This window comes from Nycticebus coucang, chromosome 3 (assembly GCF_027406575.1).
Source record: "Nycticebus coucang isolate mNycCou1 chromosome 3, mNycCou1.pri, whole genome shotgun sequence".
Classification (NCBI taxonomy): domain Eukaryota; kingdom Metazoa; phylum Chordata; class Mammalia; order Primates; family Lorisidae; genus Nycticebus; species Nycticebus coucang.
In genome coordinates, this window is record NC_069782.1 from 68,590,659 (window position 1) to 68,734,837 (window position 144,179).

A 144,179-nucleotide genomic window follows, 5' to 3' on the forward strand; every position below is an offset into this window, starting at 1 on the left:
ATTGGGTGGGAGCTGGTAACCCAGCGACCAAGTAGCCTAAGGGCAGGGTCTGAGCCGCCTTGCAGCCCTAACCCTCGGGGGCAGAGGGAGACCAGTTTTGGCACACAGGGTAAGTGGATAGCCACTTCAGCAGTGATTCCAGCGACAAGCACTTCCCTGGGAAAGCTTCTGCTCAGCAAGTGAACAAGTTCAAAGTGCCTTTTAAGTGGGCTGAAGAGAGATTTAGGGTGTCTACCTGCTGGGGTTTGAGAAACTAGCAGCCTCCAGTCGTATCAGAACTGTGATTAACTTCTCATAACCCAGAAGACCATGTGTTGCCCAGACAATATTCAATAACATATACATACTGCTTTGTTTTTGGTTGTCTTTTTTTTTTTTTTTTTTTGGTTTGGTTGTTTTTTTTTGTTTATTTTCATGTTGTAGATTGTTGTTTTGTTTTTTAAGTTCAACTTTTTCCATACAGATCCTTTTTCTTTCTCAATTTTTCTAGCTTAATCATAATTTCCCATTGCTGCCTATTTCAATAATTGGAACTTCATTTCTGTTAGTGTTTCTACCGCTATTATTTGATTTTCCACCCAATTTTATCCCGTAAAGTTTTCTGTTTGCTTGTTTTGGTTTGATTTATAGCATTTTTGTCTTTCCTCTCTACTTGGTGGAGGTGGGGTACTGTGTCTGATCAGGTTAGCAAAGAGCTGCTGACCTCAAGGGAACCACCCAACTGGGCACCCCCAGAAGGTGTTTTTTTTTTTTAAGGTTGTATCAAAGTACCATACTGTACACCTATATTGCTCTGTCTCCCTCTTTCTGTGCCGCTCTTCTGTTTGTCAATATTCCTTTTACCCACCCCCTCTCCTTTCTCTATTTTTCTTTTTTTTTCTTATCACTCGGTCCTCCTTTCTTTCATCCCTTTTTTGCTCTTCAACCTTCTCACCCTTCTGGTCCTGTAACCCTTAGTCCACAGGCACGAGAACTTAAAGAGCAAGAGGAAGTGAAAGGAAAATTAGGACAAGTAAACAAATAAAAGAAATCGCTCATGAGGAAGAATCAGCAGAAAACTCCAGGCAACATGAAGAACCAGTCCAGAACAACCCCGCCAAGGGACCATGAGGTAGCTACTGCAGAGGATTCCAACCATACAGAAATGTTAGGAATGACAGAAAGGGAATTTAGAATACACATGTTGAAAACAATGAAAGAAATGATGGAAACAATGAAGGAAACTGCTAATAAAGTGGAAAATAAACAAAAGAAAATCCAAAAACAGAATCAAATAAGAGATGAACGATATGAAGAATGTAAAAAGGATATAGCAGAGCTGAAGGAAATGAAACAGTCAATTAGGGAACTTAAAGATGCAATGGAAAGTATCACCAACAGGTTAGACCCTGCAGAAGAAAGAATTTCAGAGGTAGAAGACAAAGTTTTTGAGATAACTCAGATAGTAAAAGAGACAGAAAAGAAGAGAGAGAAAGCAGAACGTTCACTGTCAGAATTATGGGACTTTATGAAGCGTTCCAACATATGAGTTATAGGAATTCCAGAAGGGGAAGAAGAATGCCCCAGAGGAATGGAAGCCATACTAGAGAATATTATAAATGAAAATTTCCCAAATATCACCAAAGATTCTGACACACTGCTTTCAGAGGGCTATCGGACCCCAGGTCGCCTCAACTCTAACCGAGCTTCTCCAAGACACATTGTGATGAACCTATCCAAAGTCAAGACAAAAGAAAAGATTCTGCAAGGTGCCAGGAGTAAGCGCCAGTTGACCTACCGTGGCAAATCCATCAGAGTGACCACAGACTTCTCTAATGAAACTTTCCAAGCAAGAAGACAATGGTCACCTACCTTTAATCTAGTTAAACAGAACAATTTCCAGCCCAGAATTCTGTACCCTGCTATGCTAAGCTTAAAAATTGACAGAGAAATCAAATGATTTACGGATATACAAACATTGAGGAAATTCGCCACAACAAGACCAGCTCTACAGGAAATACTTCAACCTGTTCTGCACACTGACCACCACAATGGATCAGCAGCAAAGTAAGAACTCAGAAATCAAAGGACAGAACCTAACCTCCACACTGATGCAAAAGATAAAACTAAGCAATGGACTCTCACCAAATAAGACGAATAGAATACTACCACACTTATCAATTATCTCAATAAATGTTAATGGCTTGAATTCCCCACTGAAGAGACATAGACTGGCTGAGTGGATTAAAAAACACAAGCCATCCATTTGCTGTCTGCAAGAAACACACCTGGCTTCAAAAGACAAATTCAAGCTCTGAGTCAAGGGTTGGAAGACAATTTTTCAGGCAAATGGAATTCAGAAGAAAAGAGGAGTTGCAATATTATTTTCAGATACATGTGGATTTAAAGCAACCAAAGTCAAAAAAGACAAAGATGGTCACTTTATATTGGTCAAGGGAAAAATACAACAAGAAGACATTTCAATTCAAAATATTTATGCACCCAATTTAAATGCTCCCAGATTCTTGAAACAGACCTTACTCAGTCTGAGCAATATGACATCTGATAATACTATAATTACAGGGGACCTTAACACTCCTCTTACAGAGCTGGACAGATCCTCTAAACAGAAATTAAACAAGGATATAAGAGATTTAAATGAGACCCTAGAACAACTGTCCTTGATAGACGCATATAGAACACTCCATCCCAAAGATAAAGAGTATACATTCTTCTCATCACCCCATGGAACATTCTCCACAATGGATCATATCCTGGGACACAAAACAAATATCAACAGAATCAAAAGAATTGAAATTTTACCTTGTATCTTCTCAGACCATAAGGCACTAAAGGTGGAACTCAACTCCAACAAAAATGCTCGACCCCACCCAAAGGCATGGAAATTAAACAATCTTCTGTTGAATAACAGATGGGTGCAGGAAGAAATAAAACAGGAAATCATTAACTTCCTTGAGCATAACAACAATGAAGACACAAGCTACCAAAACCTATGGGATACTGCAAAAGCAGTTTTGAGAGGAAAATTCATCACTTTAGATGCCTACATTCGAAAAACAGAAAGAGAGCACATCAACAATCTCACAAGAAATCTTATGGAATTGGAAAAAGAAGAACAATCTAAGCCTAAACTCAGTAGAAGAAAAGAAATATCCAAAATCAAATCAGAGATCAATGAAATTGAAAACAAAAGGATCATTCAGAAAATTAATGAAACAAGGAGTTGGGTTTTTGAAAAAATAAACAAAATAGATAAACCATTGGCCAGACTAACGAGGAATAGAAAAGTAAAATCTCTAGTAACCTCAATCAGAAATGATAAAGGGGAAATAACAACTGATCCCACAGAGATACAAGAGATCATCTCTGAATACTACCAGAAACTCTATGCCCAGAAATTTGACAAGGTGAAAGAAATGGATCAATATTTGAAATCACACCCTCTCCCTAGACTCAGCCAGGAAGAAATAGAGCTCCTGAACAGACCAATTTCAAGCACTGAGATCAAAGAAACAATAAAAAAGCTTCCAACCAAAAAATGCCCTGGTCCAGATGGCTTCACACCAGAATTCTATCAAACCTTCAAAGAAGAGCTTATTCCTGTACTGCATAAATTATTCCAAAAAATTGAGGAAGAAGGAATCTTCCCCAACACATTCTATGAAGCAAACATCACCCTGATACCAAAACCAGGAAAAGACCCAAACAAAAAGGAGAATTTCAGACCAATCTCACTGAAGAATATAGATGCAAAAATTCTCAACAAAATCCTAGCCAATAGATTACAGCTTATCATCAAAAAAGTCATTCATCATGATCAAGTAGGCCTCATCCCAGGGATGCAAGGCTGGTTTAATATACGCAAGTCCATAAATGTTATCCACCATATTAACCGAGGCAAAAACAAAGATCACATGATCCTCTCAATAGATGCAGAAAAAGCATTTGATAAAATCCAGCATCCTTTTCTAATTAGAACCCTGAAGAGTATAGGCATAGGTGGCACATTTCTTAAACTGATTGAAGCTATCTATGACAAACCCACAGCCAATATTTTACTGAATGGAGTAAAACTGAAAGCTTTTCCTCTTAGAACTGGAACCAGACAAGGTTGTCCTCTGTCACCTTTACTATTAAACGTAGTGCTGGAAGTTCTAGCCAATACAATTAGGCAAGACAAGGAAATAAAGGGAATCCAAATGGGAGCAGAGGAGGTCAAACTCTCCCTCTTTGCTGACGACATGATCTTATACTTAGAGAACCCCAAAGACTCAACCACAAGACTCCTAGAAGTCATCAAAAAATATAGTAATATTTCAGGATATAAAATCAATGTCCACAAGTCAGTAGCCTTTGTGTACACCAATAACAGTCAAGATGAGAAGCTAATTAAGGACACAATTCCCTTCACCATAGTCTCAAAGAAAATGAAATACCTAGGAATATACCTAACGAAGGAGGTGAAGGACCTCTATAAAGAAAACTATGAAATCCTCAGAAAGGAAATAGCAGAGGATATTAACAAATGGAAGAACATTCCATGCTCATGGATGGGAAGAATCAACATTGTTAAAATGTCTATACTTCCCAAAGCAATCTACCTATTCAATGCCATTCCTATCAAAATACCAACATCGTACTTTCAAGATTTGGAAAAAATGATTCTGCGTTTTGTATGGAACCGGAAAAAACCCCGTATAGCTAAGGCAGTTCTCTGTAACAAAAATAAAGCTGGGGGCATCAGCATACCAGATTTTAGTCTGTACTACAAAGCCATAGTGCTCAAGACAGCATGGTACTGGCACAAAAACAGAGACATAGACACTTGGAATCGAATTGAAAACCAAGAAATGAAACTAACATTTTACAACCACCTAATCTTTGATAAACCAAACAAGAACATACCTTGTGGGAAAGACTCCCTATTCAATAAATGGTGTTGGGAGAACTGGATGTCTACATGTAAAAGACTGAAACTGGACCCACACCTTTCCCCACTCACAAAAATTGATTCAAGATGGATAAAGGACTTAAATTTAAGGCATGAAACAATAAAAATCCTCCAAGAAAGCATAGGAAAAACACTGGAAGATATTGGCCTGGGGAAAGACTTCATGAAGAAGACTGCCATGGCAATTGCAACAACAACAAAAATAAACAAATGGGACTTCATTAAACTGAAAAGCTTCTGTACAGCTAAGGAGACAATAAACAAAGCAAAGAGACAACCTACACAATGGGAAAGGATATTTGCATATTTTCAATCAGACAAAAGCTTGATAACTAGGATCTATAGAGAACTCAAATTAATCCACATGAAAAAAGCCAACAATCCCATATATCAATGGGCAAGAGACATGAATAGAACTTTCTCTGAAGATGACAGACGAATGGCTAATAAACACATGAAAATATGCTCATCATCTCTATATATTAGAGAAATGCAAATCAAAACAACCCTGAGATATCATCTAACCCCAGTGAGAATGCCCCACATCACAAAATCTCAAAACTGCAGATGCTGGCGTGGATGTGGAAAGAAGGGAACACTTTTACACTGCTGGTGGGACTGCAAACTAGTACAACCTTTCTGGAAGGAAGTATGGAGAAACCTCAAAGCACTTAAGCTGGACCTCCCATTTGATCCTGCAATCCCATTACTGGGCATCTACCCAGAAGGAAAAAAATCCTTTCATCATAAGGACACTTGTACTAGACTGTTTATTGCAGCTCAATTTACCATTGCCAAAATGTGGAAACAGCCTAAATGCCCACCAACCCAGGAATGGATTAACAAGCTGTGGTATATGTATACCATGGAATACTATTCAGCCATTAAAGAAAATGGAGACTTTACATCCTTCGTATTAACCTGGGTGGACGTGGAAGACATTATTCTTAGTAAAGCATCACAAGAATGGAGAAGCATGAGTCCTATGTACTCAGTTTTGATATGAGGACAATTAATGACAATTATGGTTATGGGGGGGAACAGAAAGAGGGATGGAGGGAGGGGGGTGGGGCCTTGGTGTGTGTCACACTTTATGGGGGCAAGACATGATTGCAAGAGAGACTTTACCTAACAATTGCAATCAGTGTAACCTGGCTTATTGTACCCTCAATGAATCCCCAACAATAAAAAAAAAGAAGGAAAAAAAAAATAAATGTGATCCACCTACATAAACAAAAGCAAAAACAAAAGCCACACGAGCATCTCCATACATGGAGAAAAATCACTTGTTAAAATCCAGCACCATTTCTAGATTTTAAAAAACCTCAAGGAGTAGGCTTAGGAGGAACATACCTTAAAATCCAAAAGCTATATATGACAAACCGACAGCCAACATCATACTGAACAGGGAAAAGTTGAAAGCATTCCACTAAGAACAGAAACAAGACAAAGGTGCCCACTGTCAATGCTTCTAGTCAACATAGTACTGGAAGTCTTTGGGCAAGAGAAAGAAATAAAGGTTATTCAGATCAGGAAAGAGGTGGACAAACTATCCCTGTTCACTGATGATATGATCTTGTATATAGAAAACCCTAAAGATTCCGGCCACCAAAAGATTCCTAGAATTGAAAAACAAATTCAGCAAAGTCTCAGGTTACAAACTTAATGTACACAAATTAGTTGAATTTCTGTCTACTAATAGCAGTCAAGCTGAGAGTCAAATCAAGAACTCAATACCACTTACAGTAGCTATAATGAAAATATGATACCTAGGAATACACTTAGCCAAGAAGTAGAAACAAGGAGAACTACAAAATACTGGTGAAAGAAATTACAGATGATACAAACAAATGGGAAAACATCTCATGCTCATGAATTGGTAGAATCAACATCATTGAAATGTTTATTGAAGCAAAATTCACCTTTGCAAAGATGTGGAATCAATCTAAGTGCATGAGGAGGTTAAAAAAATGTGATCTGTGTGATATAGAGTAAGACTCAGCCATAAAAAGGAATACAGTGATGTCTTTTGCAGCAAATAGGATATAACAGAGACCATTATCCTCAGCAAAGTATTTTGGGAATAGAAAAAGCAAACATGACATGTACTCTCTAACACTTAGGATCTAAATGATGGGTACACATGGACACAAAGAGATATAAAGGTCATTGGAATCCAAGAAGAGGAGAGGATGGAAAGGAGTGAGGGGTAAAAGCTTACCTGTCGGGTATAGTGAACACGATTCTGGTGATGGGCACACTTAATGCCCGACTTAAGCATTATACAAAATGCTTGTATAATGTATCCATGTAACAAAAGCTTTTGTACCCCCTTAATATTTTGAAATTTTAAAAAATAAATGCAAAATAACAATACAATAATATAAATAATCCAACATTTTCAAGATACAGTATAACAACTATTTACATAGTGTTTTGTTAGGTATTATAAATTATCCAGAGATTATTTAAAGTATACAAAAGTACACTGGACACTTTTTCTTCCATTCTTGAGATACTTTACTAAGAAGAATATGTTCCAGCTCCATCCATGTAAACATCAAAGAGGTAAAGTCTCCATCTTTCTTTAAGTCTGCATAATATCACATGGTGTACATATACCACAATTTATTAATCCAATGTACTCAGTCCTACTATGAAACTAATTTATAGCTTTCATATGAAATCTATAACCCAATTATAACCTAAGAATGTGGGGATGGGGAAGGGGGGGAGGGGAGGGGGGAGGATGGGCAGAAAGAGGGTGTATTGGTGGGACCACACCTATGGTGCATCTTACAAGGGTACATGTGAAACTTACTAAATGTAGAATATAAATGTCTTAACATAATAAGTAAGAAAATGCCAGGAAGGCTATGTTAACCAATATGATGAAAATATGTCAAATGGTATATAAAACCGGTGTATGGTACCCCGTGATTGCATTAATGTACACAGCTATGATTTAATAATAAATAAAAATAAATAAATAAAGTATACAAAAGAATGTGTTTCAGTTATACACCAATACTACACCATTTTATATAAGAGACTTTACCATCAGCAGATTTTGGTATCTGCAGGAGGTCCTGGGACCAATCCCCCATGGATACCAAGGGATAACTTATGACTTATGGAGAAGAGAAATTGGAGATTAATTCAGAAATAAAGCACTGATGAGTGAACATTGCAACATTTGAACACATAAGCTTGGTAAACCCTATAGCGGGTCTTCTCTTTTGGCGAAAAAAGGTTTCATCTTGTAAATTACCCCTTCAAGCCGAAAAAAGTGAATGACTGTTCTTATTTTCTAGAACTGCTTTAATCACATTTGATTTGGCCTATAAAAAGCAATCCCTCATGAATTGTAAAAGACGGCCTTTACTCTCCGACCTGAAACAATAAGGACCATCCACTGGATTTTCTTTGAATCCATAAAGATACCTGCAAAGTCCTGCCTGGGCAGCCAAACAATCCACCTATCACTGTACTTCTCTTTTGCATCTTCAATAAAAATAACAGAATTTGTGGCAAAGTCATTGGAATTTGGAATGGCTTTGTTTGGAGCTGGGTGTGGTCCCTGTACACAGCTCTAAGTTAAGGTGCTATAGACTCACATGGTCTTACAAAGTGTGCTTATGCCTTTGATAGACAAGAAACTCCATCACAAATATTGAGGAAACACTCATGGGGAGTCTAATGACCAATGGAGAGAGACCCAGATAGAAAAGAGTATCATAAGCAAAGAGACCCAGAAGGAATATGCATATCTGATATCCAAGATGCTCTCAAGGATACAAAACGAGCAGAAAAGAATTTCCTCTCTATTTCTGGGTCCCTCCATCATGGTGACCAAATTGTTCAGAGACTAGAGTAACACTGGAACAATTTCTTTAATGAGCATTCTTGAGAATTCGGCTCCTGAGGACTTGAGAATTGTAAACATGCCCTTCCCCTCCTTACTTACAGCTCAACTGTTCCAGGAAGGAGGAAGTCCTCCTAGACCCCTGCTGAGGATTTTGCCTGACACCACCTCCCTGCCCTTCTGCAAAGCTGAGATGAACCTTCATTACCTGGGGAAGAAAGGACACAGGGAACTAGAACCTCACAATGCCCTTGGAGCACCTGATGCGGATAACAGGTATGGAGGGAGGCAGAGTTCTCAAAGGAAGAACTTTGGTGGGACCAGTGGGGATAAGAGTCCATTCACAATGGACTGTGATGATAAGAGCCCATTCACAATGGACTGTGATGAGAAGAGTCCATTCACAATGGACTGTGATGATAAGAGCCCATTCACAATGGACTGTGATGATAAGAGCCCATTCACTTGAAGCATTCCAGTCAATTCCTGTGTGTCTCTCAACTTCTCTTCCTCTTAGCTTCAGCTCAGCTTGCTTCCTCTCTCTCTCTTCTAGAACCCAATTCTGAGGATCTCTCATCTTCCTAAGAGAAGTCAACCTCCTCTTTTCTCTCCAGTATTTCTTAGAATTTCTAACCCAGCCATCTGAGCTGTCCTTCTGGAGCCACTACAAGGACCTCCATTCTTCTCTATCAAAAATGCTCCTGTTTTCTTTTCTATAATAGTTGTTCATTCACTCATTCATACATTCATTCTCTAAAACAATTTCCTGAGATTCCACCTAATTAGAGTTTACAAATCCACTGTCTACATCAGGTGTCCTCAAACTTTGTAAACAGGGAATCAATTCACTGTCCCTCAAACCGTTGGAGGGCCGGACTATAGTTTAAAAAAAAAAAAAACTATGAACAAATTCCTATGCACACTGCACATATGTTATTTTGAAGTAAAAAAACAAAAACGGGAACAAATACAATCACACCATGTCATGTGGCCCGTGGGCTGCAGTTTGAGGACCCCTGGTCTACATCTTGTGACATTGCTTTACTTAAAGTTTCTGTGTCTCTGTTTCCACATTTGTAAAGTGAAAACAATAGTAATATCCACTTCAAAGTGTTATTATGAGGATTAAATGAAATCTACCTTGTGACCCAGCAATCGCACTGCTGGGTATTTTATATATATATATATATATATATATATATATATATATATATATATATATATATATATATATATATATATATATATATATAAAGAGAAAGGAGATCCATGCATTAAGGATACATCTGCACATCCATGTTTTTTGCAACAGTATTCCCAATAGCCAAGATATATGATTAACCTAAGTGTCCATTAACAGACAAATGGATAAACAAAATGTGATGTATCTGAATGATGGAATACCATTTAGAATGGAATCCTGTCATTTGCTGCCACGTGGATGAGTCTGGAAGTCATTACACTAAGTGAAATAAGCCAGGCTCAAAAAGACACACATTGCATGTTCTCAAACATACGTGTATGTGAAAGTTTAAAAAGTAGATCTCATGCAGGTAGGGTGTAGAATTATGGTTGTCAGGGGTTGAGAAGTATAACGAGAGGGGGAAGGGTGAAGAGAGGTTGGTTAATAGATATAAAAATGTAGTCAGATAGAAGGAGTATGTTCTACTGTTTGAAGGCACAGCAGGTTGACTACAGTTAACAACAATTTATTGTATATTTCAAAATAGCTAGAAGAGAAAATTCAAGATAATCAACACAAAGAAATAATAAATTTTTGAGGTGGTGGATATTCTAATCACCCTAATGTGATCATTACATATTGTATGCTTATGTGAAAATATCACATGTGCCCCATAAATGTGTGCAATTATATTATCAGTTTTAAAAAATAATTACAGTAGCCAACAATCCCTTATATCAATGGGCAAGAGACATGAATAGAACTTTCTCTAAAGACGACAGACGAATGGCTAACAAACACATGAAAAAATGTTCATCATCTCTATATATTAGAGAAATGCAAATCAAAACAACCCTGAGATATCATCTAACCCCAGTGAGAATGCCCCACATCACAAAATCTCAAAACTGCAGATGCTGGCGTGGATGTGGAGAGAAGGGAACACTTTTACACTGCTGGTGGGACTGCAAACTAGTACAACCTTTCTGGAAGGAAGTATGGAGAAACCTCAAATCACTCAAGCTAGACCTCCCATTTGATCCTGCAATCCCATTACTGGGCATCTACCCAGAAGGAAAAAAATCCTTTTATCATAAGGACACTTGTACTAGACTGTTTATTGCAGCTCAATTTACCATTGCCAAAATGTGGAAACAGCCTAAATGCCCACCAACCCAGGAATGGATTAACAAGCTGTGGTATATGTATACCATGGAATACTATTCAGCCATTAAAAAAAAATGGAGACTTTACATCCTTCATATTAACCTGGATGGAAGTGAAAGACATTATTCTTAGTAAAGCATCACAAAAATGGAGAAGCATGAATCCTATGTACTCAATCTTGATATGAGGACAATTAATGACAATTAAGGTTATGGGGGGGGGAAGCAGAAAGAGGGATGGAGGGAGGAGGGTGGGGCCTTAGTGTGTGTCACACTTTATGGGGGCAAGACATGATTGCAAGAGGGACTTTACCTAACAATTGCAATCAGTGTAACTGGCTTATTGTACCCTCAATGAATCCCCAACAATAAAAAAAAAAAAAAGAAAAGAAAAAAAAATAAAAAAATAATTACAGTAAATATTTTTTAATAAAACGTGAGGATTCCCAAAACTACAGATGTTGGTGGGGATGTGGAGAAAAGGGAACACTTCTGCACAGCTGGTAGGAATGCAAACTAATACGTCCCTTCTAGAAAGAAGTTTGGAGAACACTTGGGGAACTAAAAGTAGACCTGTCATTCGATCCTGTGATTCCTCTACTAGGTATTTATCCAGATGACCAAAAATCACTCTACAACAAAGACATTTGCACAAGAATGTTTATTGCTGTCCAATTGCCAAGTCATCAAAGCAGCCCAAGTGCCCATCAACCCATGGATTAACAAAATGTGGTATATGTACACCATGGAATATTATGCAGCCATTAAAAAGACAGAGCCTTCACCTCTTTTATGTTCACCTGGATGGAGCTGGAACATATTCTTCTTAGTAAAATATCTCAAGAATGGGAAAAAATACCCAATGTATTTTTTTTTGTTGTTTTCTAAGATATTATGAAATCAATATATAACCACCCACACTTTCATACAAAAGATAAAACACAATTATAGCCCAGAAAGAAGGAGAGGAGGGTGCAGGAAGGGGAGGTGGGGAACAGGTGGATGGAGGGTAAACAGCAGGACCACACCTACTATGTATATTGCAAGCGTACATGTCAAATATATTAATAGTAGAGTATAAATGTCTAAACATAAAATCGAATAAGTGAGGTGAATGATATGTTGAACAGTTTGATGTGAACATTCTAGGTTGTATGTAGAGTCAGCCCATTGTACCCCATAATCGCAGTAATGTACACAGTTATGATTTAATTTTTAAAAAGTGAGGATTAAATTAAAAGAGATTATGCATTAGAAGTTTTTCAATAGTCTCTAACATCTGATTATCACCTGTCCACTTTAATTATTATCACTGCATGACTATAAACGTTTTCATTCATTAAATCAATGTGATGATGATGATGATGATAAAATGAACTAGGGCACACAAAGCCACATGAGTGCTTGACACATGGAAGTCCTTAATAGATTTGGTTATTATCACTCTTATTTGTTGAGTTTTTACAAGTTTCCAATTCCTGTTTCGGGAATTTTATATTTTTGTTAAAATTTGAAATGATTGAGATCGATTTTCTAAGAGATCCAACTGTCCACATGAAAGCTTCTTTTTTTTCCAAATCCCTTCATTTGTTTCTTTCTTTCTTTTCTTTTCTTTTTAATACCTTCGTTTCTTTTTTTATTAAGTCTTTTGTACATAGATCATAAATACATTTATGCTGATTTCAGTGTGTTGATTATTTGTACAAATTGGAGTGCTTACATCATACTAATCAACATAGCTTTCACCTCATTTACCCAATTATAGCATTAGGACATTTGTGTTTCTTTTATTCTCTCCTGTACCTATGCTTTCTGTTACTTTTCATTTTAAAGTACTTTCGAGTTACAGAAAAGTTACAAAGAGAGTACAGAGAGTTGCCTTACTGACAAAAATGTTAGGAACCAGATAGAAGCAATTGTTGCAAAATACCCTGAATGTACAACATGCCACTGAACACCACCTTAGAATGGTTACTGCTTTTGACATATTTGTTTTGTATTAGCTCCCTAATATTATTCTCAGTTAAAATCCGTTTTCAGCTACCAATCCATTACCTGCAGCCAATGTACTCAATACTCTTTGTCTGTTGATGGACACTTAGATTATCTTGGCTATTGGGAATAGTGTTGCAATAAACATGGATGTGCAGATGTATCTTTAATGTACTTAAAAGATTTCCTTTCTTTTGGATATATACATATATATGTAGTATACCCATCATCTGTAAACAATGATACACTGCCTTTTCTTCTTTACCATCCTTAGCACGTGACTCTTACCTCACAGCCACAGAATGGCTTCAGCCCTTTCCGCCATTGCAACTGCATTTCAGGAAGGTAGAATGGAGAAGCACAACATAGAAACTATCCCATCAGGCCTTACCATTTTATTGCGTTCTTGCTGGTTCAAACTGATATATGTACATCTCTTTGCCTGAGGGATTTCTCTACCATTTTCACAGAGAACTGGTGCCCCAGGAATCACTCCTTAGCCAAAGACTGACAGAATTTGGTGTGTAAATGTCTTGCTTAATATCACGGGAATGGAAAAGCAATTATCCAATGTACTCAACACTAATATGAAGCCACTAGACGATCTGATTGACGCTTGCCCACATAGGAGAAAAACTGATTTCAATTCAAGTTGGGGGTAGGGGTAATAAAGGAGGAAGGGGGGGAGTTGGGGGTGCTCTCAATGAACAGGTACGGGGTGGGGGTGTTTGGCACACCTTTTGTGTGTGGAACATAACCACAAGAGGGACTCAATCTAACAAAATCAAACATTTTGACCTAGTTGTTTGTACCCTCACATTAACCTGAAATAAATTTGCTTAAAAAAAAAAAAGAATCTCTTGCAGAAGTTGGGTGACTCCTGAGGCATACATTGCCCTGAGTTCCCAGCGGAAGCCCCCGTTGACTGTGTGGGCACTGGCTTGATAAACGTACATTCTATGCCTGCTTTTCCTTCCCTCTCCCACATCTCTACTTCCCAGGACCACTAAATCTTTGTCTTCATAGGCTAAGCTACATTTCCTGAGCCACACGGTGGGGAGAGGGGGTGGGTGGGAGAGGGAATTAGTGGCCTTGCAAACGATAACATCTACCTGAAACCTGGGAATGTAACTCTTACTGGGAAAAGGAATCTAGTCAGTCTTAATTACGTGAAGAATCTTGAGATGAGATCATTGTGAATTACCTGGGTGAGGCCTAAACCCAGTGACAAGTGTCCTCATAAGATACAGACACGGAAAGAACAAGGAAGAAAAGCAGATCAAGTGAAGGTGGAGGCAGGGATGGCCGTGATGCCGCCCCGCATCCAAGAACGCCTACAGCCGTCAGAAGCTCCAGAGGCAAGGAAGGATCCTCCCCCAGAGGCTTTGGGAGGAATATGGTTCTGCCTGTACCTTAACTTTCGACTTCTGGCCTCTAGAACTATTAGAAAATAAATTGCTATTGTTCTGTGGCACCAAGTTTGTGATAATTTTTTACAGCAACCATAGGAAATGAATACAGGCCAAATGGAAGGTTCTCGAAATCTTTAGAGCAGGCGTCCTCAAACTGCGGCAGCGGGCCACATGAAGTGGTGTGAATTGTATTTGTTCCCGTTTTGTTTTTTACTGCAAAATAAGATATGTGCAGTGTGCATAGGAATTTGTTCATAGTTTTTTTTTTTTAAACTATAGCCCACCCCTCCAACGGGCCAATCCCTTTGAGGGACAGTGAATTGGCCCCCTGTTTAAAAAGTTTGAGGATGCTTGCTTTAGAGGGTTAAGGGAAGCAGCAGCTGTTCTGCAGCACAAATACGTGTTGTTGGCGGTCTGCTGATTTGCATCACTGGTGTGAAGTAGCAGCTGATCATGCACCTGCTCTTGCCTCAGCCTGCCAAGTAGCTGGGACTACAGGCGCCTGTCACAATGCCCGGCTGTTTTTTTGATGCAGTTTGGCTGGGGCCAGGTTCAAACCCACCACCCTCAGTATATGGGACTGGCATCCTACCCACTGAGCCACCGGCGCCACCCACTGGATACTATTTTCCCCCATTCTTGAGATACTTTACTAAGATGAATGTGTTTCAACTCTATCCAAGTAAACACAAAAGATGTAAAGTCTCTTATCTTTTCTTAAGGCTGAGTAGTACTCCATGGTATACATATACCACAGTTTGTTAATCCATCCATGGATTGATGGGAACTTAGGTTCCTTCCACATATTAGCAGTTATGAATTGAGCTGCATAAACATTCTGGTGCAAATGTCCTTGTGGTAAAATGGGTAGCTGCCTACAAATGAAATTGCAGGATCAAATGGAAGTTCAACTAGTCTTACCTATTTTATATCAATCTTCCCTTTTCAAAATGAACCCAGAAGGAAGGTTGCATATTTTACAACAGATTATCTCTGTGGCCAAATATAGATTAATTTGTCTTATTTTATTTGCTACAAAAGACTTAAGAAACTGAAAAGATTACTTCAATCCACAATTCCCCCCCCCAAATGAGCTATATTTCCCTTACTCCCAGTGACTCTTTAAAACTCATACTTATATCATAAAAGCTCAGGATGAGAAACTCTACTTATGTATGGAAACTTACACTTCTGAGGGGAAAAATTAAGTGCTTGATTTAAATGATCTGTTATGCGCCACCCATCTGTAACAAGCTTCTTTCTGAAAACGGGTGTACTATATTGCAACCCTTATAGTTTGAAAGCCAGATCTTCTATTCTAAAAAATCTCTATCCTGCTTTAATGATGATTTAATAAAGGAACATATGTATGATTCAACATTTATGTAAAATACGATATTTCATCTTTAAGCAGAGTATTTTCATGCTTTTTAATTTTTTTAGTTTTTTCACTCTACAGAATGACATTTGAGATTTCACAAGTTTAAAAAAAATGTTTTATTTCTGATGTAAAATACAATGCATTACCTTTAGTTAATATCCACACACCAGAGTAATATTTATCATATTCTCTGGTGGTGAAATCTTTTTTAAAATTAAAAGTGAGTACTTATGGGCTGGGCACACTGCCTCACACTTGTAACCCTAGCATTCTGGAAGGCCAAGGCAGAAGCATCGCTGGAGGCCAGGAGTTCCAGACCAGCCTGAGGAAGAGTGAGACCCTATCTCTACCAATAACAGAAAAAAAATAGTGTTCTAAAATATAATGGGACTACATGCCTATAGTTCCAGCTACTCAGAAGCCTGAGAGCAGGAGGGTCACTGGAGTCCAGGAATTTGAGGTTGCTGTGAGCTATGTTGATGCCCCTACATTCTAACCTGGGAAATAGAGCAAGAGCCTGTCTCAAATAAAAATTTTTTTAAAAAACTAGAAGAGTGGGGGAATGCTTCAGATCACACCTGCACTTGGATTTCCCTCTCCTTTGGGAACTCACATGAAACTTCATTTAATTTACAACATATTAATGTTGTATTTCTTGGACAAAGAGGTCATGGAATCTAGCTAGAATCTGCTTACTTATCTTGTTTTTTCTCCAAGTCCATAATGTCCCACCTGACTAAAGAGGCTGCAGAAATATAATACAAAGTGGCCAGGATCCACCCTTGTGTAGTAAAGAGACATTACACACCCTGAGACCACCACGGTACAGGGCCATCCAGTCTCAAGAATCAAGAGTTGAGGCTACAAGACCTAGCTACCGTTCCCATGGGAATCTGCTTCCTCCTTTTCCAACCTTGAAGTACATGTGATAAAGCATTAACTGCGTGGGACTGGCCCTGGAGTGACTCCTGGGGGATGACCTGAGGCCTTGGAGTAACCAGCCTAAGAGGAATGTCTATAGACCAGGGGCCATGCCAGATCATCTGTGCTAACAACATGGGCCATGGTGAATTGTTCTCTGAGGGGACTGAAGGCTGATTAGTGAAGGCCAGCAAGTGCTCCAGGCCTGGGATGGAGCTCCAGTTAAAACCCAGGTGAGCCTCCCTGGTTGGCAATACTTCACGTGTGTTGTGAATGCTTAGAAACTCACAATTAGTGTCTCCCGGACGCTGCCCCATGCACTTTTTGCTTTTGCTGATTTTAATCTGTACCTTTCCATGCAGTCAACTGTACGTGTGAGTTTGACGGCTTTTCTAAGGTTTGTGAGTGTTCCTAGTAAATCACTGAACCTGAAAATGGTCTTGGGGGACCCCTAACACAGAGACTACAGATATTGTTTTATTATGAAAAAATTCTATCTTCACCCTCTGCAGTTCCATCACTCCTGAGAAAATAAAGAGCACAACCTGACCTCTCTTCTTGTTAAACATGAAGCTTCCCTTCCCCCAAACCTAAGAGAAACTTTTCCCACTCTCCCTTGGTCACTGCCCTCCCTCAAGTTCTCACCATATGCTCAGAGATGAACAGAGGCCTTGGATACCTTTCATTCCTGCTCCTTTATTTCAGTTTCCTCCCCCTAAAAAAGCTAAGCAAAACACGTTATGTTCAGCCCACAGTCACTTGGGCATCAGATTCTCCCCAGGACTCCTCTCCCAGCCCCCTTCCCTCCTTTCTGGGTGGCAGGGCTGGGAGCCCTCTCACATGGCACTCTCGTTGCCTCCCCGACCCCTGGACGCCCCCTTCTCTTGGGCCATGAGTGACTTGTAGGGCTTCCCCAGGCTGGGGAGGGTGAGCTCAGCCTCCTGCAGCTCCAGCTCCCGCTGCGACAAATGCTCAATGACAGCTGCCCCGATCGAGTCCCCCAGCACATTGGTCATTGTGCGAAGCCGGTCACTGGTGGAGGGGAGAGAGAAGCAACAGTTAATGGAGGCCTGAAAAGTTCTATAAGGGAAAGGGCACGGCAGAGGTGGGGGAAGCTCCCTCACCAAAGAATCGGGGCTCATATTCCAGTACAATCCATGAGCCCATGACCTGAAGCAGCTTTCTCTACCTCTCTTTCCTCAGTTTCTCCTCCTAACGAACTCAGGTTGGACCAGCTCTGAGATGTTCACATTTGATCTTAGCAGTGTGACTGTTTTAAAAAAAGACTGAACATCTGATACAGTCTATTTAAGAGTCATGAGCTGAAATCATATAAAACTAGGAAGGTAACCACTGTGAGTAAACCAGGTCAGGCCTAAATCAGTAGAGGCATTGATAAAGGCAGGCTGGAGACAGTCACATGGGACTCAGGCCCAGCTAACGGCTCCTCCCACATGGGGATAAAAAGTCCAGACTTTTTAAAAATATAAACCTCCTAATTTTAAATGCTGAGAAAAAAAAATTTGAAACAGGGTCTCCCTCTGTCTCCCACAGAATTTCTTTTTAAGCATATGCAGCCAGGGATGGTAGCATATGCCTATAGTCCTATCTACTCAGGAAACTGAGGCAGGAAGATCTTAGGAGTTCAAGACAAGCCTAGGCAAAATAGCAAGACTCCTCTCTAGAAAATAAAAAAAAAAAAATTAATCATTTGCAAGGCAGATCTTCTCTTTCACGAGACAGATGAAAGAGAAGTTTTTCTGGCTGATGGGTAAAGCCCCTGTTGCATATCTCCTCCCCACCCTACATCCCAGGGTCCAGCCTGAAGAACACTCACAGGAACCAATCCACAGCTATGATGAGGGTGATGTCTTCAGTGGGCAACCCAACCGATGTGAGAACAATGACCATGGTGACCAGGCCTGCCTGGGGGATGCCAGCTGCCCCGACACTGGCCGCTGTGGCTGTGATGCTGCACATGGAGAGAGAACATGGGAGGGAGGGAAAGGGGAGATGAGGAAGAGAGAGGGAAACAACACACAGAAGGGAAGGGATCAGCTCCCCAAGACATCTTAAATTATATAGCTGAGCCAGACACATTAAAGAAAAATACTGCGTGAGCTCTCTTATACGTAGAATCTAAAAAATAAAAATAAAAAACAAAAGTCAAATATACAAAAATAGAGAAAAGAATGGTGGTGACCAGAGGCAATGTGGGATTAGGAGATATATTCAAAGGATGTGAAATTGTAATTATGTAGAACGAATAAGTCTAGAGATCTAAAATCCCGCATGAAGACCACAGTTGTTAATATTGAGATGTACACTAGCAATTTTCTAAGAAAGCACGTTTTAGGTGGTGCTCTTACTGGAAAATAAAAGGTAGACAACTATGTGATGTTTCCTCTGTGTTAAACCACTTACCTGCTGTCATCTTTTCACTAGGTACATCAAAACATCATGGTGTACACCTTCAATGTATACAATAATAAAAAAAAATTTTTTTAAAGCAAAGACTATGCTATATGCAAGAAATGAATTATTTAATTAATTAAATTATCCCCCAAATAAAAAGCAAATCCCCAAGTGACTTACACTGAGGGTCCTTGGCTGGTGTGGTGGTTCCCCTCACCCTTTGCTAGCGTCTGGTTGGAAGTCAGTTCAATGATACGTTTAGTAGATACAAGACTAGGTAAGAAACCAGCTGCCTCTGAAGCCTGGAGAGATGCAGAGGCGCATGGCCGTGAACCAGGAAAGTGAGCTCCCTGTATGCACATGTGCTAGAAGGAAGCCATCAATACAGCAGGTCCAAGAGCTGAAAATGGAACTCTGAATGGTGGGCCAAAAGAAACCATCTACTGGCCAGTGGCAGTGGCTCATGCTTGTAATCCTCACACTCTGGAAGGCCAAGGCAGGAGGATCACTTGAGCTCAGAAGTTCAAGACCAGCCTGGGCAAGAATGAGACCCTGTCTCTATCACAAATAGAAAAAATTAGCCAGGGTGGTGGCATGCATCTGAAGTCCTAGCTACTCAAGAGGCTGAGGCAGAAGGATCACTTGAGCCCAAGAATTGAAGGCTGCAGTGAGCTGGGCTGATGCCAGGAGGGAGAGAGGGAGGGAGGGAATGAAGGAAGGAGGAAGGGAGGGAATAGAGAGAAAAGAAGAGAAGAGAAGAAAAGAGAGAAAAGGAGAAAAGAAAAAAATAGACTAGAAAAGCAAAATCATCTATGGTGCTGAGCAAATGAAAAGAATATATATTAATATATATGAGGTAGGAGAAACTACAGAGCACATGGTGGAAAATGAACACAGTGGTCCACCATCAGTTAGAGCAGTGGTTCTCAACCTGTGGGTCGTGACCCCTTTGGGGGTCAAACGACCCTTTCACAGGGGTCACCTAAGACCATCCTGCATATCAGATATTTACATTACAATTCATAACAGTAGCAAAATGACAGTTATGAAGTAGCAACGAAAATAATTTTATGGGTTGGGGGTCACTACAACATGAGGAATTGTATTAAAGGGTCATGGCATTAGGAAGGTTGAGAACCACTGAGTTAGAGGGTCACACGCCTATTAGGATGGCCACTATCAAAAAGTCAACAGATAATAAGTATTGCCAAGGGTGTGGAGAAAAGGGAACTCTTGTAGACTGTTGGTGAGAAGGTAAATTTGTACAGCCATTACAAAAAAAGTATGGCATTTCCTCAAAAAATTAAAAGTAAAACTACTATATGACAAAGTAATCCCACTTCTGGGTATTTGACTAAAGGAAATAAAATCAATATCTCAAAGAGGTAACTATGGTCCTACGCATTATTAACCTTGGCCAAGATAGGGAAGCAACCTAAGTGTCCCTTGACAGATGCATGTATAGAGGAACTGCGGCACATATACACAAAGAAATACTATTAATCCCTTTAAAAGAAGGAAATCCAGCCATCTGTTAACAACATGGATAAACCTGAAGGACATTATGTTTAATGGAATAAGCCAGACACAGAAAGACACGTACTGTATGATCTCACTTACATATGGAATCTAAAAAAAGTTAACTTATAAGCAGAGAATAGAATGATGGTTGCCCAGTGCTGACGTGATAGGTGAAATGGGAAAACATAGTCAAAGATCACAAAGTTTCATTTTTAAGATGAATAAGTTCTGGGGATGTAATGTATAACATGGTGACTGTCGTTAATAATACTATATTGTATACTTTGGAATTTGCAAAGAGAGTAGATCTTAAGTATTCTCACCACAAAAAAAAGGGAACTATGTGAAGTGATGGGTATGTTAATTAGCTTGACTGTGATAATCATTTCCCAATGTATACATATATTAAGTCATCATGGTGCACACCTTAAATATATACAAGTTTTATTTGTCAGTTATATCTCATTAAAGCTGTAGGGGAAAAGACTGGATCAGGGACAGGCTAGATTTTATCTCCTGCATCAACACTGATTGCCTGGGGTGGTGTGCCATGAAGGATTCTAAAGCCAGTGAGCTAAGAAAGGTGTTAGTGCCTCTTTCTGGTGGCCTCTGAAGCCCCTTCCCAGATTCTATTACTGTGAACATGGAGCCACTGAACAGACTTAGCCCAGGTGATGGCCCTATGAGAACAGCGATTGAGCAACGCTTAGACTGCTGGACACGGAATGGCCTTTGGAGTCGAATAGACTCCATTCATGAGTTGTATGACCTGGGGCATAAACTCAAGAGCCTCCATTTTCTCATCTTTAGAATGGGAGACATAGGCCCACTTTGTGGGGTTGTTTGAGCCACAAAAACAATACAGTACTAACAAGTGATAAATGCTAATCGGAATCAGTTATTGCTACTAATAAAATTTTCAATCATTTTTTAAAAGGTCACCCAATTTCTCCTCAGTTTATCCTATTTGAATTTGGCTTCCTTAAAAAAAAATTGAGCCTCAAGGAGGGGTGCTATTACCTCTATCCTATCTTCTCCTAACTCTAGTCCCAGTATGAACAGTCATCTGTGAGTGCCCTCAGAAGGCATGCAGCATGCTCTGAATGAGATGAGTTAATTCCACCAGAATCTAAAAAGCCAACTCAAACTTCTTTGAGCTAAATTTAGATTAGGTCCAAACTAGGAAGTCCCAGGCATCCAATCACTACATGCTACTAACTTGGTGGATCTCAAGCTGGCTACCCACCAATCTCTTTCCACAGATGGCCAGGAAGAAGATGGAACTGATGCTCAGTCCCCTGATCTACTTAAAACTTCTCCCATCTTTACCCCTTTTGATAACTTCCTTACTCCCAGTGATGTCAAAGTTTCCCATGAGAAGTCATCATTGCAATGACTGACACCCCCAAAAGAAAAAAAGGGGTTCCTTTTAAATTATCTTTATGTCATTCTTTCCTGGATCCTTGGATTCCCCCAGGAAATGAGGGCCATCTCATCCAGAGTGTGCACAATGGCACTTTGGACAAGAATGGTCACAGAACATTCAATAAATTCATTCTCTGAATACATATCTATTACACATCTACTATGTGCTAGACACCTAGCAGAAATTCCCAAAGAAGAAAGTCCTTGCCCACACAGAGCTTGCCTTCTAGTGGGGGAAGCAGGCCATAAGCAAGATAAATGAGTAAAATAAACACTAAGGCAGCTAGTGCTATAGGGGGAAACAGCACAACCTTAGAAAGTCCAGATGTATAATTCTAAACAAGGCTTCCCTGAAAAGGTCACATTGCAGCAAAGACCTGAAGGAGATGATAACATTTGCTGTTAGTTTTATAATAACTAAATTAGCACTTCTGGATGATGGGACCCAGTAATCTAAATTTATAAGAAGAATCTCAGGTTATTACGATGCACCAGCCACACTTTGGAAAACTCTGGACAAAGGGATCTCCCACAATAGCATGTGAGAGAACCCACTGGAACATCTTTCCAGCTCCCGAGAGCTTCAGGCGGGGAAGTCTCACCTTTCACCTCATCTGGCATTGAGGCCTTCCTACATCCCCCTTCCAACATCCCAGTCAGAGGTCCTCAAACTTTTTAAACAGGGGGCCAGTTCACTGTCCCTCAGACTGTTGGAATATAGTTTAAAAAAAAAAAACTATGAACAAATTCCTATGCACACTGCACATATCTTATTTTGAAGTAAAAAAAAAACGGGAACAAATACAATCACACCGCTTCATGTGGCCCGCGGGCCGGAGTTTGAGGACCCCTGTAGGGGCTCCCTTGAACTCCAGCTGTGGTTCCCTCCTCCCCCTACTGGCCAAGCTGATGATCAGCCTCTTAGGTCTCACCTGGTAGAGGTCCCACCCAAACCACCTCACCTGATCGTTGTGATCTGGCCCAAGTTGAGCTCGTAGTTGTTGACTTGAGCAATGAAGATGGCAGCCAGGGCCTCGTAGAGGGCAGTCCCATCCATGTTGACTGTAGCACCCACAGGCAGCACGAACCTGGTGATGCGGCGGTCCACACCCAAGCCCTCCTCCAAGCAGCGGAAAGTGATGGGCAGTGTTGCAGAGCTTGGGTAGAGAGAGAGCCCCAGAGGCTGAGAGCAGGGCGTGGCTGGGTGGGGTGTGGCTGACAACAGGGCGTAGCTGGGTGGGGTGTGGCTGAGAACAGCCCGTGGCTCATAAAATTGGCATCTGGTTCTCTCTTCCATTTAAAATGGGTCCAAGAACAGGGCGTGGCTCGCAAGTGGACTTTGCTAGAGAGGGGCATGGCCAGAGGCTGGGCTGAGAGTGGGGCGTGGCCATGCGTGGCGCCCAGAACAAGGCGTGGCCGGGCGGGGCCAAGGCAGCAAAGTTCCGCTTGGCAACAACGAGATGACCAGGTGAGGGTTAAGCCAGAGGCAGACAGTGGTATAACGTTTCGGAGGTTAATTGTGCATGGGAAAGGGAGAACTCCTCAGGACACAGGGAGAATAGAACAATAGGGGTTCCCCGGGCTGAAGATTTCTTATCTCACTTCAAGACTTGTTTAATTCCACTAGTTCACGCCAACTGTTCACTCCCAGAAAGGAGAGGACTAACAGTCTGCTGACCTCCCACAGCTTAGGGCTAAAAGTGGGATGTTATGGAGGACCCTAATTCCTGGCATGGAGAGTGGCCTCAGCTATGCTAATCCTCTCTCTCTCTTTCATCCTGCCACTTCCCAAGTGTGGAAGAGTGACTTCATTGGTTGGCAAGTTTAGTAGAAGTGGGACAGGGTGGCACCTGTGGCTCAAAGGGGTAGGGCGCCGGTCCCATATGCCGGAGGTGGCGGGTTCAAGCCTAGCTCCGGCCAAAAACCACACACACACACACACAAAAAAAATTAGAAGTGGGCATCTCGTTGGGGAGAAGCCTGCCTGGAAGACTTGTGCTCTGTCTGGTGAGCTTTATGTAATTTGGTGAAAAGCCCAAGCTCACAGAGCTGGCCTTTGGGTGTCCAGCTTGGTGGTAACCAGGTGAGTTTAATTCTGGTATACAACAACATTGGTCTGGCAAATTTGGACCAAAAGGCATGTTCACTAATCAGCATTATGGGCAATTTAAAAATAATATTTTTCCTCCATCTGTTTGGCTCTTGTGTTACTTTTCAAATTGTTTTGAATTTGCATGATGCAGGAAGAGGGGCTTTTTATTAACTTTCTGAAACTACCAAAGAAAAAAAGGGAGAATAAAGCCAAAAGAGCTCCCAGATGCCATCTCAAGGGGAGGGTAAGATCTTCTGAACTAGGAAATAACTGAGTTCACAGGACATTCTGGAACCTTCCTCTTAACCTCAAAATTGGCATCTCATTCTCTGCTCCATATAAAATGGAAAAACAGGAAAGTAGAAAAGAGGACCAGAAAAGCCAGCCTAGGCCAAAGACCAGCCCACCTAGAGAGACTCTCAAGGGCCCCTGACATTACTGTACAACTCAGAAGAAGTGTCTATGGTAGGAGCCCGTGAAAAACAAGGAGTGAGCCCAGGGAAGGTACAGTGGCAGGAAGCAAGGCCATACCTGGAAGATGTGCCCATGGCGGTGATTAGGGCCTGCAGCATGCCCCCAATGAAGGGAAAGGGGTTCCGGTGAGTGACGAGGAAGTAGATGAGAGGAAGGATGCCACCAGCATGGAGGAACAAGCCCACGATGACAGTCAGGGTGTACATGCCCAGCTGACCTCCCAGGACAGCCATGTCTTCCATCTCCAGAATCTTCCCAGCAATCAGGAACAGGATGCCCACAGGTGCATACCTGGCCAAGCCATATGCCTGTCAGGTCTCCCTCTCAACCTCCCCTGCAAGTATGAAGCCAGCATCTCCATGGCTTTGCCCGTATAGGGCCCTAGAGGCAGGCAGTGCCCCCCATACAGCACCCTGCTCCACCCCACTCTTTGCCATATGTTAACAAACAGCACTGGGCCCCACAAACACAGCCTGCCTCCTCCTCCAGCTCACTCACAGCTCACCCCCAACAGCAGGAAAGTTCCTACAGTTCCACCTTACCACAGTGGTTTGTAATCTTTTTTATGTCACAGCACACTTGAACTTGTAATTAAATTTCCACTGCCTACTTCAAGTATGTTGATCAAAAAATAAAGAGTAAAAAAAAAAAAAGAATATATTTATTGTGCCTTAAACTTCCTTTGAAAATAATGATCTTCAAAAATTTTCACGACACACTGGATGAAAATCACTGCCTTATGAGGTCTCTTCTTCATCCTCTCCCCCATTCAAACCCTCCCTCCCTTTCCTAAATAATCACCGTCTTCAGGATCCCTTTCCTAGACACTGCCAAGATAGTCCCTATCTCTGGCCTTCTAAACTTCCCTCATTTCTTGCTCCCAATTCTTTGTTCCACACTTGAAACCTTTACTCCCCTATTCTCTTTCCTATTAGTGCATGTGCATACTCATTCCCATTTTATATGGAGGAGAGTTAATACGTGTCCTATCAAAATCACATATGTATGCATTCATTCAATGAGTACCTTACCTTCTGCTTACATTCTGGTGCTTACATTCTGCTATGGCTGAATGTTTGTGTCTACCTCAAAATTCACACACATGTTGAGATTCTAAACCTCAATGTCATGGTGTTAGGAGGTAGGCTCCTTGGGAAGTGATTAGGTCACATGGATGGAGTCCTCATGAATGGGGTTAGTGTCCTTATAAATGAGATCCCAGAGAGCTCCCTTGATCCTGCCACCATGTGAGGACACAGCAAGAAGACACCCTCCATGAACCAGAAGACGGCCCTCACCAAACAAGGAATCTGTAGGTGCTCTGATCTTGGATTTCCCACCCTCCAGAACTGCGAAAAATAAAGGTTTGTTGTTTAAGCCACTTGGTCTATGGCAGTTTTGTTATAACAGCTCATATAGACTAAGACACATTCTAATGGGGAAAACAAAAAATACATACAGAAACACTCTAGCTATAAACTTCAAATGGTGAGAATGGCAAAAGAGAGTCACTGGATGGGGCTGCTTCAGACTGGAAGGTCAGGGACGGCTTCTCTGAAGCAGTGACATTTAATCTGAGGCCTGAATAATGACATGCTATGTTATCTGGGGGAAATCTTTACATGTGCAGCGCAAAGACCCTGTGGTGTGCATGTGCGAAGAACTGCTGAAGGACCACAGTGATTACTGTGGCTCCAGCAGGTAGTGAAAGAAACGTGAGAAAACAAAAGCAAGAGTGTGGGAGGCTCACCTCCTTTCTCCCCAAACTAGCCTAACACTCAATCCCATGAGTTTCTGCATGGTCACCCACCAACCCCCAGGCTTCAACTATTACTCCCTCCTCTTTAGAAACTAAGTCTCTACTATTGGTCATGTTCATGGTGAGTGTATTGGTGGAGGTGGGGTCCTCTTGAGAAGTTGATGCAATAGCTTGGGTCAGAATGAGGATGCCAGAAACCTCTTCAGTGACATCTGAAGATGGGGGAGCTCAGGGTTAGCCCTGGTGAGTGGTTGCTGAGTCTTCTCCAAGTCAGTATTTCTAGACTTCCCTCTATACTTACTCTGGGTAACCCCTCTTAACAGACCTCCATCCTTCTGCTTCACTCCTTGCAAACTTCCTCAACCCGGGATCAGCTGTACATGACTTCTTGCCCTCTACACTCAGCCAGCTGGCACATCACATCTAGACATTTAACCCAATGACATCTCTATAAATTCATGGTTCCCAGCTCAGCAGAGCCTTCAATACTCATTGTTAATCCTCTGCTTATCCTTGTTAGGTACCCCTATTTTTAGTCTTCTCACATGATTTTCCAAGCTCTCAACTTGGCCTCAAGTCCCTTATATAATTTTCAACTTATTTAGGATGATATACAAAGTCTTCCACCATTTGTGATCAGGTAGCCTTGTTAACATCTCCCACCACAACTTCTAGTTTACCTTAAGCTCTTACCTTCCTGAACTCTCCACCACTGTCTAAATGACTCAGGTACTTTCAAGCTTTGCATGTTCTCTTCCCTCTACTTGAAGTACCTCTCCCTGTCACGGTCCAATTGGATTCCTACTCACCTGTCAAGGTCCAGAGGAGAAGTGACCTTTCCCATAACTACCTCCTCACCTTCTCAGGCACCATTCACTGCATATCCCTCCATTCACCACTCGCTTTTCCAATTCCCCAACACTTTCTAAGTGTCCCTTTACTATAGTGTCAATCACCCTGTCTGTCTTCTCCAACACTTTGTGAGCTCCTTGAGGAATGAATGCAATAATATATCTCTGTATTCCAGAGCTCAAGACAAAGTCAGCCTGGGAAAATGCCTGCTAAATGAGTGAAGGAATCTTTAAGGAATTAAGAAATGTATAGAATGAATGAATAGATGAATGCATCAATTAAGGAATAATTAGCAAGTGGATAAATGATTACCGAATGAGACAGTGAGTGGTTGAGGGAATGAATGACATGAGTGAGTGGTTGAGGGAATGAATAAATGAATGGATGAATGAATGAATGAATGAATATTTAAGTCAATGAGAGAATAACAAATGCATAAATGAGTGAGTGGGTAAAGAATGAATCTCAATGAATAAACAGCTTAAGTAAATAAATAAATGAGTCAGTCAATGTTTTAACTAATACATGGATGAGTTTATGAATAAATTGAGTAAATTAATGTATAAATGAATGAATTAAATAATGCATAAAAGAATAGATGAATAAGAAAATGAGTGAATTAATGCACAGAAGAATGAGAACAAATAAACAAGTGAATGAAGAGATAAATGAGGGAGTGAATAGAGTAAATAAATCATTGCAGAAAGGTATGAATGAATGAATAAGTTAGTGAGTTGGTCAATGAATTAACCAATGTATAGAAAAGTGAATAAATGTCTGTCATTTGTGACAACATGGATGATCCTGGAGGACATTATGCTTAGTGAAATAAACCAGGCATAGAAACACAAATATTGCATAATCTCAGTTGTATGTGGAATCTTAAAAAAGTTGAACTCAGAGAAGCAGAGAGTAGAATGGTGATTACCAGGGGTTGGGAAGCAGGGATGGGGGCAAGGAGGTTGGAAAGATTTTAATCAAAGTCAGTTAATTAGAAGGAATACGTTTCGGTTAAATAGAAGGATTAAGTTCAAGTGACCTATTGTACAACATAGTGACTATAGTTAAAAGCCATGTATTATACACATGACAATCACTCAAAGTGGATTTTTAAGTGTTCTCCCACAAAAAATAAGTACGTGTGGCAAGGCATGTGTTAATTAGCTCAAATTAGCCATTCCCCAATGTATATATATTTCAAAACATCATATTTTATGATACATATATATACACATATTTATAAAACTTTGTCAGGCAGTGCCTGTGGTTCAGTGGGCAGGGCACCAGTCCCATATTCTGAAGGTGGCGGGTTAAAACCCAGCCCCGGCCCAACTGCTGGGGTGGTTTCTAGTCACAGCTACTTGGGAGGCTGAGGCAAGAGACTCGCCTAAGCCCAAGAGCTGGAGGTTGCTGTGAGCTGTGATGCCATGGCACTCTACTAAGGGCAACAAAGTGAGACTTTTTGTCTCTTAAAAAAAACAAAAAAAAAAAACTTTGTCAACTAAAAAATAATTTTTTTAAGAGAATGAATAAATGGATAATGAGCAAGTAAATGAGCCAATGCATAGAAGAATGAGTAGAGATGAATAAATGAGTGAATGAATGATTTGATCAATGCATAGAAGAACAAGGGAAGGAACATGAACAAGGAAGTAAACACGTGAATAAATCATTGCAGAAAGGTATGAAGGAATGAGCAAGTTAGTGAGTTGGTGAGAGAATTAACCAATGCATACAAGTATGAACAAATGAATAAGAAAATGGGTGAGCCAATGCAAGGAAGAATAAATATAGATGATTAAATGCACAGAAGAATGAATGGATGAACAGATGAAGAAAGGTGTGAATGAGTGAAATCATTGAAGAAAGACAATGAATGAATGAGTTAGTAATTAACCAATACATAAATTATGTATGAATTAACCAAAAGTGTCCAAGTCCGTCAGCAGCTTCTCTGCAGCCTGACTTCCCAGCCCTGGCTTTACATTCATGTTGGCACAGCCCAGCACTCACCAGATGATGATGCCCACCAGCCTCATAATAGCCTCATTGAGGCTGTCGAAGAAATCCCTCAGGACCCGGCCCTTGTGTTTCATGCCACCGATGACCAGCCCAAAGGCCACAGAGAAAACCACAAGGCCAAGGGCATTAATGCCATTGGCTGAGCCAGGTACAGGCACAGTCTCCTCAAAGCTTAGCACCTCTTGCAAGGTGCCCAACGCCCGAGTGACATTTTCCAGGAAGCTGGTTCCGTTCTCCATAGAGAATGGAGGAGGCATGGAGGTTCCCAGCTCAGACCCATTCTCAGTCCTCACGATGGTCCTGGTTACCACCCTTGTGCTGTACTGCGTCTTGAACTGAAACAGAGAGAGATTGATCCCAAACTTGGTTCAGAGGGCACATCTGGAGAAATTCCTTAAAAAACATCAATTCCTGGTTCCCATGCCTGGAAAGTTTTATTCAGCAAATCTGAATGAACAAATGGATGAGTAAATGGATAATTTGACCAATGCAAAGAAGAATGAGTCAATGAATGAAGTCATTATGGAAAACAGCTTGAGGTTTGTCAAAAAATTAAAAATAGAACTACCAGAGGACCCAGGAATCCCACTACTGGGTATATATCCAAAGAAAATAAATCAGGCTCAGAGCCCATAGCTCAGTGGTTAGGGCACTGGCCACATACACCAGGGCTGGTGGGTTCAAACCTGGCCTGGGCCTGCTAAACAACAATGACAACTACAACAAAAAGAACAATATAGCCAGTCATTGTGGCGGGTGCCTATAGTCCCAGCTACTTGGAAGGCTGAGGCAAGAGTATTGTTTAAGCCCAAGAGTTTGAGGTTGCTGTGAGCTGTGATGCCACAGCACTCTACCAAGGGTGACATAGTGAGACTCTGTCTCAAAAAAAGAAAGAAAGAAAAGAAAAGAAAATCAGTATGTCCAGAAGATATTTGCACTCTCATGTTCATTATAGCACTATTCACAACAGCCAAGAGAGGGGAGCAACCTAAGTGTCCATCAATAGCCGTACAGATAAAATGTTGACTGAGCACAGGTTCATGCCTATAATCTTGACACTTTAAGAGGCCAAGGCAGGACTATCACTTGAGGCTAGGAGTTTGAGAGCAGCTGAGCAAGAGCAAGACTCCATATACACACACACAAAAAAAAAGAAAGAAAAAAGAAAAAGACAAAGAAGAATTAGCCAGGTATGGTGGCAGGTGCCTATACTCCCAGCCACTGGGAGACTGAGGCAGAAGGATCACTTGAGCCCAGAAGTCTGAGGCTACAGTGAGCTATGATGATGCCACTGCACTCTAGCCCAGGCAACAGAGTGAGACTCTATTGTGAAAATAAATAAATAAATGAATAAGATAACATAACATAATGGAATACTGTTCAGCTTTTTAAAAGAAGAAAACCATGTAATTTGTGACAACACGAATAAGGGCAGAGGACCTTGTGCTAAGTAAAATAAGTCAAGCACAGAAAGATAAATACCACATGTCTCACTTATATGTGGATGTTAAAAAGTCAAAACTCATAGAAACAAAGAGTAAAACAGAGGTTACCAAGGGCTGGGGATGAAGGGGGAAATGTTGGTCAAAGGACACAAAATTTCATCCAGCCAAGAGGGATAAATTCAAGAAATCTATTGTACAATGTTCAATGCTATAGTTAATAACAATGTATTGTGTACTTGAAAATCACCAAGAGGACAGATTGGGCTCTTGCCACAAAAAAAAAAAAAAATCAGTATGTAATGTAATAGATTAACAAGCTCCATTGAGCCATTCCACAATGCAGACATATTTCAAAACATCATGTCATACCCCATACATATATATAACTTTTATCAATTAAAAAATAACTTTTTATAAATAAAAATAATGGTTTAAAAAGAATAATTGAAGGAGTGAACAAGAAATGCATCAAAAAATGAGTCTGAAGTCTGCATTTTCACAAGCTCCCTAGGCAACATCCAGCCAGATTTGAGGGCATCCCTCCTCCATCATCTGTGGTCAGAAGATCTGGAATCTACCCCAGCCTTGAGGCCTTGTCTAGTCCCATATCCAGGCAGCTCATGGTCTAAGTCCTTCTCTCCAGCCCTTCCTTGATCATCACACCAGTGGGAAATACATTCTAGACTCCTGCACAAGCCCCCGCCCATTGCTTTGTCAGGCTCCTCCCACCACTTCCCATCAGGCCATCCCCTCAACACAAGCCCCTCCCCCTCCACGCTTGCTTCAACCAACTGTGTACTTCCCCCTGACCTGTTTGAAGCAGGCCTCCACAAGATTGGGTGGAAACATATTTCTGCAAAAAAACATCAGAGAAAGGAAAGTTGTTAGACTTTAGAAGGGAATAGTCTAGGACAATAATAGTAATAAAAACAATACTAAGAGCAGCCAACATATCATGTACTGAGCACATGCATACCTTACTATATCATCTGATTTAAAATTACATAACCCTAGAAATGAGTGCTATTACCATACCTATTTTATACAGAAAGATACCAAAGCACACAGAGTTTAGGTAAGTTACCCAGAACCATACAGCTGCTAAGAAATGCAAATGGACCTCAAAACCAGATCCATGTGAACACCCTACCAGAAGTCCTATATTACCCCGAGGACTTCAATTCAAACACATGTCCCAGTAATACCTCAAAAAACCACAAAGCCGCAGGGTGCAATGGCTCACACCTGTAATCCTACCACTCTGGGAGGTTGAGGTGGGAGGATTGCTTGAGCTGGAGAGTTTGAGAACAGCCTGAACAAGAATGATATCCCATCTCTACTAAAAATAGAAAATTTAGCTGAGCATGGTGGCAGGCGCTTGTAGTCCCAAGTACTCAGTAGGCTGAGACAGGAGGATAGCCTGAGCCCAGGAGTTTGAGGTTGCTGTGAGCTAAGTTGATGCCAGAGCACTCTAGTCTGGCGCAAAAGAGTGAGAAAACAGGGCTAGCCTTGTTTCTGGCCAGCAAAATCTTCCACTCTAAGAGAATCATCCACCCTCCATTGGAGCTTAGGAACACCAGGTAAATACCAGCTGTTTTGACCCCATCCCAAGATGCTCCAGCAACAGCTATACCCTCTCCAGTCTAAGGGTCAAAAGACCTTATCTTAGGAGTAGAAGCTGTTGGAGGATATGTGCAAGGCTCCATGGCAGAAGTTTGGTACCATTGGATGTTGCCTTTTTCAGGCTGGGTCAGCCTGTTCTTTTAGTCTGTTCTTGAGCATGGGTTGTTGCATGTCGAGCTGGAAATCCCACTGCAATGAGAAAGAATTCACCTGATCAGGTCCATGAAGGCATCAGCTGTGGGGATGGTCTCGATCCGGCCCTCTCGGTGCAGCCCCTCCTTGGAGCCCTTCCCAGGGTGGATGATGGTGACCATAAGGATGCCGATGAAGACTGCGATGATGGTGGTCACCATGTAGTACACAGCTGCACGCATCCCCATCCGCCCCGTGGCCTTGTTGTCCAGAGATGCCATACCTGGAGGACAGAGGGTACAGCCCCATCACGCCCCACCACCCACTCTCCCATCCATCCATTCCACCCTCCCCAGCTCGACAACCATTACACCACGCATTCCCTTCTCCTACCCACACATCATCTATTCATCCACACCACCATCTTTCTACAGCACCCCCATCCTCTACCCCAAGCAGCACTCTGCTGACAATATTATTACCTTCCCCCTACGACAAGCCACCCTTTTCAACCTCCACCCCATCCTCCTTTGACCCCTATTTTGTACTTTAACTCCATTCATCACCTGCTATCCACCCCCTCCAGTGCACTTCAGTGTACACTCATTACAGTACATATCGCCAGTGCTCCACCCAGACACCCCTCACCAGGCCAGTATATTTATCCTTCAGCTGTCTCGAGGATGGGCTGCTAACAATGAGCCTGCCTCCTTCTCCTGCCTCACCTAGCAAGGCCCTGGGGGAGTCACAATGCTGTTGATTGACTAGTAAGGGATTTAAAATGCCAGCTGCTTTGACCCAGGATAGGACAGAGGTTGGGAGACAATTCTGTGGTGCCATTCACGCTCCAGACTCTGTGGGCTCAGGCCGAGATGCCAGCCTTTTTCTGAACCTGCATCCTTGCTTCACTGATTTCCCTATTGTATTCTGCTACCCTCACTTTCTCGTGAGTTTCTCTTGAGAGATATCCCTTAATAAACCATCTGCGCAAATATCCCCATCTTAGGCTCTGCTTTTAGGAAACCAAACTGAAGAAACCATTCTTTCATCCCTTTTTCTTCAATCCCATCCCCATAACCAGGGATTGACAAACCACACCCAGGTGCTAAATCCTGACCACTGCCTATTGCTTGTAAATAAAGTTTTATTGGAACACAACCAGCCCCAGCTGTTCACATATTGTCTGTGGCTGCTTTTGTGCTACAACAGCAGAAATGAATACAATTGACCCTTGAAAAATACAGGTTTGAACTGCTTAGATCCAGTTATACATGGATTTTCTTCCACCTCTGCCACCCGAGATAGCGAGACCAATCCCTGGGGAGAGTGTTGTGTCGTCACAGCTCACAGCAACCTCAAACTCTTGAGCTCAAGTGATTTTCTTGTCTCAGCCTCCCATGTAGCGGGGACTACAGGTGCCTGCCACAACGCCCGGCTATTTTTTTCAGAGACGGGGTCTCACTCTCCCTCAGGTTGGTCTCAAACTCCTGAGCTCAAGCAATCCATCTGCCTCAGCCTCCCAGAGTGCTGGGATTACAGGTGTGAGCCACCACGCCTGGCTTATCTAGCTTGTTTTATTGTAAAAACACAATGTATAATACATATAGCATACAAAATATGAGTTAACCAACCGTTTATGTTATCAGTGAGGCTTCCAGTAAACAATAGGCTATTAGTAGTAAAGTTTTTGGAGAGTCAACAGTTATATATGGATTTTCAATTGCATGAAGGGAGTTTCAACATAAACACTAAAGCCCATTTTGTTGTTCAAGAGTCAACAGAGTTGCAATAGATACCATATGGCCCCCAAAGCTGAAAACATTCACCATCTAGCCCTCTAGAGCCGTGGTTCTCCACCTTCCTAATGCCGCAGCCCTTTAATACAGTTCCTGTGGATTGTGACCCCCAGATTGAGAACTGCTGCTCTAGAGAAACAGTTTTCAGACCCCTGAATAAACCAATCATATTCCCATCCCACCTCCACTCCCCATCCTCACACCTCCATTTCGCTCACAGTCCACACCTTCATCCATAACCACCCTGTGGCCCATCCACACCAGCTACCTTTCCTGGCTGCCCCTCCAAGCCCGTCTTTCACCTCTGGATGATACCTATCCTTCTTGCAGGCTGACATTTTACCTCCAAGGAAAAGAACAAGAAGCTTACTGAGATAAGTGGTGTAAATCACATGGGGTCTGGAAACTGAGTCTGATTGCGACCTGGGCATTGGCCAAAGACTCTAGTTAAGATGTAGGCTGCATGTTTGAGGTGCTGAGTTAGAGAAGGGGTACTGCCTTAGCTCTGTGTTCAAACTGGGGCTCTGGATGACTCTTGGAAGCCAACACTAGCCTGGGCTCTCTCACCTGTGACCAGGCTGGAGACAATGAGAGGCAGCACCAGCATCTGCAGCATCCTCATGAGAAGCTCTCCAGGAAAAGAGAAGTACTTGATCTGGCGGTAGGTGAGCTGATATGGGCGCAGGGCAAAGGCCAGGCTGACCCCTACGGCCAAAAGGAGGGGTCCATGGAAGAAAGTCTGGGTCACTGAGCCCCAGGCAGGGGCCATCCATCCCCAGAAGAGTGTGTGAGGGACAGAGTGAAAGAAAGAAAAGAACATTCTACAAATGTGTGTATTTTGTGCATGCATTGGTACACATGTACACTATAAAAATATATGAATTTATGGGATACCATATTGATATGTGCATAGATGTATAAATGTCTGCACCCCTTAGTGTGTACATATGCACGCACATGGGACAGTGTGTGTTCACTTGAGAGCACGTAGTGTGCCTGTATATGTCAGCCATACATGTGACTGTTCCCAGCTGTGTCTATAGGCGTGATTTGTATGTACGTCACTATTTTCAAACATGGGGGTATAAGTGTAGTTAAGGTCATAGGTGCATGGATGTGTGCTCGGAAGAATATATGTGCAGGTGTGCGTGTGTGCAAGTATGTACGTGAGTTTACATGTTTGCGCCTGTCTATTCTGTGCGTTCATGAAAATATGTTCATGCTTATGCGTGTGTGAACATATGTAAAGTGTGTTTGTACACATCAATATACACGTAACATTGTATGCAATAACAGATGTGTTTGCACGTGTGTGTAGCCATCTGCCTGAATGTGTCCCTGGGGCGCTGGAGAGGGGTTTAGGGAGACACTTGTGTGCAGGTGGGAATGGCAAGTGAAGCGCATACGTGGGGGAGCGGGCCGGGAATTTCGCAGAATCCCCGCCCTCGGGGCAGAGCTCACCGATGACCACAGCGCTGACGGTTAGGAGGATGAAGGCATTCCGGCGCAGGACTCGCAGCACGTGCTCGCGGGTCATGGTTTGCAGTCGCAGGCGCGTGCGCAGCGCTCTCTGCTGGAGACTCTCCTGCAGCCGCTGCAGGCAGCCCACCCGGCCCAGGCGCTGGCCACTCTCCCGTAGGAACAGGCTGTTGCCATGGCTGCTCATCGTCTATCTGCGGGGGACAGAGAAGCCTGGGTCTGGTGAAGGACAGGAAAGAAGGCTGGCGCGCTCAGAGGGGGAAGGGTGGGGAAAAAACGGTGGGCACTGGAGGAAACTCAGAAGGCAGGGAAGGGGACAGTCTGGTGGGATGTGCCTGTGCTAGGACACCTGAGACGCTGTCCAGAGTTCAAGGTCACGTCCTGGCAGGAAAGGGTCAAAGTCTCCTGAATTACTCCTGGAGAGGGCTGGGAAGAGCAGGGCAGAAAACCGCAAACTAATTGGAGCCTTTGACGTTTTTCTTATTTCACTGAGATCATCACAGGAGGTTGAGGGTTGCTCCAACTCTAACCAAACTAACAAGCCTTTGCTAAGTGCCAACTCTATGCAAAACCCTAGACCAAGCACCTTGGAGCAAGTCCCCAAAATTAATGCAGTGTGATGTCAGTCCTGGAACTTTTCCATAAGGACAAAATCAGCAGGTGCTTGGCAAACAGCAGGTGCGCAATAAATGCACTTGCTCTGCTTAAATGGCAAGATGAGTTACAGGGATGGTGGGAGTCATTTGGGAAAGAAAGGGTGACAATTCTTGACCCCAGAGTGATGTTCACAAGTCCCTCTGGGGTAGCAGGCAAAACTTCAGGCTTTTGTTTCTCTGCTTTACATTTGACCACATCTGTGTATTATCATTTACTTTTCTAAAAAAAAAAAAGGTATCTCAAATGAAAACTTCAGAGCACTATTTGAAATGTTAGTTATATTTTTCATCAACATTAAATAAAAAACATAGAAATAAAAACCTTTCCATCCATTTACCAACGAAGCACCTTACATGTATAGAGAAGCTTAGAAACTATGACTTCACGGACTTGAGGAACTTTTCCTGACATGGATCTTATCCTCCATTAAAAAAGAATGTAGATAGTGAAATATTTTGTAACTGCATTAGTATAAAGATAAATAGAGAATATCCCAAAAGAAGCCCCTCAAAATTTTACAAAATATTTCCAAAATGTTCTCTTTGTGCTGGCCACTTCTTTGTAAAATTTTGTAATGAATATTTTGGACATAAAGATACTGTTAGCTACAATTTCCCATTTTCCCTATGTATGGTGACTTTAGGAACAACTTTCTGGACTCTATATTATTCTGGAACTAGATAGAGGTGATGGTTGCACATTGTCAAAGTACTAAATGCCACTGAATTGTATGCTTTTGAATGGTTGATTTTGTGTTATGTGAATTTCACCTCAATTTTTAAAATGGATATATTAATATTACACATTAAAACATTTTCTTTCACCTAACAGTTCATTTTTCCCCCCTGAATTTAAAAGAGATGGAAACATCATGGAAGTAGTAGAATGGTGAGTATGAGAGGCTGGCAGGTGGGTTGGGGGGGAGGACGGAGAGAGGTTGATTAAGGGATACAAAATTACAGTAGAGACCTGGTGAATCCGAGCACTTTGGGAGAATCCCAGCACTTTGAGAGGCCAAGCACGCTTGAGCCCAGGACTTGGAGATTACAGTACCAAGCACGCTTGAGCCCAGGACTTGGAGATTACAGTAAGTTATGATTGCACCACAGCACACCAGCCTGGGTGACATAGAGAGACCCAGTCTCAAAAAGATAAAAGTAAGTAAAAAATAAAATTATAGCTAGATAGGAGAAGTTCAGATGTTCTGCTGCATTGTAGGGTGAACATGGTTAAGTATAATTTACTATACCTGTGTAGCCAGGTGAGAGGATTTGAACTGTCACAACACAAAGAATGGTAAATATTTGAGGAAATGGATATGTTAATTGCCCTGATTTGATCATTACATGCTGTATACATGTACCAAAATATCAGTCTATAACTTATAAATATGTACAATTTTTACATGCTAACCCAAAAATAAAAAGAATGAAAACACTTCTATGAGTCTCTAATAGTATTGTGGGCTCTGGGGCACTGGGACTCCTTTCCTAAAACCAGCCTGACCTACACAGATCTTGTACCCAAAAAGGTAGCAGTGACCCTAATCCAGGCATCCTGAGAATCTGTTTGTCTTTCTAAATCCGCTCTCAGACTCTCTCCCCTCCCTTCAACCTGGCAAGTGGAAAGGGCAGTAGGAGAATGAAGGGTGGGAAGAGATGGATGAAGCATTTATTCTCCCAGGTCCCTCTGCCAGTCCACAGCTCCCTTGAGACAATCCTCTGGTATAACCACAGCTCTGCCTGGGTCCCATCCCTGTTCCCTCCGTGCTCGTAAGCTCGTATCTTTGCAAACAATCCTTATCTTAAATTCTTTTCAGTTCTCCCTGTTAAATGTGCTATTTCTCCACCAACACACCAAACTTATCTGACTCTTAGAAAAAAACTCTCTATGAACCAAAGGAAGACATTAAATATTATTTCCTGTCCTGCACTCTGTAACTATTTGGTTTGCCTGGGATGTTCACACCTATAATGAGAATTTGTTCACTTCCCACAGCTATCTTCCAGAACAGTGGTTCCCAACCTGTGGGTCTGGATTAAAGGGCCACAGCATTAGGAAGGTTGAGAACCACTGTTCTAGGAGATCACAGCTCCCTGGTACCTTTCATCACTCCATCCCCCACCCCCAGGCTCACCCCCAGCACCTGAGTCTATCCAGGCCTGGAGTCTCTTGGAGGTCTCAGTTGCACCAGTATGTAGGTGCCTGGACATCTTGTTTGTTTGTTTGTTGCTGCTACTGGCCAAGCAGCTACTTTTGTGGGATCACCATCTTCCTCGCCCTCTCTGCTCCCCCCATATCCAAGGGATGGGGCATTTGCCTTGACTTTTCAGGCTATGCTTTCCCCAAGTCTAAGCCCTGGCTCCCAATGTGAATTCATCCCCAGTTGGGATCCTGTTCCAAATAGACCAGTCTCTTAAAACCATGATGCTGTTCTCACCTTGCTGTGACAAATTCCCAGACAGGAAACATAAGCCTTCCCTCACTTCACCAAACAGTTGGAGGAAGTTGCCTGTGGGACCCAAGAGTGATCATTCAGCTGAGATCTAGACTAAGGGAGTTTTTCCTTACAAGACACACCATGGCCTTCAGGCCAGATCTGGCCTCGCTTCGTGCTTGTTTTTGTAAATAAAGTTTTATTGACACACAGCCATGCTGATTCATGATGTATTGTCTATGATGTACCTGCTTTGGAACTACAAAGGCTGAGTCGAATGGTTGAAACAGAGATTAATGAGCCCCAAAGCTGCAAATATCTACCCTCTGGCTCTTTACTGAGAAAATTTGCCAACCCCCAGCCTACAGAAGCACCTATGGCACTTAGAACAGCATCTGGTGACCTGGAAATAGATGTCTACTGTGGTTGTTAAGAAGCAGAAACCCAACACACACATAATCAAGAACAGAAAAACTGCTATAGTGGGAGAATGTCTTCCTATCAACCTTTCTCAGTACTGTCTTGCATTATTTGTAAATATGTGCCATTGTGATCCATCCATTAAAAATAACATTAGTTTTTTTAAAAATAGACTTCAAATGAGACCTGCGTTTGGGCCTTTCTGGATTGCTCACGGATACGGGGGAATTCTTTCCTTACCCTGGGCTCTTTCTGTTCTAGTCTTTCTTGGTACCAGGCCCTGCCTCTCAGGCTTCTTGCCCTGGAAATGGTTCTAGCATCCCAGTCCCTGCAGGGTGAAGAATTCAAAGACAAGTCTCCCACCTGGTGTCCCCAACCACCAGACCTTAGATGTGATGAGATTTGCCAGCTGCCCCTCAGAGCAACTGGGAAAAAAGAAAGATACAGTGAGCAAATTGAGAATTCCCTCTTTACCACGTCTTTATCTCAGTGCTATTCTAGCCAGAGGAGTGAGTGAGGAGAGGGAAAGACAGGCTGGAGATCACGTACATCACACACACATAGGGGAACACACAACCTCTCACGCCTCTTGTGTGCGACTGACACATCCACAACCCTGCACAGACACACAGTCACACAAACTGTTCAGACACACAACCGCACACCCCCCTTCAGAAATGCAACTCCACGCATGCAGTCTTGCGACTCCGACACACACCAGACATTCGCGTACACCTTCAGACACACAACCGCACATACACATTTACAGCCCCCTGTTTATTTTCCCGTCTTAAATGAAACTCCACGCCTGTGACAGTCATATAATTCCTACACACATACACGTACACACAACTTAGAGCACCAAATGCACAACTTCAGACTTTCAAATTCATCCCCACGTTGAAACATTCATCTTCACACAACTCTTCAGGAAGGCAACGCCAGGCATAAATTCAGACACACACACACACACTCCATACTCAGACTCCCTGCAGACTTAGCCACACCTGGACTTGGTAGGGAAGGGAGTCGAGTCCCGTAAATGAACAAGGCATCAGGCGCAGCTGTTCCAACAGGTCCGTGAGCCGAGGCCACGAGATGGGCAGGGGACTTGGGGCTGAGGCGATAGGAAACTCACCAGGGTGACCGGGAGAAACGTGGCGGCGACGGTAAGGGGCAAGGAGCTGAAAAAAAGGGCAGCCGAGAGGTGGGGGTACCTGGGTGCAGGGGGCGCCCCAACCGTCTGACCCCAGGATGAGCCAAGCGCGCCTCAGATCGCCTCCTTTCCCGAATCTTAGGGCCCCAGCTCCAGGCGAGTCGCAGCGCAGAGTCCCAACTCACCAGCTTTGAGTGCGGCGGGGGCGGCCTGCCCGCGCCTCGGCCTGCGCGCTGAGTCCGAATGTAGGAGCCGGAGCCCGGCGAAGCGCCCGGCCGGGGCCGCGGGGACCCGCCAGGGACTGTGAAGCGCTAGCGCGGGGACCAGACCGCGGAGGCACCGGCGCGGAGCCGGGATGCGCTGTGTGGCCTGCGGGATCCTGGCCGGCCCAGCGCTCACGTGTGTGGGGGGGCGCCGGGCGGCCGGGGGGAGGGGCGGGATCCCCTCCGGGATGCCCCCCGCCTCCCCGGCGCCCAGCCCGGGTTAGGCTGCGGCGCCTGGGAAGGGGGACCGCGCGTTCGGGGAGGGCGGTGAGCGGGGGTGAGTGGCCTGTGCGCGCCCAGCCTCCGCCCCCTGTCGGAACCGCGCCTCCAAGCACCCGCCCCGCGCCCCCTCCCGAGCCTTCGGAGGACGGAGCGTCCCCCCTGGAGCGCCGGGACCAGGCCGTGGCACCTCCGGGCCTGCACCTTACATCCTTGGCGAGTTCTGGGGACGGCGCGGGCGCGAGCATCCTGGTGACAACAGCCATGGCGAGGGCTCCGCTCCTGCACCTCCTTTCAGGCGCAGCTTCCAGCCTTGGCCACCTGGCTGCTGTGTGCCTCTGGGCCATCCCCTGTCCCTCTCTGAGACTGGCCTCTTCCTCTAAACAAGGGAGATGACCTGGCCGACCCTATAGAAAATTAAAGCTGGGAAAAGTAAAGTGGATGAGCGTGAAAAAAACGCTCCGTGCAGCGTGGAGCATTGGGCAAACGGGAAATGAATAATTGCTGTTCGTACACGTATTGTAATTAATATTATTCTTTGCTGTCTTCAGACTACACCAGGCAATGTCAGTTTTTCCTCTCAAATGGCACTGAGTAGGTTGCTTCCAACATCTTCCACCTCTCCTGAGAACTAACGCCATTTAAAAACCTGATGGAAAAGCCTGGCGTGTGAGTTAACAACTCAGCACACAATGCAGCTGTTACTGTTATTGTTGTTGTTTTTGAATAATTATTGGTGGCAGTCTCCTAAACCAGGAAGGCTCTTTTACTTATATTTAACCCACACACCCTTATGAAGTAATCGCTTCCTCTATTTGCAGATGAGGGGACAGAGAGGTTCAGTAACTTGCCCAAGCTCACTCAGCCAGGAGGCAGCTGCCCCGATTCTGACCCTTTATACACATAGCCCTCGCTCTGCTCCTTGACAACAACTCCTAGATAGGTGATTCTCAAACTTAGCTGTGTCTTAAGGCTCACTAGGAGAGTTTTTAAAAATCCTGATACCTGAGCCACACCCTAGACCAAGGACATCAATGTACCTAGGAGTAGGACCCAGGCATCAGTGCATTTTAATGCCCCCCAAGTAATTCCAATGTATGGCGACAGTTGTACCCTTGCTCTAGATGTCAGGGTCCCCTGGGCGACACTGGTAAAACCTCCTTGCAACCTCCTCACTCCCACTTCAGTCACTGGCTATGCTTGGATGGCTCTGCATCCTTCCCTGAGCCTGTAGCTGCCCCCGAGCTCCTAACATTTCCAGTCATCCATAGCACAAATATTTACTGTGCAGCAGGCTGGGCTATGGGCTGGAGATTCAGCAGGGAAGATGACAGCCTTCTTGCTCTATTACACAAAATAATAAGTAAATAACACAATAGTTCTCAAACCGGGGGGGAGGGGATTTAGAAACACTTTACACTCTTTTCTTTTTCTTTTCCTCTCTTTTTCTTTCTTGAGACAGGGTCTGGTTCTGTCTCTTAAGCTGGTCGAGTTTAGGCAATGGCCTCATCATAGCTCACAGCAACCTCACACTCCTGGGTTCATGTTATCCTCCTGCCTCAGCCTCGCAAGTAGCTGGGACTACATATGTGCACCACCATGCCTGCCTAGTTTCTTTCTTTCTTTTTTTTTTTTTTTTTGTAGAGATAAGCTCTCATTATTACCCAGACTGGTCTCAGACTCCTAGCCTCAAGCAATCCTCCTGCCTTGGCCTCTGGGATTAACAGGCATGAGCCACTATGCCCAGGATTCTTTACACTCTTAAAAATAAGGGAAGATCAAAAAAAAAAAATTACAACTCAGATCTAACCATGAGAAAAACAGCAGGAAAATTTCAATAGAGCAGCACCCCTGCAATCTACCCAACCAGTCTTCTTCAGAACTGTCAAATCATCAAAACAAGGAAAATCTCAGAAACTATCAGAGCCAAGAAGAGCCAAAAAGTGATGTGATGACTAAATATAATGTGGGATCCTGGAGCAGGAACAGGAAAAGGATTTGAAGAAAAAACTGAGAAACTGAATAGAGTAAGGGCTTTCATTAATAAGAATGTACCTATATCAATAATATTTAATGTGTCGATATAATAATGTGTCACTATTATACCGTGATAATTGTACATATGTACCATATGAGGAAAGAGTAATAATAGGTAAAACTAAGTCAAGGGGGGTATATGGGATCCCTCTGGATTACTGTTTTTTCGATATTCCTGTAAATGTAAAACTGTTCTCAGAAACTGTGCCTTAATTTAAAAAATTGTGACGGACCCTAAAGAGTTTTTGATTATGTGAATCGAGAAATTGAAAGTGAAAAAGATTTTTTTTTTTTTTTGGCCGAGGCTGGGTTTGAACCCACCACCTCTGGCATATGGGACCGGCATCCTACTCCTTGAGCCACAGGCGCCACCCAAAAGTGAAAAAGATTTAAAATGTTCATTCATTTTGGCCAGATGTGCTAGGATTATAGCACTCTGGGAGGCCGAGGCAGGTGGATTGCTTGAGCTCAGGAGTTCGAGACCAGCCTGAGCAAGAGTGAGATCCCTTTGCTACTGAAAATGAAAAAATTAGCTGGGTGTGGTGGCACATGCCTTTAGTCCCAGCTACTGGGTGAGGCCAGAGGATCACTTGAACCTAGGAGTTTGAGGTTGCTGTGAGCTATGATGCCACAGTACTCAACCCAAGGTGACAGTGTGAGATTTTGTCTCAGAAAATAAATTATTTATTTATTCATTTTAACATAACAAGAAGAAACTCATTATCCATTAGCATTTAAGAATCTATTTTTATTTTTCAAATTAGGAAAAAAATTAATAAGAAGACGAGCATTGCTTTATGCTTTTTCAAATTGCTTTAATGTCTAGCTTAATAAAAAAGAAAAGAGTATGGTGCCCTGTGATTGCATTAATGTACACAGCTATGATTTAATAATAATAAATAAATAAATAAATAAATAAGAAAACAATTTTTATACAGTAGATCTACATTACTAATGGATTCTGTAACTCACCACTCGCTCAAAAGTGTTTGTAACCCCCAAATTGGCTTTCACTCCAAATGTAGCTTTCACAGTCATTCTGGAACATTTACAGAGCAATGAAAAACTTAAACTGCCCCATACATGCTCCTGAGAAGGTGGCCCTCTGCCTTCTTTTTCTCAGCTCGTGCTGTGAGCAAATAACATTTTTGTGGTCTATAAAGTACCAAGTTTTTCTAACTTTTGTGCTTTTTGTTGATGTTGTTGTTGTCCCCCAGGAATCATGCGGAACTGCTGTCTGGTGACTATAAGCCCCTGAAGACTACGTTGTGCTTTACAGAAAAAATATATATGTTAGGTAAGTTTCACTCAGGCCTGCATTATATGGTATTGTTGGCCCAAGCTCATGTTAATGAATAAACAATACTAAATAAGGCATCTTTAAACAGAAAAACACACATAAAACAAGGTTATATTTTCCTCAACAGACGAAAATGTTGCCAGGCTCACACCTGTAATCCTAGCACTCTGGGAGGCTAAGGCAGGTGGATTGCTTGGGCCTCAGGAGTTTGAGACCAGACTGAACAAGAGCAAGACCCTGTCTCTACTAAAATAGGAGGGCATTGTATAGTCCCAGCTACTCAGGAGGCTGAGGTAAGATGACCTCTTTGAGCCCAAGAGTTTGAAGTTGCTGAAAGTTATGATGCCATAGCATTCTCTCCAGGGTAACAGACTGAGACTCTGTCTCAAACAAAAAAAAAAATAAAGAAAGAAAGAATATATATATATATAAAGAATACATAGTTAATATATATTGTGTGTCTATATAAAAGAATATATATATATAGTCTATACGTGTGTGTATATATATATATATATACACACACATATATATAGCCCTGTTGTTCTCAACCTTCTTAATGCCACGACTCTTTAATACAGTTGCTGTGAGTCACGACCCACAGGTTGAGAACCACTGATATAGACAAAAATGTTACCAGGAGCTCACAGAAATCTGACTCTGTACTTCCTCCTAAAACCAATGATTCCGCACTTGCTCCTTCAGTGTTTGCAGCAACTATATAGAGCCTAACTACCGTGCATGATGAGAATTATCTGTATGTGCTTCCTCACTAAATCCGCCATGGTGTGTTATTTTGGTTGAAATACCCGAAGAAAAGTCAGCCTCTCACAGATAGGTAGTTGGAAAGGGAAAAGTACTTTAATCAGCTTTTCCCATAACTGTGGCTATTCTTGGAGACTACAATGAAATGCTACACATTTTGATTTCTTAAAGGAATCTGAAATTTTCTGGAGGTGGGACACAACTACAATAGGGACTCTACCTAACAAATGCAAACATTGTGACCTAAATGTTTGTGTCCTCACATTAATCTGAAATTTTAAAAAAAAAATTTTAAAGGAATCTGATACTCTGCCACTGAACTTTTTGTACACTAGCAACACTAAAATCCATTAAGCTCATTTTTTACACATGCATGCATTAGTCATTTGAAAAATACTGGTTCACTAAATTACACAGATCGTCCAAATATTAACACATTTCATTATTCAATAGCAAAAGGCCACATTTGTTAATATCACCACTAATCTCATCAAAAGTCTTTAGGTGTTGGAAAGTCATTCAAATTATAACAGTGAATATAAGTTTTTCAAAATTCTAATTTTTACTCAAAAGTTCAAATTTTATCATTGACAATAATAATAATGAGTTTTCCTTATTTTCCTTAAAGTGACACATGCATTTCTTTCAGTTTTGCAAAACTGTCTGCTAAATATCCATGTCAGAATAACCAAAGTTTGTCGGTATAAAAATAGTATTCCATGAAAATAGTGGCTAGTTAAGCTTGCAATTCAAACAATCACACTACTGGGTTTTTTTCCTGGAGACAGATACCATAGTACTTCAATGTGTAGCAAAATGTTTTATGTGTACTTCCCATTTCGTCACACAGAATCCTAAAAAGATATGAACTCAAGAGTTGAGATAAAAAAAATAATAATTTTTATTACTTTATCAGGTACATGCTAAAGTGAAACTATTTTTCTTTTTAGCTATGTGTGGCAATGAAGAATATAATGACTGCTGGTACAGCTTGATTCATGCTTACAAGCTAGACATTGTTACTCACCATTGTTCTGCACCCTCAGTGCATAGATTAGCACAGTGAAAAAGGCACATAATATCACAGTATTATTAAGATAGTTTTGACCTTGCAGACTCCCTAAAGGGTCTCAGGGACACTACGTCCTGGGGATTTACAGACCACATTTTCCAAACTGTTGTCAGATGGTAATAATCAGGAAGAGAATATGTGAAGAATGAGGAGAAAGTCAGTCTTTATTGTGCCATGAGTGAAGACCTGAGTGTGAAGGTGATACTTGAGTAAAGACCCAAAGCAGATGAGGGAGTGGCAATGAGGACAACTAGAACAATTCGGGCAGAGGAACAGCAAATGCAGAGGCTCTGAGCACAACATGCCTGTGGAGTGTCAAGAACACCTGGAGGGGAGTGTGGTCTCCATATGTTCCACAGGCAGCTCAAACTCAAATTTTCCCCAACTAGAAACCCTCTGGGAAGCAATTCAGGGAGCCTGTCTGGCCCCAGGCAGAGTCTGCCCTTTAGATTTTGTGTTTGCTTTTGTTTTTTAATTATAGTAAGGACACTTAAGATCTACCTTCTCCTTGATGAATGTTTAAGTGTGTAACAAAGTATTAGCTATAAGCACAATGTTGTATAGCAGATCCCTAGAACTTACTCATCTTGCATAACTAAAACTCCGTGAGTTAAATAAAACTCTCCATCCTCCCTCCCCAGCCCAGCCCTGGGCCACCACCATTCTACTCTATATCTGCAGGTTTGACAATTTTATATGCCTCATATCAGAGGAACCAGGTGGTGTTTGCCCTTCTATGACGGGCTTCATTCACTTAGCATAATGTTCTGCAGGTCCATCCTTACAGTAGCAAAAAAGCAGAATTTCCTTTTTTTTTTTTAAGACTAAATGGTATTTCTTTATATGTAAAAAACAAAAAAAAAGACAGCGCAAGCAGGCAAGTGGGTGGCTGGAGCACAGCAGGTGGAGAGCTGAGGCCCCACCAGCACCACGGGCTCCACCCTGCTGCAGCCCCTGAGCAACACTGTGCAGCTGCCCATGGACCAGTCCCTTGTACAGGAAGCATTCAAAATTCTCTCTTCTGGCCGGGATCGTGATCGGCGCCGGCCTGGACCTCCAAGAGCTGCGTGAGACCACTATTGGCTCCGGCTCAGACCTCCATGAGAGCTGCACCACGACCACCACCGGACCTCCCTAAGAGCTGCGCCTCCACCACGATTGGCCCCAGCCTGGACCTCGGTAAGAGCAGCTCAGTGACCCCGAACCCACGACCACATGCCCTGACCAGGAACTGCAGGAGCCGCACAACCCCGCATCCTCCCTCCCGTACTCTCCCTGCCTCCACACCACCTGCTCGACTAACCCAGGACTAGCATGCCCTCTGGAGTCCTCCCTACCTCTGTGAGGAGCCCTTCTCCTGGCCAGAGACTGCTGGAGCCTTGGGCTCTCTGTGCCAACATCACTGGGTGCCAGGCACTCCCAGAACCGTGTGCACCACCACCCTCCACCCCCCACCCCCGCCCTATTGCTGGATCCAGGTGTGTCACACTCCAGAGCTGCTTCCACAACCAGAACTTCCTGGCTGGAGTAGCCCCAGAGGAATGACACAGGGTCACTCCCTACAAAGATCTAGCAACAATAGAGTGATCCCGCTGGGGTCTAATCTTGGAGAGACACCTCCCCAAAGCTGAGGACGGCCAGAGGCAACGGTGAAAAACAATCATGAGGGTAAATCAACAGAAAAACTCTGGCAATATGAATAATCAGAGTAGATCAACTTCCCCAAAGATCAATGGGGCAGACACAGCACAAGATCCCATGCATAAACAAATAGCTGAGATGTCAGAAATAGAATTCAGAATTTGGATAGCAAATAAGATCAAATTAGAATTCTAAGCAGTAACCCAAAAGATATCTCAAGAATTCAACGAATTCAAAGACCAAATGACCAAAGATTTTGACACATTGAGACAAGAAGTTGCATCCCTCAAAGATCTGAAAAACACAGTAGAATCCCTCAGTAACAGAATGGAGCAAGCAGAAGAAAGGATTTCCGACATTGAAGACAAAGCTTTCCAACGCTCCCAAACTCTCAAAGAGAAAGAGAAATGGAGGGCAAAAACAGATCACTCTCTCAGAGAGCTCTGGGATAATTCAAAGAAAACCAATATTCGTCTTATAGGGATCCCCGAAAGTGACGAAGTGGCTTCACAAGGCACAGAGTCTCTTCTCCATGAGATTATGAAAGAGAACTTCCCAGACGTGCCAAGAGATTCTGAATTTCAGATAGCTGACAGTTTCAGAACTCCAGCATGACTCAACCCAAATAAGACATCCCCCAGACACATCATAATCAATATCATTAAAGTTAATATGAATGAGAAAATTCTGAAAGCAGCCAAACAAAAGAAAACCATTACCTACAAGGGGAAGAATATTAGAATAACTGCAGATCTCTCTGCTGAAACCTTTCAAGCTAGAAGAGGATGGTAATCGACTTTTAATCTCCTAAAACAAAATAAATTTCAACCCAGGATCCTGTATCCGCTAAACTGAGTTTCATTTATGATGGAGAAATTAAATACTTTAACAACATTCACATGTTGAAAAAATTTGCCATAACTAAACCAGCTCTCCAGTATATTCTCAGACCTATCCTTCAAAAAGACCAGGGTAACTTTACCTAACAATTTCAATCAGTGTATCCTGGCTTATTGTACCCTCAAAGAATCCCCAACAATAAAAAAAAAAAAAAGGAAAAAAAAAGAAAAATTATTTTACAACAACAAAAAAAAATAAACCACTACTGATGCTAAAAAAAAAAAAAAAAAAGACCAGGGTAACCCTCCCCTACAAAAGTAAACCCACCCAGAAAATTTTGATCAAATTCCAACTTCCACAGTTGCAAAAGGATTAAAAATGTCCACCAGACTCTCGAAGGGCTTATCAATATTCTCAGTTAATGTGAATGGTTTAAATTGTCCTCTAAAGAGGCACAGGTTGGTTGACTGGATACAAAAACTCAAGCCGGATATCTGCTGCATACAAGAATCTCATCTTACATTAAAAGACAAATTTAGACTCAAGGTGAAGGGATGGTCATCTATACTCCAGGCAAATGGAAAGCAGAAAAAAGCAGGAGTTGCAATCCTATTCACAGAAGCAATAGGCTTTAAACCAACCAAAATAAGGAAGGATAAGGATGGATACTTCATATTTGTTAAAGGTAATACTCAAGGGGCAGGTGGCGCCACAGACGCTAGAACACTCGCTCACTCCTCGGACACCATCAAATGATGCTCTTTGGAAAAGTTTCCTGGCAGTTATGTGGCTTAAAGAAACTCCCATGGTCATATGACTCCAGATACTTCTGGGGCTGGTTGAATGCAGTGTTTAATAAAGTAGATTATGAACGCATCAGGGACGTGGGCCCTGACAGGGCAGCATCCAAGTGGCTGCTGTGGTGTGGAGCCATGGTGCGCTACCACGGTCAGGAGAGGTGGCAGAAGGACTACAACCACCTCCCTACAGGGCCTCTGGACAAATATAAGATTCAAGCCATCGATGCTACCAACTCTTGTATCATGAGAATTGGATTTGATCACATGGAGGGTCTAGAACATGTTGAAAAAATAAGACTGTGCAAATGTCATTATGTCGAGGATGAGTGTTTGCAGAAACTTAGTCAATTTGAAAAATTACAGAAAAGCATATTGGAAATGGAAATAATTTCCTGTGGGGAATGTCACAGACAAAGGCGTCATTGCTCTGTGTCGTTTAAGGTACCTCAAATATTTGTTGTTAAGTGATCTTCCCAGAGTAAGAGAAAAGGAAAAGCTCATCCAAGCCTTGAAGACGGCACTGCCATCTCTGGAGCTAAAAATCATCCTTGAAATAAAATAATAACTGTCTTATTTAAGTAGAAAAGATCACTTGAAATTGTTGATCCTAAACAGCAAGAAATATTATATAATCTGGATGTGATATCATGACATTTTAAAAGTAGAGAGTCCATCATACGTCAAAAATATTCAGTTGTGACTCACAAAAGTCACTAAGTTGGAAGTGAGAATTTATGTACATTAATTCATTTTAAGAAAAAATACAAACTAGGTAACATTTTAATTTGAATATATTCCTCCTTTGATAAAGAAATTTATACAGATCTCTTGTAGATATTAATTTATAGTTCTTTAAAGTGATTTAACTACATCATAGATATCCTTTATAGTATTATAACAGTAACTTATATTACACTTTACTTTTAAGTTACTGAACCATGCTACTATAAATATACAATTATGAAAAATTGGAAGGTAAATTATGGATTCACTGATGGAGTCACTTATAAAAAGTAGCCTGGCTGTGGAGGCCTGCCTTATGGATTGCAGGATTTGCATGCATCTCTCACAATCCTGCATTCCTGCATTCTTAATACTATACACCCTTTCTCAAAATGAATAGTTGCTGGTTAATTTTTCTATTTTGTAAGCTTACGCTAGTGTTTTATTAATACTTGGGTGAATTCAAATAATTTTGCTAATTGCAATAGAATAAAGGAAATAATTATAAAGACTAGCGGGCTATGCTTAGGTTTTTTTAAATTAAAAAATTCCTTAAAACAAAATGAAAAAAAAAGGTAATACTCAATATGATGAGATTTCAATTATTAATATTTATGCACCCAACCAGAATGCACCTCAATTTATAAGAGAAACTCTAACAGACATGAGCAACTTGATGTCCTCCAGTTCCATAGTAGTTGGAGATTTTAATACCCCTTTAGCAGTGCTGGATAGATCCTCCAAAAAGAAGCTAAGCAAAGAAATTGTAGATTTAAACTGAACCATTCAACATCTGGACTTAGCAGACATCTACAGAACATTTCATCCCAACAAAACTAAATACACATGCTTCTCATCAGCCCATGGAACATACTCCAAAATCGACCACATCCTAGGCCACAAATCTAACCTCAGCAAATTTAAAAAAATAGAAATCATTACTTGCATCTTCTCAGACCATCATGGAATAAAAGTTGAACTCAATAACAACAGGAATCTGCATACCCATACAAAAACATGGAAGCTAAACAACCTTATGCTGAAGGATAGATGGGTCATAGATGAGATTAAGAAGGAAATTACCAAATTTTTGGAACAAAACAACAATCAAGACACAAATTATCACAACTTCTGGGATACTGCAAACGCAGTCCTAAGAGGGAAATTTATAGCACTGCAAGCCTTCCTCAAGAAAACAGAAAGAGAGGAAGTTAATAACTTAATGGACATCTCAAGCAACTGGAGAAGGAAGAACATTCCAGCCCCAAACCCAGCAGAAGAAAATCAGACCAGAATTAAATGAAATTGAAAACCAAAGAATTACACAACAGATCAATAAATCCAAAAGTTGTTTTTTTAAAAAATCAATAAAATAGATAAACCTTTGGCCAACCTAACCAGGAAAAACAGAGTAAAATCCCTAATTTCATCAATCAGAAATGGTAATGATGAAATAACAACAGACCCCTCAGAAATTCAAAAAATCCTTAACGAACACTACAAGAAACTCTACTCTCAGAAATATGAAAGTCTGAAAGATATCGACCAATACCTGGAAGTATGCCACCTACCAAGACTTAGCCAGAACAAAGTGGAAATGTTGAACAGGCCTATATCAAGTTCTGAAATAGCATCAACTATACAACATATCCCTATAAAGAAAAACCCAGGACCAGATGGCTTTACATCAGAATTCTACCAAACCTTTAAAGAAGAACTAGTACCTATATTACTAAACCTCTTCCAAAACATAGAAAAAGAAGGAATATTACCTAACACATTCTACAAAGCAACATCACCTTGATCCACAAACCAGGGAAAGACCCAACAAGAAAAGAAAATTATAGACCAATATCACTAATGAATATTGATGCAAAAATACTCAATAAGATCCTAACAAACAGAATTCAACAACAGATCAAAAAAATTATACACCACAACCAAGTGGGATTTATCCCAGGGTCTCAAGGCTGGTTCAATATATGGAAATCTATAAATCTAATTCAGCACATAAACAAACTAAAAAATAAAGACCATATGATTCTCTCAATTGATGCAAAAAAAGCTTTTGATAATATCCAGCATCCCTTCATGATGAGAGCACTTAAGGAATTTGGTATAGAAGAGACATTTCTTAAACTAATAGAGGCCATCTACAGCAAACCCACAGCCAATACATACTGAATAGAATTAAATTGAAATCATTTCCACTTAGATCAGGAACCAGGCAAGGTTCATTATCTCCATTGCTCTTTAACATTGTAATGGACATTTTAGCCATTGCAATTCGGGAAGAAAAGGCAATCAAGGGTTTCCACATAGGATCAGAAGAGATCAAACTTTCACTCTTCGCAGATGATATGATCATATATCTGGAAAACACTAGGGATTCTACTACAAAACTGTTAGAAGTGATCAAGGAATACAGCGATGTCTCAGGCTACAAAATCAACACCCATAAATCTGTAGCCTTTATATATCCCAACAATAACCAAGCCGAAAAAACAATCAAGGACTCTATTCCTTTCACAGTAGTGCCAAAGAAGATGAAATATTTGGGAGTATACCTAACAAAGGACGTGAAAGATCTCTACAAAGAGGATTATGAAACTTTAAGAAAAGAAATAGCTGAAGATGTTAACAAATGGAAAAACATACCATGCTCATGGCTGGGAAGAATCAACATTGTTAAAATGTCTATACTACCCAAAGCAATATATAATTTTAATGCAATTCCTATTAAAGCTCCATTGTCATATTTTAAAGATGTTGAAAAAATACTTCGTTTTATATGGAATCAGAAAAAACGAATAGCCAAAACATTACTCAGCAATAAACACACAGCAGGAGGAATCATATCTACCAGACCTGAGACTGTACTATAAATCGATAGTGATCAAAACAGCATGGTACTAGCACAAAAACTGAGAAGTAGATGTCTGGAACAGAATAGAGAACCAAGAGATGAATCCAGCTACTTACCATTAGTTGAACTTTGACAAGCCAATTAAAAACATTCAGTGGGGAAAAGATTCTCTATTTAACAAATGGTGCTGGGTGAACTGGCTGGCGATCTATAGAAGACTGAAACTGGATGCACAACTTTCACCATTAACTAAGATAGACTCTCACTGGATTAAAGATTTAAACTTAGGACATGAAACTATAAAAATACTTGAAGAAAGTGCAGGGAAAACTCTTGAAGGAATCAGCCTGGGTGAATATTTTATGAGTAAGACTCCCCAGGCAATTGAAGCAGTATCAAAAATACATTACTGGGACCTGATCAAACTAAAAAGCTTCTGCACAGCCAAGAACATAGTGAGTAAGGCAAGCAGACAGCCCTCAGAATGGGAGAAAATATTTGCAGGTTATACCTCTGATAAAGGTTTAATAACCAGAATCCACAGAGAACTCAAACGTATTAGCAAGAAAAGAACAAGTGATCCCATCTCAGGGTGGGCACGGGTTGAAGTTGAAGAGAAACTTCTCTAAAGAAGACAGACACACGATCTACAGACACATGAAAAAAGCTCATCATCCTTAATCATCAGAGAAATGCAAATCAAAACTACTTTGAGATATCACCTAACCCCAGTAAGAGTAGCCCACATAACAAAATCCCAAAACCAGAGATGTTGGCATGGATGTGGAGGAAAGGGCACACTTCTACACTACTGGTGGGAATGCACACAAACATGTTCCTTCTGGAAGGATGTTTGGAGAATATCTAGGGACCTAAAAATAGACCTGCCATTCGATCCTATAATTCCTTTACTAGGTTTATACCCAGAAGACCAAAAATCACATTATAACAAAGACATCTGTACCAGAATGTTTATTGCAGCCCAATTGCATGACAATTACTAAATCATGGAAGAAGCCCAAGTGCCCATATACCCACGAATGGACTAGCAAATTGTGGTACATGTATACCATGGAATATTATGCAGCCTTAAAGAAAGATGGAGATTTTACCTCTTTCATGTTTACATGGATGGAGCTGGAACATATTCTTCTTAGCAAAGTATCTCAGGAATGGAAGAAAATTATCCAATGTACTCAGCCCTACTATGAAGCTGATTTATAGCTTTCACATGAAGGCTATAACCCAACTATAGAACAAGAATATGGGGAAAGGGCCAAAGAAGGGGAATGAAGGGGAGAGGTTAGGGTGAAGGGAGGGTGATGGGTGGGGCAACACGTACGGTGCATCTTAGAATGGGTACAGGTGAAACTTACTAAATGCAGAATACAAATGTCTACATACAATAACTAAGAAAATTCCATGAAGGCTACGTTGAACAGTGTGATGAGAATATTTCAGATTGTATATGAAACCAGCACATTGTACCCCTTGATTGCACTAATGTACACAGCTATGATTTAACAATAAAAAAAAAAAAATCCTAAAGACTCAACCAAAAAATAACTGTTAGAACTAATAAATGAATACAATAAAGTTGCTGGATACAAAACTTAGTTGCATTTCTATACAGTAACAATGAACTATCCATAAAGGAAATTAAGGAAGAATCTCATTTACTAGCATTAAAAAGAATAAAATACTTGGGAATTAACATGACAGACTTATACACTGAAAAATACAAATCATCAATGAAAGAAATTAAAGAAGGCATAAATAAATGGAAGATCATCCCATGTTCACAAATTTGAATATTAATACTGTTGAAATATCCATACTACCCAAAGTGAATCTACAGATTCACTATAATCCCCATCAAAATTTCAATGGCATTTTTTTTACAAAAATAGAGAAAAATCCTATTATTTATTTATAACTACAAAAGACCTTAAATAGCTAAAGCAATCCTGTGAAAAAAGAAAAAAGCTGGAGGTGTCCTGCTTCCTGATTTCAAAATGTATTACAAAGGTATAATACTTAAAACAGTATGGTAGAGCCAGGCACAGTGGCTCCACCTATAATCCTAGAACTCTGAGAGGCTGAGGCAGGGGGATCACTTGAGCTCAGGAGTTCAAGACTAGCTTGAGCAACAGTGAGACCCCCATCTCTACAAAAAAAAAAAAGAAAGAAAGAAAGAAAAATTAGCCAAGTGTGGTAGTGAGTGTCTATAGTTTCAGCTACTTGGTAGGCAGAGCAGGAGGATCACTTGAGCCAGGAGTTGGAGGCTACAGGGAGCTATGATAACACCACTACACTCTAGTTCAGACATCAACATGGCACTGGCATAAAAACAGACACACAGACAAATGAAATAAAATGTATATCCAGAAATAAACCCAAACATATACAGTCAACCCATCTTTGACAAGGGTGCCAAGAATACATACAATGGAAAATGCAGAGTCTCATCAGCAAATGGTACTAGGAAAACTGGATATCCACATGCAAAAGAGACAAACTTTTTTGGACCTGGGTGACCCAAACTATTCTCATGACACCAATCCCTTTCAAGTATTAAACATCCTTCCCATGCCAGAGGCTTCCCAGGTAGTCTACAGACACATTTTAATGGTACAGACACCTGGTTTGGGATACCTGGGTTTGAACTCTATTCCTCCCTCTGTACGCTTAGGGCAGGTTGTTTAACTTCTTCAAGCCTGTTTTATCTATAAAATGGGACTAACAGGAACACTCCCATGTGGTTGTAGCGGGGTTAAATGAAGCACATGTGAAAGGCTCAATGAAAGTCAGTTGCTGTGATTCCCCAGGGCTGGAGGAGGGTGAGGCACTAGCTGTGAGTGCAGAATGCACAGGGGAAGCACTTATTCATGACTCCACGTAGATAAACCTCAATAACGTTATTCTCAGAACACAATTTTAAAATAGGCAAAGGACCTCAATAGACACTTCTCAAAAGAAGACATACAAATGGCAAACAAGTTCATGAAAAAATGCTCAGTATCACTAATCATCAAGGAAAGATAACTTAAAAACAATGAAATATCGCCTCACCCTTTCAGAAGAGCTATTATCAAAAAGACAGAAGATAAATGCAGCTGGGGATGTAGAGAAGAGGAAACTCTTGAGCACTGTTGGTGGGAATATAAATTGGTAAAGTGAATAATGGGAAGCTTGTATGGAGGTTCGTGGAAAAGCAATTAGAACTACCATATGATCCAGTTATCCCACTACTGGGTATATATCTGAAGGAAGTGAAATTAGTACCCCAAAGAGATGTCTGCACCTCCAAGTGCATTATACAACAGCCAAAACATGGAAGCAACTCAAATGTCCATCAGGAGATGAATGCATAAAGAAAATGTGATATGTACATATATACAGTGGAATATTATGCAGCCATGAGAACACGTGACAATGTGGATGAACCTAGAGAACATTGTGGGAAGTGAAATAAGCCAGGCACAGAAAGACACAACTTCACTTATGTGTAGAATCTAAAAAGGCAGGACTCACAGAAGTAGAGAGAAGAACAGTGGTGGCCAGAGGCTGAGGTGGGGAGTCAGGGTATTGGGGAGATGTTGGTCAAAGAATACAAAATTTCAGTTACATAGGAAGAATAAGTTCAAGATACCTGTTGTACAACGTGGTGACTATGGTTAATGATAACATTATATTCTTGACAAATGCTAAGAAAGTAGATTTTAAGTGTTCTCACTACAAAAATGATAACTCTGCAAGGCAATGCCTAAGTTAATTAGCTGGGTTCCACAGTGTATATGTACTTCAAAATAGCACATTACACATGGTAATCCATACAATTTTAGTAAAACTTTAAAATAAAAAAATGTTTAAAACACACCTAAAATAAATCATTATGCTGAATGAAAGAAGCCAGACACACACAGTATATGATTCCATTTGTATGAAATATCCAAAATAGGTAAATCCACAGAGACAGAAAGCAGATTGCGGCTGCCAGGGGCTGAGGGAGGAGGGAGTGGGGAGTGACTGCTAATGGGGACGGGGTTTCCTTTAGGGTGAGGAAAACAGTTCCCATCTAGAGAGAGGTGATGGTTGTGCAACACCTAGAGTTGTACTCGAAAACGGTTAATTTTATGTGATATGGATTTTACCTCAACAAAAACAGAAGGGAGTACAAAAAAAACCTCAGAATCTAAGAGAAATAATATTTCAATGCAACATTTTTTAAACAAAATCAATGTCTAAAAATCCACAATGAACAAATATCAACATATTCAAGACAGGATCAAAATTCCTAATGTTTTTCCCTCTTGCTTCAGGCTTCCATATGGTTCAGTTCTACACTCTTACTGATTCTGTGTTGAACATATTGATGTTTTGTTTGCTGTGGATTTTTTTGCATTAATTTTGTGAGTTTTTTTAAATGATTGACACTGGACTATTATTTACATTAATTGACAAGGTATTTTATTTTTGAGTTTTTTGTTTGTTTGTTTGTTTGTTGGGGGGGGTGATACTCTCACATTTTGAACCCTGGGAAAGTTCCTCACCCTCACCCTGGCCCTATAAGTCTCTGGTTCTCTCAACAGTAAAGGCCCCTGGCTTCTTTGTACAGATGTAGAGGAGGCTCAAAGAGGTTAAGTAGCAGCCCAGTGTTAATAAATAGTGGAGCCAGGGTTGAAGCCTTCATCTGTCTGGCTCAAACCTACAGCCTCTTCGGGTACACTCTGACCAGAGGCTCCATCCCTGGTCCCCACGTTAGGAGGGCAGGATAGCTCAGACAGAGCAACCCCAGGCCATCCCAGATGACTGCCCCGGCTGCAAGATGGAGCCTGAAACAGAGGATTGAGGCTAATTCCTCTGTGGGAAACTCTACCTATTAATTAATTAGGGCAGAGCTGGCCTGCGGCATCCCCGCAGCCCCCAGAGTCATTAAGAGAGAGAGGGGTCTCATTATCAGCTGTCAGCTTCCCCTCCATTTCCAGGGCCCCACAGGGAGCAGAGGAGAGGGGAGGAGGGCCAGGCCTCCCTCTCATGATCCTCTCCCTCCTTTACTACCAGAGTGGCCTGGTATGCAATTACAGTGGCCAAAACCACAAGTGGAATTTCAAGGGAGAAAAAAGGGGAAAAGTCAGAGATGAGGAGTGAAGTACCCTCCCTCTCAAGTTCAGTCTGTATTTATATTTATACAAAATATCCAGAACAGGTAAAGCCAGAAAGACAGAAATCAGATCAGTGTTTGCCAGGTGCTGGAGGGAGGAGGGAGATGGGGAGTGACTGCTAATAGATACAGGGTTTTCCCTTCCAGGACATGAACATGTTCTTGAACTAGATAATATGATGGTTGTGAATGTACTAAATGCCACTCAATCATAGACTTCCAAATGGCCAATTTTATGTGATCTGAATTTTACAATTTTAAAAAATTAGTCTCCGTCCAGTTTATGACTATTTACTTAACATTTTATTAATGTCTGCTTTGGGCCTGGCTTTGTACTGAGAAGGGCAGCCTAACCCTGCCCTCAGAGCTATGTTGTAGTGATAAATGATATTGGACACCTTCCACGTGGCCTTCAGAGACACTCTCCATCTGTCCTCTCTTTCCAGGTACACTGACTCTCAGGGATCATAACAACAGGTATCCTTGCTCTCTGGCTTCTGTTTGGGTTCAAGCAATGGAGAACCCACTGCAGAAAGCCAGAGTGATGGTGGAGAGCAAGGCCAGTGTATTTATTTCTTCAGGTCCCTTCTCACGTGCTCCCTGCAGATTGGCCCTAGACTGCAGACCACAGGTTTTGGCAGGCAGCCTTTTCCAGGCTCCAATTCTGACAGCTCCCTCCCATCTCTGCTTCTGTCCAGAGGTGGTCACAACTCCCAGGTACGGCATCACCCATTTTGGAATCCTGCTTGGTTTCCTTACCCTCTACCACACCTTTACCAAACTGTCCTCAAATTACCCAGTTTGAGTATGTCCTGAGTTCCTGCTGAGACTTTCCTCTAGACAGGTGTTTAGAAGAGGAAGCAGAAAAATAAAGAGGCAATTCAAAGCAGAGTCACAGTGGAATACGATTCAGCCATAAGAAAAGAAGGAGGTCCTGTTCATTAGGACCATTTGCAATAGCACAGATGAACCTGGAGACGTGATGTTATGTGAAATAGCCAGGTACAGAAAGACAGATACTGTACAGTCTCACTCATATGGGGGAAAAAATTGGCCTCATAGCAGAGGAGTATAGAATTGGCGATTACCAGAAGCTAGAGTGGTTAGCATGGAGGTTTGGGGAGATGTTTTCCAAAGGATACCAAATTTCACTTAGGAGAAATAAGTTCAAGAGAGCTATTGTACAACATGGTGACTATAGTTATTAGTAGGTTGTCCTTCAATAATACTAAGAGAGTGGATACAAAGGGTTCTCACTACAAAAATCTTAACTATGTGAGGCAATGATATGTTAAGTAGCTAAATTTAGTTGTTGCACGATGGATTATGCTGTACACAGTAAATAAACATACAATATTCTCTGCAATATTTTTCTTTATTAAATCATGATTATGTACATTAATGCAGGGGTACAATGTGCTGAATTGATAAACAATGTGGAATGCTCACATTGAACTGATTAACGTAACTGCTTGTTTGTTGTGGTAAGATATTTATACTCTATTCTTAATAGTTTTGAAATGGATCGTTGTATTTTGCACATTAGGTGAGGTCCCACCAAATACCCTCCCTCCTCCAGGCCTCCCTCTCCGCTCTCCCTCCTCTTCCCTCTTTCTCTCTGCCAATTTTTTAAAATTTTTTAACAAGAAAAATTTTTTAATTCCAAATCCCCAATGTTGATGCAAATAATTGCATTATGTTGCTTATGTATAAACATAAATAAAACCTGACTTTTTTTAAGAAAGTAGAGTACAGTAATAGAAGTGTCCTCAGTGATGGCTCCTGGAGCTGGGGTGCCCCAGAAATGAACACTAAATAGCAGCATCATTGATGAGAAGGAGAGAGAGAAGGAAAAGAAGACAGAGATTATTTAAATTATTTTACTATCAAGGTAATAAATGTTCATTGTAGAAAATTTGAAAAATGCAGAAAGTGTAGAAAAAACATTGCAGAAAAAAATCACTCAAATTCTATTCATAATCATCATCAAAATGTTGGTGGATTGGTCAGGCACACCTGTATCCCTAACACTTTGAAAGGCTGAGATGAGAAAATTGCTTGAGGCCAGGAGCTTCAGACCCGCCAGAATAGGAGCAAGATCCTATTTCTTCAAAAAAAAAAATAGAAAAATTAGCTACATATAGTGGTAAACCCTGTAGTCCTAGCTACTTGGGAGGCTGAGGCAAAAGGATTTTGATCCAGGAGTGGAGGTTGCACTGAACTACCGTGACCCCACTGCACTCTAGTCCAGGAGACAGAGTTAAGACACTGTGTCAGAAAAAAAAAAAAAAAAATGTTGGTGGATTGCTTTCCAGGTGGGGGTGTCTTTCCTAGTTCAAAGTTAGAATTATATCTGCATGCTAGAACAAGGATGAACCCTGAAAACATTATACTAAGTAAAAGAAAAGCCAGACACAAAAGGACAAATATTGTGTGATTCTGTAACCATAAGATCAGCTCAAACGGATAGCCATTGCTGAATTTGCTACAGAAACCTGATGTATGAATTAGCCATTTCTGTGTAACAAACTATCCTAAGAATAAGAAGCTTAAAAATAGCACATAATTGTATCAGTTCTGTGTGCCAGGAGTCTGGGCAAGGCTTAGCTGGGTCCTGTGGCTCAGTTGGGGTCTCTTAGCCGGCTATAGACAAGATGTCAGGTGGAGCGGGGCTGCTGCCTTTCATCTCAAGCCTAGGCTGGGGGAGGGATCTGCCTCCAAGCTCACTCAGGTGGTTGCTGGCCAGATACAGTTCCTTGTGGGATATCAGACTGGAGAATTTCTGGGGCTGGCTGGTTGGCCAAAGGGGCCCTTAGTTTTATGCACAAGGGCTGCTTCATTGAGCTGCTCACAGTATGGCAGGAGGCTTCCTTCAGAGTGAATAGTGGAAGAGACAACAAACTAGAGCAAAACATCTCTCTACACCTAGCCTCAGAAGTGCTGCCCCATCACTTTTGCCATGTTCTCTTTTGGTTAAAAGTGAGTCATTAGGTCCAGCTCATACTCAAAGGGTGGGAGGGATTACTCAGAGTAAGAATTGAGACTATTCAAGGCTATTTTCAAAACTGACTCACCCCCACCAAAAATTTTTTTTAAAAACCTGTATTTTAGAGGTAGATGGCAGATGACCAACTAGTGAAAGACACAGAGTAGAAGTGAAAAGAAAAGAAAGAGAATGCAACTTTCAGGGGGGTTGACAATTTCAAATGCTATCTACAGGTCAAATTGAACAGAATGGACAAGAAACCGTGGGATTTGCTAATTATAGAATGACATTGATGATGGTTGCCTGAGCCATTTCAGGGGATCGATTGGGGTGGGGTACAGTCATACAGAGTGGTCCTTGTCACTCAGTGACTAGCTGTCACCACCTCTGACTGGGAAGAACCAAGAAGCACCTCCTCTCCCAGCCTGGGGCTTCCCACCATCTCCTGACACCTCCACCAGAAAAGCGACCTCATTTCTCAAAGACAAAACAGATTCTAGGTCACATCCCTCTGGAACCGGAGACCAATTGATGTGATTATCTCCAAGAGAAAGAGGGGCACCTACTAAAAGTGGAACCTGGTGCTCCAGAAGGGAAGACATTGGGGAACCTAAAAAGGGGTCTCTGATAATTACCTGCCAGGATTTCAGAGTGAAGGGCATCTCCATGTAATACCAAAAAAAAAGAAAGAAAGAAAGAAAAGCTGGAAGTTTAAAAGGTTATTCTTCTTAATTCATCCTGTGATTTCATTCTGTTTTACCCAAGGACAGAACTCTGCACCCTACTTTGCATTACTCAGAATATAGAACAGGTGGCCCCAGCAAAGATGGCTGCAGAAAGGAATTTCTGCAAAGCATTGTTATTCTAAAAATCTGAGCACGACCTTCACAAAGAAATACAATTCCCCATTGGCCTTAGTTGGGAATATTTGGGAGGAGAAAGTTATGTATAACTCTAATTGCATACACATACACACAGAAAGAGAGAAATATATACAGGGATATGGTTAAACAAGAGCAAGCTCAGAATAGGTATCTCAAGATAGTAAAATCATTAAGTGATTCTTATTTTCTTAACCACATTTTTCTTCTGTATTTTGCCCATTGCATACATTACTTTCACAGCATAAAAACAGGCTTATTTGTTCATTTATTTGGGCTTGAAGAGTAACGAAAAATTTCCCCACCTCTCAGGCTTAAGTATATGTACCTATAGCAATTTCAGATGTCATTGTTTCTGTTCAGTTCAGTCACACACAGTTGACTCTCCTGGACTGAGAGATCATCAGAGCCCTTTGATCCCAGCCCTCCTGACACCTGACACCCCAGGCTGTGACAAGCAGATTTAAAAGCACACAGAAGATGCTTCACTGATTGCATACATGTCAGACTAGAGGAAGGGTCCAAAAAGGGCCCTTCAAAGGGCCATCAAAGTCAGGAGCTAAAGGTGAGTTTTAGAATTTGACATGGAGGGCCAAAACTGGGTTTGGGAGATGGAAATAAAGAGACATTGGCCACATTAAGCAATGATCTTCACTAATTTTAATGCTTGGACAATGGTACACTAGCAATGTGTAGGCATGAAAGTGTTGAACCACTAAAACCTCAGAATGAGCCAAACTGCGCCCAGTGCAGAATGTTGTCCCACATGAGCTGTCTCATTGCTTTTTTGTGAAACCCTCTCTGCACTTCCTGGTTTTGAAATAGCTCGTTCATGTGTTCACTTAGTTCATAAAAATGAAAAGTAAATACTCTCATCCTGATTACTATGTGTCAGCTACTCATATTAACAAATTTCATCCATGCTACAATCTTCTTTTTAGACAAGAGTCTCAGCCACTGGTCATCTGGTTCCAGAATGTTGACCATGGATAGAGTGTCATGGCATCATGGCTCACAGCAACCTCAAACTCCTGGGCTCAAGTGATCTTGCCTCAGTTTTTCTATTTTTAGTAGAGATAGGGTCTCACTGCTGCTCAGGTTGTTCTCAAACTCCTGAACTTAAGCAATCCACCCACCTTGGCCTTCCAGAGTACTAAGACTACAGGCGTGAGCCACCTCACCTGGCTTATGCCACAATTTTATTATCCTAATTGACAGATGAAGAAATGCATCACAGAGAAATTAAGCGAATTTCCCAAAGTCACACTGATAGTAACTGTCAGAATCATAAAATCATAACTTGAACCCCAGGTCATCAGGTTCCAGGATACTGACCATGACACTATTTTGATTTTCCTAAAGATTTGTTGAGTCAGATACCACCCTGGTCCCAGAAGCTAACAACCGTGCTAAACCCACATCCTCCCAAATCTTTGAAACAAGGCTGTCCCCATCTCTTCCTGGTAACCTTAAGAACATAAAGGTGAGTCTCCTGTATGGCTGAACTCGGAGCCTTTGGGTGTCCATCTTGTTCCTCCCCATGACTGAATGAGCCCTCCGTTACAAAGCCAGAGTCATTCATTCCTTTTTTATTTTTGCATCTCTCATTTACTCAACAAGAAAACATTCATTCCTCCACTCATATACTCACTTAATAAATATTTATTGAGTGCCTGCTATGAGACTCTCTCTGCTGGGTGCTAGGGGTGAGGATACGGTGGTATATAAGAGAGCAAAGTCAATGCCCTCACGAAGCTCACAGTCTGTTGGGGAAGACAAAGGAGACAAGGGAAACCCAAATGTCCATCACTGGCTGGATGGATAAAAAAATTATGGTATATATAATAAACCATAATAATGGAATAGTACTCAGCCATTAAAAGGAATGAAGCAATGATCCATGCTATGATGTAGAAGAAGCTCGAAAACTATCCTGAGTGAAATAAGCCAGACATGAGAGGTCACATATCATATGAGGCCATTTATGTGAAATGTCAAAAATATGCAAATTCAAACAGACGGAAGGACCCATGAGTGGTTACCAGGAGCTGAGGGCACAGGGGAATGGGAGTGATTGCTAATGGTTGAGGTTTTATTTGGGAGTGATGACAATGTTTTAGGACTAGAAACAAGTTGTGGTTGTACAAATGCCTCTGAGTTGTCACCTTAGAATCATTCATTTTATTTATGAGAATTTCACCTCAAAAATAGAAACATAAAATGGTCATAGCACGTGATTGCTGCCATCTATTTCTTCATGCCATGTGTGTTGAGGACCCACTGTGTGTGTGTGAACTGTACCAGGCACAGAGAACACAGGACCAGCACAGTTCCCAATCTCAAGTTTCTTAGATTCTTCTAGTGCAGGCAAGGGGTGACCAAACATTTAAAAGTAAACAAATAAATGGTTAAGATACTTTGAGATAGTGGTGAGTGAATACAGTAAAGGAAGGATAAGACTAAGACAGCCTAACCTGGGGACTGACTCTAACCAGTTAACAATTGCTCAAGTTGTTACAGATGGCACAGAGCTAAAATTGCAAGTCCTGTAGCCCCTGCGTGTGCAATGGGAGAAAGCCTTAACCTCCTAATCGTCACCACCAGCAGCCTGGCACAGCCATTGCATCGGCATCACCTGGGGCTAGTTTAGGAACGCTTTAAAAGTTTAAGCCATCCACCCCTCCAGACCGGGGAGTCATTTGAGTGTTGTCTTCTGTCTCTGCCAGTCGACTTGCAATGAGGCTCTTTCTCTCCTCAAAAGCCAAGGTCATAGAACTGATTTCTAAGCGCTGTTGTGCAGTAAGGCTGTTGGGGGGTTACAAGAGCTCCTTTTGCGTAGGCAAGGAAAACCTAGGATTTGTGACTTCCCTGACAAACACTGAGAACCCATCCAGGGAAAATCTGAAGATTCAAAAGGAACCAGCAGTGCGAAGGACGTGGAAAGGAATATTCCGTGCGCAGGGAACAGCAAGTTTAAAGCTTTGAAAATGGGAAAGCACTTGGGATGTTCTAAGAGGTGGAAGAAGGGCCACATTGGCGGAGGGCCGCTGGATGAGGACCTGCTCAAGGAAGAAGTCAGAATCCCAAATCACAAAGGCCAGGTTCCAAAGCAAAGGCTCTGTCCCACCCCCCACCCCCACCCCCGCACTTCTAGAACTCTCTCTTCCTTGGTGTCCCCGTCGCCCTGGTGATGAGCGCTCTCAGTTCACTCCCTCTCCAGAACAGGAAAGAGTTGTGTGTCGTTGGAGAGGTCTCTGCTCCTCCGCGTGGGGATCCCGGGCCACTCTGGGACACCAAGCAGGGACCATGCCAGTTTTGGCAACCCCGGGTGAGCGAAGTCGGGAACCGCGCGTCGGAGCCCCAGAATGGCGCCAGGCCACGCGGGCCAAGACGAGGAAGGCGCACCGTGTGACCGAGCGCTGCGGGCAGGAAGCGGTGGCCATGTGGCAGCCCAAGGACAGCGTGTGGGACCCTCACGTGGCGCGCCACCTCTGCCGTGCTGCCTACATGCAGCCCTGGCGCTTCCGCGTGGAGATGCTCAAAGGTGGAGGCCACGTGGAGAAGCCGCCGCCGGGCGAGGGAGTTACGCTGTGGAAGGGCAAGATGAAGCCACCCGCCTGGTATGCCCGCTTGCCGCTGCCGCTGCACCGCGATGCGCGCGCCCTGCAAACGGCGGAGGTGGTACAAGCGCACGCGCGCGGGTCGCGCCTCACCGCCGCCCGCCTCAGCCGCGCGCAGCACCAGATGAACGGGCAGGTGCGGCTGCTGCAGCGCCAGCGCCAGGCTACCGATCACAGGCTCAGCGAAGTACGCAAGGGCCTGCTTATCAACCAGCAGAGCATCAAGCTGCGAGGCTACAGGCCGGAATCTGAGAAGGTGGGGTCTCCCCCAGTCTCCCAAGCCTAGACGCAAAGACTGAGGCCTCCTCTTCTATGGGGTGTTCACCCTGGGAGAAATCTTCCCCTTGAGGGCAACACCTCTTAGGCCCTAACTCCAATGAATAAGGGCACAGAAAATGAAGGCAGACCCAGGATGAGGTGCCTAAGTCCTTAAGTCCCAGAGGGTGAAACCTACCCAAGAGGATAAGATCTTGCTGTCCCTTGGCACAGCAGAAGAAACCATCCCAATCTCCCAGCCAGGGAGAGAAAATGGACTCCTGAGTCAGACTCTGCAAAGTCTTCCCAAAAAGTAAAACCCACAGCTCTCAGCCCAGGCTTAAAATCACCCATCCAGCTCTCAGGCTCACAGGGGGAGACCCTAATGCCCCAATCTTAGAGAAAACACATTCCCAACTCCCATTTAAGGAAAGTAGCTGATGCCCTGGGTCCCCACCAAGGTGAAACGTTCCAAAATGTGAAATAAAACCCAACACCCTAGCCCAGGTGTCCTCAAACTTTTTAAACAGGGGGCCAATTCACTGTCTCTCAGACCGTTGGAGGGCCGGACTATAGTTTAAAGAAAAAAACTATGAACAAATTCCTATGCACACTGCACATATCTTATTTTGAAGTAAAAAACAAAACGGGAACAAATACAATTCACACCTCTTCAGGTGGCCCGCGGGAATTTGAGGACCCCTGCCCCAGCCTCAGGAAGGGAGAATTCTCCCCAGGCCTCAGGTGAGAAAAACAAGTCCTGCCTACAGAGTGAGACTTCAGACTCCAGGCTTCAAACCTGAAACTTAAACCCCTGCCAGGGAAGGGTGAGAACCCTACTCCCAGTCCTGATGAAATCCTCCTCCTAAAGTGAACCCCAAAATCTGGGAACAGTCCAGCCTCCCTAGGGAGAGATGAGATCCCAGTGGGTGAATGTCCTACTCCCAGCCCCTAGATCCAAACTGTAAGTCATCCTAAAAAGCAAACCCTCATCCCTGTGATGAGATCTCTCCATCTCTAACTAGGGAGAAGGAGATAAGCTCATCACTGAGAAAGGGGTGCCCAGGCCCAGTCTCAGAGAGTAAGAACAATCCTCCCTTCCCCCACCGCCCAAGTTGAGTCACCTCCATCCCAACCCACTGGGGGTTCCTACTGGTAAAAGGGAGAAACCCAAAGCCCCTAAAAGCATAAAGCCTTCTCAAAGAGAGCTCCAAAGGATGACAGTATCCCCAACTTCTTCCGCCAAACCTAGAGCTTATGAGGTTGACAAATTCCCTCCTACCCTGAAATGAGAAACCTCTCTCCAGCCCTCTCCTGAGCATGTGAGATTCTCTCCTTATCTCCTAGATCCCTGACAGAGCAGACAGTATGCTGACATGGGAGAAAGATGAGCTAAAGAACATGAAGAGGAAACTAGAGGAAGATATGGAAAAATCAGAGAAACTGCTCAAGGTTAGGAGTACCTGTGAACAAGTTACAAGGGCTGGAGGGGGATCCCTGGGCGCCTAATGACAAACTGCTCTGACCTGGGGACTGTCACAACAGCAAATTCCTCAGCCCACACTGACCTGGTATTCATTTCACATTTCCACTTTGCAAAATGGAAAAACTGAAGCCATGAGCCATGAACTTGGGCTGCAAATAACAGTGAACACCCACTCTGTCCAAACTCTGTGCAGTCATTGCATCAACTTCTTAAAACTTTCTTGCGGAATAGAAACTATGATCACCTCATTAGAGATGGGAAATTGAGACTCAGAGAGAGGCGACTTCACCCAGATCACAGCGCTGCCATTGACAAGGCTGGTTTCAGCCCAGGTGTCTGGAGTCTAGTTCTTTACACACTAAAGACTCCACTTCTGCCAGCTTCAGCCAGACATGGTCTCTCACTGAACTTCTGTATGAGGGCACAAAAGGAGGTGAGAAAGCAGGCAGATTTCAAGAAGCCTTTGAGACCAGTAAGGAGTACCTGGTAAGCTGTGCATACTTTTGACTTACCCACTTTACAAATGTTAATCCATACCCACTTGACAAAAATTAATCCAGTATCCCACTGTCCCGGGCACAGGGTTTCACACTGGTGATAAGGTATTGAACAGGCCAGAATTGACCTTGCCGCTGCAGAGCTCACATTCTAGGAGCGTTCAAAGAAAAAGGACAGGCCGAGGAATAAGCTAGGGCTTAGGGGCTGGTGGGATGTCTGTGGTGCTAAGCCTCAATATAGAGCCCCCTGACCAGGTGACACTCTGCCCATATTCTTCAATCTGGAGAAATCTTTCCAGTATGTCTGGAACAAACAAAGGAGAAGACCCTGGCAGTGGATGTGGGAAGAGAGCAAGGAAAGTAGGAAGGTGGGGAAAGACAGATGTAGATAGAAACAGGCCACTGGAAAGGCCCTGGGGTGGACATTGCTGGAGACAAATGATCACCACTAAGCAGACTTGTTTCAACTTAAAATCATGAACTCAAACCACAAAGTGGCCATCATAACTTTCCTGGTGATCTCACCCTGTCTCTAGAAGGCTCATTGTCCCATTGGGCAAGTTATTTCATACCTTCTTTTCCTTCAGACCTCTGCAACTCCCTGATTTTTCCTCACTGTGCAATAACCCCAATGGATGGAAACCACCAAAGGGAACCCCTCTCATTTTTCCTGTCAATCCTATAAGACCATCTACCACCACACCGACCTCCTCTTGCATTGTTAATATTTCCTTGTCTTTTGGCATCTTCTTACTAGAGAACAAAGGGGGAGATATTTTAATGGGTACAAATCTGTTTGGAATGATGAAAAAGTTCTGGAAATGGACAGTGATGATTGCACAACAATGTGAATGCATTTAATGCCATTAAACTGTACACTTCAAACAGTTAAAATGGCAAATTTTTGTGCTACATCTATTTTACCACAATTAACAAAGTCCACCTCCCTGGATCCACACGCCCCTCCAGATAACCCCTCATTTCTAGGCTAGCCAATATTGACTGCAGGTGCTGCCAACTTGCTCAATTCCTTTAAGCAGGAATTGGACCTGTTTTACTGACCACTACATCCTGACCAGCTGACACTCTGCCCAGAATACAAAAGGGGCTTGATGAATATTTAAGTTAATGAACAAAATCCTGTAAATCTCCAGCACTTTGGGAGACCAAAGCAGGAGGATCACTTGAGGCCAGGAGTTTGAGACTAAGCCTGGGCAACATAGTGAGATCTACTCTCTACAAAAATAAATACATAAATAATAGCTAGGCAAGATAGCACATGCCTTTCATCCTAGTTAGTCAGGAGGCTGAGCTGGGAGGATCACTTGAGCCCAGGAATTCAAGGCTACAGTGAGCTATGATCATGCCACTGCACTCCAGCAAGGCCCTGTCTATTTAAAAAAAAAAAAACCTTTAAATCTATTTTTTAACCAAAGTATATTCACAGAAAGAAACTGCATATATAGAGCACACACTGTAGATTAATTTCTAGATTCAGCAGAGTTTTTCTTAAAGGGCCAGACAGTAAATACTTTCAGCCTTGTGTGCTGTGTAGTCTCTGTAATGACTACCCAAGTTGGCCAGTGTGACATGCAAACAGCCAGAAACCATATGCACATGTATGGTTATGGCTGTGTTCCGATAAAATTTTACTTGTACAAAAACAGGCCCCTGGTCCATAGGCTATAGTTTACCCTTAAAGAACAAGTAAAGCGAATGATCAGTGGAGGAAAAGAAGAAAGAAGCACCAGAGAAATTTATGGGCTAATGGAAATATTCTGTATTCTGATGGGTGTGTGCATATGCAAAAAGACTTCTGTTTTGATAAAACTTTCAAATGCAAATATCAAAGGAGTGTAATATGCTTCATTTTATACTGGAGGAAGTAGGATTTGGATGGGGAGTGGGGATGTCAAGATAAGACAGAGCCTGGGGGAAGGGACTGACCTGATGGATGGCAGAGGAATGGAGACTCCAAGCCTAGAGGTGGTAACCCAGGAAGACCCATATGTGGGTACTAGCAGTGTTACCTCTCCACGTTACAGATGAGGAAACAGATGAGACAAGACTTCCTCTGGGTGGAAGTCGAGAGCAGAGCCAGGTACAAAGCACAAGCAATTGACACAACAGGGAAGCTGCTGAATGCCCCAACTGCTCCACCCACCCACCCCAAAATGTCATTGAAAGCATCTGGACAGAGGATGAGGAAGTGGGGGGGTGTCTGAGCTTCAACTTGGAAATTGCTCCTTTTGAAGAACCACAACAAAACTGGAAAGTGACAAAAGGAATCAGTTTTCATAACCAACTCATATGCAAAGGATATCACACATTTAAAATAATTAACAGTGTAGTTTTCTCAATAACCACTAGAGACAAGCACATGATAAGCTGGTGGTACAAATATTTCTTCAAACTTGGCCTTTAGAGGAGGGAAAGTGTGTTAAGACATGGAAAGATGGAAATCAGAGTCAACAATCAGGAAATTCTGCTTGCATTTCTCTCACATGAGTAAGTTTTCACTTAGATGTAAGATAATCCAGGGAAATAATATCTTCAGATCACATTTTGCTCACAAAATTGTCTTCTATTTATGGCTGTGTGCATAATGACCAGATAAAATTGAGTCTGATTATTTACAAACAAATGCTGTTAGAGACATTTAAATGGGTGTTTTCTGCCCTTTTAAAAAAAAAAAAAATTTTTTTGGATTTAGTAATTAGGTGAGGTACTGCCCAAAGCAATATACAGAATCAATGCAATTCCTATCAAAATACCAATATCATTGCTCACAGAATTAGATGAAACAATTCTAAAATTCATATAGAACAAAAAAAAAAAAAAAAAAGCCCAAATAGCCAAAGCAATTCTAAGCACAAAAACAAAGCAAGAGGCACCATATTGCCTGACTTCAAACAAGGCTACAATAACCAACACAGCATGCTACAGGAATAAAAACAGATCAGTGGAACAGTGTAGAGAATCCAGAAATAAAGCCATATACCTATAACAAACTGATGTTTGACAACACAGACAAAAACATACACTGGGGAAAGGACACCCTAGTCAATACCTGGGGTTGGGGAAACTGGATAACCATATCCAGAAGAATGAAACTGAATCCCTATTTCACCATACACAAAATTAACTCAAGATGGGGCAGCACCTGTGGCTCAAAGGAGTAGGGCGCCAGCCCCATACACCAGAGGTGGTAGTTTCAAACCCAGCCCTGGCCAAAAACAGCAAAAAAAAAAAAATTTAACTCAAGATGTATTAAAGGGTTACATGTAAAAGCTGAAACTGTGGAAGTTCTAGAAGAAAACCTAGGAAAATCTGTCAGACACTAGTCTAGGCCAAAACTTTATGACAAGGACCCTAAAAGCAAATGCAACAAAAACAAATGGGATTTAAACTTAAAATATTCTGCACAGCAAAAGAAATAATCAAAAACCAGACAACCTACAGGAGAAAATATTCACAAACTATGCATCCAACAAAGGACTAATATCCAGAATATACAAGGAAGTCAAACAACTGAACAAGATAAAAATAACTCCATTAAAAAGTGGGCTAGGAACATGAGCGTTTTTCCAAAAGATGATATGTATATGGCCAATAAATATATGAAGAAATGTTCAACATCACTAATTAGAAAAATTCAAGTAAAAACCACAATGAGATACCATCTTACTCCAATCAGAATAGCCATTATTAAAGAAATCAAAAAGCGTTAACTTTGGCAAGGATGTGGAGGAAAGCGAACGCTTTTGTATACACTTGCTAAGAACATAAATTAGTCAAGCTCTATGAAAAATATAATGGTACAGAGATTTCTCAAAGAACTAAAAATAGATCTACCATTTAATCTCACCGTTCCAATACTGTGTATTTACCCAAAGGAAAAAAAATCATTATATCAAAAAGACACCTGTAATGCATGTTTATCTCAGCACTATTCACAATAGCAAAGATACAGAAGCAACCTAAGTGTCCATCAATTGATAAAGAAATGTGATGCACAGCACTGTTCAGCCATTAAGAATGAAATCGTGTCTTCACAGCAACATGGATGGAAGTGGAGGCCATTGTTTTAAGTGAAATAACTCAGAAACAAAAAAGTCACATACATGTTCTCACTTATAAGAGGGAAGTAAATATTTAGTACACCTGGACATGGAGAATGAATTAATAGACATTGGAAATTCAGAATGGTGGCACAGTGAGAGAGGGGAGTTGGGTAAGGAATTACCTAATGGACAACTGAGTGAGAGAGGGTTACACAGAAAGCCCAGACTTCACCACTATGCAATATATTCATGCAGCATATCTGCACATGATCCCCATAAATCAGTAAAAAAAAAAAAAAAAAAGAAAAGAAAAAAATTAATTTAAAATTCTTTTTTAGAAAATTGAAACTAGGTGAGGTGATGGATGTGTTTGTAATTATTGCACAATGTTTTCATATATCAAAATATCAAATTGTATACCTTAAATATATACAATGTTTATTAACTATAACTCAACAAAGCTGGGGGAAAATAAACTAGAATTGACTTTAAAGGATTTCACTGCAAAAATATATGAGTATGTGAAGTAAAAGATATGGGGTTTTTTTTTGTTTTTTTTTTTGCAGTTTTTGGCCGGGGCTGGTTTTGAACCCGCCACCTCCAGCCTATGGGGCCTGTGCCCTACTCCTTTGAGCCACAGGCACCGCCCAAGTAAAAGATATGTTAATTAGCTTGATCTCATCATTCCATAAAACATCACACTGTATAACATAAATATATACAATCATTTCTCAATTAGAAATCATTTAAATAGAAAATAAAGTGGACTTTGAAGTGTGACATGATGTGAGGCACAGACATGTCATTCCTAAAAGAGATTTCATGAAAGAATATACTTCTCTGGAAGGTTAAAGAATAAGTTAAATCAAAAGATATTTCCACAAATAAAAGCCTTTACTGGCATTTTTTTAAAAAATAGAGAGTGTTCGTTTGGAGATATAAATGCTTTGCAGCCTATAAGTCTCACTGTCCCCAGCAGAGAAATCACTTTCAGCCCCCTCCCTCAACACTCTTGCCTGCTTGCAGTTCACACTCTTTTTTTTATTATTATTAGATCATAACTGTGTACATTACTGCATTTATGGGGTACAATATGCTGATTTTATATACAATTTGGAATGTTTACATCAAACTGGTTAACACATCATTCACCTCACGTGTTTAATTGTGTTTAGACATGTATTTGAAGGAAGGAGAGAAGAGTGGTTCACACTCTGGCCTTCTCCTCCCCTGCCTGCCAGGTCCTGGCCTCCTGCCGAGACACTCTGGCTTTCTGCTGTAAGGAGCGGCTTCAAGTGGTGGACCTCCTGAACCAGCCGCTAGACAAAGTTCTGGAGCAGGCCGGCCGCCACTCGTGGGTGAACCTGTCCCGCGTCCCCACCCCACGCACTCAGGGTCAGAAGACGCCTCCTCCAGACCCTGTGGGCACCTTTACCCCAGGTAAGCTCCACAGGAAGGAGTCCACTGTAGTGGGTGGCATTAGTGCCCACCCAGACCCCGATGACATTTGGTACAACCCATCACCCACTTAGCTGCCTCCTTCCCTGGGAAATAGCCCTAAATCAAATGAAAGGGCTGAGGCCAGTGCTTAGCTCAGCCCACGTTCTTGCTTGGCCACACACACACACACACACACACACACACACACGTAGGTGAGCGCTCGGTCATTCACAGGCTCTGCTTGTAAGGAAATCACCCCAGGACGCAACTCACAGGATCCCCAACACTAACAATCCCCGGGGAGAAAGCCTTCCACCACCTGAGAACAGAGAGACAGGGACACAGACAGTGGGTCTGGGGAAGGAGGCAATGGCGCCCCCACGCGCGCCCTGCGTGCCCTGTGTGTTCGCAGAGTGCGCCGAGGCGCTGGACGAAGCCAGGCGGCTGTTAGCTGAGTCCAAGGACACCTTAGCAGAAATGGAAAAGAATGAGGCGGACATCCGGGAGCTACAACTGCAGATAAGCGACCGCGTGTGTGCCTCGCTAGCACAGAAAATGCGGGAGACCTGCGAACTGAAGGTGGGCTCCGTGTGCGCGGCTGCGGGTACGGGTGGGAGAGAGCCCAGATGTGAGCTGGACTGGGAGATGGAGACCGGGCGAGAAGCCTGCATGATCACCCTGCGCTCCCCCACCTTTAGGAAAGACTGAATATGAGTGTAGGGCTAATGAGGGGGACGATCCACCGGTGCACGAAATTCAAGCAAGAGATGCACATCACCCGCGGCCTCATCAAGGTATGGGTGCTTTAATGCTCCTCATTTTACAGGTGGGAGGGAAGGGTCTGCGGGAGAGGGACAAGGGTGCGGTGCGGGCTGGGCCTCACTGCTCCACCCAATGCACTCCGCCAGGGTCCTCTGTCAAAACATCACCTGGAGACTCGAGAAAAGCTGGACAGACCCCTGGTTCGCGTGTACCAGAGACACGTGGGCACCCAACTCCCCGAGGCTACGCGCCTTGCTCAGGTATGTCCCCAGTCTGTCCCCCTTCCACGCCTCCTCAGCCTTTCTAGGTACGGGCCCTTCATGGTGCCTTTCCACAACAGGACCAGGTAAGACCCCCATACCCAGATGTACCTATCTTTCAACCTTCTTCCACATGGGGCCCTTCAATAACCACACCTGGCTCAGATAGGTCCCCTCAACCCCTCTGCGCCCCCTAACTCCACACACTCCCCAATAATACGGTCCCTCCCTTAGTCCTGAGAAGGAGGCTTCTTCGCGGACACCTTGCCCACACACGTTCTTCCATCCCACGTCTGCTCCCTAGCCCGCCTTGTTGCGGGTTCTTTTTCGAACACACCTAGCCTAATGCACGCATGTGTGCTTCCTCGCTGCCACCCTACCGGAGGCCCGCCTCTCTTCGGCTGTGCTCCTTCCGCACGCACACCTGCCACAGGTGTGCCCGCCCACCCCGATAGCTCCCCGCCCCGCCCCGCTCTGCTCCCTGGTCTCCCAGCACGGCTCCGCCTCCCTCTCCAGGGCACTGACAAACTGCAGCGCCACATCTCCAACGTGGAAAAGAACCTAAACGAGTTGCTCACCGTGCAGAAGAACCTCACCTGGAGCTTCAACTGCAAAAAGATCGGGTTCGATGTTGACCACAACGTGGTGCGCCTGCGCCTTCGCCAGCGGCACCCGCACGTGTGCTATGAGCAGGCGCAGCGCCTGGTCAGCGACTGGGACCCGCGCACGCCGCCGCGCGGCGACACCAGCGCCACCATCAAGTGACCGGCGCTCCCCAAATCCCAGCCTGCCGGTCAGAGGGCTGCTGGCCAGGGTTCTCGGAGGGCAGTCTCACAGCCCAGTAGCCTCTCCGCCCCCAACTCACTCTATTTCTAATTGCCCTCTAACAGAATCATTATTAAAAATAATAATTATCCTTCATTAGGCACTTACTGGATGGTAATCACTTACCCTACAAGTTATAGGCAATACATCCTGGAAGTTAACATGGATTTGGTCACCAGATTGCTGGGAATACAAATCCTGGCTGCCCAATTTCATGTTGTGCGTTTTGGGCAAGTCACTGTCCCTGGCTGGCCTCCCACCTGTAAAATAAGGAGCATTAAAGCACCCATGGTAAAGGGTGGTAGTAATGGGGTAGATGACTGCATACATGTAAGGTGGTTGCAAAAAGTAGATCCTGGATCCATGCCCATGAGCTGTTATAGTTAGCATCTCCACTTTACAGCTGAGGCACAGAGAGGTTACTGCACTTGCCCAAGGTCACACAGTTACTAGGTAGCAAAGCTGAAATTTTCATCCCTAACTCTAGGCAGCAGTTCTCAACCTGTGGGTCGCGACCCACAGGAACTGTATTAAAGGGTTGCGGCATGAGGAAGGTTGAGAACCACTGCCTAGAGCCTCCTCACAGATCTGCGCTGTCCTCACCCAACAAAGTGCCAAGTTCTGAGCCAAATGCTAAGAATATGGCAGTAAGCAGCGCTGATGTGGCCCCTGCCCTGAGAAAGCTCACAACCTGATCCAGGGAAGCCAACACCATTTTGGGGGGTGCAGCTTTGGCATCGCCTCCTACAGGAAACCTGTCCTAACTGCATCCACCCATGCAGTCTTAGCTCAGTGCTTCCTCTGTATTCCCATAGCCTCTTAGACGCCCTTCCAACACAGAACTCCTCATACTGTGATTATTATTCGCTCTTCTCAGGGAGATCCCAGAGTGTGACATATATAGAGAAAAGGGGTGTTTGTTATAGCCATAAATGTCTCCTAAGCAACTGCTCTATGCCAGAGGCTCTGTTAGGTGCCAGCAATGCAGCAAGGCTGTGTCCTTCCCTTGTGGAGCTAGCTGCCAATGCTTATGCCAAGAATATTGGTTGGGTTTTTTTGGGTTTTGCTTTTGGTTTTATGGCAAAGCCAGCCAGTCTTAGGGGCACAAGTGCCAACATTTTACAGAAAAGGAAATGAAGTTCAGAAAGGTAAACTCATTTTCCCAAAGTTACACAGCCAGCAAAGGGTAAAGCAGGATTTAAATCTCTCTTGCAGGCTGGGCCACAGTGACTCACGTCTATAATCCTAGCATTCTGGGAGGCGAAGGCGAGAGGATTGCTTGAGGTCAGATTCAAGTCTAGTCTGAGCAAGAGTGAGACCCCTCTCCCCATCTCTACTAAAAATAGAAAAATTAGCCCAGTATTTCAGCACATACCTGTAGGCCCAGCTACTTGGAAGGCTGACTCAGAAGGATCACCTGAACCTAGGAGTTTGAGGTTGCAGGGAGCTCCCTCTACCTCAGGCAGCAGAGCAAGACTTTGTCTCAAAAATAAATAAATAAATAAATCTCTCTTGCTTTATACTGCAAGCAGGGACCAATCTTCATAGGTCCCCATAACAACCAACTGGAGATGGGGTAAATTATGCCCATTGAACAGAAATGCAGGGGTTGGGGTTGGGGTCGGGAATGGCCATCTGCCCAGGATTACAGAGCTGGGAGGAATTCATGCTGTAATTGACTCAATTGTTGGGCATTACAGCCAACTCCCTTATCTTACAAGGGACCCTATAGCTTGAGGGCCACAGCTATAGAAACCAATGATCCTTATCAGTGTAACCTGGCTTATTGTACCCTCAATGAATCCCCAACAATAAAAAAAAAAAAAGAAACCAATGATCCTTTTTCAGACACTCTCCCTGTACCAATGAGGACACCAACAGAAGGCTGACAACACACTCAATTTGAAGGAAGTTTACTAAAGAGACCACAGTTGAGCCTCATTATTCAAGGGTTCGATTTGCCGATTCATTTACTAAAATTCATTGGTAACTTCCAAATCAATACTTATGGCGCTTTCACGGTCACTTGCAGGTATGCACAGAGGAGTGAAAACCTTCAGCCACCTAATGTGCACATTCCTGCAGCTGAGCTCCAAAAGGCTGTCTTCTCCTTTCAGCTCTTACAGTAAACAAGCCTCCTTATTGCAGTCTGTTTAGTGCCACTTTTTTAGTTTTTGCATTTGTGTGCCTTTTGTTGGTGATTTTGTCATTTAAAATGCCCCCCCCCCCCCGGGCTGGGCGCCTGTAGCTCAGTGGTTAGGGTGCCGGCCACATACACTAAGGCAGGCAGGTTTGAACCCAGCCTGGACCAGCTAAACAACAATGACAAATGCAACAAAAAATAACTGGTGGTGTCATGGCGGGCGCCTGTAGTCCCAGCTACTTGGGAGGCTGAGGGAAGACAATCGCTTAAGTTCAAGAGTTTGAGGTTGCTGTGAGCTATGACACCACTACACTCTTCAGAGAGTGATGAAGTAAAACTCAGTCTCAAAAAAAAAAAAAAAAATGGCCCCCAGGGGTAGTGCCCTGAGCACAAGAAGACTGTAATGTGCCTTGGGGAGAAAATACTCATCCTAGCTAAGCTTCATTCAGGCGTGAGTTACAGTGCTGCTGACTGTGAATGAGTCCACCATATATATTAAATGTTAATAAGATGTCTTTCGATAGGAACGCATAAAACAAGGTTATGGCTTGATCAATTAACAAAAATGTCATGCCCAGAGGTTTGTAGGAACCTAACCTTATATTTCCTTGGGAGCCATGGTTCCAGTATTCAGTGATCCAGTGTTTGTGGTGACTTTATCCACATAAAATGTAACTCCTGTAAATAACAGGAATAGACTGTATTTACAAAGGTGTGGGCAGAGAGTAAGGAAACCTCCATGCATAATGCAGTACTAAGGTGCTGGTAACTGTGGGAGCCTTTACAACCTGTGGTTCTGAAGAGACAAGGGAAAAGAGCTGTTAGCAGATGGAAGCAGCCAACTCTGCAGTGCTGCAGTGTGGATACTGGGGAATAAATGCCCTGACCACCTTTCACCCTGCTAACTTTTGAGTCTCTTGCAAATCCTTCCTGGGGCTGGGTGTTCCTTTGCTTGCATCTTCACCCATCCTAATTCCCAGAAACCTTGCACAGAAATGCAAATATTCCCTTTGCATGCAATGCCTTGCCCAGGGCTTTTTGCACCCTGCCACCCTCATCCTTGCTGACACAGCCCTGGTTCGTCACCTGGAGCTCATACAATGTTCTTGAATAGCATTTGCACAATTCCCCTCACACCAGTTGCCTCAGCACTGAGATTTCAGCGGCTGCCCCAGGTGTGAATCCTGGTCACCCAGTGAACCTCTTGATGACACCATAAGGTTAATTGCCATCATTCCTACCTTAGAGATGAATAGGCATAGAGCTGTGGCAAGATTTGCAAATGCCACCCATCAAGTAAGGGGCCAACTCTGGACTTTAAAAAGTGTGGGGATGTCCCCTCCTTCACAAAAGTCCTCCTGTGCCCCTAAAGAACAGTCCAGGTACTATCTGCATGAGAACACCCAAATGATGCAGATTTAGGGCCATGCCCCAGACCTACACAGTCTGCATCTCAGGGGTCAGGGTATAGGAGTCTGCATCTTTGCTCGGCTTCCTAGGTGAGTCCAGTGTTTGAAATGCATTGTCTGCTCACTGGCAGCTTCCCAGGGCCAACTTCTGCATTGGGCACAGTAGACACCAAATGAAGGAGCCTTCCGAAGTGCTCTCATTGTTATTTCTTCTAAAATCAGAAGAAAATGACTAGAATAACTATTCTGTACATATTCTATATTCTTTTATGTAATTCTATTATAAATATTAAAATTGTTAAAATTAAAAATCCAGTCTGGCTCGGCGCCTGTGGCTCAAGCGGCTAAGGCGCCAGCCACATACACCTGAGCTGGCGGGTTCAAATCCAGCCCGGGCCCGCCAAACAACAATGACGGTGCAACCAAAAAATAGCTGGGCGTTGTGGCAGGCACCCGTAGTCCCAGCTACTTGGGAGGCAGAGGCAGGAGAATTGCTTGAGCCCAGGAGTTGGAGGTTGCTGTGAGCTATGATGCCATGGCACTCTACCCAGGGTGATAGCTTGAGGCTCTGTCTCAAAAAAAAAAAAAAAAAAAAAAAAAATCCAGTCTGGATTATACTCATCTTTATACCAATGCAGGTTTTCTTTCACTTTTTTTTAATTCTGGTAAAATACACATAAGATTTACCCTCTTAGCCATTTTTAATGCACCATGCAGCAGGATTAAGAAGATTTGCATTGTTGTGTGACCGTCCCCGCCATTTATCTCCAGAAATCTTTTAAAAATTTTACAGAATGAAAACTCTATACACATTAAACAATAACCTCTCCTTCTTTCTTCCCTCCTGCCCCTAGAAAACACCATTGTACTTTCTGTCTCTATCACTTTGACTATTCTAGGTTCCTCATAGAAACTATATCAATGCCATTTTAATTTTTTTTTTAATTTTCTATTGAACCAAAGCAAAGAGACAACCTACACAATGGGAAAGGATATTTGCATACTTTCAATCAGACAAAAGCTTGATAACTAGGATCTATAGAGAACTCAAATTAATCCACATGAAAAAAGCCAACAATCCCATATATCAAAGGGCAAGAGACATGAATAGAAACTTCTCTAAAGATGACAGACGAATGGCTAACAAACACATGAAAAAATGTTCATCATCTCTATATATTAGAGAAATGCAAGTCAAAACAACCCTGAGATATCATCTAACCCCAGTGAGAATGACCCACATCACAAAATCTCAAAACTGCAGATGCTGGCGTGGATGTGGAGAGAAGGGAACACTTTTACACTGCTGGTGGGACTGCAAACTACTACAACCTTTCTGGAAGGAAGTATAGAGAAACCTCAAAGCACTCAAGCTAGACCTCCCATTTGATCCTGCAATCCCATTACTGGGCATCTACCCAGAAGGAAAAAAATCCTTTTATCATAAGGACACTTGTACTAGACTGTTTATTGCAGCTCAATTTACAATCGCCAAAATGTGGAAACAGCCTAACTGCCCACCAACCCAGGAATGGATTAACAAGCTGTGGTATATGTACACCATGGAATACTATTCAGCTATTAAAAAAAATGGAGACTTCACATCCTTCGTATTAACCTGGATGGAAGTGGAAGACATTATTCTTAGTAAAGCATCACAAGAATGGAGAAGCATGAATCCTATGTACTCAATTTTGATATGAGGACAATTAATGACAATTAAGGTTATGGGGGGGGAGGAAAAGCAGAAAGAGGGACGGAGGGAGGGGGGTGGGGCCTTGGTGTGTGTCACACTTTATGGGGGCAAGACATGATTGCAAGAGGGACTTTACCTAACAATTGCAATCAGTGTAACCTGGCTTATTGTACCCTCAATGAATAATTGTACCCAACAATAAAAAAAAAAAAAAACTGCAAAAAAAAACAAAAAAGAAAAAGAAAAAAAGGATCCACAAAGGTAAAAGTCCCTCTGGCCCATAAAACCCAAAATTTGACCCTGCAACTTCCCCCTTAGGTACTGGGCACATGCCTCTCATTCATTTATTTACTTTATCAACATCACTCAATAGCATCAGCTAAGCCCAGTCACCTTGTTAAGCATGAGAAGATGCCATTTTGCCCACCAAAACATCCTGTTGATTTTGCTCCTAATAATCAAATCCATCTGTGTTCCCCCGTTCCCTATCCTAGCCCACTGCACCTTCCAGTCTAAACCACCACCACCTCTTGACTGGACGGTCTCAACCAGCCTCCTAACAAAGCCTTCTGCTAATGCAGTGGTCTCCAATATTTTTGGCACCACTGGTTTCATGGAAGACAATTTTTCCACAGGTGGGGGGGTGGGGAAGCATTAGAGTCTCATAAAAAGCAAGCAACCTGGATCCTTGGCACGCACAGTTTACAGTAGTGGCCCAGTTTCTAACAGGGCGCACATGGCCCAGGAGTCGAAGACCACAGTGCTAATATCTCTCCTTGTGATGTACACACACATATCCCTGGGCATTCTAGCCTACACAGTAAACAGGTACCACCAAGAGTGCCAGCAGTACCCATCACTCCTAGATTACAGCCCTACCATGGTCCATAAGACTACAACAGATCTGACCTCACCCCCTCCTCTCCCTCCCTCTCCCCTCCATCTCAGACAACTCTCTCCTCACCCAACACTTAAGGCTCCAGCCATTTTCATTTCTGTACAAGTTTCCTATCGTTGCTGTAACAAACTACATACCACTAACTTAGTGGCTTAAAGCAGTGCAAATTCACACCTTACAATTCTAAAGGTCACAAGTCCCAGATAGATTCAGTGGGCTGAAATCAAAGTGTCCCCAGGGCCACTATCCCTCTGGAGGTTTAAGGGAGAATCTATTTCCTTGCCTTTTCCAGTTTCTGGGGCCTGCCTGTATTCCTTGGCTTGTAGCCTCTTGCTTTATCTTTCAAGCAAGCAGTAGCATCTTTAATTCTCTGACTCTGACTTTTTGCTTATGCCATGAATTGCCTTCTTCTGATTCTGATCCTCTTTCCTGCCTCTTAAAAGAGCCATGTGATGACACCGGGCCCACTTGTATAATCTAGGATAACCTCCCCATCTCAAGATCTTTAACTTAATCACATTTGCAAAGAACTGTTTGCAGTGTAAGCCAATACACATTAGACTCTGGAGCTTACAAGGTGATGGCCTCATGACCATTGGGTCCCTGAAGTAGTTCCTTGGTTTGAGGGGTGCTCTTAAAGCAGCCTCCAAAATGAGAATTCAGTTGAAAGAAGTTTATCTGGAAGGCAAGCCCAGGAAGCTCCAGTATGAAGCAGAGCAGAGATGTCAGAAAGAGGGGCAGCCAGTAATGGATATTAAATAAGTTACCACAACAGGTATAAGAGGCTCAGCCCTTCCAGGGACCTCTCAGAGGTAGTATAGAGCATGCATCTCAGTGTTGTTCCAACCCAGGAGCAGGAAACTAGGGTGTTTATCCACCAACTCTAGACAGTGATTGAGCCCTGCTGGGTTGGGGGTGGCGGGGTGGGCAAGGAGTAACTCCTTACTAATTCTCATCTGCCCTCTGCATAGACCAAACCAGCTTCAATAGCCAGAGACAGCCCTCAGGCAAGGAGTTGCTGGGACCAGCAGTTGGGAAGGCCATTTATCATTTGATCCCACAATCTCACTTCTGGGTATATATCCAAAGGAATTGAAATTTGTATCTCAAAGAGATTGCCCACACGCCTATGATTAATTCAGCATTATTCATAATAACCAAGATGTGGAAACGACCTAAATGTCCATCAGTGGATGAATGGAGAAAGAAAATACGGTGCACTGTATATATGAATATGAGTCAGCTGTTACAAAAAAAAAAAAAAGAAAGAAAGAAAAAGAAAATTCTGTCATTTGCCACAACATGGATAAACTTGGAGGATATTATGCTAGGTGAAATAAGCCAGACACAAAATAAATACTGTATGATCTCACTTATACATAGAATCTAAAATAGTCAAACTCAACAGAAGCAGAGAGTAGAATAGTGGTTGCCAGAGGCTGGGGCTAGAAGGAATGGGGAGATGTTGGTCAAAGGGTACAAAGTTCCAATTATGAGATAAATAAATTCTGGAGATCTAATGGATGGCATAAGATCTATGATTAACAATATTGTATTGTAGACTTCAAACTTTGCTAAGATGGTAGATCTTACACAAAGTGCTCTTACCACAAAAGTAAAAAAACAACAACACAAAACGGGATAGGAGGAAACTTTCAGAGGTGATAAATAACTTTATGGCATTGATTGTGATGACGGTTTTATGGGTCATATACTTGTTTATAAACATACCGATCTATACAGCTTGTTGCATATCAATAACATCTCAAGAAAGTGGTTTAAAAATACAATAAATTCTCTCAAAAGATTAAGCTTCCAGTCTGTTTTTGTCTGGTCAGTTCCATGAGTGCGGAGTAACTACAGCCATTGAGTTCATCTGAATATACTTAAATATGTAATGTGCCTGAAAACTCTGGATGCCCCTGTTTTTGTCTCACTCTCCCTCTTTCTCTCTCTCTCTCTTCTCTCTGCCTCCCTCCCTCATAAACGCTCCTCCAGCAAATTGAATTTGGTGATTCAATTTGAATTAGGTGTGATTCACGTAACACAGAACTAACCATTTTAAAGTGAACAGTAAACGACATTTAGTGTACTCACAATGTTGTGCAGCCATCTCCTGTTTATAGTTCTAAAACATTTTCATCACCCCCACATAAAACCTCATAGTCATTAAGCACTCCCCGTTCTCTCCTTTCCCCAGCCCCTGGCAACTACTAGTCCCCTACCTGTCTCTATGGAGTTGCCTGGTCTGGAAATTTCATATGAAAGGAATATAATAGGTGACTACTTGTGTCTGGCTTTTATCAGATAGCTTAATATATTTTCCCTCTGTTTCTGCTTTGCAGACTGGCTGGCTCTCTTCTGATTCTTTTATGTTTAGAAGACTTTGCCGAAAACAAAAAGCAGTCAACACACTCCAACAGTCTGAATTTCTTTAACCATTTTCTCTGTACTACATTTCCACAGAGCAATGTGCTCTGTTCACGGTGTAATTAACCTCCTTACTATATGTTTTATCATCGAATGGCATGAATGACCAGCTTTCCACCATGTATACACGTATTCTCACCACCTCCTGCTAAGCCAGAGTTTCTAAATCACTGCACTGTTGATATTTTGAACCAGATAGTTTTATTATAGAGGTGCTATCCTGTGTATTACGTGATATTTAACAGCATCCCTAGGCTATACCCGCTAGATGCCAATAACACCTCCTCCACAAGACAACCAAGGATGTCTCCAGACAGTGCCAAATGTCTTGGGGAGGACAGAATTACAGAATTGCCCGTGGTTGAGAATGACAATACTAAGCCAGTGTCATATATTTGGCTTTCTGATGAGGTAACACCCTTCTCCTAGTATCAAATTCTGTACTGGTTAGAATATAGGGTTTTTAAAAAACAAAAACCTAGCATCACCAACTGGAAAGGTAAATACCCACAAAAGCAATCCATACCTAGATGGGGGCTCCATAATTAACTTGCTATGGCTTTCACCTTGTATTCTGATAAGTGCCCCAGGGTTTCTCCTCCTGCTCCCAGCCATCAGGAAAGAGGAAGAAAGAAGAAAAAGGACACGCTCCTCCCTCGTAAGGGCATGACCTGGAAGTTGTACACACAATATCTGCTCACGTCCTATTGGCCAATACTTAGTCACATGACTACCCCTAGCCTCCATCCAAGAAACCTGGGAGACATTATGTTTCACTTGGGAGCCATATACGCAGCTCAACTTTATTACTCCGCCATTAGATAAAGTATCAACTTGGAGAGAAACCTGAATTTCTGTGACACTCACAACAAAAATTTACTTGAGGCTGCAGACTTTGAGGAAATGCTTGAAAGATCGACAGGTAGGTAATTGAGGGTTCAGATTAACCATGAATGAAGTAGGGGTGAGTGTTTCAGTCCTAATAAAGGTGTCAGCCTTTGGAATTCTGCAGAAGATGACAAGGAACTTTCTAGACCTTAGAAGTGGAAAAAGGGTCTACTCACTCCATTTAACAAAAATAGGTGCTGACAGAAAGACAAAACTCACGTGTTTTCACTCATATGTGGAGGCTGAATATTAAAAACAATTGATCTCATAGAGACAAAGAGTAGAATGATGGTTGTCAGAGGCTGGAAAGGGTAGTGGGGTGGGGAAGATAAAGTGGGGATAGTTAATGGGTGCAAAAAATATAGTTAGATACATAGAATGAACAATATTTGATAGTATACCAAAGTGATTATAATCAACAATAAGTTGGGGTATACTTTAAAATAACTAAGACTTGAATTGGAATATTCCTAACACAAAGAAATGTTAAATGCCTGAGGTAATGGATGCCCCAATTATCCTGATTTGATTAATTCACATTATATTCCTGTATCAAAACATCACCTATATAAAGATTATGCATCCATAATAATTAAAATTTTGTTTTAATTTTAGATGTGTTTAAGACCTAGATAGGAGAAGCAATTCAATTAAATCTCACACTGAGCTTTTATCAGTTTAGGGTTAGAACTCCAACCACTACTCCCTTCTTAGAGCTCTCTTCACAACCACATTCATCCTCTAAAACTGCAGTCTTAGAAAGCAAACCACGAGGCTTGTGGCCTTGACATGAAAGAAGCAGGACATCACTAGATCCTCGTGGAGGCATATCTGAGCAGAGGATGGGTTGAAAGGTCATGGAGAATCCATAGAGCCTAAGTATGGCTATAGAACTGTATTCTAACCAATTGTATGTGAGCAGAAGTGATATGTGAAATACTCCAGTTATTCCCTTAAGGAGAAGAAGCATGCTCTCCCCCTTCCCTCTCCTCTTTCTTGCCAACTGGAATATAAGATGTGATGGTGGGAGCTAAAGCAGCCATTTTGGGTCAAAAGATGAAAGCTGCATATTGAGGGAAGAAGAGCAACAAAATCAAGAGAGTTTGGTTCCTTTTTGGTTACTGAACTTCCATTCAAGCTCAGAGACATCTACCTGTATTTCTGCATGAAAGAAAAAAATGAACAACTATTTATTAAGCTAGTTTTTCTATTTATTAAAGTTATAAATAATGTATGAGGATGAAAAAATAATGTATGAGGATGATTTCTCTTGGCTTCCATATTGTGTTAGCCAAGAGAAATCCAGGGTCCCCTTTGCCACTCTACCTCCAGGGTCCCCTTTGCCACTCTACCTCCAGAGGCATAACTTTAGACCACTAAACAGCTATCTGCTTTCACTTTTCCAAGTTTATCACCTGAGTCATCTACTAACTCAACCCTCTGTCCCTGAAAATCATTGTATTACACTTTGGTGAGACCTAAAATGGAGCTTTATGATCTCTGTTTTCTAGGGTAAGCCCTGAGAGCCAAGATGCCCAAAAAAGAGCTGAGACATCTTGCTCTGAGAAACCTCTGCATAATTTGTCCAGCCTCACCCCTTTTCTCTCTGTGCTGCAGGAAGTATTGTAATAAAGAACATGGACACTGGTTCTTTATGAATGGAAAAAAGGTTTCTCTGGGCTTTATTTGAGCAGTCTTGGAGCTACTTTTCTCTATGGGTTCTGATAATGCTACCTGCAGTGATTGAGGGTCAAGGTGGGGAGATTCAATTCCACTTCACTTGGAGAAAAGAGTCACTTTAGGACAGAGGCCTATAGGGCCAGATCTTGCCTCTTTCTCTGCGCTCAAATCTTCAACCACTTCCCCATCACCTCTCCCACTAGCTTCCGCTCCACTGCACAGCCTTTTGTCCAATTGTGTTCTTTACCTGGGCAGCTCTTCCTCATTCCCCCTTAGTCCCACACCTTTGTCCAGAAAATTCTCAGTCAAGCATGCCTCTTTCTCAAGGAAGCTCCCCAGTTGCCTTGGCAGTAGTCTTGACCGGTCTCTTTTAAGTTCCCACAGAATCAGCTTCTCTCCTTCAGTGTACTTATCAATTTCCAAATATACAGAGGGTGCCAAAAAATGTATGCACATTTTAAGAAAGGAAAAAACAGTATTAAAATTGCAATACTCAGTATATACCAGTAACATTTGTCACCTTGTATCTTTTTTCTCTCATAATTGCAGACGTCCAATGTGATTTGAGTATTACAATTTTAATACAGGTTTTTCCTTTCTTGAAATGTGTATACATTTTTGGCACCCTCTGTATACTCCTTAGTATGATTATTTTTGTAATGACTGTCTCTCCTTGGTAAAAGTTCCATGAGAGCACGAATCATGTCTAATTTTTCTCCATTATATCTGCCATGCCTGAGACATAGTAGGTGGACAATCAATGAAAGCAGGAAAGAGGAAAGGAAGGAAAGGAGGGAAGGAGGGAGGAGAGGAAGAGAATAAAGGAACTGCTACCTAAAAACATCCCCCCAGTATGGAAAAAACACTTTTTTTGTAACACCATTAAGCATCCCCCCAGCAGAAGCAGATTTATGTCTTGCCCACAGTTAAGTGACTTTTGTGAGGTCAACACCCGGAAGATCCAAATTCACATAGACATTTTCTACTTCTGGCCTCTCAGGTCCTAGAAGTCCTCAAAATCTCTTCAATCGATCCCCTTGAGTTGTAAAAAGTCTTCATCCTTTGATACATAGCTGATAACAGCAGACTTCCTCCATTCCATCCCTCTGTGGAAAAAGAAACTTGTGCTGGAAGTTCCGCTGAAATCCCTTTGCTGGCAATCATTTCCCACCCGGACACCCCTTCCCAGGCTTGCTGGGATTCTCTCTCAGTCGTTTTTTCCTATCTCTTTGCTCACGCATTTCTAAACATAAAAACATGTTTGTGACTCTTCATTGTGATAGTAACCACATTTGCCATTTCTGTTTGTTCGTGGCACTAATACATAATAATTATTCTTTTATCTCCATCTCATGCCTCATTAATAGCACAATGAAGTTACAGCCATCATTAATTACTATTAAGTCATCTCATCCCACGATATTGTGAACTGGGTCCTCCCTGAAGATTTGGTTCAAATCATGGATAATATCAGGGCTACATACTTCCTATCTCCTGTCCTCCACCTTCAATCTGAAGAAGATATTCCTCACACGTACCAGGGCTCCCCAAACGCCAACCGACTGACCACAGCCCACCTCCTTGGGTATAGTAAAGAAGCAATGTCCTGAGGCACGGCCAAGGCTTGTCCAGGTCACACAGCCAGCTGGTGGAGAATCATTAGGACTCTGCAGCTCTGCCCCGGGCACAAATGTTGGACATCTCAAGAAGGATAGAGGAGGTGATACTGGAAAGAAAAGCATAAATTCAAGAGGTATTTAGGCAGCAAAATAGAGCACTTCCTAGATGGCAGAAACTCTTCTAAGTATTTTGAGATATATTAACCTCTCACATAATGGGAAAGTGAGAATTACTCTCTCTTCTTTATGAATGAGGAAACTAAGTCACATAACTCAAGTCACTAGGGTCAGAAATACAAGCCAGAAAGGCTGATTTCAAAGAATACACCCTCTGCTATTATTCTGTAATGACTTGCATTCAGTTATTCGCTTGCTACAAAATGAAGAGTGTCCACTTGTATTTGCATCTTTTCCACCTGACCCACACACACGCACAGTCTATGGAAAATTGGTAGAGATAGAAGCAATACGTAGGGCTGGCCTCAGTGGTTCACACCTGTAATCCCAGCACTCTGAGGGGCTAAGGTAGGAGGACCACTTGAGGCCAGGAGTTCCAGACTAGCCTGGGAATTAGAGTGAGACCCTGTCTCTGTTAAATACTGAAAAATTAGCCATGTAGAGTGGCAAATATCTACAGTCCCAGCTGCTAGGGAGGCTGAGGCAGGAAGATTTCTTGAGCTTAGGAGTTCAAAGCTGCAGTGAGTTATGATCGTACCATTGTACTCCAGCCTGAGCAACAGAGTGAATATCTGTCTAAAATAAAGTAAAAAATTAAATTAAATTAAATTAAATTAAATCAACACAGAGATGCCTAAGGGGTGCACTACATCAGAGAACACAGTCATGCAAAGTGGAAGTGCTCAAAGTCAGAGAGAGAACTCCTTTTGTTACCAGACAAGTTTCAGTGCCCCCACAGTAGTTCTGGCTAATTTGCTTATTCTACTGAATGTACAGGACATTCTCAGGATGGACCTGAAGAGTAACCAACCATTTCTGTCATTTCTTTTCCATCGAACCATCTTTGGGCCATAAAGAAAGGGGAAAAAAGAGGTCTCAGGAGTTTGAGAGAGGTGTCTTCAGAGCCCAGCTACACCACTTTGGAGCCAGCTTGAAAAACTTTTCATAAATATTATGTTTTTTCCCTGCAGTTACTGTAAGGATTAGCATTCCCATGTTCTGAAGGAACAAAGAACATCCCTTTGCCCCATGACTCAGGTAAGTGAACTTCAAAGTAAAAGAATGCCCAGCGGTACCTGAAATGTAGGTATTCTGTGTCACTGATTTCCGGCCTCCGTGTATACATTTTGTTTTACAAGTAACATGTGTTGATAAGTATTCCTTGCCTTTGTGAGAAATCAACCCTCTCCTGCATGAAGCTGAGTTGCAAGAATACATATAAATAGGATCAAGATTTTCACCCTGCAACAATAACAACCACTAATACTACAAGTATTGCTGGTGCTGCTAAACACATTTGGATTATTTTACAGTGAATGTACACTGACAACAAAGCCCAGAAAGGGTATAAAGACATGAAATAAAGTAAAATAAAATAAAATGCTCTGAGTGGATGCATGAAAAATTACAGCTGCGCACCTGTGATCCCAGTCGTATTGCAAGCTCAGCAGCTTGCAAAACTTTGATACTTTTGATACTTTCAGGGAAGGAAGGGCACTTGGGTGTTTTCCTGGATTGTGGCCGACAAGATCCTGTCTGTCAAGATGCTGCCTCATCTTGTCAAGCATCTGTGAGTTGTTTACCCCCCAAGGGAGCCCAGGATGAGAAGTTGCCAAAAGTCTTTCAGCAACACTGCCACCTTTCATCACGATGATGATATCTCACTGCTATAACTACCAGCACCAGCACAGGGAGCCCCAGAGGTCAGAACCCGAGGTTCAGAGGGAGCCCTGGGCTGGTGACTTAGATGTAAATACAGGCAGGTACCAGACAGAGAAAGGGCTCTGTGGCTGCAAAGATGAATTCATAGATGTGCCCATGTATCAGTATGAATAATTCAAATACGTGGCTATTCTTTGACCAAGAGTGAAAACAGGATATGTCCATCATCCCTGTGAACTCTTAGGAAACCCGTACCCCAGAAGCACATGCACATTCAATGAAACATCTCCACTCTTCTGCAAAACAATACATTAGACCAGACTGCTTGTGGACTGGGACCCCTCACATTTACTTCAGGCATAAAATTCCATTGTTGTTTTGGTTTTGGTTGTTGTTGTTTGTTTACTTGTTTGTTTGTTTTGAGATAGGATCTTGCTCTGTCACTCAGGCTGGAATGCAGTGGCATCATTATAGCTCACTGCAGCCTCCAACTCCAGGACTCAAGAGATCCTCCTGCCTCAGCCTCCAAAGTAGCTGGCACTACTGGCATGTGCCATTATGCCCAGCTAATTTTTCTATTTTTTGAAGAGACAAGGTCTCATTCTTGCTCAGGCTGGTTTATCTTCTTTTAAACAAATAATAGTATTTATTGTCTATTATTTTTTGATTGATGAATAACAATTGTATATATTTCTAGGGATGTTTTCTTATCCGTATACATTGTAGAATGAATAAATCAAGCTAATATACATATCTATCACTTCTCCTGATTATCATTTTTTTGTGTGATGAGAACATTAAAGTCTGTTCTTTTTAGCAGTTTTGAAATACATAATATCATATTATTAACTATAGTCACCATGCTGTGTGACAGATCTCAGAAAGTTATTCCCTCTGGGAATAAGTTCTAGTGTATTATAGCACTGTAGGATGACAAAAATTAATAATAAATTATTGCTTATTTTCTTTTTAAATTTTTATTTATTATTTCTCTTTCTTTTTTAGAGATTAGGGTCTCACTCTAGCACCGTTGAAGCCTCAAGCTCCTGAGCTCAGGTGGTCCTCCCGTCTCAGTCTCTTAAGTAGCTGGAAATACAGGCGTTGCACTACCATGCTTGGCTAATTTTTCTTAACTTTTATGGAGATGGAGTGTCATCACATTGCCCAGGCTGGGATCAAATGATCCTATCGTCTTGGCCTCCCAAAGTGCTGGATTACAGGGATGAGCCATCACACCTGACCTGTTTCTTTTCAAATAACTAAAAAAAAAAAAAAAAGGATTTTAAATGTTCCTGTTACAAAGAAATGATAAATATTTGAGGTAATAGACATGCTAATTACTCCGACATGCAATAATAGACATGCAATATCACACTGTCCCAATAAATAGGTACAATTCTATGCCAATTAAAAACAATAACTAACTACCCTGCTCTGCTCGCTATACATTGTATCGAAACATCACTACTTACCCCATAAATGTGTGCAATTATTATGTGTCAATTTTTAAAAATCTAAAAGAAATAATAATAATGATTTTTATAAAATATATTCTGCCTGCATATATTCCACTGAAACTTTGAGGGTTTGGTAAAAGGGTACAAAGTTTCAGAATGCCATTATTGACTGTGATTGTGAAGTGTCAACTGTCCTGTAATGTCAATCCTTGATTGACTGAAAGCCAAGTACAGTGCAAGGTGATGCTGATGCCACCGTCATGACACGTTGATGGGGTCATTTACGCCTGGCTTCCTTCACTGAGTCTAATGCTTACAAGGTTAACAGACCTACATCCCATCATTTCCTTTTATGTCTGAATGGACAGACTGTGTTTTGTTTTGTTTTGTTTTGTTGTTTTTTATTAAATCATAGCTGTGTACATTAATGCAATCGTGGGGTACAATATGCTGGTTTTATATACCATTTGAAATATTTTCATCAATCTGGTTAACATAGCCTTCACCACATTTTCTTAGTTATTGTGTTAAGACATTTATACTCTATACTCAGTAAATTTAACATGTACACTTATAAAATGCACCGTAAGTGTGGTCCCACCAATTACCCTCCCTCCATTCATCTTCCCCCTCCCCTCCCCTCCCTCTCCTCCCTCCCCCTCTTCTTGGGCTATGGTTCAGTTATAGCTTTCATATGAAATTGGTTTCATAGTAGGGCTGAGTACATTGGATACTTTTTCTTCCATTCTTGAGATACTTTGCTAAGAAGAATATGTTCCAGCTCCATCCATGTAAACATGAAAGAGGTAAAGTCTCCATCTTTTTTAAGGCTGCATAATATTCCATGGTGTATATACCACAATTTATTGATCCATTCATGGGTTGATGGGCACTTGGGCTTCTTCCATGATTTAACTATATGAATTGGGCTGCAATAAACATTCTGGTGCAAATATCTTTGCAGACTGTGTTTTGTTGATCTACTCATCCATTGACAGACATTGGGGTTGTTTCCACCTTTTGACGGTTGTGAATAAAAACAGGCATATCCATAGACACAGAGAGCAGACTGATAGTTTCCAGGGGCGCTGAGAGAAGGGGGTGAAGGAGGAGTGACTGCTTTACTGGGTACAGGGTTTTCATTTGGGGTGATATAAAAGTTCTGGAACTACATAGTAATGATGGTTGCACAACATCATGAATATACTTAATGCTACCGAATTATACGTTTTAATATGATTACAATGGTTAATTTTTTGTTGTTTTTTTTTTTGAGACAGAGCCTCAAGCTGTCACCCTGGGTAGAATGCCGTGGCATTCCAGCTCACAGCAACCTCCAACTCCTGGGCTCAAGCGATTCTCCTGCCTCCACCTTCCAAGTAGCTGGGATTACAGGTGCCTGCCACAATGCCTGGCTATGTTTTGGTTGCAGCCGTCATTGTTGTTTGGCGGCCAGGCTGGATTCAAACCCGCCAGCTCAGGTGCATGTGGCTGGCACCTTAGCCGCATGAGCCACAGGCACCGAGCCTACAATGGTTAATTTTATGTTATATTCAACGTATGGCCTGAGCCCCACCAACTAATTCATATCTCTGGGGTAGGAGCCAGGCATAAACTTCTTTAAACGCCCTCAGTGATTCCACTGAGTAGCCAAGTCGTAAAGCAATAGTGTAAGAGAAGGGGAAAGTTGCCTCATGGATAGAGCATCTGCACTTCCTGGGATCTGCTGGGGCAGCCTGTGGGACCTGTCTCAAAAAAAATTGTCAGAACCACCACCTTGATCGCTTAAATCAGGATCTCTGGGGGAGGACCCCGGCTTCTGTATTTTTTTTTATTAAATCATAGCTGTGTGCATTAATGCAATCATGGGGTACAATGTGCTGGTTTTATATATAATTTGAAACATTTTCATCAAACTAGTTAACACAGCCTTCATGGCATTTTCTTAGTTATTGTGTTAAGACATTTACATTCTACATTTAGTAAATTTCATACGTACCCTTGTAAGATGCACCACAGGTGTGGTCCCAGGCTTCTGTATTTTTTAAGAGCTCCCCACATCATCACAACAAGCAGCCATGAAGAGAAGTACTTCCCTGATTTGTAAGATCCTCAAGACTGTAGTTCCAAAACCACAAGGACAGGGTCTGACTCTGAGTCTACCAAATGGTCAGGCGGTGCCAAGGCACATCACAGAAATTATTGAATTTTTCCCTTAAAACAGTTCTCAGAAGTAGATTCTACAGTAGATTCCACCTCAGAAAGGTTACGTGGTTTGCATGCAGCCAAGCCAGAATGAGAATACAGATTCAGGGATAGCGCAGCCCTGATCTCTGCACTAGGCCAGGTCGGGGGGGCTCCTAGAGCTCCCCCAGCTCCTGCACCCCCATATCAGCACTGGTTACCTTGACTTCTAAGGACTCTCTGGATCTTCCAAGAGAGCTCCATGAAGGAAGTTCACCTTCCTAAAATAAAACAATAAAATGATATCACATTAAATAATAAGATAAAACAACTATGAAATTGTTGGTTGATGTATTAGTTGGTTAATTAGCTAACAGTGGCTCCAGTCATGGAGACATATCCACTAAGATTTCTTAATCACCTATTAAGCCCCCCACACTACATTCTTTTTCAAAGTTTTTTATTATTGTTATTTTCCATCGACAGATAATAGTGTATACTTATGGGATATAATGTGACGTTTTGATATATACACACACACAATGTGGAAAGATTAAATCAAGCTAATTAACATAATTAGCCTCACTTATTTATCCTTCTTTATGATGAGACATTAGAAATTTACTCTTTTCAAATTCTGAAATATACAGCGCAGTATTATTAGCTGTCATGCAAAAGATCTCACTAACTTATTTCTCCTGTAGAACTAAAACTTTGAATGTCATTAAGTACAGCTACTGTGGAAAACAATATGGAGATTCTTCGAAAACTAAAACTAGAACTACCATAAGACCCAGCAATCCTTTGGTATATGTCCAAAGGAAACGAAATCAATATGTCCCAGGGATAGCTGCACTCCCACGTTCACTGCAGCATTATTCACAATAGCCAAGGTATGGAATCAACCTTAGTGTCCATCAGTGACTACATGGACAAAGAAAACGTATATTGTGTCCATATATTATACATGTTATGTGTGTAAACAATACATACAGTGTATACATACAGTGTATATTACATATATACATTTAATGTATAATATGATGTATGCTGTATACATGTATTATTTACAAGGTATATTGTATACATTTTTATATATACATACAAACACACACACAATGGAATACTATTCAGCCTTTAAAAAGAAGGAAATTGTGCCATTTGTAACAACATGGATAAATGTGGAAGGCATTATGCTAAGAGAAATAAGTCAGGCACAGAAACACAAATACCATATCATCTCATCTGTGGGATCTAGGTAGAGAACAAAATGATGGTTGACAGGTGGTGGGGCAGGGAAACGGAATCGGGAGATGTTGGTCATCTCCCAATTCTTGATGAGGCAGGTGGTATTATTCTAAATTTAAACCTGTAGGGTCAAGAAGCAGAAGCTTCCATTCTGACAGCTCCAGGTCTTTTCCCCCAATTCACAGGAATTATTGAACATTTTCCATGTGTCATGCTGAGTGCTGAGTAAACACAACCCGTATGGCACATGTTCTTACAGGCTATTTCTGGTAGACATCAAAGCAGCATTATAAGAGCAATGTGCCTGCCCAGGAGTGCAGGGAGCCATGGAAATTGGGATTCTACCTCATCCAGAGAGCATTCAGGGTCAGCTTCCTGCAGAAGCTTCATTTTACCTGATATCCAATTGATCTTTTAACAACCAAGTGCCATTGTGTCACTCTGGACTCATCTCTCACCACCTGGACTCATCTCTTACCATCTGGACTCATCTCTCACTACCTGGACTCACCTCTTCCACCTATAATCACCTCTCACCATCTGGACTTGTCTCTCACCAGAACTCACCTCTCACCACCCGGACTCATCTCTTACTACTTAGACTCTCTCTCACCACCATCCCTTATACTTTATTCTCTGGACACATAGAAGCAGGCATGGTGCCTTTCATCCACCAAGTTTTCTCCTTTATCTCTGCTATTGCCCATGGGGGGGTTCCTCTGCACCAGCTGCTTCCCCCACATCCCCACCTGGAAAGCACCTACTCATTCCTCAGGTCTCCAGTGAAATTCACCTCCTCTGGAAAGCCACTTCATAATCCTGTAACCCCAAGGCATGCATTCCTCTGTGGATACCTTATACCAGCTTGTCTTTCTCGGATCAACCAATTGCCAGATAACTCTGATTATACAAGTAATCAATTTAACTAGTTGATTAGTTAATTCACAGGTACTCCAGCCTATGTTGACATATTCTTCTCTCGCACCCTGACGTGTGTACACTTGTGTTTCATTAGAGGACCCAGGACCTCCTGGGTCTCCATCATCAATGGACTAAGGAAAATTTGATGAAGAACTGTCTCTGCCAACCTACATTTCAGGAGACAACTACATCCTGGCACATTAATTCACCTGGCTCTTCCTTCTTGGGCACTTACTATGTGTCCTGCTCTGAGTAAAACAGCCTTCACCCCAGTCTCACCACCTGGACTCACCTCTTCCACCTATAACACCTCTCACCATCTGGACTTATCTTTCACCAGGACTCACCTCTCTGGACCCACCTGCCTCCATGGTGAGGCTGCCTCAGAATATCCTTTTCAATCCTGGACCTATCCTAAGCCAGTTCTTTCCCCCTTTGCATTCAGTGATACCATATTAGTAGCTTGAAATCAGCCACAGTGAGAGATAATTGGCAAACATTACAAATAAGGACTTTTTTCTCTTTTTATTGTTGGGAGGGTTGGTTTGTTGAGTTGTGTTTTGTTTTTGTTTGGTTTTCCAAGAGCCAAGTGTTAGACATTTTTCAGCACACTATCACAAATGTTCCCATTTCCAATTCTTTCCTGTAAGATCCAATCTTCTTAGCTGACTAGATCCTATGAAAGAATGAAATTGCAAGGAGGAAGAAGGTAGCAAAAGCATGGTTGAGCTAAAAAAGTGTGTATGGGGCAAAGGTGGGATGTTGGTCAAGTTTGATTTGGTTTTTCTCTGGGTTTTGTTTCTCTTCCAATGAAATATGTATTTTTTTATGCTATTAGTAGATGCATATGGATGTGTTCAGTTTATAAAATTTTTTGAACTGCATACTTAAGATATGTGCACTTTTCTGTACATGGGTCATTCTTTGGTAAAACTCTTTTTTAGGCTGGGTAGAAAGGCTGATGTCTGGAATCCCAGAACTTTGGGAGGCCAAGGTGGAAGGATTGCTTGAGGCCAAGGAGTTCCAGACCAGCCTGGGCAACAAAGCAAGACTCTGCTTCTGCAAAAAATATATATATTTTTTTTTTTTTTTTAATTAGCTAGGTATGGCGTAGGTATAGTAGCTTACCTCCCAGCTACTCAGGAGGCTGAGGTAAGAGGATTGCTTGAGCCTAGGAGTTTGAGGCTGCTTTAAACTATGATCACACCATGGTACTATAGCCTGGGCCACAGAACAAGACCCTGTCTTTAAAAAAGGAAGAAAAATTTAAAGAACACAAGAAACCAAGTTTGTGGGCAGCGCCTGTGGCTCAGTCAGTAAGGCGCCGGCCCCATATACCAAGGGTGGCGGGTTCAAACCCGGCCCCGGCCAAACTGCAACCAAAAAATAGCCGGGCGTTGTGGCGGGCGCCTGTAGTCCCAGCTGCTCGGGAGGCTGAGGCAAGAGAATCGCTTAAGCCCAGGAGTTGGAGGTTGCTGTGAGCTGTGTGAGGCCATGGCACTCTACCGAGGGCCATAAAGTGAGACTCTGTCTCTACAAAAAAAAAAAAGAAACCAAATTTGTCTAATACGTACTACATCCACACAAAAACCCGCACATGAATGTGTATAACAGCATCATTCAAATAGCCAAAAGGCCAAAACAGCTCACGCAATTGTCCAACTGATAAACAAAATGAGGTATATTCATAGAATGGAATTTCGTATAGCCACAAAAAGAAAGGAAGCATTGATTTGTGCCTCAACATGGATGAACCTTGGAAACATCATTCTGAGTGAAAGAAGCAAGACATGAAAAACACATATTATGTGATTCCATTTCTGTGAAATGTCCAGAACAGGGATATCTACAGAGATCAGTATCTTCAGAAAATTGATTAGGGTTGTCTAGGGCTAGGATTTGTGGAGGGATTGGGGGTTGGGGGTGATATCTGGGTTTGAGTCCAGGGTTTGTTTTAGGGGTGATGAAAGTGTGCCCAAATGGGCTGTGGTGGTGCTTACATCATTCTGTAAATATGCTAAAACCCACTGAATTGGACACGTTAAGTGGGTGAATTGTATGGCATGTGAATTGTGTCTAAATTTTTCTGCTAACATAGAACAGAATAAAAAATATAAAACAGAATAAAGTGTTACCAATAACATTATTACATCTATTATTTATTTTATATACAATAAAGTAATATAAAATAAAATGGCTGAAAAAGAATATAGGAGGAAGGTTATGAGGAAGAAAAGACCAGGGGAAGGAGGGATTCTGATTCCGTGAGCACAAGTTAATTCAGCTAGACTGGACCCTTTTAAGTTTCAGTGCCAACTGTGCCAATTACTGATTGTATGACCTCATTTCTATGAGCCTCAGTTTCCCCATCTGCAAAATGAGAGCAAGCAACAATGCTGATCCGTCTGGGCTCTTGAGGATTGAATGAGGCAATCAGCAAGTGGAGTTGGTGTTATCTGCACAGTGGAAGGTGAGCCAGATGCAACAAAAACTCTGGCTAATTTATATGCTCTGCCTTAGCCACCTTCCCCAGAGGGTGTCAGCTATCAATCATCCCAATGGCATTTGGCTCCATTTCCACAACAAGGCTATGCCAAGGGTGTGTCCCTCTTGTTGTGACATTTCCTGAGTGACAGAAAATTCACTGGCAATAAAGGGACAGATGATTGTGCTGCCCCATTCATAGACAGGGCTCTCAGGAGGAACCTAGGAAGATTCCTCAGCATCAGCCCCTTCTCCAAGATCAGCACATGGACCTCACTCCACTTTGGCACCCGTCCCTGAGCTGGCAGTGAGGAGAGTAATGGTATTTGGCCTCGCCTCCAGGAACGACTACTTCTAGAGTCAGTAAGTGATTTGGAAGATACTAGCTTCTCTGCCTCTCTCTCTCACACACGCACACACCTACTGCCCTCTCCCTTCTTGAATGGATGAACTGGCTAGTTTGGGCAGAACTCAATAAATTTCTATCCATTCACCTATCCGATGGAGACAGAGATAAAGAGGTCCAGCTTTCAGTCCTGGAAATCAAGCTACCAGTTCAGCCACAATAATAATAATGTAAAACACAGCTGTAATTCAAGTATAAGCAGGCTGACCCGAGGGAGTCCAAAGAAGGGAGAAGTGACTTCCAGGAGGATAACAGGAATCATAAAACCTACCTTGCTTTGCCATTGGTGTCAAGCACCTGGCACTCTTTTCAAGTTCTTTTCAGATGGGAAAATGGAGTCTCAGAAAGAGGGCTAAGATGCTCAAGGTGGTGGGACTGGGAAGGGACCCAGGTAGGACTCAACTCGGGTATATCTGGCTCCAGAGGTGTGCTCCTTCTATGTCCTCTTTCACATTTGGTTCCTCTTTCCTCACAGCACTTGTTCCGTGTTGCGTGTGTGTGTGTGTGTGTGTGTGTGTGTGAGAGAGAGAGAGAGAGAGGTGGGGGGAGAGAGGCAGGGAGAGAAAGAGATTGATTTAATATTTATTTCTGTCATAGAGTAGAGCTTCATAAGGGCAGGAAGAATGAATGGTTGTATGTCTAAGTAGATGGCTGGCTGGATGGATGGATGGATGGATAGATGGATGGATGGATGGATGGATGGATGGATGGATGGATGGATAGAGGGATGGATAGATGGATGGATGGGTGGTTAAATGAGTAAGTGGTTGGAAAAATAGATGGATAAGTGGATGGATGGATGAATGGATAGATAGATAAATGGGTAGATGGAAGCATGAATGGGTATATGGGATGATAGATGAATGGATGTGTTGTTAGCTGGCTGAAGGGGAAGATAGCTGAATGCATGGAGAGGAGAGTGGTGGGGGTGATGGATGAATAGATGAGTACATAGATGAAAAAGTGAATAGATGGGTGAGTGTATAAATGAGTAGATGGAAATATGGATTGGTGGATAGGCTGACGAATGAATCAGTGGATGGATGGATAAGGGGAGATAGAAGAGTGTATGGAGGAATGGATGGGTACATGGATGCAGGTGAATGGAAGGGTGAGTAGGTGGATGGATAATTAATAGAGGAAGGGATAACAGACAGTATGCCACCAGAATTGTCAGGGAAGGCTCTTAACCAGTATAGATGCATTCTAGGTTGAGGAGGAAGTGTAGGAAACGACAAAGAGATGTGGAAATGCCCAGAGCATGGCAGAAGTCTTTCTGTTTAGCCAGAGTTTAGGACTCAGAGATGAGAATGAAGAACTTGGACAGATGTTCAAGCTCAAGGCAGAGGTTGGGGGGCAGATTGACTCCTTCATATTGGAGACCCACTGGGACATTTCCAAGTAATATTCTGCACTTTGATGATATTCTCATTTAAACCCCACTCCAAGACATGTTTTGTTGATGCTTGCCCATCCAGTCAGCTCCTGGGTAGAAGAGAGAATACATGGACCACTTGCCCTGCTCATCAAGCCAGGGCCTACAGGCTGCATTTCCCAAAGGAGATATAGGGAGGTCCCAGAGGGATGGCATTTGTAGCATTGGCCCAGCAGACGTCCTGAGGACATCAAGGGGTGGATGACATCATGGGATTGCCATCCTAGAGATTACATGATCCATGGACTGTCATCTCTTGCCCAGATCTGACCCACCACTGGGGTCTTTGTCAGTCTCAAAACTCCAGACAGGTAAATCAGTGAGCCCCTTGAGCCCCTTTGCCTCCCCTTAGAGATCTTTAACTTTTCTTCTCTTGACCTCTCCCACAGGACCAAACCAAGGTGTTGAGAGCCAGACTCGGTCAGAAGAGAAATGAGCAATCCTCAGCCTTTGGAGGAGGTAGGCTGGATGCAGGTTGAGGGGAGCAGGAGCATATGGAAGGAAGGGAGTTGAGGACTTAATGATTTGGAACAAATGAAGGAGTTATTGATGTTTTTCATTTGATCATTTGAGATGTTGTTTGCCAGGTTTCTCCTCTCCAAATTGACTTTCCAGTTATCCCTTTTTTTTTTTTTTTTTTTTGCAGTTTTTGGCCAGGGCCAGGTTTGAACCCATCACCTCCCATATATGGGGCTGGCGCCCTACTCCTTTGAGCCACAGGTGCCACCTCCACTTATATTTATATTTATATCTACATGGACTCCTGATTCCCTTTATTGTCTTATATAATGTGTTACTATCATTTATTTTGACTCTCTAATTGCCCAGTATGGCAGCCAATGGAGCATCTTCAAGCTAACTACCATGTTCTTTTCACATGTGTCCATGACTCTTTGAGCAATTTCTTGCTTTAAGCACAAGATTTTTTAGGCTTATCTTGTTCATTCCCTGCTCTAGACATGGAATCAGCCATATCTCTGAGGAGCTTTGGTTCCTTATAGAGGAGAATGGTATTAAGAAGGCAAAATTTGGATCCCAGAGGTGCTCATTAATATTATGGTATCACTGCTTCTGCATCCTCTTATTGAAGAAAGCTAGATAATGTAAGTAAAAATGTTCCTATATTTAAAAGAAGAAGAAGAAAGGAAGGGTAGGGTGAAAAAAATCATGTGAACTCAGAGCTAGAAGGTGCTTTGTGATCATTCAAATGGCAAAAAAGACTCAGAGATGGAACCAAGTTGGAGCACGGAGGTAAAACTCAGCATCTGTCTCCAAAGATCAAATTCTTCTCACTATCATACTCAGTATTCTGTTTCTCCTCTGAAAAGAAATTTGGACCCATGACTCAGCACCTGTATCTCAAGCAGCTAGGGCACCAGCCACATGCACTGGAGCTGGAGGGTTCAAATCCAGCCCAGGCCTGCCAAAAACAATAACAACTACAACCCCAAAATAGCCAGGCATTGTGGCAGGCACCCGTAGTCCCAGCTACTTGGGAGGCTGAAGCAAGAGAATCGCTTAAGCCCAAGAGTTTGAGGTTGCTGTGAGCTGTGACACCATGGCACTCTACTAGGGTGACAGCTTGAGACTCTGTCTCAAAAAAATAAAAAAAGAAAAGAAACTTGGACCCTTATCATCTTCTTCCTCAAATAAGATAATATAGGATCTCAGCATTACCTTTGGAAACTCCAAGACCTCTGCAAGTAAGGAAGTAATTAGGGAATTCTCAGAACACTCTTGAGAAGGATAGGGAGAGAGGCAAAGCCGCCAAATCTGACAAGTGGAAGGGATATTTAAAATCACACGCTCATTGTCTATATTTGGAAACTGAGGCTCAGATAGAAGCAGTAATTTGCCCAAGTTCATGCTGGGCTAAAACAGAGCTAGACCTCAGCTAGATTTGGAAAATGAAAACAAAGGATATGAATTTGACATCAACAACAAATAATTTTGTAGTGTAAGTATATCCCATGATATGTTTAGGACATATTTATACTAAAAACGTATTTTCTATTCATTTGATTTTCTTTAAGAGACATGGTCTCACTCTATCACCCAGACTGGACAGCAATGGCACAATTATAGCTCACTGCAGCCTCAAACTCGTAGACTCAAGTGACCCTATGTCTCAGCCTCCTGAGTAACTAGAACTACAAGCATACACCACCACTCTCAGCCAATTTTTTTATTTATTATAGAGATGGGGCCTCTACATGTTGCCCAGGCTAATCTCAATCTTCTGGCCTCTAGTGATCCTCCTGCCTTAACCTCCCAAAGTGCTGGGATTGTAGGCGTGAGCCACTGCACCAAACCTCATTTCAGTGTAATTGGACATCTTATATTTTACATGGCAACTCTAACCTGGGGCCTCTTTTGGCTACATCTGCTTCTTCTTAAACCTTCCCTTGCTGATTCTTGTCGTCTCTTGGTTCAGAAGGTATATGACATGTCAGGGGCCCGCTTGGCCTTAACGCTATGTGTCACCAAAGCCCGGGAAGGTTCAGAGGCAGACCTGGATGCCCTGAAACGCATGTTCCAACACCTGAGATTTGAAAGTACCATGAAGAGAAACCCCACTGCCCAGGTATTGGGCTGCTAACTCCCGGGTGGGAGTGTTGGGTGAGATGGGTGGGCTCTAAGGACCCATCTGGGTCTGGTCATCCCTCTCACTCCAGCAATTCCAGGAAGAGTTAGAAAAATTCCAGCAGGCCATAGATACCCGAGAGGACCCTGTCAGCTGTGCCTTTGTGGTGCTCATGGCGCACGGAAAGGAAGGCTTCCTCATAGGGGAAGATGGGGAAATGGTCAAGCTGGAGGACCTCTTCGAAGTCCTGAACAACAAGAACTGCCAGGCCCTGAGAGCCAAGCCCAAGGTGTACATCGTGCAGGCCTGTCGAGGAGGTGGGGACAGACCTAACAACACAGTCTGTATTTGTAATCCAACCCAACCCCAGATCCAAAGCCCCAACTAACATGGTGTACCACAAGACCATCCTGAAACCTTCTCTTTTGGGGGTAGAGGGTACAGGGTCTCACTTTATTGCCCAGGCTGGAATGCAGAGGCATCATCATAGCTCACAGCAACCTCAAGCTCCTGGGTTCCAGTGATCCTCCTGCCTCAGCCTCCCAAGTAGCTGGGGCTAGAGGCACCTGCCACCAGACCTGGCTAATTTTCTATTTTCTATAGACACAGGGTCTCACTCTTGTGCAGTCTGTTTTCAAACTCCTGGCCACAAGAGATCCTCCCACCTAGGCCTCCCAAAGTGCTGGGATTATAGAAATTAGCCATTGCGCCCATTCCTTCTCCTTTTGCTACCTTCCTTTCTGACTTCATGTTTTCCTCTTCTTGGTGCTGCAGAACAAAGGGACCCAGGAGAAACAGTAGGTGGAGATAAGATGGTGATGATGACAGATGACAGCCCCCATACCATCCCAACTTACACAGATGCCCTCCATGTCTTCTCCACGGTGGAGGGTAAAAGCTCCCAGCTGGCCCAGGGTGGCTTCTGCTCCTCTTTCCTTCCCACCCCTGCTCTCCTCCAGAACCCACCCCTTTCCAGGGTTCCTTCTGCCTACCCTCCCCAGGGGCCTCCCCTGAGTCTACCTCTCTGGAATTCCCCAGGGTACATTGCCTACAGACACGATCAGGAAGGCTCCTGCTTCATCCAGATCTTAGTTGAAGTGTTCACAGAGAGGAAAGGACCCATCTTGGAGCTTCTGACAGAGGTGAGTTGGAACAAGGTATCTGGAACCCTGTCCAGGTAGAGCAGAGGGCAAGCAAAGTAAGCTGAGACACCTTTAAGCCTCTCTCCATCTCCCCCAGCCCCGAATCCAACTGGGGTCCCAGCACAGAAACTAGGATGCCCATCTTACAACAACAACCTTCTCTAATGCAGGAAATCCCAAAACCCACAGGATGTGAGGTAGTTTAGATGATGTACAGATAAGCATCCATAAACGAACCCCTTGAATATAAACAATGTTTGAACCAAAAATTTTCTTCTAATGATTATGTATTTTATTTTAAATTTTTTTAAATGATCAGCCAATGATTCTATAGGAACGATGGCACAGGAGGAGACCTATACGTCTTTCCTCATAGGACCTAGATACCCACCTGCCCTGTTCCCTAACCTTTTCCCCATAAGCCCATTACAACAACTCTTCCAGGGGCCCAGCCCCCAAGCTGACCATGCCTATTGCTACAGGTGACCCGGCGGATGGCAGAAGCAGAGCTGGTTCAGGAAGGAAAACCAAGGAAAGCAAACCCGGAAATCCAAAGCACCCTCCGGAAAAAGCTCTATGTGCAGTAGAATGGACAGGGAGGGTGCTCTCCTTCAGGGACTTTCTCTGCCCCACAGATATTTAGAGGCAGCTCTCACCATTCCCCAATATCTTCTCTTCCCAAGACTAAATGGTACCCAGTTCTTCTTATATCACACCCTTTGTGCAGGTTTTCCTTTAATCTATCCCTGTTCTTCTTAGAGCAAGCCAGTCAAAACTTAGCATCAGTCATGATGGTAATAGTTACATCACCTCCCTCTAGCTGGGTGCTCTACCTCTATTAATGCAACCTAAGAGTGAAATTCACTTATCCTACTTTGTGCACCTGTGCTTTTCTTTCTCCCATGAAGCAAAAACTAAATAAAGCTCAAGATTTTCCACCAAAAAAGAAAAAAAAAAAAAATACAATGTCTACTCACCACCTTCCACCCTAATAATGTCCTCTAAGCCTTTGCCATCACCACTTTTCCCATGCTGGAGGAAAATTACCTTCATTCTCTTTTCCATTACTTCCCACTTCTACTTTTCCTAGAAAGCTACTTCAAATAGTCTTTCCAATTGACACTGCCCTCTCACCCAGGATGAGACGCTGGAAATTATGATTTCTGGAGGGCAGATAACAAGTCTTTGATCAGCATAACAAATGTCTAATAAATAGCTGACAAGCTTTGAAAGAATGTGTTGGAATCTTCACTCTGCTTAAACCAGGAGGCTGTTGTGAAAGGAGCTATGGCTTTGATCTCTTTTTCTCAATAGTCAGCTTTCTCCAGGGTTCACTCTCACGAATGGAGAAACTGAAGACTCGACCTGTCTTCTTTCACGAAAACAGATGTGTTGGGAGTTTGTAAAAGTACAGGCCACACCTGCATCCTGAATGGCTGTATTTTATATGGTGCTCTATCTCCAGAATGCTCCTAAGGAAGCATCCGGATGCAGAACTGTGGCTTGTCAGAACTACGCAGTAGAAGGAACCCTGAATATCAGCTAGTCAGAGCATCGCAAGTATTTAGCCAGTGTGCCATCTCTCTCTCTCTCTCTCTGGAGCCACAGAGCTAAAAATGGTGGTTACCAGAGCCTATGGTTCCAGCTACTTGGGAGGCTGAGGCAGAAGGATAGCTTGAGTCCAGGAGTTCAAGATCAGCCTGGGCAACATAACAAGATCTTATCTTCACACACAAAAAAAAATAATTTAAAATTAGCCAGGCATGGTGATGCTCACCTGTAGTCCCAGATACTTGGGAGGCTGAGCTGGGAGGATTGCTTAAGTCAGAGAGTTCAAGGCTGCAGTGAGCTGAGATCACATGGCTGAACACTAGCCTGGACAATACAGCTAGACCTTGTCTCAAAAAATAAATGAATAAAAATAAGAAATAAAGAAATAAAAAAATTAAGAAATGAGAATGAGGTTACCAGAATCTGGGGAGGGAAGGAGAGGAGTGGGAGGAGAGGAAGGGAGGCATGGTTGAAGAGAAGGTGGTTAATGACAGTAATAATACAGTTAGATAAAATGAATAACTTCTAGTATTCAATAGTATAGTAGGCAAATTATAATTAACAACAATTTATGGTGTCTTTCAAAATAGCTGGAAGAGATTTGTCCTGTTCCTAACACAAAAAAAAGATAAATGTTTGAAGTGATGAGTATCCCAATTACCCTGGTTTGATCATTACATATTATATGCTCACATCAAAATGTCACATGTACCAACAAAATATGTACAACTATGATATATCAGTAAAAAAAAAAAAAAAAAAGGAAGAACTACCATACAACCCACAAACCTCTATTTTAAGTATATATCCAAAGGAAATGAAATAAGTACCTTGTAAAGATAACTGCACTCCCTGGCTCGGTGCCCATAGCTCAGTGGTTAGGGCGCCGGCCACAGGTGCCGGCCACATGCACCAGGGCTGGTGGGTTTGAACCAAGCCCAGGCCTGCTAAACAACAATGACCACAGCATCAAAAAAATAGCCGGGCATTGTAGTGGGTGCCTGTAGTCCCAGCTACTTGGGAGGCTGAGGCAAGAGAATTGCTTAAGCCCAACACTTTAAGGTTGCTGTGAGCTGTGACACCACAGCACTGTACCGAAGGTGACGTAGTGAGACTTTGTCTCAAAAAAGAAAAAGATACTGCACTGTCATGTTCATTGAAGCATTATTCACAATAACCAAAATGTGGAAAAACCGAAGTGTCTGTCAACAGATGAATGGATAAGAAAAATGTGGCATTCATCTTTCAAAAAGAAGGAAAATATTCCATTTGCCACAACATGGATGGATCTGAAGGATATTATGTTAAGCGAAATAAGCTGGACACACAAATGAAAATACAGCATGATCTCACTTATATGTAATATCTAAGAAAAAAATAATAAAACACACAGAATAAAAGTGGTATAGGAAAGAAATGGTGGGAGGAGAAATGGCGATTGTATCCTTTTATGGGTCAAAAAGATACAAAGTAGCAGATGTGAAGGATGAACAATCTAGAGATCTGACACACAGCATGAGAGTTTTACTTAGGAATAATGTACTGACTCCACATTTTTGCCAAAAGAGTAGATTTCAGATGCTCTTGCCACACACAAAACAAGGGCTAGCTATGTGAGATGGTGGATATTTGCTCGACTATACTAACTTTTTAACTATCTATATGAACATCAAAACATCATGCTGTACACCTTAAATATATATAATAAAACTTTTTAAAAGCCAGTTTTACATAAGTTGACCAGAGCTGCTCACCCCCAAGAAGGATACTTCGTGCAACAGGCTACCTGGCACCAAAATCTGTGGTTTTGCTCTTCAACACCCCTGGTTAAAGGTTTTCCCCATTATTAAGCATGGATTTGTAAGTTTAGCCTGGAAGGGGCCAATCCAAGTATTATGGGACCTGCGCAGAAGAGTCCCTCTTTAACAAAAATACAAAAATGCCAATGCAGAATTAGTGCAGCCACCGATAGCCTCTCCCAGTGTCTCAGAAGGTCTGGCAGCTTACACAGTGTCAGCTTCAAGGAAAATCCCCCTCCTCAAGATAGTCTCCAAATGCAGCAGGAGCGGTTATTTTAAAATTCAAGTTAGAGACTGAGCACAGTGGCTCATGCCTATAATCCTAGCACTTTGGGAGGCCCTAGTGGGAGGATTGCTTGAGACCAAGAGTCAAGACAGAAAACAAACACACAAACAAACCTGCAAGTCTGACCTGCCAGGAGTCTTCTTAAAATCTTTTCTGTGATCTCCCACTGCCCTCTAGGTAAGGAATAAAGACTGGACTGCTGGATTCCTACGCCTTATCCCTCCTCCCTCAGTCTTTCTGCCCCAGTAACTCTGCACCTCTTTTTTTCCTGAGATAGGTTCTTTCCTATCTCTCAAGTCCCTCTGCCTAGGTCTTTCCACCCAACCACTTTGTTATCCTTTGTATTTTAGGTATTGTAGCTGGAATACTATGTCTTCCGCATGTCTCTTTGTCCATCATGCCAGATAACACCAAAAGTTAACAGTTCCTTGTAGACTTTTTCTTCAAACCATACATTACCCTTTAAAATTTTGTATTTGTTAGAGAATCATATTAAGCATCCATCAACGAATCAAGAAATTGTGATACATGTACACAGTGTAATATTAGATAGCCACAAAAAGGAATGAAATCCTGCCATTTGAAACAACATGGATAGAACTGGAGAACATTATCTTTATATATATATATATATATATATATATATATATATATATATTTTTTTTTTTTTTTTTTTTTTTTTTTTTGAGACAGAGTCTCACCCTGTTGCTTTGGATAGAGTGTCATGTAGTTATAGCTCACAGCAACCTCAGAAAGCTGGGCTCAAGAGATCCTTTTGCCTCAGGCTCCGAGTAGCTGGGACTACAGGTGCTGGCCACAACGCTCAGCTGGTTTTTCTATTTTTAGTAGAGACGGGGTCTCTTGCTCTCTCTGGTCTCCAACTCCTGAGCTCAAGCCGTCCTCTTGCCTTGGCTTCCCGAGTGTTGGGATTACAGGCGTGAGCCCTGGCTCCTGAATTGAGCTCTGTGACTCTCAGTTTTCCTCACTCAGTCTAACATGATGCTAATGCAGATCTTACTCAGCCCGTGTACACCCGCGGTAGGAGCACAGTAAACTGTAGTTGTCAGGGTAATCAGGCTGCGGTTTTGCCTGGCTTGCACCTGTGCTCCCTGTGCTTTAGAACCCAACAGGCTCAGATTTTCCCGTGATCGATGCCCTGTGTACCTCCCAGACCCATCACCCCCATGCAAACCCTCCTGACACCGCTGTGTTGGTTTCCTGCTTTTACTCCAGCTCAGCGGGGTATTTTTCCTACTAAACTGAGTGTGCGCGCCCTGTCTCTGAGCCACTTCTCCCTCCCCTCCCAGGCGGCAGCCTTCGGGCCACTGCTGGGACGGGGGTCCGGCCTGGAGAACATTATCTTAAGTGAAATAAGCCAAGCACAGAAAGATCGAGAAATCTCGAATGTTCTCACTTGTATGTGGAAGCTAAATATTAAAAACTATTGATCTTGTGGAGACAAAGAGTAGAATGACAGTTATCCGAGGAGATGGGGAGGGTAAAGTGGGAATGGTTTAGTGGGTGTAAAAAGTATGCTTAGATAGACAGAATGAACAATATTTGATAGCACAAGGTGACTATAATAAAGTTAGGGTGTACTTTTAAATAACTAAAAATGTGGAATTGGAATATTCCTAACACAAAGAATTGTTCAATGCCTGAGGAGATGGATTCCTCAATTACCTTGATTTGATTAATTCGCACTGTATGCCTGTATCAAAACATCACCTGCACCCTATGAAGATATACAAATAATAATTTTAAAAATTGAAAATAATAATTTAGATGTTTTTCATGTTCTGTTCAGCATTTTCTTTTCTTCTCTCTTCTTTCTTTTTCTTTCTTTTTTTTTTTTTTTTGTTTGTTTGTGTGTGTGTGAGAGAGAGATAGGGTTACTGTGAATCTAATCTGCCTTACTGAAGAAGGTGGCTGAAATGCAGGGGCGGCCATCTGAAACTTTGGGGGTCATGAGTCACCTGAACAAATGCTAAAGGCTGTTCAGCCTTCTGCTTTCAGTCCAGAAAACTGTCAGGTTTGAAAAAGAATACTGTTAACTACCATGTCTGAGAAATGAGATTTTTCAGTTAAGTAGGTTATTTTCCTCAATTACCTAAAAATTTGCCTGCTTTGGGATTAATTCCATCCCACAAAAGGCAGCTATACACAGGATTCTGTAATGGGGTTCAAAAGCTTATGTACCATCCTGGCAAAACAGGTTATGGGTCGGGGAAGACAAAGATTTTGGTGAGGGACAAAGGATTACTAGGGAGAATGAACAGATCTGGGAACAGAGATTACTTCATAAATCAGGCCAGGTGCAGCAGGTTCTGATCCTAGCACTTTAGGAGGTCAATGCAAGGGAAGAATTGTTTGAGGCCAGGATATCAAAACCAGCCTTGGCAACATAGTGACACCTAGTCCCTACAAGAATGGAAAAATTGGCTGTGCCTGTTGACACATGCTTGTGGTTCTAGCTATTTGGGACACTGAGGCAAGAGGGTGGCTTGAGTCTGGACGTTTGAGGTTACAGTGAGAGATGATGATGCCACTGCACTCTAGCCAAAAATAATAATAACAAATACAATTATGTTTTTGATCATGTGATTATTTACGCAAAATCTGGCTCTTCCATTCAATGGCTCCAAGACTAAACTTTGATTGTCTTAGGTTACATTGGTTGCGCAGTGTAACCTAACCTGTGCTGATGAACACACTGGCCAAGGTTGAAGTGGCAGAGGCAGCTTAAAACTGCACAGTATCACTTTGGAAAGCTGAGGCAGGAGGACTTGAGGCCAGAAATTCAAAACACTCTTGGGCCTCCTGTAGGCCCTGTGTCTACAAAGTAAATTAATTGATTGAAACTGCACATTATAATGGATGATACTCTGAAGCTCCTAGGATCTACTAAGAAATTTATCCATGAAATAAATGGATCCATGAAATAAAAACAAATTGTGTAGAGGCTCATGCCCAAAGGCAGAGATATTGGACTGAAGTGGATGGAAACCAAATGAGAGGACTGTGTGAGATACATACACATCCCCCAGGACGAATCAAGCAGCAGAAACAAGAAAGTGGAAGAAAAACAACAGGTATGAGCCCAGCTCCCAGAGGAAGGGAGACTCCTCCCCCCAAACGGGAGCTCCCTGGTGGGCTACCCAAGCAGGCCAACAAACAGGATTCAAAAGTCTGCTCATCTTATCCCACAGGAGAGCAACCGCTAAGTCCCAGTCCTCCTTCATTGTTGAGGTCCCACCACTGAGCCTAGGCCCCATTCTGTCTGGCACAAAAAACCAACTATTTTTCCTGCAATCCTGAGCATCCAGATCACCCTTCCCCTCCCCTAGTTGCAGGAAGGACTCCCCCCTCTAGAGGCCCATGTGTTTGGTGAGCTCACTGAGAAGCTGAGAAAGTCTGCCAGCCAATAGCATGGCAGTCCAAACTATGACAGGGAGAGGGTGAACTACCCATCTCTAGCCCCTCAGGAATTTTTAGGCAGATCTGTTTTCTGCCCTGCAAGACAACTTCTGAGCTCCATTGGGTGTGCAGGGCCAGTGCTTAATGACTTTGACTTTTTTTTTGCAGTTTTTTTGGCCGGGGCTGGGTTTGAACCTACCACCCTCGGCATACAGGGCCTGCACCCTACTCCTTGAGCCATAGGCACCGCCCAATGACTTTCACTTTTGACTGAACTTTGGACCTGCCCCCTCTGCCAGGCACAGTTCTCTGAGCTTGATTGGATGGGCAGGCAGGTGTGTGAGTGACTTTGGGCTGAACTTTGGATCTCTGGCCTCAACCAGGCAAGGCTCTCTGAGCTTGATCGGGTGGGCAGGGCTGGGGTTTAAGTGACTTTGGACTGAACTTTGAATTAGTACTCTCCACCAGGTGGAGGCTTCCTGGGCTCAAGTGGGTGGGCCGGGCCTGGTACCTGAGCAACTCTTATCTAAACTTTAGACCTGCGACCCCACTGGGTGGCAGCCTCCTGAGCTTGACTGAGCAGGTGATGCCTGGTGCCTGAGTGACTTTGTCTGAGCTTTGGGCCTACAATGTCCACAGAGCTGCAGCTCTTAGCACTCAATTGGCTGGAAGGTGCCCAGCACATAAGCATCTCTCCTGAACTCTGAGCCAGTGCTGTCAGCTGGGCAGCCTCCTAAGCTTGATTTGGTAGGCAGAGCCAGCACTGGCAGCGCAACTTTGGAACTCTGGGCCAGGACTACCTACTGATTCTTGTCCCCCTGAAGACACTGTCTGGGGCTGCAGATTCACCACTTGTCTACAACAGTGAGGAGTGGGCAGGGAGTGGACAAGGTTGAAGTGGCAGAGGCAGGTTAAAACTGCACATTAGGGACCATTTATCAATGCAACTAAAAAGGTTTAGTTAACATATTAAAAAAGAGAAAAAGAGGACAAAGCTGAAAATATTCATGAAGAGGAATCAGCAGAAGAATTCTGACAGCATGAAAAGTCAGAGCAAATCTGAATTGTGGGAAGACGGCTGACTAAAAACAGTTTTCATCAGAGGCTCATGCTCAAAGGAAGAGATATTAGACTCATTGGACTAAAGTGGATGGAAACCAAATGAGAGGAGCTCTGCACTGAGAGGACTGCATGAAGTACACATCACCTAGGCTGAACCAAGTGGCAGAAACAAGAAAGTAGAAGAAAAACAACAGGTACAAGCCCAGCTCCCAGAGGAAGGGAGACCCCTCCCTCCAAATAGGAGCTACGTGGTGGGAAATCAGTCAGCCAGCAAACTGGGTTCAAAAGTTTCCTTACCTTATCCCACAGGAGAGCAGTTGCCAAGTCCCAGACCTCCTTCATTACTGAGGTCCCACCACTGAGCCTAGGCCCCATTCTGTCTTCTGGCACAAAAGACCAACTATTTTTCCTGCAATCCTGAGCACCAAGATCACCCTTCCCCTACCATAGTTGCTGGAAGGACTGCCCCCTGTAGAGTCCAGAGTGTTTGATGAGCTCACTGAGAAGATGAGGATGTCTGCTGGCTGCCGAGCTGCAGCGTGAGAATAGCAGCCCAGCAGTCCAAGCTTTTCTGGGGAGAGGGTGAACTACCCATCTCCAGCTCCTCAGGAATTCTCAGGCAGCTCTGTTTTCTGTCCTTCAGGACAATCTCTTAGCTCCATTGGGTGGTGGGGGCAGTACTTAATGACTTTGACTTGTGATTGAACTTTGGACCTTCCCCATTCACCAGGCACGACTCTCTGAGCTTGATTGGATGGGCAGGCTGGTGCCTAAATGACTTTGGAATGAACTTTGGACCTCTGGCCTCCACCACAAAAGGCACTCTGAACTTGATTGGGTGGGCAGGGCCAAGGTTTAAACATCTTTGAACTGAACTTTGGATCTCTGGCCTCAGGTGGGGTTCTCTGAGCCCAACTGGGTGGGTGGGGCTGGGGTTTAAGTGACTTTTGTCATTCTCACAGATGATCAATTACAAGAAACGAGGTCATCCTCACCCCAGCCAATTCATTAACCCAGTCACCCTGCTGTAATATGTCTGTCCACACCCAGGGCCTCAAGGGTGTTCTCCTCACACCAGTTGGCTTCTTGTTAGCTTCTGGCCGAATGAGACACAAGAGCAGAGTTTTTCAACATTTTTATCTTGAGGCACACTTGAACCTATCCTTAAATTTCTGCAGCACACTTAAATTATGTTGATCAAAAAAAATGGAAAAAAAAAAAGAATATACTTACTGTGCTTTAAACTTCTTTTGAAAATAATTTAATTAATGATCTTTAAAAATTTGCACAGCACACCAGTGTGCCAACGCACAGCAGTTGAAAATCACTGCACAAAAGGGAGAGAGGACAGAGGAAAGGGGAAATGGGGCTGGATTCTTCCTGTTTGGGTTGCCAGTAGCAACAGATCATTCCAGTTTCTTTTTTTTTTTATTTATTTATTTATTTTTATTAAACCATAGCTGTGTACATTAGTATGATCGTGGGGCACCATACACTTGGTTCATAGATCGTTTGACACATTTTCATCACATTAGTTAACATAGCTTTTGTAGCATTTTCTTAGTTATTTTGCTAAGACCTTTACATTCCACATTTACTAGGATTCACATATACCCTTGTAAGATGCACCGCAGGTGTAATCCCATTAATCCTCCTCCTTCCCCCCTCCATCCCCCCTCCCTTCCCGATCATTCCAGTTTCCTGTTTTGTTTTTGTTTTTTTGACCTACACATAGAACCAACATCATTGTTACCCCTCAAATATACTAGCACCAGCTGGTCGGCAACTCCATCTCAGACACGTGGGTAGAGATGCACACAGCACCATCTTCCTCCCCCTTAAAGCTTCTAGAGTGGAAGATGGCCTCTTCCTTTTGTTTCCCAGGTTTAAGCTGCTGGTCAGTGTTAACCCTGGTGTTAACCCAATCCTAATATTGCCTTCTTGCCTTTCCAGATCTTTGTGACCTTTTTCATCAATTCGCATGTTAAATTCTCTCTGGGAAAATACCTTAAGGGCCAAGTGGGGGTGATTATTACATGCCTATAATCCAGGCACTTTAGAAGGCCAAGGTTGAGGAAGGATCACTTGAGGCCAGGAGTTCAAGACCAGGCTGGGAAGCACAGTGATACTCCATCTCTACAAAAATTAAAAACTAAAAAAAAATTAGCCAAGCATGGTGGTGAGAACTTGTAGTCCTAGCTACTTGGGAGGCCAAGGCAGAAGGTTCACCTGAGCCCAGAAGTTAAGGGGGCAGTGAGCTATGCTAGCAACACTGTACTTAGGCGTAGGCAGCAGAGTAAAACCCTGTCTCAAAAAGCAAGCACCTGCTTGAGGCCAGAAGTTTGAGACTAACCTGGGCAAAGTAGTGAGACCCTGTCACCACAAAAAAAATTTAAATTAGGCACAATGATTTGCACCCATAGTCCCAACTACTCAGTAGGCTGAGACAAGAGGATCACTTGAGTCCAAGAGTTGGAGATGAAAGTGAGATAGAGAGCTAAGATTGCTCCATTGCTCCTGGGTGGCAGAGCAAGGTCTTGTCTTCAAATAAATAAAACAAAAATAATAGCTGTGGTAGTAGCAGTTATTACAACAGGGTATAATCACCACTGATTATAAAGTAGGAGAAATATACCTATAATATCTAATCCATGTAATCCATGTAAATGCATTTGTCAATTTTAATCTGTCGCTATTAGAATACAATGTAAATTCTGACTTGCAAATCCTAAGTTTTGATACTGTACTTGAAAAGAATTTAGATTTTGCTTCTGGTGCTTGGGGTTATAAATGCTACTGTGTCATTCAACCACTTTACATTATCCTGGGTAGGTTTAATTTTTAAGGCAACATATCTATTCCTTTGGACAGACTGTTGTAAGAGAAGGGTTGGAAGAGATTAAGAAACAGATAGTGAGCATATCTTGATCACGCCCAACATTTTCTCATTGATTATTCTATAAAAACCAGTATTGGTGGGAAGACTGAATGAATTACCTTCCCATCCAAACCACAGAATTAAAGAATGTTTGCACACCCAGCAGGCACACACCTGGTTATTCATGCTGACTGTGCACATACCCAAGGGGGATTTCTGCAGGCTCACAGACTTTGGTCTTTTGTATCATCCACATCTACATACTCCTGCGTTGTTATTCCATTGGTATTTTCTTAAAAACAATTCTATTTTTTTAATTTAAAAGAAAATTGTTGTTCATATAATGGAATATTCTTTGGCAATAAAAAGAAATGAAGGACTGATATAGACTCTAACATAGATGAATCTTTTTCTTTGCAGTTTTTTTGTTTGTTTGTTTGTTTGTTTGCCTTTTGGCCAGGGCTGGGTTTAAAACCGCCACCTCTGGTATATGGGGCGGGCGCCCTACTCCTTGAGCCACAGGCACTACCCATAGATGAATCTTGAAAATGTTACTCTAAGTGGGAAAAGCCAGTTGCAAAAAGAGGTATGAGACACCTTAGTCTTTCTCTACCTCTGGGACTAAACATTCATTAATTCTCTGGGGGCGTGGGGGTGTTAAACACTCAGTGAGTAAAGAATAGAATTAAAAATAGAATAGGACTTGTCAACCTTCCTCTACTGGCAAGGAATCTAACTATTCTTAAGCAAATAGGACTCGTTAGTCTTTCTCTAGAGTAGGACTCACACTGTTTCTTCTGGTTCTGTGAGGATTTACAGCAGATAACCCCCTGACCTTCTACAGGGTGTCCAGCAGAGGACCTGTGGTCTTTTACACCACTTCGAGTTACTGAGTTATGGCTGGCACGCCCACCACCTCCTGAACTACACATATGTCAGCTCCTCAGTGGGGCCAGAACGTTCATCACACAGGACTGACCCCATATAAAAATCTCCCTTACCCCAACTCAGGGCTGTTGCCATGTGGGTGGCAGCCAGTCTGCTTGCCAACATCTTCATAAATCCCTGCTGTGAACTCTATTAGGCCTGGTTCTTTGGGTAGAATTTGCCTACTCGGCATTCTTTGACACCTAATACCATTTACATGAAATGTCCAGAACGGGCGAATTTATAGAGAAAAAAGCACAAGAGCAATTGCCAGGGGTGCAGAGGTGGGGAGAAATGGGGAGTGAGTACCTAATAGATACAGAGTTTCCTTTTGGGATGATAAAAAAAAAATTGGAATTGGATAGTAATGATAGTGTACAACTCCTTGAATATACCAAAAACTGTTACATTGTGTACTTTCAAAGGTTAATTTTATGATGTGTGAGATACTTATCAATAAAACTGTTATTTTAAAAAGGAAACTGTGCCTATTGTAAGTGGAAAGCTAGTATCACTTGTCACAAAAGAAGATAACCATGCTGATAAATATACAGAAAGTGCCAAAAAATGTATACACTTTTTTTTTTTTTTGGAGACAGTCCCATTATGTCACCCTCAGTAGAGTACTGTGGTGTCACAGCTCACAGCAACCTCCAACTCCTGGGCTTAAGCGATTCTCTTGCCTCAGCCTCCCAAGTAGCTGGGACTACAGGCGCCCACCACAATGCCTGGCTATTTTGTTGTTGTTGTTGTTGTTGTTGTTGTTATTGTTTAGCAGGCCCCAGGCCAGGTTTGAACCCGCCAGCCTCAGTGCACATGGCCAGCACCGTAACCACTGTGCTATGGGCGCCGAGCCATGTATACACATTTTAAGAAAGGAAAACACTGTATTAAAATTGTAATAATATATGTTGATAACCTTTGTTATCTTATATTTTGTAGCTTGTATTTCTTATAATTGCAGAAGTTGAACGTGACTTGAGTATTACAATTTTAACAGAGTTTTCCTTTATTAAAACGTGTATACATTTTTTGGCACCCTCTGTATACATTTAAATTTTTAAACATTCGTGTGTGGACTACTAAAAGCCATCTCAGTGGATCACCAGCAGGATGCGGTTCACATACTGCCTGTCCATACTGCAGAGGGCAGAACAGTATCCTCTTCTGTAACCTCTATATGCAAATGTCCAGATATTTCTCTAGGAGTAGAATTGCTAGTTCAAAAGGTATAAACATTTTATTTTTGACTTGTTCACTTATTGCATTAAAATAATTTAAGTCCCTATCATATATTCCATTAAGGGCTGGAAATAGTGTGATTGACAGAGACAAAGCCCTCGATCTCATGGAACTTCCATTCTCGTAAGGAGATTATCCTTAAACAAATACAGAAGGTGCCAAGAAAATGTATACACATTTTGGGCGGCGCCTGTGGCTCAAGGAGTAGGGCACCAGTCCCATATGCCGGAGGTGGCGGGTTCAAACCCAGCCCCGGCCAAAGCCACAAAAAAGAAAAAGAACATTAGAAAATGTATACACATTTTTTTTTTTTGGCCGGGGCAGAGTTTGAACCCGCCACCTCCGGCATATGGGACCGGCCCCCTACTGCTTGAGCCACAGGTGCCGCCCGAAAATGTATACTCATTTTAAGAAAGGAAAAAACTGTACTAAATTTGTAATACACAAGTCACATTTGACTTCTGCAATTATAAGATGTGGCATGACTTGTATTCATCTTTTGTTATGTGTATATACTGAGTATTACAATTTTAATACAGTTTTTTTCCTTTCTTAAAATGCATATACATTTTTTGGCACCCTCTGTATATAGCCATACGCTTTTTGGTAGTTACTGACTGTAATGGAGAAAAATAAAACATCATAAGGGGTTAAGAGAATAATGGGAACAAGACGCTTTTTTATTATTGTAACAATTCACATAACATAAAATGTATCACTTTAACCATTTTAAAATATGTGATTTAGTGACATTTAGTTCATTTACAATGTCGTCCAGTTATTGGATTCCTAGGAAGCAGCCTGTGTCCTCAGTTCTTGGAGTGCTCTTGGTCAAAAAATGACCAGACATCCCAAAGTAAGGCAAGCATGAAACAAAGTTTACCAAGGAAGAAAAAAGTAGGTTTACAGAATAAGAAAGTTTACAAAGCAGGATACTTTCACCACAGATAGCAAACAGGCCTCCATTGCCACAGCAAGTAGGCAAAGAGGGCTTGAACATGGCTGGGGACTCCTTTTTATATTGCCTGGGTTGGGCCTACACCGTGATTCAGAGGTCATCTTGAACTAGAGCCTTACTGTGCTTGCCAACCTCCCATGAGACTCTGAGAATCCATGGTGGGGATGTGTGGGCCCCAGGACAATTAGTCTTAAGGCTATTCTAGGTGATTTTCAAGACTATTATAGGTCGGGCCCAGTGGCTCTACACGTGTAATCCTAACACTCTGAGAGGCGAAGGAGGGTAGATGGCCTGAGCTCAGAAGTTCCAGAGCATCCCGTGCAAAAGTGAGACCCTGTCTCTGCTAAACATAGAAAAATACTAGCCAGGCACTGTGGCAGGTGCCTGTAGTCCCAGCTACTCAGGAGGCTGAGGCAAGAGGATTGCTCAAACCCAGAAGTTTGAGGTTGCTGTGAGCTATGACACCACAGCACTCTAGCATTGGGCAACAGAGAGACTATCTCAAAAAAAAGAGGAGTGGCTCCTATGGCTCAAAGGGGTAGGGTGCCAGCCCCATATGCCGGAAGTGGTGGTTTCAAACCCAGCCCCAGACAAAAACTGCAAAAAAAAATAAGACTCTATTACATCTGTTGTTAGGTTAGAGAGTACTCAGCATCTTTTTTTTTTTTTTTCAGTGTTGATATTTATTGACATCAATGAAAAAGAGACAGAGACTAAAAGTTGCTATTTAATAGGAACAGATTATGGTGTAGTTTTCTTCTTGGAAAGGCTATACATGCAGATCACAAGATCCAAGATAAAACAAAAACTGGTTTGTCAAGACCGAACAAGGACTATATTTTACCTAATAGAAAAAATGCTAAAGCCAAAATGAGATTTTGTAAAATATTCTTTACACTAAGTTCGTGCAAACAAACAAAAAACTAAAACTAATACTAAACCTTAGGACATTGGACATAGACCTAACATGACTATTTACATTTTTCCAATGAAAACAATGAAGAATTTGTTATATCCTTCATCGTACTTGTACTATAAGGACATGCTTCTACACTGCAGAAAGTCCACAGTTATCATAAACAAATGCAATATAACTAGATCTAAACAGAATTAACAGGCAGCTCAGAAAAAACGGAACAAGACTTCAAAGTCACTCTGCTCCACCCAAATCAGGAAAATTCAATCCAGGATTAATAACATCTTTTGATTTCAGAACCAGCTCTATTTTTCCCTCATGCCACACATATTTAAATTCTCACTTGACTTTTCCCTCCTGCAAATTGTAATGCGTGTGCTCACCATCTTTTTCTAACACATTAAAATTAATTTATAGAAATTGCAAAAACATAAAATTGTACTTCTAGTTCTGAACCTGGGAGGTGCATCTGGATTGCTGACGGCTTGCTCTTTGGCTGCCAAGACAGTCAGGATACCTTAAGGCCATTTAGACTTACTCATATGAAGCCTACTGGCTTCATATTAGTATGAGTACATTGGATATTTAGTTTTCCCTTCTTGTGATACTTTACTAAGAATAATGTGTTTCAACTCCATCCAGGTTAATACAAAACCCTAACCCTAACCCTCAGGTATACTCTGTGGCTAATACCACTTTCCTGTTTTTTCCCTACTGCTCAATCTCTTGGTGCTGTCATCTGGGGACAGAATCAATTTCAGCATGGAGCTTTTGGTTGGTAAAGCTGCATTGCTGGGCGGTCCTTGTTTCTTATGTGATCTCTTTTTTTTTTTTTTTTTTTTTGACAGAGTCTCACTATGTTGCGCTCGGCAGAGTGCTGTGCTGTCACAGCTCACAGCAACCTCAAACCCTTAAAAGATTCTCTTGCCTCAGCCTCCCGAGTAGCTGGGACTATAGGCGCCAGCTACAATGCCAAGCTATTTGTTTGTTTGTTTGTTTGTAGTTGTCGTTGTTTGGCAGACCTGGGCTGGGTTCGAACCCACCAGCTCCAGTGTTGTGGCTGGAGCCCTAGTGGCTGAGCTATAGGCTCTGAGCCTTATGTGATCTCTCTTAATCAACTTCCTCTTTCTCTTCTGTTTTTTCTGAGTTGCCTGTTAATTCTGTACTTTTGTTCTTCTTTCCTTTATCCCAAAGTGCTTCTTTTTCTTTTTTCTTTTTTTTTTTAATTTCAGGTTAATGTTAGGGTACAAACAACTAGGTTACAATATTTGGATTTGTTAAATACAGTCCCTCTTGTAGTTGTGTCCTGCCCCCAAAAGCTATGACATATACCTTTCCACTGTGCCCATTAAATGGGAGCATACCAATCCCCTCCCTCCTTCCCCCTCCCTCCAACTTGAACTGAATTGAGTTTTTCTCCTCTGTGGGCATGTATTAGATTGTCTACTGGCTTCATATTAGTGTTGAGTACATTGGATATTTAGTTTTCCATTCTTGTGATACTTTACTATGAAGAATGTGTTTCAACTCCATCCAGATTAATACAAAAGATGTGAAGTCTCTATCTTTTTATGGCTGAATAGTATTCCACGGTATACATATACCACCGTTTATTAATCCATTCATAGGTTGATAGGCATTTAGATTGTTTCCTCATCTAGGCAATTGTAAATTGACCTGGGATAAACAATTTAGTACAAATGTATTTATGATAGAATGAGGTTTTTTTTCTTCTGAGGAGATGCCTAGTAATGGTATTTTGAGATCAAATGGGAGGTCTAAGTTGAGTTCTTTGAGAATCCTCCATATTTCTTTCCAAAGAGGCTGTATTAGTTTGCAGTCCCCCCAGCAGTATAAAAGTGTTCCCTTCTCTCCACATGCATGCCAGCATCTGCAGCTTTGGCATTTTGTGACCCGGGCCATTCTCACTGGGGTTAGGTGGTATCTCAGGGTGAGATTTGATTTGCATTTCTCTGATAATTAGGGACAATGAGCACTTTTTCGTATGTTTTTTGGCCATTCATCTGTCTTCCTCAGATAAGGTTCTATTCATGTCTGTTGCCCAGTAACAGAGGACATTTGCTCTTTTTTTGTTATCGTTCATTAATTTGAGTTCTCTGTAGATCCTAGTTCTCAAGCCTTTCTCAAATTCATAACATGCAAATATCTTTTCCCATTCTGAGGGTTGTCTATTTGCTTTACTTGTTGTGTCCTTTGCTGTGCAGAAGCTTTTCGGTTTAACTAAGTCTCGTTTGTTCATTTTTGTTGTTGTGATTGCCACTGAGGTCTTCATAAAATATTTCCCAGGCTGATACCCTCAAGAGTTTTTCCCCACGCTTTCTTATTCTTTTCTTTTAAAACTCTCCTCTTTCTGATAACGCTCCTCCTGCCGGCAGCATTCTTCTTGCCACTCCGGCCTCCCTCTTTCTGGAAGGCTGTGCTCCTGATCTCGCTCATGACCCCCCCCATTCCCTCTCCCTGGAGTCTCTGCCACTCTCATCTTCAGCTCTCCTTGGCTTTTCTGGCTGTTTCATCATTCTAATTCTTTGTCCAATTTCTTGATTTTTTTCTCTTTTGTCCAACTCTTTTTCATCTCCTTTTTCTGGCTTCTTGAGCAGCTTAATCTTTGGCTCACATCTTTAATTTGTCCTTCTCTGGAACTGTCTGTCTTTGTTAGCCTTTCTATAGCTTTGCTTTTTTTGTTTCTCCTTTCCATTTTCTCCTCTCCTCTTCCTTTTGTCTTTTTCTTTCTGTTTCTCGCCTCCTTCTTTCTTCTCCCTTTTCTTCTCTCATTCTCTTCTTCTTTTTGAGGAAGCTCGAAAGTGGGGTTGTCTTTTTAGCTATTAATTAGTTCTCTATTTTTTGCTTCCGTTTCCTCTAGCAGTGTCTGTGGAACAGACGTCATCTTCCCATTATTTGTGGCATAACTTTCCAAAAATGTTCTATGTTCTGGGTAATCATCTATAGCCCCAACTTTGGTATCTCTTTTCATAGTCTTCTTTTATGCAGTTTTTTGAAAAGGTGCAAATTCTCCCATGGAAGGATATTCCTGACCTTTATTGTCAAGGAATACATAAGTGATTCCTGAATAAAATAATGTCCTCTTGGTTTTTAAAGTCGATGTATGCTCTGGCATGCATATGAGGATACAGACTAATATCATTAGGAAAAAATCAAAATAAACATGTTCAGGCATAGATTGGATGTTCCTGAAGCTGCGTCTGAGCCAAAGTGGGAGGAGATCTTTGTTTTGTTCTGTTTTTTGGTTTTGGGGGTTTTTTTTGTTTGTTTTTTTGAGACAGAGTTTCATGTTATTACCCTGGTAGAGTGCCATGGCATCACACAGCTCCCAGCAACCTCCAACTCTTGGGCTTAAGTGATTCTCTTGCCTCAGCCTCCTAAGTAGCTGGGACTACAGGCACTGCCACAAAGCGCCCGGCTGTTTTTTTGTTGCAGTTGTCATTGTTATTTAGCTGGCCTGGGCTGGGTTCGAACCCGCCAGCCTTGGTGTATGTGGCTGGCGCAGCAACCACTGTGCTAAGGGCACCAAGCCAGGAGATGATCTTTGAATTATCACCTTGCTGGGAGCCTCTTTATTCTCCTTGCTGCCATCCTGCTTCTCTTCTCCTTATCTGTCCCCTGAAGTCCCACGGATGCCCCCTGTGGCATCAACAGGGTTACTCCCTTCTCCTTAGGCCTCTCCCCCTCTCTGCCTTCATGGCTACCACCACCGTGCAGCGGTTGCTCAGCTTACCACCACTCTTTATATCTTTTTGCAGTCTGTTTGCTAAGTTCTGATCAGCAGATTGGTAGTTGGGCCCTCCTTGCCAGGTGTGAGCAATCACATGAGACAAAACTAAGCTGGGCAGCACCAAGATGGCAGCCTGGGAGCTCAGCCTTGGCCTGTAGAGGATTAAACATCATACTTACTACAACAGCCACCAATATTATAACTCATCTGAGGAATTACTAAGAATAAGACATTCTTCTGGCAAGTCTGGAAAACTCTTGTGACTTGGAAAGCAAGCCACCAAGTAACTCAGTAATCCTGGAGGAGCAAAGATCAGTCCTATAGCAGTAAAGGTGATGTTAAACATTAAGCATTTTTATGGCAGTTCCTTGAAGGATTGGTGGAGAAAAATTGCATGTAGTATTTTTGGAGATCATTTCTCTTGCCACACTTGAAGATCATTTCCATAAGCATATACTCTCTTACCACCCTTGAAGATCATTTCCTTGAGTACATACTCTCTTGGAGATCATTTCCCCGAGCTTGCAGCCCCTGCCTGTCTTTGTTTGGTAATCTTTCCACCCATTATGTGTCTTCTCAATAAAAGGACTCTGCGAGAAGCAGCTCGTACTGTCAAACCGTGTTTTGCGTGATCATTTATGCAGTCATGACATTGGCCTCCTTCCCCGGGAAGCTGTTCCTAACTTACCACCTGACACAGCCACCAGTTCTATTTAATTACAGAACATTTCCATCACCCCAAAAGGAAGCCCCAATCCCAGATGTGTGATCAGGAAGGTGACATTTGAGCAAGGATCTGAAAAAATGACAAGTAAGAACAACATAAAGATCGAACAGTCTTTGCATACTCCATCCCCCCATATTGACATACTCCTACTTTTTTTTCATAGTTTCCTTTAAAACAATTATATCTCTTACTTAAAGGTACCCTGCTATCTGTCAGGTGTTGGGGGTCCCAGTTCCTCCAAACCCAGTTGACCTAGTTCAATTACTCAGCTGAGCTAGAGAGTTCAACCCAGGCATAGGGAAAAATCAGAAGAGAAAATTGGTAGAAACAGAATATAAAACTGGAGCAGCACAGGCAGCATGAATAGAGATCAAAAATAAACCTGCACAAGTGTAACAAAGGGAAATTTTATTTAAGAACCAAGAGAAAGCTTAGAGCACTTCCAAAGAGAGTTGGAAGTAGGTCCCTCTCATGAATGAGAAAAGGGGAGAGAGATGGAGACGCAAAGGCCTGCAGGGGTATAAATACCTCTTCCTCTCAGTTTAAAATTGGTTGCAACTCTTTCATTGGCCTCTCTGCACCTCTGGGAATTATTGATCTTTTCTACTGGTCATTGATCATAGTCTTTTCCGACTGGTCATTGGTGGTTACCTCTCTTACCTCCTATCCACATCCCTTTCCTTTTTTTTTTTTTTTTTGTTTTTTTTTGGGCGAGAGTTGCTGAGTGGTGAATGTTCCTACAGGCCCTCCAGACTTCCTTGTTCAGCAGGCCAGGATTTCCTCCCGTCCCTCTTGAAGCCCCTTTCTTTGTGTCCCTTCTCATTATCTACACAAGGGAATATTATTTGGCCAAAAAAAAAAGGAATAAAGTACAGTTGTCTCTTGGTGTCCATGGGAGATTGGTTCCAGAATCCATGTGGATATAAAACCCTAGTGTCCCGACCCGCGGGACAGCAACAGGGGACGCAGGAACCACCTAAAGGAGAAAAACAAACAAGGGGTGCGAGAAAGGGAGACAAGACAGTTTTCTGATCAAGTCTCAAACTTTATTGAAAAAACTTGTGCCTTATAAGCATTATGGGGAAGGAGGGTGTGTCTTGTTGGGAGGTTCAGAGTTGTTAACTGGGGATTGGCTAGAGTAAGTAAGATGCGGCATAAGGTGATTGGTTGGCTAGTTGCCCGGTAAAGTTACCGGGAAAAGGTAAAACTGTTTTTTACTTGAAGAGGAAGTAAGGCCGAGCTGTACCTTATATGGCTTCCGACACCCTAGGATGTTCAAGTCCTTTATATAAAATGGTATAATGTTAATATTTGCATATATCCTATGCACACATCCTCCATATACTTAAATCATTTCTAGATTTTATATAATACCTAATACAATGTAAATATTATGTATATAGTGATTATAATGCATTGTTTTTGTTTGTATTATTTATTTTTGTGTTATTTTTATTGTGTTTTTTTAAACATATTTGTCCACTTAAAGGGGAAACTTCCTACTGGCTTTAGGATAAAAGCAAAGACCCACAGGCTCCCCAATAAAATCATTCAGCTCTGAATTTCAAGATCTCTCTCCTCACCACCCTGAAGCTACTTAAGCAGAGCTCTCATCCACAATAATCCCCAGAAAAGGATAGACAAGTCACAGACAAGATCCCCAGGAAGCACTCTTCTGCATTAGCAACCAAAGAAATGCAAATTCCACCAGTCCTTCAGGGACCTGTTAAACCCCCACTCAATTAGCACGGAGTTTTATGAGCTAGCAGTAAAACACCCGGTGGTGCTAGAAATTCTTGTAACCTTTGGAAAACAGGGGTTTTGTCAAAAGCTATAAAAATATTCACTTCCCTTGATCCAAGAATTCCATTTGGAGGAAGTTATCATAAAGAAAGAATGCAACAAAAGAAGAAAAATGTTAAAGTGCTTATTTGCAACAAAAAGCTTAAGTCAGTCATTATTTATGTGCCCCATGGAAAGATAAGCAGCACTGAGTGGTGATTATGAAGAGTATGGGGGGAGGGAGAAGAAGCAAATAATGTCAGATGAGGAAAAGCACAGAGAGAAAGGGTACGTCCCATGCACTTCCAACTAAGCCCAGAAAATGAGCATGTGGGCCCAGAGGAGCAGGAAGTTAAATAGTACAAGATTCTCCAAATATAGCATCATTTTTTTGCACACGCCGTTTCCTCTGCCTCATGCGTGCTCTCTCTCTCTCTCTCCTCTCTCTCTTCCCACCCCTCTCACACACACACCGATGCACACATTTATATGTGCACATATACGCTCACATATGCCCACATATATGTGCCACACAATTCACATAGACACACGTATGTACACACTAATGTGCACATTCATATGCCCACATAAACACGCCCATGCAGTACACACACACACACAAATACACACTGATATGCATACAAATATTCTCATGTGCACACTGTTATGGGCTGAATTGTGTCCCAAAATATTCATGTTGAAGTCTGAGTACTGTAAAGTATTAAAAAAAAGAAAAAATCCTAAGCCTCCCTGCCAGTTAAACACATACCCTAGGCCGGGCACAGGGGCTCACCTCTGTAATCCTAGCACTCTGGGAGTGGGGATTGCTTGAGGTCATGTGTTTGAGACCTGCCTGGGCAAAAGTGAAACCCTTTCTCTATTAAAAATGAAAAATGAGGCAAGAGGATCACTTGAGCCCAAGAATTCGAGGTTGCTGTGAGCTGTGATGCCACAGCACTCTACCTAGGGTGACGAAGTGAAACTCTGTCTCAAAAAAAAAAAAAAGAAAGAAAGAAAGAAAGGACACCCTCGTGGGCAAGGGGACCTCAGAAAAACCTTAACACTGAATTCCCAGCCATGAAGAGAAGGGAGGTCAGACATGCCTCATTATACCCCTCCCTTTGAAATTTAGATACAATTGTCCAGCATTAATGTTTAAACAAAGATCATAAAACATCCAAACAAACTTTTTATGACAATAAGATACTAAATTATTAACAAGACCTCAGGCTGTGCAAGGTAAAGGTTAAATCACAGCTGCAGTTTAGTTAGTTTCCTTAGTAGTTCACTTGAGTCCTTTCACTGTGGTTTGTCTTTGATTAACAGACTTTCATTTATCTTAAATGAAATATTCCAAGCCTGCAGACAAAGCTTTACTTCTTTAACCAATTAAAATCAAAGAATCTTTAAGCCTACCTATAATCTGTAAGCTCTGCGCGCGCACACACACACGCACACTTGTAGATATTCCACCTTTTGGGCCCAAACCAATGTACACCTTCCAAGTATTGGTTTATGGTTTCACCTGCAATTCTGTCTCTCTAAAATGTATGAAATCAAACTGTAACCCAGCCTCCTCAGAACCACTTACTCAAATCCGCTCAGGCACGGTTCTCTCAGGCCAAGGTTACACATATTTGGCTCTGAATAAACCTCTTTAAATTATTTTACAGAATTTGGGGTTTTCTTTATTCGGTTAAATGAAGTGACATTGTGAGCCTACTGTAGGGGCCAAGGGAAAATGCCTCCCCCCCTTGCAAAGGTTCACTGAAAATCAACTCATAAAAGGCAGATGAATGGTAGAAATGGGATGCAAACATTAGCACACACAGGGGAGAATCCCAGAGTGATTGCCAATTTCCCAATGAGGTACAGGAAATTGTATACCCATCTTCTCAGAAGTTCAGCTCATCAAAGCATCATGTTTTGGGGTATTGGTTTCTGAGCCTCAGCACTACTATGTGTCCCACGCTGTGCTAGATTCTTCACATGCAAACTTAACTTCATGTTCACGGTGACCCAGCACAAAACATATGATTACAGTTTGTGCATCCCTATCCCCATGTTTAGAGAAGAGATGGAAGCTACAAGAGGCAAGTATCCCTACTCAGGTCACAAGCGAGTAAGTGACACAATCCAGTGCCATCTATGCCTGGAGCTCTTCCCGCATTTGATTTCCTAAAAGGGGATTGCTCAGGCTTCACAACCAGGACAGGAACACAGACACCAGAACAAACCTCTATACCACTGTGAGACAAGGGCAAAGGTGATGGAGAGGGAGGGACCCGAGGTCAGTGTCAGGTGTGGCAAAGCCCTGTTCTAGATGTTGGGAAAGAATTTGGCTTTCCTAATCTGGGAGGAGGCCTGCTGTGAGACAGCTCACAAGATTGCCAGTTATCAGGGCATCACAGAGGTAAAACACCTCTGCTTTATCTCATCTTCCTTCTGTTCAGCAAGCCTCAAGGAAAGGAGTATAGAAACTGAGCCTCAGTGACATATAAAAATTATGTACAGACATATAAGTATTCTCAGACCATGGTAGGCAGAGGACTCCTTAGCACTGTAGTTCTTGATCCTAGCTATACCTCTGAGTCTAAGCCAAGAAGTCCTGATTCAATAAGTCTGAAGTAAATCCCAGGCAATAGTAGATTTGAAAACTCCCCAGGCTGTATGAGAAGCCTGGCTGGAGAACTGCTGTTGGAGCATTTTTGCAACTGTTCATGTCATTGTACTAATGAACACCTACAATATAATGTTCATGACTTGCAAAGTCTAAATATCCAAACAGGAGACAGGTCCAGTGGCTCAACCCGATAATCCCAGCACTTTGGGAGGTTGAGGCAGAAGAACCACTTAAAAGCTAGAAGTTTGAGATCAGACCAGGCAATATCGCCAGTCTCCGCTTCTACAAAAACTTAAACAAACAAACTACAAAAAAAAAAAAAAACAGCCAGGCTTGGTGGTGCATACATATAGTTCAGGCTACTTGAGAGGTTGATGGGGAAGGATCACTTCAACCCAGAGGCCCAAGGTGACAGTAAACTGTAATCTCACCACTACACAACAGAGTGAGATTCTGTTTTGAATAAATATATAAATAAATATCCACACAGGAATGGAACCTCTTTCCCTGGGAGATGAGATGCTGTCACCTCCTAAATCACACCCAACTGGTTGCTTTATGTGAGATCGTGAAAAGGCATCAAAGGGAACAGATTTGGAACTCATTCCCACCTTGCAGAGCAAGCTTTAGCCAATATGGAGCCAACTATGCAGGCGCAGAAATCCTGTGACATGGCTCACTCTACAGGTGAACCTGGGTAAATCTTGCATAATCAACCTGAGTCTCAATTTCCTTGCCAATGAAATGGAATGACAATACCTGAATTGTGGAGTTAGAGAAATTAGAGATACTATGTGTAAAATGCCTGGTGTGCAGAATGGACCCAATACATGGAATCCATTACTACTCTTCATTTCCCCTCCCAAGAAAAACTATGTTAGGTGCTAATGCACAAAGGACAGGAAGTACAAAATTTGGACTTAGACCTTGGTTCCAATTTCAGTTCTGCCATTTCCCAGCCATGAAATATTAAGAAGGCAAGTTCATTGCCCAGTAACTTGTTGCATCATATTTAAAGCAGGGTTAGTCGTGCCTAATTTTTAGGGTTGTGGTGAGGTTTAAATGAAATAACATATAAATGTAATATACTTAGGTCATTGCCTGGCATGATATATACAATAAATGGTAACATTATTATTTATTATCGTGGAACTAGTGTTCTCGGAATCTCTATCCATGCTTGTTTGAAGTTCAGACTTCACTGGTGATATTTCTAAAACTCTAACTCATTCATCTGGCTTCTCCATACAAAAATCTAGAGATGTAACTGGGCTCCTATTTTGCAAGCATGCCTGAGAATACCATCTCTCATCTTCTGAGACAGAAGAAATATGGTGAACTCCTTGATTTTGGAGGAAAGGTGACATTTCAAACATGTACCTTCTTCAAGTTTCTCTTCCCATTCCTTTTCACTTTTATTCTAAAACTTGAGATTGTCTTCTCCTAAACACTTTCAGATCCTATTACATTCTGTACCAAAAATAGTCTGCATAATAAACATCTATTTACACAAAATTCAATTGAGAAGAAAATATAATAATCCAATTTTTCTTACATATGGCATAATAGGCTATTATAATGATACTAAAGTTCTGTGGGTACATTTTGTATCATCAAAAAAGAAATAGTGGGCCTGATGTGGTGGCTCATACCTGTAATCTCAGCACTTTGGGAGGCTGAGGCAGGAGGATTACTTGAATCCAGGAGTTAAAGACCAACCTGGGCAAATAGACAGATTCCCCCACCCCTGCCTCTACAAAAAATTTAAAACTTATCTGAGTATGATGGTGCATATCTGTAGTCCCAGCTGCTCAGGAGGCTGATGAAGGAGGATGGGTTGAGCCTAGGAGGTGATGTACTGTGATCCCGCTGCTGCACTCTAGCCTGGACAACAGAGTGAGACCTTCCCTCAAAAAACAAATCTTACTGGCAGTGATTTTAAAATTAGGTTACAAAGGCAAAAAGATGGCATCTCCTGCAAGACTGAATGACAACATACCTGTATTTTCAAGCATGAGGCATCTAACTACTAAAATCAGTGTCACAAGGACACTGCCAGCAGTGGGATTTGTCCTAGTTGTTGCCGAAAGACTATTGACGGAAGCCGAGGTACAAAGACTAGGATATTGGGAAGTGAATGGTGGCCAGACATGGTGGCTCATGCCTATAATCTAGCACTCTGGGAGATCAGCACAAGAGGATCACTTAAGGCAGGAGTTCAAGACTAGCTTGAGCAAGAGCAAGACCTTGTCTCTACAAAAACTAGAAAAATCATGTCAGTGTGGTGGTGTGTGCCTGTAGTGCTAGCTACTGAGGAAGCTGAGGCAGGAGAATGGGTTGAGGCCAAGAATTTAAGGCTGCGGGGAGCTCTGATGGTGTCACTGCCTGGAGTGACCCAGTACTTTGTTCCCAGGAATATACGTTAAAGAATTGAAAATGGGTGTTCAGGGCAGTGACTGTGGCTCAAGGAGTAGGGTGCCGGTCCCATATGCCGGAGGTGGCGGGTTCAAACCCAGCCCCGGCCAAAAAATCACAAAAAAAAAAAAATTTAAAAAAAGAAAATGAGTGTTCAGGCATTATTCCTGATAGCCAAAAGGCGGAAACAATCCAGATGTCCACCAATGGATAAAAGGATGAACAAAACGCATATCCATAGACTGGAATATTATTCGGCCATGAAAAGGAGGAAAACCCTGATTCACGCTACAAAATGGACAAACCTTGAAAACATGCTGAATGAAAGAAGCCAGAAATAAAAGGGCACAGAGAGTATGATTTTACTTACATGAAATGCCCATGAGAGAGAAATCCACAAACACGGTAAGCAGATTGGTGGTAGCTACAAAGAGGGGAAGAGAAATGACTATTACTAGGTACAGGGCCTCCTTCTGGGGTGAGGAAAATGTTCTGGACCTAGATAGAGGTGGTGGTTTTACAACCTTGTGAATGTACTGAAAATGATTTGAGTAATAACTTCTATATTATGTGAATTCTACCACAACAAAAAAAGAAAAAACCTGACTCATGGGCCCCACCACAAGCCACTGAAATCCGATTCTTTTGGAAGTGGGACCCTGGCAGGATGCAGAACCCTCAACTCTGCCTTCCCAAGTGATTCCAGTGGGCAGTGAGGGGTTGAGACTGTTAGGGTTCTAGAGTCCAGTCAAAGCATGTAGATTTTGCTGTGAGCTGTGATGCCACGACACTCTACCGAGGGTGACATAGTCAAACTCTGTCTCAAAAAAAAAAAAAGCATGTCAGGGCTCCTGATATTTTGTACAGTTCTGGGACCAAATAACACTTATAACGACTAAAAACCCAACATTGCTAACATAGAAAGAGCTCCTGCAAATAAAACACAAATAATCCAAATGTGTTGAAATACATAAATAATATTTAAAATGGGCAATCACAGGAGAGGAGCTCTTAAAAAAATTAACTAACAAACAAGAAGAGGTTCAACTTCACCATTAGTCAGGGAAATGAAAATTAAAGTAACAGTGACTCCCTGCTTTTCCCACATGAGATTGGCAATAATTAAAAAATAAATAAATAAGACCCAGTGTGGGCAATGATGTGTTCAAAAGGGCACACCTGTATATTGTTAGTGGGAATGTGACTTATGATTGTACTTTTGGAAAGTTAACTTGACAATACCTATTTGTAATCCCACATTGGGAATCCACCCTACAGAAATGTGCTCACAGAGGAATTGTTTGCAGTAGCAACAAAAGAAAAGCTGGAAATAATCAGCATGCGGCAGGATGGTTGAATAATCAGAATATGACCATTTCATGACACATTATGCAGCTATTAAAAATAATGAGTTAGATATCTATCTATTTGCCTGGAGGAATTTTGTAATTTCATATGTGCTCCCAAGTTATAAATAAATAAATAAGAAAATTTTGGAAAACTCTATATAGTCATTCATCACTTAACAATGGGGATCTGAGAAATGCATTCTGGAGAAACACATCATTAGGCAATTGTGTTGTACCAGCATCACAGCGTGCACTTACACACCTAGGGTATGCTGGTACAACCCACTGCTCCTAGGCTAGAAATTTGTGTGGCATATTTTGAACTGACTACTATAGGCAACTGTAACACAACAGTTAAGTATTTGTGTGTCTAAACATAGAAAAAGTATAATAAAGTAAGTTAGAAAAGATTTTTTTAAATAGTACACCTGTATAGGGCATGTAACGTGAGTGGAGCTTGTAAGACTGGAATTGCTCTGGGTGAGTCACTGAGTGAGTGGTGAGTGAATGCAAATGCCTAGGACATCACTGTGCACTGCTGTAGACTTTATAAACACTGTACACTTAGATGACACTGAATTTGTTCTTTGTTTTTATAGTTTATAATTGACACATAAATTATTGTACATGTTTAGGGGTACAGTATGATGTTTCAATACTTGTATACAACCTTTATCATTTCTTTGTGATGATTACTTTCAAGATCCTCTTTCCTAGATATCTTGAAATATATTTATACAATACCTTGCTATTAGCAATACTCACCCTAGTATAGAACAGAAAAACAGAAGTCATTTGTACTATCTAACTATAACTTTGAAGGCTGCAGTAACTTTATATGTTAAAATTTTTATATCTTCAGTAATAAATTAACCCAACCTAAAAATAGCTGGGCATAGTGGTGGATGCCCGTAATCTCAGCTACTCTGGTGGCTGACACAAGAGGATCACTTGAGCCCAAGAATTTGAGGTTGCTATGACCGCCATGGCACTCTAGCGAGGGCAATAAAATAAGACTCTGTCTCAAAAAATAAATAAATAAACAAACAAACAAACATATAAAATTATGTACTGTACATAATTGCATTTATTATGCTTTTACATGACTGGCAGCACTGTAGATTTGTTTGCACCAATAACACCACAAACACGCAGGCAATGCATTGCACTACAAAGTTACCACGGCTACGAAGTCACTAGGTGATAGAAATTTTTCAGCTTCATTATAATCTTATGAGACCACCACCCATCCTATACATAGTCTCAATGCAGGTCTCCAGAATGAAGAAAGATTTGGACAAAAACTCCAGGAAGCACTACACTATTAATATTAATTACCTGAAAAAAAATAGATATCACTTACCTGGAGAGAAAGATTGGTTAAAGCCTCCCTCTCTCTCTCCCTCAGCCTTCTGAGTCAGTGGGATTACAAGAGTGAGCCACCACACCTGAAAACTTTTCACCATTTCAGAAGGAATTGGGCAATAATCCCTCTGTCTACATTTTGTTCCTATCTCCAGTTATACATGTATAGAATACCCCCAGCACGTTAATATGAGAGCAACATAAATGTTAGTGTAACATTGTAAGTGTTGGTGACCAGTAATAATAATCATAGCTATTGAAAGCCTATTGCTAGCTATTACTTCCTCTTATCAGTGCTCTCAGAAGCGATACAGACTCTAGCCTACTGTTACACTAAAGACATGTTTGCGGCAGGCACAGTGGCTCATGCGTGTCATCCCAATAGTCTGAGGCTGAGGCGAGTGGATTGCCTGAGCTCAGGAGTTAGAGACCAGCTTAAGCAAGAGCAAGACCCTGTTTCTATTAAAAATAGAAAAATTAGCTATGCACTATGACAGGCACCCCTAGTCCCAGCTACTTGGGAGGCTGAGGCAAGAGGATCAGTTGAGCCCAAGAATTTGATGTTGCTGTGGGCTATGACACCACAGCACTCTACCCAGGGCAGAGAGTGAGACTTTCTCCAACAACAACAACAAAAAAAAAAGTGTTGGCTGAACTACTGAATTCTGCATCTGATTTTGCAAAATCTGCACTTCTCCACCTGACATTATGGTCTCTTGCATCAGCACTTAACCATACTTTTAGCCATAAATGCCTCTTATGGGTATTTTGATTATTGTTTTAAAAACACAGACATATTGGTTTTAAAAATTCAGAAAATCTCAGATTTACATGAAGAATAAAAAAAAAACATTATCCAACATTGTTAGATGCTAGAGGTAATCATCAGATAAAATTTTCCTGTGTGTCCTCCTAGGTCTATATCTGGGATTTTCCAATCTCAACACTATTGACATTTGAGGCTGAGTATTTATTTGCTGGGATGAGGGGGTGTGTTCTGTGCTCAGTACACTGTTGAGTGGCATCCCTAGCCTCTACTCACTAGACACTAATGGCATCCTGTAGTTGTGACAACCATGTCTCCAGGCATTGCCACTTGTCCCCAGGGGATAAAATTGTCCCTGGTTGGGAACCACAGCCATAGATATAGATATAGATTTAGATATAGATGTAGATATAGATATATAGATACACACACACATATAGTAGAAACTCTGTACAAAGTCTGTGTGCTTATGTTGGTGGCACTGTACAAACAACTTGGGTAAGGTTTCATAACCTTGGTATATCAGTGTCTCACAACTGTATGGCAGTGTCTTGCTAAGTGGCATTCATTATCACTTTGCATGATTTTGTGTGCCATCACAAGAATGTTGGAGCTTGAATTATAGTAACACGTGAACACTGAATTTCTTGTTAAACTTGGCAAGACTGAAAGTGAAATCAGGGGCATGGTAGCTCAAGTTTATGGACATAATCCCACAAATAAAACAGCAGTGTACAAATGGATGAAACATTTTTCTGAGGGGAGAGAAGGTGTCACTGATGAAGAGAGCTCAGAGGGCCAGTAACAACCAGAACTGAAAAAAAAATTGCAAAATTTCATCAAATTGTGCCTCAAAATTGTTGGTATACTGTAAGAAGCAGAAGAGACCAAGTAAACATTAATAAATGGTTAGGAAAATGCCGCACCCTCGGCATCAGGCCGCAGCGAGGTGGCGCTGTCCGCATTGTAAAATGACGGAAAGGAGGTCTGTGCTCCCCAGAGCGAAGCCCCCAGCACCCCCAGTGTGCGCAGCAACAGAAATGTTGCCCAGCATGCTGTTTTTCTATCGCATTAACCTAAGGGTATGGCTTTCTGTTACAGTGTATGTGCATGTTAGACTGAATGTCTGTTTGTCCTGATAAGTAATCAATAAGGTTTTAAAGAATAAACACAATGGTTTACTGATCCAGATATAGCACAAAAAGTATGACTGTGCCAGACTCAATGGCTCCAAGAAAGCCTGCACAACAGAACTTTCCCACCATGAATGTCAGTGACTTGAGACAATGCAGGCACAGCAAACAAGATGTTCCAACACGACATGTACTATCACCACCTACAGTAAAACTTTACTTAGAAAAACATCTTGCTTCACTAATTTTCATATGTAATACAAATCAATAGAGTAGTTTAATGTTTAACAAACAATCAATTATGAATCAAAGTATAATTACTAATAAGAGTAAAAATATATAGAAAATATATATAAAAGTAGTCAAGCATTATACATAAAAGAATATGTCCAACTATTTTAAAAATAAGATCATAAGAAACTAAAAAGAGTTACAGAACTGAGAAAAGTTGTAAGCCTTGACATTCCTGAAGAGGGAGTAAGCAGGTGTTACTGATAAATCACCTCCCTCCGGAGAGCAAAACCTTGAAAACATGTAATGCATGATAAACCGCATATGCAGACACAAAGATAATTTACAAGCATAAGCAAAATAAAGATTGCATTGTTTGAACCTTGGAAAGAAAATGTATAAATACCAACATATACTCTCAGTAAATTTTGCAGCTGCTTACTTCACCAAGTGCTGTGTGGCAGACTGTCATTTTCCTGCGTCAACCTTTCAACCAACCTGGTTCCTTCTCCCTGCTTTCCCTCGGACTGAAGCCCACCGGCAGGGCGGTCCGCGGCAGGTGGCGCCTCGAACAGGGACTTGAAGGACAGGTAATCTTTTCTTTCTCTTTCTCTATTTTTCCTCAGGTTGAAGGCGACTCTCACCAGGGAGCTCGAGTCCCGCCGGTAAAGGCTGACCGGTTAAGTGTGAGCAATCAGCAGGTACCATGGGGCACGCATTGGTTAAGGAAGAATGTATGTTCAGTGTCATGCTACAGCGTTTGTTAGTTAAAAATGGGTTCAATGTGTCCCTCAAACGGTTGGAGGAGCTTATACATTTTCTTATTAAGCAAGGTACGGAGGAGCCGTACCAAGACTTTATTTCAAGGCTGGAAGAAGCCATTAACAGAATGCTCCCCCCGTCTGAGGGCACATCACTGTTGCTCAAACAGTTAGAAGCATGCATGGATGCCTCACCAGCTATAGCCCAGGGTATGGCTTATGCTGCAGCAATGCAAGGACAGAAATTCAGCGCCTATGTTAAAAATACCTTCAATAAAGGAGGTAAGGGGCCAACAGCTCCTGCTAACACTTGCTACAATTGTAGCAAGCCAGGACATATGCAGAAGGACTGTAAACAGTCCCATGCCAATAAGCCGAGGGGGGACCCACCCAGCTTATGCCCTCGTTGTAAGAAGGGGCGACATTGGAGAAATGAATGCAAATCAAAATTTCATAAGGATGGAACCCCCTTGAATGACAAGGGAGACACTGATCCTGAGGATCAGGACATACGGAGATCAAAAAACTAGGTGAGGGGCATTCTCCCAGCCCAGACCCCAAGGGAGAGCAGGCTGTAGCTTGTAACACACAGCCTTTATCTACATTGAATCCTCAAGCCCCTAAATTTACTATTCATGACCTTTCACGGGGCACTCCTGGGAGTGCAGGTTTAAATTTAGCAAGTGAAAAGAATGTCTTATTATCCAAATGGGACGGTGTTACTTTAATCCCCACTGCAATGAAAGGGCAACTTTTGCCGGGGACGGTTGGAATTATAATTAGTAGAAGTTCAAATTATACTAAAAACTTTGAAGTTATTCCAGGAGTAGTTAACTCAGATTCAGAAAAGACAACGCAGAAGAAGACGCCAGCGGCCGCTGCAAGATCTCACCCGCCGCTTGGAGAAAATGAAAGTACACTCACCGATAGCAAACAAAACCACCGGGCGCATTTCCACTGGCTCCAAGACGGCTGAAAAGACCCAGTGGGGAAGGAAGCTGAGGGCCCCCCTGCCCTTCGTGGGGCGGGCCTGCCTCCCAAGTGTTACAGCCCCCAGACAACAGCACTGGCAGAATCCCAAGGGTGAGGTTTAAAACCTTTATTATTGACCCTTTGCCACTAGTAATTTATATAAATAAGAAAAATATTTTTACAAACTGAATCTTTGTCAACGGATAAGATTCTTGCCTTTTAAACCTTCTAATTATCAGTTTAGCTGAGTGAATAAGTAACTTCATGGTAAACTGGGATCCTGTTTGGTGGAAAGTGAGTTTTTGAGAGTAAGAGAAATTAAACAGAAAGGAGAATGACATTGTGTAAAGAAAGAATCTTGTGTGATAAATTTTGTCCTGAAACAGAATAGTTATGTAAGAAAGTAAAAGGCAGAGCAAAAGTTCAAGAAAGTTCAGAATGTTTGTAGATGGTCTGTGCAGGTTAAATGAAGCTCATAAAAGAGAATTTGTGAAAGAATTTACATGTGATCCAGTTGACTATGTATTTCCTTTAAAATCTTTTAACTTGTAAAAATAACCAATTGTATTGCTTCTTCTGATATATTTCATGTAAATAATAGATTGCTGAATGTTATGTTAATTGTAAAAAGACCTTCTTATGTAATGTTACCTGTAAATCTACAAGATAACCCATGGTATGATAATTCTGCATTACAAGTGTTACAAACACTTAATGAATTAATCAGACCTAAAAGATTTGTAGCAGCATTAATTCTAGGCATTTTAGCTCTGATTTCTATAGTAACTACCTTTGCTGTAGCCACTACAGCTTTAGTACAAGTACATACAGCACACTTTGTCAACACTTTAAGCAATAATATAACATTAGCCTTACTGACACAGGCCAACATTGATAATAAGCTAGAAGCCAAGCTGAATGTCTTAGAAGAAGTAGTTTTAGCATTAGGGCAAGACATAAAATTTATACAACAGAAACTACAAACTAAATGCCATTCTGCTTTTCAAGCCATTTGTGTAACTCCTTTACCATACAACCTCTCAGAATCATGGAACAAAGTACAGGCACATCTTCAAGGAGTTTGGAAAGATAATGACATAACACATAACTTACATAATTTGCAAAAGGACATTACAACTATAAGTCAAGCTCATTTACCTATCACATCTCTTGATGCTCTGGCTCAGTCCCTTACTAATAATTTTAAGGCTCTGAATCCATTAACCTGGGTCCAGTATATTGTGTTCATAGCTATTATTGCTTGCCTGATATTCTGTGTTATGTTACTGTTACCTTGTCTCATTCGATGTTTGTTTTCGTCCATCAAAGCCATTCGCCAAGAAATCTTTGAAATGCGGTTCAAAACTAAAAAAGGGGGAAATGCCGCACCCTCGGCATCAGGCCGCAGCGAGGTGGCGCTGTCCGCATTGTAAAATGACGGAAAGGAGGTCTGTGCTCCCCAGAGCGAAGCCCCCAGCACCCCCAGTGTGCGCAGCAACAGAAATGTTGCCCAGCATGCTGTTTTTCTATCGCATTAACCTAAGGGTATGGCTTTCTGTTACAGTGTATGTGCATGTTAGACTGAATGTCTGTTTGTCCTGATAAGTAATCAATAAGGTTTTAAAGAATAAACACAATGGTTTACTGATCCAGATATAGCACAAAAAGTATGACTGTGCCAGACTCAATGGCTCCAAGAAAGCCTGCACAACAGAACTTTCCCACCATGAATGTCAGTGACTTGAGACAATGCAGGCACAGCAAACAAGATGTTCCAACACGACATGTACTATCACCACCTACAGTAAAACTTTACTTAGAAAAACATCTTGCTTCACTAATTTTCATATGTAATACAAATCAATAGAGTAGTTTAATGTTTAACAAACAATCAATTATGAATCAAAGTATAATTACTAATAAGAGTAAAAATATATAGAAAATATATATAAAAGTAGTCAAGCATTATACATAAAAGAATATGTCCAACTATTTTAAAAATAAGATCATAAGAAACTAAAAAGAGTTACAGAACTGAGAAAAGTTGTAAGCCTTGACATTCCTGAAGAGGGAGTAAGCAGGTGTTACTGATAAATCACCTCCCTCCGGAGAGCAAAACCTTGAAAACATGTAATGCATGATAAACCGCATATGCAGACACAAAGATAATTTACAAGCATAAGCAAAATAAAGATTGCATTGTTTGAACCTTGGAAAGAAAATGTATAAATACCAACATATACTCTCAGTAAATTTTGCAGCTGCTTACTTCACCAAGTGCTGTGTGGCAGACTGTCATTTTCCTGCGTCAACCTTTCAACCAACCTGGTTCCTTCTCCCTGCTTTCCCTCGGACTGAAGCCCACCGGCAGGGCGGTCCGCGGCAGGAAAATCTTAACTGGAAATTCTGGCACAAGATAGGTGTGCACAAAAATGGTTCCAAAGGAACTCACCAACGAACAAAAGCAAAGAAAAGTCAAATTTTGCCAGGACCTTTTGAAGAGGCAAGATGATGTTTTGGGCTGAGCTATCACTGGTGATGAAACATGGGTGTACCAATGCAACCCTGAAACAAAGTATCAAAGCCCACAATGGAAGTCAGTCAATTCTCCATAACCAAACAAATGATGTTGCTAACCTTTTTATATATCAGGGGTATTGTTCATTATGAGAATGTGTACCAACTGGACAGTAAACCAAATTTACCATTTGGAAGTGCTGAAAAGGTTTCATGAAAGGGTTAGACAAGAATGACCCAAACTTTCCACCAACAACTCATGGCTCTTGCATCACAACAATGCACCAGCTCACATGGCTTTCTATGAGGGAGCTTGTAGCCAGCAAACAAATAACCATATTGGAACACCCTCCCTATTCACTTAATCTGGCCCCCAATGTCTTTCTTTACCCAAAGATAAAGAAAACATCGTAAGAAAGACATGTTGATGAAATTCAGGATATCAAGGGTAATACAACAACAACTCTGATTTGAATACAACAACTGGCCATTCCAGTAAAAGGGTTCTAAAATTGCTTTGAATGGTGGACTAGGTACTGGCATTGGTGCATAGCTTCCCCAAGGGACTACTTTGAAGGTAACTGTAGTGATATCCAACAATGAGGTATATAGCATTTTTTCTAGGATGATGTTGAGAATTTAATTTTTAGACCGTGTAAGTTAATCACCCAAGGAATGGTAACACACTGTTCAACATATGGAGGTGGTTGACAAGAAATTAGCCTGTCATACTGATATGTACATGTGGTGCATGTCCAGTCCATGAAATTAGGCCAACTTAAGGAGATGGTCAATGTAGAGAGGTAGCCAACTATGGAGGTTCTACTGTACATACAATCTTTTACAGAAGCAAAATAACACTATAAAAAAATAAGTAAAAGCCTAGAGCAGTGGCTCATGCCTATAATCCTAGCACTCTGGGAGGCTGAGGCAGGAGGATCACTTGAGGCCAGGAGTTCAAGACCAGCCTGAGCAAGGGGGAGACCCATTCTTTACAAAAAATAGAAAAATGAGACAGGCATGGAGGCAGATGTCTGTAGTCCTAGTTACTCAGGAGGCTGAAGCAAAAGGATCACTTCTGCTGATCCTTCTGCTGAACCCAGGAGTTTGAGGTTACTGTGAGCTATGATGATGCCATTCCACTCTAGCCAGGGCAACAGAGCAAGATTTAAATAATAATAATAATAATAATAATAATAGCAATAATGACAATAAGTTCCAGGATCAACTCATATCCATTGTGAAGTCAGTCTGCCTTGTTCTTGCTTCAAAGCTAACCTCCCCATAGAGTTGCTATCCAAAAGACGTGAGTCTAACAGTCAGAGTTATTAGAGAAAGTCATTTTAATACATACTAAAGTCCCTTCCCAGAATTCTCTTAGGGACTTTAGTATCCTACACAGGAAAATATTCTAAAATCCATACCCTATTCATTTTCATTTTGTTTACTAAAGTAATTCCTACTATAGGTATAAAACTCCAAAGAAACTTTCAGACATAGACCTGAAAAGGTGTCTTTAAGCATTTTTATTATACTAATGAAAGTTGGAAACAACATAAATATCCACCCAGAGTGGTATGAAAAATATAAAATGTGGTCCATAAATACAGTGTACAGCTAACCCTTGAATACCATGGTTTTGAACTGTGAGGATCCACTTACACGCAAACTTTCTTCCACTTCTGCCACCCCTGAGACAGCAAGACCATCCCCTCCTTCCTTCTCCTTCTCAGCCTACTCAAGATGAAAACAGTGAGGATGAAGACCTTTATGCTGCTTCCAATTAATGAATAGTAATTATATTTTCTCTTCCTCTGTATTTTCTTTCCTTTTTTTTTTTTTTTATTTTGTGACAGAGTCTCACTATGTCACCCTCAGTAGAGTGCCATGGCATCACTGCTCACAGCAACCTCAAACTCTTGGGCTTAAACAATTCTCTTGCCTCAGCCTCCCAAGTAACTGGGACTACAGGTGCCTGCCACAATGCCCAGCTACTTTTTTGTTGTAGTTGTCATTGTTGTTTGGCAGGCCCCGGGCTGTGTTCAAACCCATCAGGCCTGGTGCATGCAGCTGGTGCTCTAGCCGCTGAGTTACTAGCGCCAAGCCTTCCTTTTGATTTTCTTACTGACATTTTCTTTTCTCTGGCTTACTATAAGAATACAATCTATATATATAACACTTTTACAAAATCTGTGTTTACTGTTTATGTTTTCAGTAAGGCTTCTGGTCAACAATAGGCTATTAGTAGTTAAGTTTGGAGGGAGTTAAAAGTTTGGTGCAGACCAGGCACAGTGGCTCACTCCTGTGATCCTAGCACTCTGGGAGACAAAGGTGGGAGGATGCGTGAGGCCAGGAATTTGAGACAGCCTGAGTAAGAATCCGACCCTTTCTCTACAAAAAAACAGAAAAACTAGCCAGACATGGTGGTAGGTGACTCTAGTCTCAGCTACTTGGGAGTCTGAAGCAGGCGGAACACTTGAGCTCAGGAGTTGGAGGTTGCAGTGAGCTATGGTGAGGCCACTATACTCCAGCCTGGATGACAGCAACAAAGCAAGACACTGTCTCAAAAAAATAAAAGTTATGTGTATATATTTCACTGGATAGGTGGTCAGCATACATAGCCCCCCTCATTGTTCAAGGATCAATTATAATAATATATATGCATTAAAATGAATGAATTAATTCTACTTATGCAGATAAGGCTAGATCTTACAAACCTGACATCGAGAGACAAATGGCAGGGGGCAGAAGGAAATATATGCACAAAAGTAAGCAAAATTATATTTTTCATAAATATAATAACATGTAAAGAAAAAAAATTTTTTTTAAAAAGTCTCAGTTTGTCTCCCTCAGTAGAGTGTGTGGTGTCATAGCTCACAGCAACCTCAAACTCTGGGGCTGAAACGATCCTCTGGGACTACAGGTGCCTGCCACAATGCCCAGCTAGTTTTTTTAGAGACAGGGTCTCGCTCTTGCCCAGGCTAGTATTGAACTCCTGAGTTCAGGCGATCGACTCACCTCGGCCTCCCAGAGTGCTAGGATCACAGGTGTGAGCCACCACACCAGGCCATAAAGAAATATTTAAATGGTCAGTTGGATGAACACACAATATGAGCACATATGAATAGGAGGGAAAAGAAATGAAATAAAGACAACAAAGAAACAGAGACTCCCCCATTTGGCTGATGGAGAAGGTGAACCATGAAGTGAGAAGTAAATTTATTTATTTTAGTGAGAAGTAAATTTAATTCAATTATGTACACTTTATGTTGCAATCTCATGAAAGAGACTGAGAAAGATATGTATGTGTCATTTCCAGTAGCTGCCCCTAAATATTTCTTCTTCCTTTTCAAGTTTCCTCAAAACTCTTCAAAGCCCGTATGAGTCACTGGAGATTTTTGTCCTGGAAGTTGCCCATCAATGCCAGGCATCAAGAATTCAAAGAGGTTGACTCAGTGTTAACCTGCCTCATAGTCAGATGAGACTTCAGGGCAGAGCAAAACCCCAAAGGAGCATAAGTAAAAGCTTCATGTTACACTGAGGTCAGCAGATCAAGAAGACATGATAAATGACCACATGTCACTTGGTCATGACATAGCAGTAGTGGGGAGGGTGGATAGTCAATTTTAATCATCTCTGCTGCAGTAACTTTTCTCCCAGCTTTCTAGGGGTATGATTGACAAACACAAGTTGTATATAGTTAAGGTGCACAACATGAATATTTGATATATGGCAATTTGACTTGTCATAACTAAAACTGGAAACAACCTCCAATGGATGGATGGATAAACAAATTGTGGTTCACCCATCCCGTAAAAAAGGAATGAACTATTGATACACATAGCAACCTGGATGGATCTCAAAGACATTGTGCTCATTGTAAAAAGTCAAGCTGAAAAGCCTCCATAACATTTGATTCCATCAGTACAACATTCTACCCTGTTTCCCCGAAAAGAAGATATCCTCTGAAAATAAGACCTACTTAACAGGAAAGATAAGACATCCCCTGAAAATAAGACCTAGCGCATCTTTGGGAGCACACTTTAAAATAAGACACTGTCTTATTTTCAATTTGTTTATCCATCCATCCGTTGGAGGTTGTTTCCAGTTTTAGTTATGACAAGTCAAATTGCCATATATCAAATATTCATGTGGTGCACCTTAACTATATACAACTTGTGTTTGTCAATCATACCCCTAGAAAGCTGGGAGAAAAGTTACTGCAGCAGAGATGATTAAAATTGACCATCCACCCTCCCCACTACTGCTATGACACTGTCTTATTTTCGGGGAAACAGGGTAGAAATAGCAAAGCTACCATTCTGGAGAATAGCAGGAGGAGAATTTTTTCTATAAAAATGTGGCAGGAATGAATTTCTTTGTGGAGATGGAACAGTTCTGTAGCCTTATTGTAATATGTAGTAGGGGTTACATAAATCCTTACATGTAATGAGATGTCATGATATACTTATAGTAATTATTATGAGTGTGTGTAAAAACTGGTGAGATCCAAATAAAGTCTTTCATTGACAGTATTTTTACCAATGTTAATTTTCTGAGTCTGCTAAGGTACTATGATTACATGATACATTATCAATAAGGAAAGCTGGTTAACAAGGTACACATAGCCTCTGTACTATTTTTGCAACTTCTTGAAGTCTAAAGTTATAAATATAAATAAATTCAAAATGAGAGAGAGAAAGTGTGTGTATGTGTGTGAAGAAAGAGTTTATCACTTAGAAAGCTAGGTACAAAATGACTGAAAAAAATGAAAGAATAAAGACAAAAAGTAGAAAATCTTGGGAATGCATGGGCATCAGAGATTCGCAACTTATATCATAGATAAATGGTTAATTTCCCTCAAGTGACAAGCTCTATGATGGTTAGTTTTATGTGTTAACTTGACTGGGTCATGGGGTGCCCAGATAAACATTGTTGTTGGGTGT

General features: G+C 42.1%; 4 protein-coding genes and 1 pseudogene across 5 annotated transcripts; 3 read left to right on the plus strand and 2 right to left on the minus strand.

Moving 5' to 3' along the window:
- Window positions 1–16,134: 16,134 nt before the first annotated feature.
- Window positions 16,135–75,132, minus strand: SLC1A6 (solute carrier family 1 member 6). Of its 2 annotated transcripts, none has more exons than XM_053585712.1 (10): window positions 75,114–75,132; window positions 35,889–36,100; window positions 34,995–35,132; window positions 32,710–32,914; window positions 31,687–31,729; window positions 29,423–29,766; window positions 24,856–25,089; window positions 23,195–23,389; window positions 18,709–18,843; window positions 16,135–17,903 (listed from the first exon to the last, which is right to left on the minus strand). In XM_053585712.1, the coding sequence occupies exons 2-10, from the start codon at window positions 36,091–36,093 to the stop codon at window positions 17,708–17,710; spliced, it is 1,695 nt and encodes a 564-aa protein (XP_053441687.1). In that variant the 5' UTR covers window positions 36,094–36,100; window positions 75,114–75,132; the 3' UTR covers window positions 16,135–17,707. The 2 variants fall into 2 exon arrangements, with proteins under 2 accessions (XP_053441687.1, XP_053441686.1); XM_053585711.1 differs by lacking the exon at window positions 75,114–75,132 and adding an exon at window positions 40,762–41,107.
- LOC128582126 (ATP synthase subunit s, mitochondrial-like) lies at window positions 49,446–49,981 on the plus strand. The gene has a single exon (XM_053585713.1). It carries the CDS (start codon window positions 49,466–49,468, stop codon window positions 49,979–49,981), a length of 516 nt encoding a protein of 171 aa, XP_053441688.1. The 5' UTR covers window positions 49,446–49,465.
- On the plus strand, window positions 65,440–75,282 carry CCDC105 (coiled-coil domain containing 105). Its single transcript, XM_053583468.1, has 7 exons — window positions 65,440–66,009; window positions 67,356–67,460; window positions 73,297–73,495; window positions 73,908–74,074; window positions 74,194–74,289; window positions 74,404–74,517; window positions 75,034–75,282. Exons 1-7 carry the CDS (start codon window positions 65,440–65,442, stop codon window positions 75,280–75,282), a joined length of 1,500 nt encoding a protein of 499 aa, XP_053439443.1.
- Window positions 75,283–102,525: 27,243 nt separating this feature from the next.
- Window positions 102,526–104,392, plus strand: CASP14 (caspase 14). Its single transcript, XM_053583469.1, has 5 exons — window positions 102,526–102,663; window positions 102,755–102,980; window positions 103,438–103,554; window positions 103,702–103,805; window positions 104,288–104,392. The coding sequence occupies exons 1-5, from the start codon at window positions 102,526–102,528 to the stop codon at window positions 104,390–104,392; spliced, it is 690 nt and encodes a 229-aa protein (XP_053439444.1).
- Window positions 104,393–119,598: 15,206 nt separating this feature from the next.
- LOC128581006 (regulator of nonsense transcripts 3B-like) lies at window positions 119,599–123,480 on the minus strand (annotated as a pseudogene).
- Between the last annotated feature and the right edge of the window lie 20,699 nt (window positions 123,481–144,179).

What these genes read in the sequence shown, in the direction of transcription:
- SLC1A6 (XM_053585712.1), bottom strand. Translation starts at nt 36,093, where the DNA reads ATGAGCAGCCATGGCAACAGCCTGTTCCTACGGGAGAGTGGCCAGCGC. An exon ending in CGTCAGCGCTGTGGTCATCG is followed by an intron (nt 35,133 to 35,888) that starts GTGAGCTCTGCC and finishes TTTTGGCCGTAG; the next exon opens with GGGTCAGCCTGGCCTTTGCC. An exon ending in GCCTTCATGGACCTGATCAG is followed by an intron (nt 31,730 to 32,709) that starts GTGAATTCTTTC and finishes GTTTTTTTGCAG; the next exon opens with AAATATGTTTCCACCCAATC.
- LOC128582126 (XM_053585713.1), top strand. Translation starts at nt 49,466, where the DNA reads ATGATGCTCTTTGGAAAAGTTTCCTGGCAGTTATGTGGCTTAAAGAAA.
- CCDC105 (XM_053583468.1), top strand. Translation starts at nt 65,440, where the DNA reads ATGCCAGTTTTGGCAACCCCGGGTGAGCGAAGTCGGGAACCGCGCGTC. An exon ending in ACAGGCCGGAATCTGAGAAG is followed by an intron (nt 66,010 to 67,355) that starts GTGGGGTCTCCC and finishes CTTATCTCCTAG; the next exon opens with ATCCCTGACAGAGCAGACAG. An exon ending in AGGCTACGCGCCTTGCTCAG is followed by an intron (nt 74,518 to 75,033) that starts GTATGTCCCCAG and finishes CTCCCTCTCCAG; the next exon opens with GGCACTGACAAACTGCAGCG.
- CASP14 (XM_053583469.1), top strand. Translation starts at nt 102,526, where the DNA reads ATGTCAGGGGCCCGCTTGGCCTTAACGCTATGTGTCACCAAAGCCCGG. An exon ending in AGAGAAACCCCACTGCCCAG is followed by an intron (nt 102,664 to 102,754) that starts GTATTGGGCTGC and finishes CTCTCACTCCAG; the next exon opens with CAATTCCAGGAAGAGTTAGA. An exon ending in CGTGCAGGCCTGTCGAGGAG is followed by an intron (nt 102,981 to 103,437) that starts GTGGGGACAGAC and finishes TTGGTGCTGCAG; the next exon opens with AACAAAGGGACCCAGGAGAA.